This window comes from Solea senegalensis, linkage group LG11, assembly GCF_019176455.1.
Source record: "Solea senegalensis isolate Sse05_10M linkage group LG11, IFAPA_SoseM_1, whole genome shotgun sequence".
Lineage (NCBI taxonomy): Eukaryota > Metazoa > Chordata > Actinopteri > Pleuronectiformes > Soleidae > Solea > Solea senegalensis.
The window spans coordinates 21230470-21367504 of NC_058031.1; the positions used below are offsets into that span (position 1 = coordinate 21230470).

The 137035-nt window shown below is 40.2% G+C and overlaps 10 protein-coding genes and 1 long non-coding RNA gene across 14 annotated transcripts; 9 read left to right on the forward strand and 2 right to left on the reverse strand.

The window, feature by feature from the left end:
- Positions 1 to 1823: 1823 nt before the first annotated feature.
- Positions 1824 to 25422, forward strand: LOC122777712 (LHFPL tetraspan subfamily member 4 protein-like). Its single transcript, XM_044039125.1, has 4 exons — positions 1824 to 3347; positions 21218 to 21454; positions 23593 to 23609; positions 25094 to 25422. Exons 1-4 carry the CDS (start codon positions 2939 to 2941, stop codon positions 25145 to 25147), a joined length of 717 nt encoding a protein of 238 aa, XP_043895060.1. The 5' UTR covers positions 1824 to 2938; the 3' UTR covers positions 25148 to 25422.
- Positions 25423 to 36486: 11064 nt separating this feature from the next.
- On the forward strand, positions 36487 to 40403 carry LOC122776713 (troponin C, slow skeletal and cardiac muscles-like). The gene is made up of 6 exons (XM_044037378.1): positions 36487 to 36648; positions 37595 to 37625; positions 38587 to 38733; positions 38813 to 38927; positions 39261 to 39397; positions 40308 to 40403. The coding sequence occupies exons 1-6, from the start codon at positions 36625 to 36627 to the stop codon at positions 40337 to 40339; spliced, it is 486 nt and encodes a 161-aa protein (XP_043893313.1). The 5' UTR covers positions 36487 to 36624; the 3' UTR covers positions 40340 to 40403.
- Positions 40404 to 42042: 1639 nt separating this feature from the next.
- On the forward strand, positions 42043 to 52285 carry ccdc22 (coiled-coil domain containing 22). The gene is made up of 16 exons (XM_044038225.1): positions 42043 to 42450; positions 45044 to 45221; positions 45781 to 45913; positions 46421 to 46527; positions 47525 to 47609; positions 47906 to 48075; positions 48557 to 48772; positions 48864 to 49034; positions 49352 to 49471; positions 49570 to 49686; positions 49793 to 49894; positions 50076 to 50183; positions 50360 to 50455; positions 50806 to 50865; positions 50987 to 51061; positions 51499 to 52285. Exons 1-16 carry the CDS (start codon positions 42401 to 42403, stop codon positions 51610 to 51612), a joined length of 1902 nt encoding a protein of 633 aa, XP_043894160.1. The 5' UTR covers positions 42043 to 42400; the 3' UTR covers positions 51613 to 52285.
- Positions 52286 to 53065: 780 nt separating this feature from the next.
- Positions 53066 to 68049, reverse strand: LOC122777179 (sodium-coupled neutral amino acid transporter 3-like). The gene is made up of 16 exons (XM_044038226.1): positions 67798 to 68049; positions 62867 to 63003; positions 62677 to 62746; positions 61783 to 61898; positions 61178 to 61251; positions 60743 to 60835; positions 60538 to 60619; positions 60294 to 60376; positions 60138 to 60196; positions 59499 to 59615; positions 59013 to 59092; positions 57270 to 57370; positions 57049 to 57173; positions 55817 to 55961; positions 55486 to 55589; positions 53066 to 55402 (listed from the first exon to the last, which is right to left on the reverse strand). Exons 2-16 carry the CDS (start codon positions 62929 to 62931, stop codon positions 55298 to 55300), a joined length of 1419 nt encoding a protein of 472 aa, XP_043894161.1. The 5' UTR covers positions 62932 to 63003; positions 67798 to 68049; the 3' UTR covers positions 53066 to 55297.
- LOC122777180 lies at positions 54045 to 56047 on the forward strand. The gene is made up of 2 exons (XR_006361296.1): positions 54045 to 54409; positions 55232 to 56047. It is a non-coding gene; the product is annotated as an uncharacterized LOC122777180 (long non-coding RNA).
- A 3985-nt stretch (positions 68050 to 72034) lies between the features above and the next one.
- LOC122776601 (solute carrier family 2, facilitated glucose transporter member 1-like) lies at positions 72035 to 79665 on the forward strand. The gene is made up of 10 exons (XM_044037193.1): positions 72035 to 72224; positions 74152 to 74244; positions 74604 to 74764; positions 75490 to 75730; positions 76481 to 76643; positions 77148 to 77335; positions 77471 to 77575; positions 77665 to 77766; positions 77838 to 78041; positions 78262 to 79665. Exons 1-10 carry the CDS (start codon positions 72207 to 72209, stop codon positions 78463 to 78465), a joined length of 1479 nt encoding a protein of 492 aa, XP_043893128.1. The 5' UTR covers positions 72035 to 72206; the 3' UTR covers positions 78466 to 79665.
- Positions 79666 to 80675: 1010 nt separating this feature from the next.
- Positions 80676 to 88979, reverse strand: mthfr (methylenetetrahydrofolate reductase (NAD(P)H)). 2 transcript variants are annotated; one of them, XM_044038185.1, is made up of 12 exons: positions 88930 to 88979; positions 86325 to 86583; positions 85927 to 86165; positions 85641 to 85751; positions 85352 to 85545; positions 84909 to 85159; positions 84267 to 84401; positions 83999 to 84179; positions 83032 to 83214; positions 82608 to 82709; positions 82386 to 82505; positions 80676 to 81881 (listed from the first exon to the last, which is right to left on the reverse strand). In XM_044038185.1, exons 2-12 carry the CDS (start codon positions 86567 to 86569, stop codon positions 81669 to 81671), a joined length of 1974 nt encoding a protein of 657 aa, XP_043894120.1. In that variant the 5' UTR covers positions 86570 to 86583; positions 88930 to 88979; the 3' UTR covers positions 80676 to 81668. The 2 variants fall into 2 exon arrangements, with proteins under 2 accessions (XP_043894120.1, XP_043894119.1); XM_044038184.1 differs by lacking the exon at positions 88930 to 88979 and adding an exon at positions 87958 to 88093.
- clcn6 (chloride channel 6) lies at positions 88959 to 104303 on the forward strand. Of its 2 annotated transcripts, none has more exons than XM_044038182.1 (23): positions 88959 to 89038; positions 89635 to 89694; positions 89814 to 89879; positions 90105 to 90170; positions 90275 to 90341; positions 91968 to 92074; positions 92299 to 92425; positions 92626 to 92693; positions 92880 to 92938; positions 93015 to 93147; positions 93442 to 93555; positions 94812 to 94978; positions 95134 to 95245; positions 95380 to 95509; positions 96917 to 97070; positions 98073 to 98229; positions 98925 to 99031; positions 99251 to 99437; positions 100469 to 100629; positions 101315 to 101471; positions 102063 to 102170; positions 102323 to 102448; positions 102548 to 104303. In XM_044038182.1, the coding sequence occupies exons 1-23, from the start codon at positions 88964 to 88966 to the stop codon at positions 102626 to 102628; spliced, it is 2589 nt and encodes an 862-aa protein (XP_043894117.1). In that variant the 5' UTR covers positions 88959 to 88963; the 3' UTR covers positions 102629 to 104303. The 2 variants fall into 2 exon arrangements, with proteins under 2 accessions (XP_043894117.1, XP_043894118.1); XM_044038183.1 differs by having other exon boundaries at positions 95383 to 95509.
- A 10522-nt stretch (positions 104304 to 114825) lies between these two features.
- nppal (natriuretic peptide A-like) lies at positions 114826 to 116521 on the forward strand. Of its 2 annotated transcripts, none has more exons than XM_044038924.1 (3): positions 114826 to 115095; positions 115184 to 115511; positions 116256 to 116521. In XM_044038924.1, the coding sequence occupies exons 1-2, from the start codon at positions 115021 to 115023 to the stop codon at positions 115490 to 115492; spliced, it is 384 nt and encodes a 127-aa protein (XP_043894859.1). In that variant the 5' UTR covers positions 114826 to 115020; the 3' UTR covers positions 115493 to 115511; positions 116256 to 116521. The 2 variants fall into 2 exon arrangements, with proteins under 2 accessions (XP_043894859.1, XP_043894858.1); XM_044038923.1 differs by having other exon boundaries at positions 114827 to 115095; positions 115184 to 115494.
- A 6102-nt stretch (positions 116522 to 122623) lies between these two features.
- Positions 122624 to 123590, forward strand: nppb (natriuretic peptide B). Its single transcript, XM_044038992.1, has 3 exons — positions 122624 to 122848; positions 123018 to 123303; positions 123424 to 123590. The coding sequence occupies exons 1-3, from the start codon at positions 122738 to 122740 to the stop codon at positions 123432 to 123434; spliced, it is 408 nt and encodes a 135-aa protein (XP_043894927.1). The 5' UTR covers positions 122624 to 122737; the 3' UTR covers positions 123435 to 123590.
- A 2900-nt stretch (positions 123591 to 126490) lies between these two features.
- Positions 126491 to 128800, forward strand: nppa (natriuretic peptide A). The gene is made up of 3 exons (XM_044038936.1): positions 126491 to 126621; positions 127154 to 127469; positions 128612 to 128800. The coding sequence occupies exons 1-3, from the start codon at positions 126511 to 126513 to the stop codon at positions 128614 to 128616; spliced, it is 432 nt and encodes a 143-aa protein (XP_043894871.1). The 5' UTR covers positions 126491 to 126510; the 3' UTR covers positions 128617 to 128800.
- The last annotated feature ends 8235 nt before the right edge of the window (positions 128801 to 137035 follow it).

Below are 137035 nucleotides of genomic sequence, written 5' to 3' on the forward strand. Positions count from 1 at the left end.
ACTGAAAATGAAAGCTTTAGTAGTTTAAGAAACAAAAGCTCCCTAAAGAAAACACACCTCCTGAATAGGGAAGAGCGACAGGGTGTGAGTATATAGTGTGAGCAGTTATTTAATCCTCTGTCAACCTTTAGAGAACGTTCTCTAAAGATGGTTGTGACAAAGTAGCGTTAGGGGAACGTTCCGGGAACCAAATTTGTAATCAAAACTAACGTTACAGGAACTTTCCGTGGCAACTACAGGAGAACCTAGGGGGAAACCTTCAGGGAACGTTCCAGAACATTCTGGGAACCAACAATTGGTAGCTGGGCTACAGCATTGGAAGAACAGTAGCTAAAAGTGTATTTTGGACCAAAGACCTTCTTCTCAACTTTCAGTAGATCACTGGAGCAGAACAAGTCAGACTTCCAAATTTCCGCTTTAAGGTCATTAAAGACTTTATGTGAGGGATGGCCTTCAAGAAGCAGGATCTGTTTTTAGTTTGGTCCTCATTGTCCAGAATGAATTACGAATTAATTTTGAAAGGGATGCTCTCACAATTTCCATGGAAAAATGGTATTACTGCTGTTCTTCTGTCAGTGAGGGAAGGCTCCCCAGGTCTGATATAAATGATGCCTGCATGGATTTCAATCGGATACTGATTGATCGGCACACTGAGGCTGCAAGTGTATAGATCAGAGACTATGAATGGATTCTAGCTTTCAACAAATCCATCCGCCTCCCAAGGTTAGATCCCTTGAGGGTTCCTTCTAATGACCTTGGCAATTCCCAGATTTTCTCACAAGCACAAAGAGTTTCCACAGTGCTCGGCATCAGCATTGGCTCTCATGGTTCCCAGAAGATATTTTCCTGTACTGTGGTACTTTGAGGTTTTTTTTTTCTCACACATGTTTTATTTGAAATGGGTTCATGTTTTTCAAGTATGATTGTATGAGGTACTGATATTGTCAGCCGTTGAGAACCAGCCTGAGACATACCTACCCCAGCCTATCAGCTCCATGTGATTCTGTGTGTCTCAGTACTGCAGTGTTTGGGTGTCTTTGAGTGTCGTTATTGTGTGCGTTTAATTTCCCCACTCATTTTGAAATGGTCTTGTCTCAGTTGTTCGCTGTTTGTGGAGCTAGTGCCATGTTTTGTTTGACAGTACATTTGAGTAGAGTTCTGTTCAGTTGGCCTCTTTTATAAGGCCCACATTTGCAATTCTGTCATTGTTTTGGATATTTGGATAATAATTATTTGTATTTATCCTGTGCCCCTTTGCATTGATAGATACACACTGTGATATTGATACAATATCAGGCATAAAAAAGTGGTACGGAGCCATCTCTAGTTAAAGCTGCAGCGTTCAACTTTGGATTATTTTGTTATGTTATTATTACTCTGCCTCTGTTTGGTCTCTATGAGCAGAGACATTGTAACATTAGTTGTATGCTGTGTCCTTCATCTGAAATTTGTCAAGCAAAACTATCAGACCTGACTGAGGGAGCGTTCAGGAAGTTTTTGAAGGACCGGGTTTTTGAGCAGTACAATTCATATGTTGGCTACCTCCTGTCTTGACATAAAATTTATCATTTCGACAGACATATAGAGAGAAACACACAGAGTGAGTCATGTTGAGCTGGCTTAGTCAACATTGTGTGAACTCATTTGACAGTAGACATTAGTTTATGTGGACATACTTGGCCCTACAGCTTTAAGGTTGCAGTTTTTCTCATTTCCTTCAATCCCATTGTTGCATTTACTGAGGACTGCGTGTTTTTCTTCTCCATCCATCTCACATCCTCTCGCTCCTCCCCCGTTGTTTTTTTTCTGCTGGTGGGATTGGTTTGACAAGACCTTGTCATGGAAACGCTCATTGATAATTCACACGTGATGGAATTGCATGTATATGCTGCTCTAATTGGGGAATCAAGGTGAAGGAATGCAAACATCTCCTCTTCTGCTGCTGCTGCTGCTGCTGCGCCCGCGTATACGAGAGCGCGCTCCATCGCTGTGATCGGTAAAGCCCACAACATCAGCATCTTCCGTGGGGCGCGCAGGGAAGCTGGAGGAGGAGGACGGAGAGAGAGAGGGAGAGAGAGAGAAAGAGAGAGAGAGAGACTGGGTAAAGGCTACGAGAAGAACCGTGATGATAATGGAGTCGAGGCGGTGGAGGATGTCGGATTCACGAGAAAGGACTGTTGTAATCTGACGGAGGGCTTTGTCTTGAAACATTTTCTCGTTTTTTTCTTTTTTTTTTTTTAAGATTTCATTGTGTTTGTTTGTTATTTTGTGAGGGGGCTTTTCACGCTGCGTGGACACTGAGGGCGAGCAGAGAGGGAATAATAAGGGAGCTCCCCCTGCACGGATGCCTCGGAAGGTAGAAACGGGCTCCACCGCTGGCGCTACAGGCAACAAAAACGCAAAAACATCCCAGCTCTCGGGTGTTAAGAAAGGAAATCCCGAAGAGAAGCTGTGCACTGATGGATGAGGATGACAAACCGTCGACTGTGAAATAAAGAAAATACCATTTTTTGATGGATTCTTCTTTCGATTTTTTTAATCATTCATGGTGTAGCCCCGAGGAAACGAGCCTTGCAATGTTGAATCACTGGTCTTGGTAAATTATTCATCACTGGTGTAGGTAGACTATGATTTTGTATTGCTTCAATGTAGCATTCACCCCACTGTCATTCTTTTTTTTAAAAAAATAATGATTAATCCTTTTTTTTTTTAACCTATATATGGTTAAATATAGGCCTTTTATTAGCCTTTAATAAACAGCCAACGCAGATGAATATTGGCGCAGGAAGATAGAGAAGGATAAAAATACAAGATCTGATTGTGAGGTTTTTTAAATATTCACGTTTTTTTTTTCTTATAAAAGCCTTAAAAGAAAGAGGACCGGGCTGGGAATATAGAGGTATAAGGAAGAAAGAAGACTGGGGGAAAAGAATCAAACATGTTGCCTTCCCAAGAAGCCTCCAAGATCTACCATGACAATTATATGCGCAACTCCCGGGCCATCGGGGTGCTGTGGGCCATCTTCACCATCTGCTTCGCCATCGTCAACGTGGTGGTGTTCATCCAGCCCTACTGGATCGGCGACAGCGTCAACACGCCGCAGGCCGGCTACTTCGGCCTCTTCCACTACTGCGTGGGCACCGGGCCGTCGCCCAGCCGGGAGCTCAACTGCGTGGGCAGCTTCTCCGACTTCAGCTCCATCCCGTCCGGAGCCTTCAAGGCAGCCTCGGTGTTCGTGCTGCTGTCCATGGTGCTGATCCTCAGCTGCATCGCTTGCATGGCGCTCTTCTTCTTCTGCAACACCTCCACCGTTTACAAGACCTGCGCGTGGATGCAGCTGCTGTGTGGTGAGACACTTTTTTTTATTTATTTTTATTATATATTTTTCAGTCTCACAGATGGAACAAAACAAACAAACAAACAAACAAGGTAAAAACCCACCCTCAAATCACCTAACCACACAGGTACCATTTATATTTGGGTTTCATTTAACATTAAGGAAAACACTGCTTTTTGTTTATGGCTCACCCACTTTTAAAAACCTCCCTGGTATCAATTAAAGCATTTAATACCTGCTTCTAAACCAACACATGTTAAAAGTATGCATGTTATGTTGTTTAAATGCTTGAAAGGAGGAGGTGGTATGAAAGATCATTCTTGTTGATGTAAATATATTGAAATTCTATATGACAATCATGTGGCTGAGTGGAAGTCATGTTTGTGTGTTTGTGAGACCAATATGGTGTAGTAAAACGAGTGTACAGAAGCTGTGTCCGGTTACAGTTAATTAGGAGTGTTTTGCAGATCCTCTCCAGTCCTGCAGCAGCAGCAGCGGCAGCATCAGCAGCAGCAGTGAGACAGTAGGGACACATTTCAGCCATTATTCACGCAGCTGAGCTCTCACCATTTCTGTTCCAGCAGCGGGGATCGATGCTTTATGCTGATCACATGCAAATATCATTCATTCATTCGTCCGTCCATCTATCCATCCATCCACTCCAGTTTGTGATGATGCGGTGTGGTGAGATGATGATGATGGTGGTGGGATGATGATGATTCCAGGTCGATTGGATTAATGTTTTTCAGGAAGATGATGCTTTGTTCCCTGATCTTGAGACTAGATTACACAGCTCGCAGGAGTGTTTGGGGATAAATGGTGGCAGGACAAATAGACCCGTGCTATCTTCATGGGCAACTGAGTGGCCAAAACAAGGGGGGGAAGGAATAAGAGTGAATGGACACTGCCATCTGTGCATGCGCCGAAGACGTACACCTGGTGTATGAAGCTGGTGTAATATACACCTTGAGCACTTTGAAGTCACCGATTGTGATTGTGTAGAGACAGTTTGTGACCAGTTGCACCAGAATTGAATGTGTATACAAGTCAGGCTCCATTTAAACACTATAAAAAGAAGAAAAACAAACAAAAACAGCACATATTCACTTTTGTAAAGTCAGAATCAGACATTCCAGTTACCCGCCAGTCAGCCAGCTCTGGAAATATACTTAAACAGTATTTATGTTGTATTTTTATATTCTTTCAAAGTAAAGGCAGTGACACTCATCTCAACTATTTCATCGAGACAATTGTGTTGCATCAGGTTAGGCAAAGAAGGCAATTTGTCACGAGGGGCCCCTGAAATCAGCTGACTATGTTAGAACACAGCAACAACAGTTTTGTGTGAATTCCCCTGGGAGAGTTCAATAACTCTATAGTTGGAAACCCTAATGAGACCCACAACCTTGATTTTGTTCAACTCCTCCGGGTCTCTTTTACCGAGGCCCTCTTAAAACATCCCTGAATTTGGATAGAGCGCGCGCGGAGATTATGGATTTCAGTGTATTTCTTTCCACTGTCCACTTTCCACTGTGAGGAGAGAAAATGGCTCAAGCAATCATCAGTAATCATTAGCCTTTGGATGTCACAAGGCCAAGCGATGGAAAATGACCGCGTCAGCAAGATCTCACCTTTGTGTGTTTCTCAGATGCCGCAAGACATCAGGATCTCGCTCATATGCACATTTCTCGTGAGCCTCCTGTGTATATCCGACTCCTTTATAAGCTGATCAATGTGATAAATAGGCCAGGCAGAACAGCGTGGGAGTCAGTTTTCTGTACGGAAACAGTCAGCATACTGAATGAGAGGGAGGGAGGGAGAATGAAAGAGAGAGAGAGAGGAAGAGAGAGATCAGCACTTTTTTTCCCTTCTGTATTGTTCTTTTCCTCATCCTCATCTGCCCACTCTGTCCTCTGTTCTGCCGAGTGTGTTGAAAGTGTTGTGGTGCTCCACAATCAGCACAAATAATGCACAAACTCTCTTCCGAAATCTTCATGACTTAACAGGAATTGAACCTTTGTCTACAAACCATTAATCAAGTTAAACATTAGTTAAAAAGTCCCTTAACGCGCGACACAGCAATGTGAAACTTTTCAAAGTACAAGTCAAAGCGTTGCATTGTCAATATCGTTCACAAACTTCCTTTTCCTTTTATAAAAGACTTTCAAACTGCAAGATAAAGCGGTTATTTCCTTCTGTTTCCTTCCTCGCTCTGCTGTTCCTTAGTGAATTAGACCTGAAAGTAGCAAGTGAGACCTTTAACAGTAACGGACATTATAAATCAAGTGAGAAAGCTCATTTCCCAATAGACTTCCATTCAAATAGAGTTGTAGTGGAGTCGCCCCCTGGTGGTTCTGGTTCTGGCTCTGCTTCTGGAGTCTCAGAACCTTGGTGCTTTCCAAAAAAACAGTTTAAAAGGAACTCAATTTGGAGGACATTATTCTGCGTTACTCAGGCTGAAGTAAACAAAACACTGGCATTTTTTCTCCATACTTCCTCCACTTTCTTCTCGTCTTTACGGCCTAGAATATGATCATGACACGGTTTGCAAGGAAGAACAAACTATTTTTTGATTCCAGCTTATAACCAACTTTTCAGGTTCCAAATGAGTTAGGAACCACAACATTGTGGTGAATAAGTTGACACAAACTAAACCTCTGGCTAGTCCTATATGAAGCTCGACGTGGTGGATTTTCGCCATGCATCAAAGTTGGGGAACTCACACCAGGACTACATCTGTGTAGCAGGCAATATTGGGCGAAACACACAGTATGTAATTTCTGCAACTTCTTTTAATCAAAACAAGACCTATAGTTGATGATGTTGGGGATTATCTATTAGTGACATACATAAGTACATACAATAAATCCCTGGCTAACTTGTAGTAACACACATTTCCCTTCTCCTCTTGATGTTTTATAAGAGTTTGCCCCGGAAGTGATAGCAGACACGGGTAAAACAATCTTTCGCTTTGACTAGAAATACAGAATGTTTAATTATTGTGTGGTTATTTTAATGCAGATATGTTGCATAAAATGTAAGTGCCTTGCCTAGAAAATCATCGGCATGTAGAGTAGATGAACGAGAGATCAGACCCCCAACCTTCTGGATGTAAGACGACCAGCTCTGCCACTGAGCACAGCTGCCCAACCAGACAACCAGTCAAATAACATGTATGTAAACATTCCACTTTGTAAAGATCACAAACCACTGTGACCCAAATTCATGATATAAACAAGATCAAAATGTGTGCCTTATATAACATTCATGACTATTTCTACTGCAATTTCTATTGCACCTAATTTTATTTTAAACAGGTAACAGGCTGTACAGAGTACCCAAGTGCAGGCAGCGTCTCAGAGTGCAAAAAGGCAGGGTTTATTCGGCAGGATGGTCAAACAAAACAAATCAGGACACAGGCAGGCAGACAGGTCGCAGATCAAAAAGGCAGTCGGGAAAAACAGGCAGGCAGATAAAGCCAAAAAAAAGACACATGTAGTCAGGAATCAGGGCAGGGAGACAGATTAAGACACGGGAAGCAAGACACAGACTCGAGTGACAATCTGACACACAGGGAAGGGCAGGCTTAAGTAGGGAGGAAGCTGAGTGGAGAACAGAAATCAGGTGTGGCAGATCAGACGCAGGTGAACAGGATTGAGGCTGATAAGAATGAGGACAAAAATACACACAGGGATATTAAGGATGCAGCTTGCGTGATGAGAAATGTGGCATTGATCCACAAAAAAAAAATAAAAATCACTGAATGTAATGACTCTGTTGAATCATATCAAGTCCTTTCATACTGTAGCTCTCAATACCCACATATTCTATCCATCCATCACTGTCAGGCTGAAAAGGTTGAAGGTCACTCACACTGCATGACCTGTATCTGACAGAGATATATTCTAATCCACCGTTCATGTACAAATATACACAAGAAAACACAAGAATTAAAATATGCATGTTTAAAACTAACCTCATTCTAAATCTAAATATTCTAGTTCGATGCTTGCTGAGTATAGATTGTAACAACACCAACCTTTAATACAATTCCAACCAAACTGCTCACCAACTTTTTACAACCAGACTAAATAGTCACCTGTATGCCCTGTAATGTGCAGATGTCGGGGGCCTGTGAGGGATTTTACTGTCCCACCAGTGGATACATATGTGATGAAGATGAGTTATCTAATAGGCTTGGCAGCCAATCCTAATGGTGTTTGCCACCTTGGAGATGATGGTTTAATCATTCACCCTGCCCTGCTGGGTGTAGCAGCAGGTCTGCTGGCACAGGGACAGCGTCAAACAGCAAATACAGTAAGGCCCATTTGAACCGGTGGAGTCATAAGTTTTGGCCAAATGGGTCAATTAGGAAGCAGTTGGGTACCTGATCATGAAGGTCAAGTGGTGTGAGCAAAAGAGCGACAAAGGTCGAACGGAAATTTGCACAAATTTATGATTAATAATCCACATGTCAATTGGAACTAAGATGTCCACAGAGGATTTTCCAGACTTAGAGTGTGACTTTTCTCTGTCACAGGCTGAATATTCCTCTAAATATGGAGTCACAGCAAGAATCACATCAATAATCACTGCTACATATAGGCTTAGTAAACAGAGAGAGGGGGAAAGTGAACCCAGGCCAACAATGTGATGCAGAAGTCCTGGCACAGCCGAGTGGCACAGTGCGTTTTGGCATCAATACGCTGAAAATGGGCCAAATTTGGCCTCTTACTTAACTGCACTGAGCAAATGTGAATAAGGTTAATGCACTTGAATGGTACTATGAGGTGTCACTCATAACTAGGTCAATGCAGGCCAAAGTGTAGTAAAAAAAAAAATGGATGCAATCTTCCAGGTTCCTCCTGAAGCCAACCAGGGAATACGTTTATTTTCAACAGCCATTAGGGGGTAACTAAATGGACTTTATTTCAAACAAAATAGATGATAAAGTATGGCACATATGAGTGGAAACCAGTGACTGCTTGTGTTGTATGTATACAGGTGAGGCCTCTGAACATCAACATGGTGCAGGCAAAATTGTGGCAATTCAGAACGGGTTATATCACAACCAGTTGCCATTTTTACCTGGATGAAAGGCCCGGTATGTAACATTTATCAGGTTTATTGGCAAATTGAATGTACTAAAAGTTCAAGACGCACAAGCACAGGCACAGGCACTACAAAACAAGGCAACCAAGGCAGACGCATGACACATACAAATACAAAAACCATACATCACCATCCAAAGTCAACAGACGAACGTCAAAATATCACTCGTCTAACGGACTCATAACAGATGCAGGGGCTGCACAACAAAGCGATAAGATGACAGGGGAGGAAAACACAAGCCAAGAAACTGTCTCCAAGAAAAACTATACCACCGGCACAAATACCTCAAGTGTTCACGTGCATGCTGCACTGCTGTTTCAAACCCAGGGGGAATTGATTACAAAACCCTGCAGCACCAAAGCAGGGGCCTTTTCTTTTGAATGAGGATTATATCCTTTGGTTGTCCAGCTGTCATTGCATTTCAACACAGTAACTATGACAAAGCTCACTTCTAATTGGGTCAGTTTAATCAATTGGGTTGGAGGTCTTTTGTCATTTAGAACTTGTGAGAGGATGAATCTGAATCAGATAAGACTAGAATTGCACTCCGCCAAGTGCACACGCCTTCACTGTGACCCACAACTCAATGTAATGGGTTTTTAGTAATAAGCCGTCCAGGATCTCCATGAACAGACCTTGAACCAAGGTAAACGGTTTGCTATTGGTAGATTTCAAGGTGAATGGATAAATGAATTATTGAGGAAAGCAACAGAAATGAGGGTGAAAGTACGAACCAAATTTATCTCAAAATGCAGTCAGGCTGTCTGCTAATAGGTGACTCTCCTGCCGTCAAACCAGTGGGAAAGTGAAGACGAAGCAGCATTTTTCTCCACATGGACAAACAAGAGGGGAGGCTAGATTCCCCCTCTAAAGCACTGTGAAGGTCTGTGAAGAACTTTGCTGATTGCAACTTTACTTGGATTTTGATTAATTCCCTGGAAAGTGCTCTTGGGAAAATGTGGTGATTAAGTTCAAATTTTACGAGGGAAAAATTAGCTCAGGACACAAGGACATCTGAGGGAATTCTGTTCAGTTCAATTCAAAATAATGGATTTGTCCCCCAAGTGACAATTTGAGGCAACGGTCGGCAGAAGACTCAACCACAGACAAATCATTCTCGCTGCTTCTACCTGTCGGGGTCACCACAGCAGATCATCTGTCTCCGTCTTATTGTTTTCAGTGATCCACATATTTGATTTGGCAAAGGTTTAACACTAGGAGTCCACTGGACGTGGCTCCACTAGTGTCTGGGTTCCACAAACAAGACAGTAGAACTCGGACCACAATGGTGAGGGATTGTCCTTTTAATGGGAGCTGTCTGGTGGTTCAGTGTCTGTACAAGTCAAAGTCAACAACCCCCTGTTAACGGTTTAACACACGGGAAACCCCGTAGCTCTGGGAAACACATGTCCACTAGAAAACTTGTAAATAGTGCATTTACAAAGCAGCTGCTACATGTAATTGTTTGTTTCTATGTTTGCATTGTTGACAGAGTAAAATAGAAGCTTAACGCTGACCAATAAAGAGATATTTACCTCTCAGAAAGCAAAGCACAGACAGAGTTTGGTGCGGACATCTCTTAAAGTGACAGTACAAGTCGTAACACTACAGTTTTAACAGGCTGCACAACGCATCATAAAAATTTACGAAAACAAGGTTTCCCTTAATATATCAGGATTTGGTGAAGTTTCAAACATAAAATTAGAGTTTTGGAGTTAAAAACCAGACTTTACCACTCAAATTCAGTCATAGCCTGAGTTTGTATCTTCCAACGCAAATTTAGAGGTCAGTACCACTATCCAGCTTCCTCTTAGCTCAGTAGTCCACCAGCCATTTCATTTTGATGACTGCCTCTCTCCCTGCTTTCCTCCATCATCTCATACTTCCATCCCTCATTCACCCTGACCCTCTCTGTTGCAATATTAAACAGAACTAAGCAGGACACGGACGTGGTATGGAGGATGAGCCGTCCTGGGAGAAATGACCTGTCACTGACGGTTCAGACTTAATGTGAGAGCATGTGTGTGTGTGTGTGTGTGTGTGTGTGTGAGTGTCAGAGGGAAGTGGAAGTAAGTGTGTACGTTGGCGGAATAGAACAGTGAGTAGGAAGGAGATGTGATGCAGGAATCTCTGGAGCTTGTAAGCCTGTGAAGAGATATCAGGTAACACTGGCTTTCGTACACCAGCATTGCATTGATTAATCCTGCAATACTGCACATGTGCAAAGAAATTTACATGCTAATGTTGACTAGAAGGAATATTTCCACCAATTTAGCTTTGTATTACTAGAATAGGGGTAGTATTTTTGAAAAATGGTGCTTCCCAACCTCAGTTTCCCCTGAGTTGAGAAATATCTTAATTCTTTCCTTTGTTACGTGCCCACCAGTGACACTCCTGTTAGCATAACTGTTAGCAAAGATGGCTGACACTGTTTACATTCTGGGAATGAGGTCCCGTCCCCCTACAAGTGGGTCTAAAAAGTGAGGAATTAGCGTCGCCTCAGACCAAATGTCACTCTAATGTAAAAAGGCAAATACAATCTAATGCGGGAGGGAAACTCACACTAAATACATTAGGGTGGCACGGATAATCAGACACAGGTGAAACATATTAGGGCAGGGCAGATAATCAAAACGCAGGAAGTAAAACTTGACAAGGTACACTACAAAAAAAACCTACAAAATAAAACAGGAAGCGCAGAAGCACACAACAGAAACCCAGAAAGCAAATCAAAAAACCCAAGTTTAAAGAAATCTGAAGTAACAACAAAAAATCCATCCAACCAAAACAAATCTAGGTTTCATAACAACTACACTATAAGGCATCTACCAGGATTGGGTAAAAAGAATACAAATGAAACTTGTGCTTAGTTATATTAATCATTAAGACAACACATAATCAATTTTTAAAGCACATTTAAAAACAATATCGTTAACCAAAGTGCTGTACAATAAAAAAGCAAACGTTTAAAACATAAATAACAACAAAGGGTCCATGTATCATAAGATGCGATACATGCCGGTCCACCAAAAATGACATTTACATTCTATGTACATAAATCGTGCACAAAGGGAACAGTGAGCTCGGGTTTGCTTTTTAAATCTTGATCTGTGTCAGAACCTCTGATTCCTCTCTCTCAGATGCAGTCACAGACGGGCAGTGTTTTTCCCCTTACTGACCGTTTTTTTGCACTTTCATTGTCATAATGCAGTGTCGGGAGTTGGGAGAGGAGCAGCAGTGTGTGTCTTTGTGTTGGCGTGAGGGGGAGCGAGGGAGGGAGAGACATAATGAGAGTGAATGAGTGAAACACAGTGCGTGAATGTTTGTGTGCTGCATGCTGATGACGACGTGTGTCATCAGCACATCTGTTCACATGAACGAGTGAAATAGTGGCTAAATGTGCCACTGATGGTGTGAGAGCTGCATTATTAATGACAGTGTTTCCATTCTCTTTTTTCGCCGCACCACAGAAACTGTAAACATACTGTGTGTGTGCGTGTGAATGGTCTCATATTTCAAAGCAGTGCCAGCGTACGTAATGTATGTAGAGAGGTGCGCCCACGTGCATGTGTTTCCAGCAGGAGCAAAATACATGCTGCAGTGGTCGATTTACAAGTACAGAGGAAGAGAGAGGGTTTCCCTGGGGGATATCCCTGCCTCTCTCTCTCTCTGTTTCTTCCCCCTTTTCTCTCTCTGAGATTTCTCCCCGGCTTCCCCCAACCAAACGTACATGTTTTAATTATTAGGCACTTAATAAATAATTCCAATGTCACTGGGGTGTTTCTAAAAATACCCTGACAGCTAAATAATGGATTCCTTTGACCCTCCTCAACATTGTCACTCTGTGTGTGTGTGTGTATGAGAGAAGAGATACAAAAAAAAAAACCCTAAAGCGAGACAAATTCTCTAGTCTACATCATCCATGCCTCTCATTAATATGTATAATGATTTACATATACTGTATACCTCCATTTCTAAAGGATATACTCTTCATTCTCTCTCAGTGTGGGGCCATTTATTTCTTTGTTCACAGCATCTTTGACCATGTGTCCTTCGAATACTGTTTTTGTTTGTTTTTAAATTTTGCTTTGTTCTCTAAAGCCTTCAATGTGATTGTGTCTAATATAATACCCAAAAAAAAAAAAACAAAAAAAAACAAAACAAAAATCTACAGTGAATTGATTTCAGCCACATATTTATGAATAATTTACATCACAGTGAACACTTTTCACTGGAACATCCACATCCTGATGACAATCAGTATATGCTGTGGAAACTAGTGCTTAGTTTGCAACTTGAAAATAACTGAATACATTCAAGGACCTGCACATATTTTCAGGTAATATTAAAAAAAGAGACAGATCCTCTCAAAGAGCCAGTGTTTGTGGTTGTTTCTGAGCTATAGTTGAAAGATGGCAATGCAACATGGTCAACTCTGTCCAGAATCCAATGCTATGTGAGCACACTTAAAACATCATATGTACGGTCTCTCCCAATCAACACCTAAGCCTCAAAATGTCTGTCTGGACTTTTAGACTTATTTTAACCATAAAAGGACCAAAGAAATGTCCTGCGGGTAAGTAAGTGCGGGTAAAAAATAGAAACTACAGGCGTTTTTCCAACTCTCTCCTCTCTGATGAATAAAGACGCTGATCTGCTGGCTTCTTCTTCTATAAACAAGTAAAAAAAAAAGTCTAGAGTTGGACAATAATCCTAATATATTGTGTGTCAATACAGGCAGGAGTTGATGAGATTGCATCAGATCATCTATCAAGTACATGAACCTGTTTGTGGTTATCTGGTGGGCGGGGCTCAGGACAGAGATCCTCAATCCCAGATTATTAGTATTCACCCTGAAGATGAAGAGAGACTCAACTATTAACTCTATTATCTGTTTGAATAAAACAGAGATCCTAAAACTCCATATAGACCTATTATATACAGTACATACTTCCAGTATTTCACATTTTCCTCAGACAACCTGAAATGAGACTGTGCACAATGTTATTCGAAAGTGATTTAAAAAACAATGTTTGAAAACAAATGCCACCAAAGTGGAAACATTTAGTAACATGTCGTTCCAGCATCAGCGCCCGGTTCAGTGAGTTGCTCGTCCTCTAATTATGAATGAGATGGATTGCCAAAGGCGGAGCATGCACGGATCCTTCACTATATCACAAAACTGCTCCGTGAAGCTCAGTGAAAAACGATGCTTGGACTTGTGTGGTGGCACATTATGTGCCGGCCTCTGTGCACCTGCCAATCCTCTTTCCAGATTTAGGACTCGTGCCAGCAATTTCCCACTCATCCAGGGAAGGACACATGAGTGAGTGAGGAAGAGATAAATGAAGAGAAGAGAACAAGAAGTAATATTTGGCAAAGGTAGATACATGTATCATGTACCTTTTTTGGGCTTGGGCAAGTATAATGTTAATAATGCTTACATTAAATTACCTAAATATATGATTAATAAATGGTTTAAAACAAAGCCAAAAACTAAATACATGAATAAAGAAACAGAAAATGACATTAGATTCTCAGAATGAAAGAGGGAAGGGAGAGAGGGAAAGCTCAATGCCAAGTGGGCCAGTGACCTCCTGCAGAAGCAACATCATGTAAAGTGCCCCCTCAGCAATACACACACACAAACAGGTGTCCAATATCAGCGAGACGGCCGTCCATTAGATAGATGGAGGACAGCGGGCCGAAGCCTAGACACAGGAGCAAAGTGAAGGGTGGACCTCAGACAGCTTTATTACATTACATTACATTAAGAGGACGGTGGCTTCTTAATGCAGTCATGTTCACACATTTTCACTCTGATGCTCTGTGTTGTGAGGTCAACCTTGCCGCGGTAACCTCCAAATGAAGGTGAGGGCAGTGTCTGTCTGGGCAGGTGCCTGCTGAGTGGCTAGTGGGAACACAAAATGTGTATTTAAACTATAATTTCTGCAAAATGCAATGGATTGCCCTGAAGGTCACACACTGGACCAAAACAATGCCGTGATGTTGACACTACTTTTCTCTATTGTCAGCTATCACTCGTCCATGCTGGTATTAGCCACAGTATCTGCAGATGGTTCTCCACGCAGCAGCATGCGAATGTCTGTTGATCCAGAATGGAGGAGGTCGTTCAGGTCTCGGTGTTTCTCCAAAGCTGAGAATACGTGTTGCATTTATGCTTTTTCTCGTTTTTACACACAGTATGTACTTGTTAGAAAATACCGATCGCGGCGTGTACACTGTGATTAAGTATCTTAATCAAAAGCACATGACACAGTGTAAAGATGGTGTCACAATCTTCTAGAAGAACAGTGTGGAGCCTGGAGCTGTTCCCATCAAAAATACGTACACACACAGCTATATATAGCACACTGATGGTATTTTTGAAGCTCTTATATAATCAGTTTTGTTTTTTGTCTGGGATGAAAAAAAAAGGATCCATGTTGGCTTATACATAAAAAAAATGTTATGCAATAAGTCTATAAATATTGTGCGGATGCTATAAATAAATTGGTTCAGTAGTTGGATCAGAGGATGTGTCTTGGCAATGCATCTCCAAGTGTTTTCATTAGCCTGGAATGCTTTGATGTCTTGTTGCTAACGACCGACGGGCTGTGAATGCCATGATGAATAGAAATGACAGGAAGTGATGAGCTGCGATGAGGAAAAAATGACTAAATAGAGCGGAGCAGCAGTAGCCACCCTCGTACGACATACTCATTGTCACCTTCTCCTACTTGCTTCCCATCCTCCTTCTCTGCTCCAGCCCTCTGCTTGCTGCCTTTGAAGTTCCTTCTTTCCAAGACTGGAGTGCAGTGCCTTGAGACAGTGCAGCGCAGAAAAGGAAGAGGAAACCCCCAACAACTTCAAAGTGCTTTTCCTGGGTTGTAGGGAGGTGTGGTCTATTTTTAGTCTGCTGGTGAACACTTCAAGAGGAAGGGGAAGGGCAGATAGAGGAGAGCTCATGTCACATGGCCTCTGCTGTAGTATACATTTTTTTCCTCTTTAATATGCTTCAGTACCTTTATGGACTCCATGTGTTTGTAAATCTTTTTCTTTCATAATCCATGCTTCAACACACCTGATTCAAATAATCAGCTAATTAACAAGCTCTGCAAAAGCCTGGTAACGACCCATTTATTTGAATCAGGTGTGCTGGAGCAGGGAAACATCTAAAACATGCAGGGCAGGGGGTCCCAAGGACCAGCATTGAGAAATACCGGACATCCATCCATCCATTATGTACCACTTTATCCTCCATCAATCCCAGCTGATATAGGGCAAAAGGCGGGGTACACTGGACAGGTCCACCCAGTCCACATAGAGACAAACAACCGCTCACACACCACGGCCAGTGTAAGAGTGTCAAATTGACCTCTGCATGTTTATGGCAGACTGTCCTCCAATGAAACGTACATATAGGTCCATATGCAGGAATTACGACCTATGTTTACGTTTTCAAAACCAGTGCCTTTAGCGGTTGTATACATAACAGCAACCACTTTCGCCTTAGACGTGGTATCTAGTAGCTTCACTGATGTTGGCACCGGCAGTCGGCTCAATTGCGAGAGCACTACGCCGGAGCTCGGTCGACAATGCTATGATTCCTAACTATACCACCTTTTTAATATTTTTTTAATTTTTACTACCTAACCCTGTCTTTTTTGCCCTAACCCTACCCTCAGTAACATCTGTGCATATTTGAGTTGGAAAATACTAGTAAAAACATACCTTTACGTCGCATTCAGGGGTTTGAAAAAATACGACCCACAGTCACACAGTCACGACCTATATGTACGTTTTCAGGGGTTGAAAAAACAACCTTTATGTACGTTTCAGTTGGAGGACATGTGGGAGGAAACTGGGGAACCCGGAGAAATCCACAAACTCCACACAGAAAAGGCCCAGACGCGAACAAACTTCCTTCTTGGTGTGAGGTAACGGTGCTAATCACGTGTACCACTATGTGGCCTGTCCTCAACAGTTTAGCTTATTGATAATCAGTTCATTGGGATAGAGGGAGAAAAAGAAACCAGAGCAGTCATTATCTACCTCTTTATCCTCCACATGAGGCAGCTGACTTAGGGCGAAAGGTGCGGTAGAACACGGACTGGCCGCCAGTCCATCACAGGGGAAACCAGAACATATTTACATTTAATGGGCTTGTAAAAGTGCATAAAGGTGACTTTTAGCACTCAAAATAGTTATTAAACTCACAATTAAAAATATTATAGAGCATGGAAACTCAGCGCTAGCTAGCTATCTAGCTAGCAAGCTATCCAGCTAGCTAGCTAGTAGATAGACCTATAGATGCAACTTGCTTACTTTTCATAGTCGATAACTAATCGATTATCTGTTGCAACCTCAAAAAACTGACGTTACCGCTCATATACTGTACTCCTCATTCACTGCAAAGATGAATGACATGGTTCAAGTGTCTACACTTTCTTCCAGTGACTCTGCATCGCATTTTTCAAAAAGCCCACACTCAATAACTCTGGACAGGTTTCATGCCAGTTGGGGAAACATTCATCAAAAATCCATAAAACACGTTACATGACGCTCATTACTCAGTTAATGATTTTATCGCGTCGCTTCTATGTTAATATCTTGTATTAGGGTCATAAAAAAGCTAATAACGCGATGATTTCCCATGATGATTACCTCCATTGCTCCTTTATTCTCTCATTACTTACAGTATTATCGTCATTACATTCTTTCTCATTAGACTCTCTCATTACTACCTGCAATTATTTTGTCAGGCGAGCGGACACATTCTCAAACGGTGCACGTCTCAGCTTGAAACGCGACTCCGCGTATTTGCATGGTTTTTGGGGCTTTGGTGACTAATCTCATATCCGCCCTCATCTGCTGCCGTGAGTTTGCCGCCCACCATTTTCTCATGATGGATGGCTCGCAGATGAAACACGGGATCTTCAAAGGGAATCACTTATGTGACAAGGTTTAGTCATATGACTAATGGAGCGCACTGTAATACACTCAGATGCATCAGCTTCATACATTACAAATAAAACATTCCGTCACGTTTGCTGCACTCGGACTTGAAATCCATTCACGGTCCAAAGGTGAGCTTAAAGCCAACTGCCTGCTGATCAGAGATCTGCTTTGTAACGTCCTCTCATCTCTTCCGAGAAAAGTGTTCACTTATCTTTGATAGTTGTCTTTTTCACACACGTAAAAACATCACTGAAATCACAACACTTGTACAATATTTCCCCCCCCTTCCCCAAAAAAGGGAGATGATGCTTTACGAACTAATGAAATGATATTTTAAATGTTATGAGGGGGTGAACCAAGGAATAACCTATTACAATTTGAGCAGACTGAGCAGATTAATCGCCTGGATACAGGATTTAATTTCACTTCCTTTAACATTGGTGCTTTTTTTTTTTTGAAAATACTGGTGAATTTGTCAAAAAAAATACTGCATTATGAAACCAAATTAGGCATATTTATAGAATCTGATGTGGATCAGTCATCATTCACTTACTCCACTTGTATTCATCAGGAATAAAGATGTGTAAAGCAGAAGCAGTTGGTTAGAACTGTATAAGGGATAGTTCAGTGTGGTTGTATTGGGCACTGAAACACAGTCAGAGCCGAACGTCGCCAAACATGCTGCTGCTGCTGTTGGGAACCAGAATGAGACACAGACGCTCACTCTCACTGAAAACATGTATAACAATATAACACATTTGAACTTAATGATGAGGCAGCATTGGATCAATAACTCCTGTGTGCTGTGATGTAAAAATGTTGTTATTGCCTATGTACTTTCATGTGTTGGCAAACTAACTACTGTCAAGCAACATGGAAACACTGTGTGTCAAACTAACCTGAGCACGGGGAGACAGACACGTTACAGTGACAAATTGACTGAAACATGTTTTCCCTCGGGCCTTAGACTGCAGCTGCATGTGCTGCATGAGGACACTGACCTACAACCATCCATGTTTAACTTGACACAAGGATAATGAAGCAAATAATGCTTATTTCCACTCATTCTATCACCATGGCATCACCATTCTATCCCTGTCCCCATATTCCTGCAGCTGGACTTGTAGAACGAGTTACAGGTTAGAATCATCAGGGATAGAATCATTAGGGTTAGAATCATGAGGGATAGAATCATCAGGGATAGAATCATTAGGGTTAGAATCAATCATTTTATGGAACAACACCTGGAAACACACCCACTCAGAAGCTTGGAGGCAAGACGTGCATTTCTGATACAGATCTCCAAAAATCCTTTGCCATTTCAGCAGGACTTTAATCAATGCATCAGGTAATGAACTTTTTTTTTTTTCTTAATCTCTGGGCAGCATTTGTTGACTCCAGAGTGATGTATCTGCCAGTGCTGTGTCTAAACCCATTATTGGCCTGTGAGGCTTTCATGCTAACAAAGAGCCGCTGATCAGCAGAATTTACTGATACTATTATCCTCCGTGTAACCATTCACCCTCATTACACGCGGCAGCCACTGTGTCTGAATGCTGCTTTTAAAATATTCACATTTGCACACCAATTGAGTCCCAGACGCTGAGTCTTTCTGAATGCGCATCGCACTGGAGCGTAATAATCACCGACTTAGCCAAATCTATTTGACTTTTCATGTGTATCACGAGTGATGTTGCCTGTGGAAAAGACATGTCTGGTCTGGAATGGAGATCCAGTGTGATGCCTGCCATGTATGTTCCTCATCTCCCTGTGGAACCCCCCTGCTTCACTTACAGCCCCTCAGGCGCAGGCTGGCTGCTATTCAAACGGTGCTGGTGAGCTAAGAATAAGGCACAGTCAGCTCCCCGGTGATGCACCCTTTGATAAATAAGCAAAGGTATAAAGTATGTATTACCGCTTTTGTTAAAGTGCCACAATTACAATGTATGGATTTCACCACAGGGCTTTGCACTGTGTGTATGTTGAGTGTGCTCACGTGTTTTTCCGAGGTTAAATTCCTTCTCTCTCTCTCTTTCTCTCTTTCTTTCGTTTGTCTCGGGACGATGTATGAGTATGTGTGACTATTAAACCATCTGCGCCGCAGGTGCCTAAAATCAGCACTTTACAGCGAGACCACAATGAGCTCATCAGCGTTTCTCACAAAGTGGGGCTAAGTGAGAGTCTATGGAAACACGTTGTTTACTTAAATTTAAGTGTGAAGTGGGGACACTACACTGTACGAAGAAAGCAGAAACAGTGACTGATGTAAAAAGATTTTTTCTGTCCAGGTTTCGGTAACAGACATGTCTGTCTCCAAACACTTAAAGTACAATTGCAGAACTCCATCCATCCATTTTCTACCACTTTGTCCTCCACAGGAGGGTCGCGGGGGGTGCTGTGCCAATCTCAGCTGACATAGGGCGATAGGTGGGACAGTTTGCCAGTCCATCGCAGGGCCACATATAGAGACGGACAACCATTCACTCTCACTTACTCTCATTTACCTAATGCCCATATTGCTCAAACCCTGGTCTAGAGTGCTAACCACCAGCAGTACTACTTGTACTGTAATCTATGTTATAATTTCCCATGCTGTAGTCACAGCCAGTGAAGCTGTGCAGTGATTGTCGGTCACCGGTTTTGAGGTCACTATCGCATGTCATGTTAAGACACCAGCAAAAGACAAATTGAAATCTGAATTGAGCAGCCAGAGCTTTCAGACAGAGATGCATCTGTCTGTAGAACTTGAATCGCATTTGAAATTATAACTTTGGTCAGAACGGGGTTTAAGAAAATCTGATTTATTTTTCCTTTTTTTCTCCCTTTTTCCCGCAAACGTTCAAACAATCTGATTAAAATCTGGACAGGCGGATTGGATTTTCAGTCTCAACAAGAACAAAGAAAAGGTCTACCTGTTTTTAGGTTTTATCCTGACTTTATCTTTTTTTGTCAACCCAATAGCAACAACACGTCCTTCCCGCTTCTTTGCTCCTTGATTCCTCCTTCCTTGAGCCCTCGTTTATTTTGCTGTGCATGATCTAATGTGACAGGTGTATTTTAAGTGCTGTTGTGTGAACGCATGGACCGTTCGTTTGCATCTTTAAATCTATCTTTAAAGTTTATTTTGTGTTTCATCTGGAGCAGGGGAATGAGTGACACAAAGCAGGGGAGAAAGAGACAGGTTCCAGCAACTGTGTGACACTATTTTTAGAAGTGTGGTTCACATGAGGGCACGGACACTTAAGCATGAGAAAGGCATGTTTGTTGGGGCTGGGCAGGGAGCTGTGGATGTGTCTGGGAATGTTTTCTGTCAGCTGGACGAAGGATTTTTGACAGAAACACCAAATAATAATGCACTCTAAATTCAGTGAAAGTGGTGGTCAGCCATTTTGTTTGTTCAGATGCTTTGTGGGGGAGGTTGTCATCATGAGGTCTTGAGGCAATAGGACGGAAAACATAAATAATGATGCTTTGGGAAAGTAAAATGGGTCAGATTAGACCAAACACCGTGGAGAAGGGTTGTTCTCCTCCTGCTTTAGAACAGTGAGCATGGCACACATTTCACAGTGGGTTAAATTCCTGGGTTTCACTGTTATTTTCAAAGCCGATTCTACAAATGTACAAATCCAGTTGCCACCAATTGAATGACCTGTGAAGCAGACCAACGAAATTTCACTCATACAAGGATTCCCTGTGTAGTTTCTTTTGGTGCCATTGGAGGTCATGTGTTTGTTACGTGCAAGCTGAAACCCCAGTCCCACTTCTCACCTTAATCCTGCTCCTGCTCTCGTCTCCTTCCTCCTGCAGGAGTGTGCCTGGTGCTGGGTTGCATGATCTTCCCCGACGGGTGGGACGCCGAGGTGATCCGGGACATGTGCGGTGAGCAGACGGGGAAATACTCCCTGGGCGATTGCTCTGTACGCTGGGCCTACATGCTGGCCATCATGGGCATCCTGGATGCTCTCATCCTCTCCTTCCTGGCCTTCGTCCTGGGAAACAGGCAGACAGACTTCTATCTCGATGATCTGCAGACAGACAACAAAGGTAAGTCATGGGATAATTAAGCGCAGCAATTCAAAATCAATAATGGCTGAAATATTTTACACCAGCCACTAATTTTACCATGAGCTCTGATTTAATGCCAGCAGCAAATTGGCGCCCATGCAGACATAACTTTATAGAATAATGATGTTGGCAAGTGAAAGGCTGCATTGTTTTGGGAGCTGTTCTCGTCCTTTTCATTTTCCTTGATCAATTCTTTATAATGTGGCTCTGCTGGTTCCACTGCAGCGGAGGATGTGTATCAGTCAGTGAACTCAGTTACCTTTTGAATCATCTCCTGAGTCATTTACCTGTAGTTGCCGTAGTTCCTGTGGTTTCCATGGTCACACCGTGTGAGCCATGGCGGCACTCTGGTGTTCACAAAAGGCATGCCGCCTCCCTCCCTGCACTTCACCACTCCCTCAGCGAGCAACTTTGATACAGCCTCATGCTCACTGTTTGACAGACTCACTCTGCCTAGTTACCAGCAGACATTGTTTGGAATTGAATTACCATGAATGTTTTTTTCTTTGTGCGTATCTATTTTAAAACTGGGCACTGTCTCCCGTAATAAATGTGTAGCTGAGTTATAGTCAGCTGATTAAGTCCAGCTGTAACATTGAACTGTCGATCAGTCTTTACAGATTACCCTTAGATGCATAAGAGGGGTCAAAAATGGGTTGTTATTCCTCAAAATCTTTGAAATGTAATTTTTTTTTATATTTTCATATTCCAGTATTTCAGGTATTCCTCATAAAACATGTTTGTGTCATATTTTTATAAGACATTTCTTAAGTTTATTGCAAAAAAAACATTACATTGATTCTATTGGGGTCATTTTTGACCTCACTCATGGTAGAGTGTAGGTATTGGTAGGTCATGCATCCACGGGTTAATGGATATATTTAATATCAAATCAGTCCAATTAAATACATTCTATTGCAACCACAGAGATATTTTTTGATGGGCAAAAGTGAGGCGACGGCCACAGAACAACAATAGACTGCATATCAAAAGAAGATTGTCTTCTTAAATAGAAGGCAATGTCAATGTTGTGTATTATGCTGCCATTTGGAGGAAAATAGATGATAAATCCACCCCCCCCTGCGACTCTCATGTGGAGGATAAAGCGGTAGAAGACGGATGGCTGATCATAAACCATATTAGCTGGATTAGCGAGTCAGTCTTCCTCCAGCTCTTATTTTGTAGGTTTTCGCTGCCGAGGCCATTAACCCAAACGTGATTATCCCAGTTGAAAAATGACTGCGCTCCAACCTGACCTCAGTAACTCTAGCCAAAATGCTTCCAGCACTGTAATCAAGAGTGGGAGTGTCCTCCAGAGGGTTTCTGACAGTTTGCATGATGTTGCATCAGGACAGTTGAATTGCATTGTTTCAGCTGTGGTAAAAGAGACGAGGAGGAACGGGAGGCAGAAAATGGCCCAGAGTCGAAGACGCAATGTGAAACAGCGCGCACATAAGCATTACGTGCTTGATATGGCTGCATAGATACAGAAAGAAAACAGAGAAGAGAAGCAGAACACAACATAAGACATAGTAGACAGAGTAGGAGAGTGAGATGCAGACAGAAAAAGAGCAAGATCGAGTACAGGAGAGGAGGAGGAGGAGGCCAAGCGATAAAGACAGAATAGTGACATGAGATGTCTCAGTTCTCCGACAGTGACTCTCAGTGATGGTTTCCATGGTAACTGGAGATATTCCAGAGAGTGGGCGTGTCTCTCTGTTCTTATCTGATTAACCTCACAGACTGTCTCAGCGATTTTGCACGTTTACTGCGACTAATGCTTCATCAGCTGTGTAAAGTTTATTCCTTCTCCGCTCGCATTCATGTCGAGCACATAAATCAGCTGATGTGTGGATCAATGGCCAGAACACGGGTGAAAAGTAAGCTCTCTCTGTGGGGAAAGACCACATCAGTTTGGGCCTTATGAAGGGATTTTATCATTATCACTATTAAAATACAACATTTGGAGTTTTACCTGCAATGTCACTGCTTTAGAACATTTGTAATAACTCATATCCATAACTCAGGCATACACGTTGTGCACAGATATGCACTTTTTAAGGTCTTGGTTTTCACTTTGCATGTGCCAACACTTTTGTTCTTCTCTGTCCTTGCAGATTTCGCTGTGTCAAGGGTAAGTTGACTTTTTCTTTATGTGTTTATTAAATCTGAGAAATACACAACGCGCGTAGAAAACTTGTTGTTTTCCAGTCCTGGACCCATGCCCGGCTGTTGCCCCTCTGCAACACACCTGATTCAAATGAACGGGTCGTTATCTGGCGTCTGCAGAGAGCTCGATGACGAGCTGACCATTCAAATCAGGTGTGTTGGAGAAGGGCAACATCTCAGAGGACCAGGGTTGGGAAACACTGTATTAAGTGACTATCAAACACTGACACAGTATACACAAGTATAGTACTAAACTCCATTTTGCATTGTAAGCTGTAATTATTTTACGTTTCAAACTTTTTTTGAAACGCAAAAGTGTTTTAGCCCAAAACTGACACACATCTGTATTTAATATTTGTTCTCACTTAGTTTCAAACATAATTAATCCTTGCAAATGAGTTTTATTCAACACACAATGTTTTAGAACATACAATGTCGATCCTATGAAAGGTAGTGGATTCCAAATATCCAACCATATGTATTATTCTCTTAATACATGTGTAATTGCTCTTTTCTTTGATTTAATTATAGGATCTAAGTTTGTTTTGTAAGTGTTTCCCCAGATTTCGACAGTTTTTACTCAATAAATCCTTTGTTTCATAAAAATAACAATAGATTTGTATATATATATGTATATATATTTATTTATTTATTTATTAAATGTGGTAGTATGAGGTGTTGAAACATAGTCAACGATGACTTTGCTACATGGGTAAATGTGAACAGTGGAGTATGGAAGAATGAGCAGTTTACAGCTACAAAGTCAGCACCTACTCTGTGCCAGTACCTCACAAAAATACAAAAATATCTCATTAAATCTATTTTTTTAGTAAAGAAAACTATAATTTACATCAAGACATTCAGTCACCCACGGATAACGTGCACATATGTGCTTTCTCACCTCATAGTCGCTTGTAGCATTCAGTGTCCCTACGAGGCGAAAATGCTCCTGTTTTGTCTCCAGAAATCCTCACCACGTTTAGTAGATTGTGCAGCAAATCTACTAAACAAGAAAACGACAAAAGCACGAGCTGCAAAAATGTCTCGCGTATCGACGTATGGCCTCTTTTTCATGCTGGACATTTTGACCTTGCACGGGTCACAGCACAGCTGCGAATGATTGAACTAACGAGCCGGGACACAGGAAGTCAAAGACGGCCTTCTGGTTCCTGTCGCCATCTTGTCATGGTCCTAAATATTTAATCTGGATTTTTAGCGGGATGAATTTGATGTTTTTAATGAAACCTAACATTGACTGAAAGTAGTTGAGCAGCACTGTGATGTAGATAATAAATGTAATATTGAAAATGTCGCCCAGATTGCTGCAGTGCCACGTCCTGTTCAGTCAATGTCCCATGATGCAGTGCTCTATATCTATAGTATGTCTTCATCGTTATTCCTTTGAAAACATTTGTAAACTGTAAGAAACCTCTGTCTTGTTTTCTTCAGATTGAGGTCCGGGACAGAAGAGAGCCACGGTACGGAGTGCAGCGTCTTCACTGAGGGCAATGACGCAGCACTGGATGACAACTCTCCTCCTCTCTCATCCATCTATTTCTCTTCCTCTCCTCTCTCCAATGATCAGGATTACTATCACCCAATCTCAATGCAGACACCAAGTGTACAGGATTCTGTAAGATAACAAAAAAGAAAAAAATAACAGCAAAAACTAAACACACTGGGATAAACTATATTTTGAAGAGAGAAAAAAACATGATACAAGGCTGTACAGTGCATTTATCACTTTGACTTTCTCAATGAATACCTTTATGATGATGATGATGATGGAAAAAAACCCACACATGTAATGTATTTAAAGTCTTGACTTAAGATGAAGAACCATAATGTCCACGTATGATTTGACAATTATTTATTTAGAAATCGTGCTATTTAATGACTTTCGGTTGCCGTGTTTTTGTGCGCATTCGTCAGTGCTCTCTCGCAGCGAGTCCCTGATTTCCCGTTGATAAACGTTTTATAGTGGGACCTGTATGGCTCTTCATCTAAGGACTTTTCAAATATGAGGAACTTAAAGGAGCCTGCCCCCCGCCTCCCCATTGCAGCTTTACAGAACCTAACATCTCTGGGAGATTCTCTACTGTACATACTGAACCATGTAAATAACATTACTGCTGACGAAAACAGCTGACGACAAAACCTCATCTGACTCTAATGCATTCGAGTATAGTATTTCTACTCCCCTGTATCAGTGTTCCTTGTGCTGGGAGAGCATTGAAGTGTGTGTAAATCCATTGTGTCTATACAAGTCCTCACTACACCGATTTGGTGGGATTAGACAGATGGGAATAGATGAACGGATATCCTCGCTGGGTACCACCAATCCGAGTGATTGTGTTTTGTTTGAACACGATTATTTGACATAGACAAAAAAAAAAAAAAAGATTCTTTCTCTGCATCAGCATGGCCTCAAAACAAACCCTTAACTGCAGTGCCGTTAGACACCAGTAGAGATTTAATTGCTGAACTGAATCGCAGTTGTCCAAGAAAGACTACGAAGTCTGAGTTCTCTACTTTGTTATACCCTTTTTCCAGTGTGAAGTTTACTCCAGTTCCAGCATACAGTGATCAGTTTACGCTACAAAGTGTCATAGGACTGTGTGATTTGACCTTCTCTCAGAGGGACGCCCCAAGTGCTGCACTTAAGGTGATGTCACTAATATGCCTCTTTGCTGCTCGCAGTAGTCATAGGAATCATACAGGACATGGGAAAGAAGTTACGACAACAACAACAACAACAAAAACCACACCCCTGATAGTAAAACAGTCCTAAAATGTATTCATAAGGTCACAGTTCATCTTGTAGTGCGCCGGGTTCGAGGATAGATTTTCTAAGGATATTTTCAATGGAGAACTAAACGGGGAATTCAGTTCCACAACGTGTAAAAGTGGCCAGTCACTGTTACGCGCTATGAGTCCGTGGAATATACTGTGACGTGGTGTCCTGCGATTTAAGTCTTACGACCACATGAGAGAGATTTTTATTGCCTTCACGGGCAGATGCTGCAGAGGTCGAGGCCCCGCACGCGCCGCCCCCACATGAAAGCGGCACAATCCAAATACAGTGCAAGAACATTTGTGAAATGTGCTTTTTCTTTCCCGGTGAGGTTCGACATACATACATATATATACACCTATATATGTATGTTCAACAGCAGAAACTTTTTTTTGTATTATTTCAGGTAGTCTTGTATTTTATATAATACAATTAAACCCACTAAATGGACCCAAAACAAAGCCACTGTCGCTTTAGTGGAGCAGCTCCGTACTGAAATAAAAAAAAAAAGTGTAGTCAGTGATCCTGACAAGATAAGGCCAAGGCTGTATGACAGAACACTGACGGGAGAACTTAATACAGCAGGTGATGCTATACTGTCTCACAAGGATGTTGTCCTGGACATTAAGGAACCTGATGAGTAAACAAGAATTCAACTGTGCAACTCTGTAAAATTATTTGTGCAAGGACGTAACTAAATAACGTAACAACGTAACAAAATTCGAGATATACAGATTAACTAAATTGCACGTGGCAGCCAAGATTATTTTTGCCGCGCTTTTATGACGAAATGCTACCAAAGTTACCCAGATTACTGTTGCTCCGACAATAATTCTAGAATAATGTAGCACCTGTAGGTCAATTCCGATAGTGTCATTGGCTGTTAGGAAAACAAACATGACATAAGGTATCGCCGGCACGATTGCAACAATTGCTATCATTCAAACTAACAGAATAACCTTTCATTGCTAAAGGGTGTTTTGGACACAACACAGCATACAAGTGATTGGCCTTGACAAACCAAAAGAATTGCCCAAACCGTGTTTCCTCTTTTCAATCATATAGTATATACAGTACATATATATATAGATATATATATATATATCTATATATATATAGATATATATAGATATATAAAAGTGTTACCTGCAAAAGCATCTTTTGCTGGGGTTGATGATGCTGCCAGTGTGAGGCCAGTGACTCACCAACACACCCATTAGCACTGTAATAACTCTTGTAGCCGTATAACCGCTTGATACGTCTGCATCAATGACTGTGGCGTGCCGTTATATCTAGAGACATCGCTCTAGGTCTGATTCCAACATGTGACAAGTTGCACTCAGTCACAGCCTGATGACTTGCAACGGAGCCCCCCCCCCCCACCCCCCAAAGCACCAAACCTGAGCCGGGCCATTTTGCTGGGAACAGAATTAGCCGTGTAATAAAAACACACGGTTAATAGTTTGAACATGAGCAACTGACTCGATCACACTGTAAAAAGTACCGCGAGATTGCACTGAGCGTTCTGTGTTCTGTGACCGAGCTGCAGTTTATTTACCAGAAAAAACATCACGAGGAAACCACTAATTACACTGTATTATACGTTCAGTTGTAATCCATTTTACACAGTGCGGTAATTCATTGTTGAAAAGTCAAACCATAATAGCGAGAATAATAAAAGTATAATTTATGTAAGGAAAAAAAAGGCTAACAGATAGATTGTAAAAATACAAAAAATTAAAAAAGAATTCTGCCACATGAATGAGAAGGACACACTGGTTGGCTTTTCAGTGCATCCTTACATTATATACATACAGTACAATGAGCAGATAGCTAGATGTGCAGTGTGTTTCTTTTCTTTTTTACAACGGTAGCTAGCTAACTCTCAGGAAGCTGTGTACACACTAGTGTATTAAAGGCTCACTGAGGAAACAGTCGGCAAACACAACTCTCAAGATGTGGTCACGTTATTCCACAGCATGCCGTCTGCCGCAAAAGTTCGGGGTTTTGGGATAATAAAAGAAATAAATAAGCACTGCTGCTGCTGATTTTCCAAGCTGGGCCTTTAAGACAATATGAAACAGCCCTAATGCTGAATCTAATGATGCTGTCCATGCAAGCTCTGCACCGACCTTGGCCTACATTTATCAACCATGTTAGGGTAGGAACGCTGGGCCCCCCATTCAAGAAATGTTTATTTTACTTTAATCGTGAAGTATATTTTCAAACATTACGATAGGAACGAGTGAAACAGTATTTAAAAAACCTCATCCATCTGGTTTAGCGGGGTTTTTTTTGGGGGGAGATTTTCTTTTCTTTTTTTTCCCCATCTGAAGTTTGCAGAAAGGAGGTAGCCATGTCTCTCATATGGCATATATTGTGATCTCCCATAGTGTGCATCTCTTCTGTGGGGAAACATTCACAGGCCCATGCAGGACATACTGTATTTTACAAGAAACCTTGAAAAAGAAAAAATAGACAAGAAAAAAGAAAAAAACCTGACGGCTGAATGGTCACGTCAGGCTTCCAAGCATCATTTCCTGCGTGATCGTTGATCTGGTCTCCTCTCTGGGTAATCTGTTCCTGAGGACTTGATGGTGAACTGAATAATACCTTATACTTAACAAGGAACTGACAATACCTTAACCCTGATGAGCACATATTTGTACCACTCCAGGTGCCTCTAAGAACTCTTGATTTCATTCAGACGTGGTGCAGAACCAGCAAAACAAGTAGTGACACTGTAGTTTGTTTTTTTTCTACTGAAGACTACGAAACCCTGACCGAGCTCTGAAGACAGATGGACTTTACTGCAGATTTGAGGTCAATTCAGTTTCAACTCAAAACAACAGAAACTGAGGCGGGGAAAAAAACCCAACAACAATTAAGAACATTTATTTCCCGACTGCTGTTAAACTTGATTTGGAGGGAACCCTTTTTTTGATATCAAGAAACTGAAGCGAGAGCAATTGTGTTTGCTTTTGTTTGTTTGTTTTGTTTTGCGATCTTTGCGGATCTAAATCTGAATTCACCTCAGTCTTGAATCACAGAACCGTCGACAGATGTGAAAAAGATTTGAAAAAAAAAAAAAAAAAGATGATATAAGGACACAGTTGATGAGAGGTAACTTCTGCTCTTTATTGACTATGTAAATGTCATTGATATGTTAATGATTTCATCATAGTTTTTATCATGCAATATCATGTATAAAGACATAATGGTGGGGGAGGGACAGTGATGGGGCAAAGATGAATGAATATGTCCAGTGACTTATGTTATTATTATTATTATCATCATTATTATTATTATTATTATTATTATTATTATTATTATTAGAGTTGACTTTCTGTTAACTCCTGAAATGCAGTTGTCGCCAAAATCTGACTATCATGTGTTAACATAGAAAAAAATAAAGGAGAAATAATCAGTTATTTTGTTTTGTATAACAAAAGCAAAATAATTATATACTGATATTTGTCAAGTACTTCTGATGAGATCTTTGTTTTATGTGTTAACTGCAGACTCTTTGCTTTCTGTTATGGGTTACTTTCGATGTATTTTTGGTACGGCGTATGATGATTGTCGTTCTGTCACATCAGACTTAACATCTCCCATTCAAGTTGGACTCTCTGACGGGTGACTGCTTGTTAAAATCTCCCCCCCCCACACACACACACACACACCCCAAACAATGAATGGGTCTCTTTCTAAAGTTGCTTGATTGTGGACAAGTGGACAGAGTCGGAAAGAGGCTTGTTGCTTTTCATGGATTATGATGACATGCTGATTTTTGATTTGAGAATTACAATGTCTAGTTCATTCCTATTTGTGAATAGTATTCCATCTCACCATGACAATTTCTGTTATTGAAACACATTTTGAGAAGGTCGAATAAAGATATTTTACATTCAAAAATATTATTGCGACTGATTCAAATTCATTTGGAAAGTGTGTAGCTTGCGTCGCTGGAGGCTCAGTCTTGACGGCTTATTTGTGTAAATAGCAGCATCCTTTCCTGATGAAGCATTCAGGGAACTAACATTTCGTCCAGTCATTTTCAAGATTACTGAGACATGACTTGACTATTAATAAACATAATAAATGAAATACAAAGCAAAACAACAAATAAATACAGGTTCATGCCACATAAGTCTTCATAAACAGGTACAGATAGGTCTAGTCCATCCACAAGTATGCTTATGTAAGTGTATAGTTGCTTTGAAATATACAATCTGTAGTTTTTGTAGCTGTACTTTAGGCAAGGGCCTTGCTTTATAGAGACCGCCATCTTGCACCACCCATGTTTCTACAGCAGCCCAAAAAGAACAACCAGCCAGAGAGTGTGTTTTGAAGCAGGATCTTAGGTCCTATATCCATTGTTTCAACATCTTTGCAGGGTTCCCACACAAACCCCCAAACCCCCAAAACAACTCTAAATACTGTAGTACGTATGCCAGGCCTGTATGTGGCGATGTAGCGCTTCTACACCATAACTGGGAAAGAACTATGGACAAACCTTTTTTTTTTCTTTTAATAAAACTTTAATCAAAAGAGTATACATTACAATGTACACAATCACAGAGACAGAAAGAAACAAGCCAGATGGACAAAATGTTAACATGCAGCAAATAAACCAAACAATCTCCAAACACAAGAAGAGGAAAATGACGATGAAGATAGATGGATGGGAATTTCATCAACCGTCCACTTCCATGGACCTGATGTGGACAAATGCGTGGACGCCACGGCACATGCTCCGTGTGGCACAACACTTCGAGTCAAGTCTGTTTCACGCAGTTCAAAAGACACAAGGGAGAAGACAGTAACCACGGAAACGTCCATGAGGATATAGGTGGAAGTCCACTGTTACCCACACATGTACGTCTCAGTGTTCAGAGAGAAAAAAGTATGACCGCTCACTCATATGTCACTCATTCTTACACACTGGACCTTTAAAACAAGTTATGGTGGGCGGAAGTGTGTGTGTGTGGGGTTTCTACGGGTTTTCTGGTTTCCTCCCCCACTCCAAAAACATGTAGATTTGGGGATTAGGCAAATTGGATACTCTACATAACCCTGAGCATAGGTGTGAGTGTGAAATTGTCCAAGTTGTACCCTGCCTTCCACCCTGTGTCAGCTGGGATTGGCACCAGTGTCCCCCTCATGACCCTCATGTGAAGGATAAAGCAGTAGAAGATGGATGGTAGGCAGACACAATAAAATAATCATTCTACCAATTTTCAATAAATTGCATAATAATAATAATAGTCTCAAAACTATCTAAGAAAAAGCTAAAGAAAGAACCACAGGGCCACTGCACACAGATGCACACTAAGTGGGTGGCATAGCCTGAGACCTGGAATCCACAGCTTGTCACAGTAAGTACTTGTAATTAATCAGCGGGTACATCGTCTGTGTGGTCTGCTTTTACCTACTAGCACACTTTTCACCTGGCGCTGTGTTTCACTGGGCTCTGTGTGTTGTGTCCCTTTATGAATTAGGATGACACTGTAGTCAGCACCAGGCCGGCCCTTTCGACACAACTAAGTCTGTATGAGTTCTGAAAGCCTCCAGAGTCTCCCTGCTATTATTAGCTCCAGTGAGGCGGTTTTATTTTTGGTCGCGTTTGTCTGACGATCTGATTTTGGAACAGCATAACCCAGGAAGGCCAAGGAAGAAAATATGATATTTTAGTTGATCTTTAGTGATCCATATACTTTTATTTTAATTTCAAGGACTGTGATGTGTGCATTTCTGTAGTTTGGGATTGGAACTGACACACTAAAGCACACAAGTCACAGTTTCAACAAACAGGCAACAAACACCATGGCATAATATTACATGATTCTCTCTGTGGTACAAAAGAAGGAGATCAGAGGGACAGTTCAGGTTTGGCTGCACTGACACACACTCTGAGCTGTGTGCGCCCCCTAGTGGCCTCCTGTGGCTATGACCATAAGTAGCAGTGAAAACAATGAAAGGAGGTAATGAAGCAAAAGAAAAGGAATTGATCTGGAAAGAGAGGAGAGAATAAAACCTTGACGTCACCGACAGCTATGACTTTCTCAGTCTCAGGTGTGCGAGTAAATCTCGAGGAAACTCAACCCTTATGTTGTGGATGGGTATCAACACGTGTCCAGCGTGTGCGCACAGACCCAGCAGCCTCTGTGGTTAACTGGCAGATGGCATCACAGCATGAACACCTGCACTGCAAGGTTCTGCAACAGCTTCTTTCCTCAAGCTGTGAGAGTCCTAAATACCCTGACACCACCCAGTATCACACCGCCGTAATTAGAGGACACACACTTGACATCTAGCACTGGGCTGATGTGGCTGTACTTTACTGCTGTGGTTGCAATTATTGCACTATTCTTGTTACAGTGTGTTGACTTTTTTAGGTATATACAGTATATGTATATATATATACATATACTGTATATGTATATACAGTATATGTATACTGTGTATATATATATATACAGTATATATATATATACATATACTGTATATAGCCCTTTATGGAAGTAAATTAAGCTGCTTTACATAGTTTTTGCCATTCAACCTGTCACCCACACATCTATACAGCACATCTATCTGCACATATTTCATGTGTCTTGCCCAACGTTGACTAGCAGGGCCGGGAGTTGAACCCACAACCTTCAAGTCAAAAGACAAATCGCTCCACCACTGAAGAATCAATATGTTGAATTAGCATTTGCATGTTTATCTCCTCCTGTTTGCCATGGTAACTGTCCTAAATTCCAGAAATTTGATGAATTAAATAATAATAATAGTAATAAAGATATCCCCAGTATAGTTTCAACCTCTATTTTCTTTATGTGAATATAACTTTCCTTAACCCTTAGCGCTCACACAGATAGGTCATATCTCTTTACAAAATGTGTTGTTTTAAAATGTGTTGCTGAGTCAAAGTTAGGATTAATTCTATATGGCATTAAAAAAAAGAAAGAAAAAAAAGATGGGAGTAGTGACGTGCAGAATTCACAGAAATATACTGCTTTACTTCTATTTATGTTCATAAGAAAAATGCCAAGAGAACTTTGAACTGTGATGTATATCCAGAATTTATATATATATATATTTGAGTAAAGTGTTAAGTGGGCCTAACGTTGGTCATGTGCAGATGTGGTGCCAGTTTAGAGAGAGAGTTTAATTCAGATTTGACCCATGAGCTTGATCTACAGCTGCCGCACAATAGCAGGTGCCCTGAACGGTGAAGCCTCAGGACAAAGATTTATTACCACAGTCGCTGTTTCACCCTCCCCACTGGCAGAGGTCTCGTATTTCTATATTCAAGGACACTCGTTCAAAATAGCCGCATCTGTGTGTCTATTGTCATGTAAGTTTACTGATCCCGCTCCATACTGCAACCACAAAACTACCAAACTAACCACCAAAATATTCATTGTTATGAAAGAAAAAGGGGGGGGGGGCTGTAGTTCACTCTGACCAGAGTCTCTGCCCTTGAAATGCTTTGAAAATGTCAAGCTCATGTGTTTATTGGGAAATGGATACCAGTGACCTGACAAGTATTCTCTGTGCCATCCTGTTTGTTGGCATGTGACCCCGTGAGCTCTGTGCAGTCATGGGCTGATATTAGCTTCCTGCAGATGGTATTGGTTTTGTTGTGTATAATAATTGCATTATTGTAATGGTGAGGTACATTCATGATTGCATTGTTGACAGTTGTTTAGTTGAGGTCCAGATGTTGAAATTGACCGAGCAGATTATTGGAATTAGATCACTTTCCACGAAGCAAGCAACACTTTGTGAGACTAAAATGAACCACTAATTCAAAATGCACAAAGTGGAAATAAAATATTGATTTAATCATTTTAAAAAATATTGTATTTTATTTGTTTGAAAATACACTTTTTTTTGTTCTGTGATTTGTTTGTCATGTTTTTTTTTTTTTGTTTCTGACCATGGGCGGGTCTTAAGAAGCTGCCTTCTGATAGGCTACTGAGTTTCGGAGGCGCAAAGAGAGCGCGAACGGAAAAGAGTCGGAGCAAACAGGATAAAAACAAACAAATAAAATGCAATATTTTTTTAAATGATTAAATCAACATTTTATTTGCAATTCTGTGTTGTTTGTCAAAGTGTTAGATTCGTTGTTATCGTCTGTTATAAAATAGCAGCTTTGTCCCTATTCAGTCAGACAGTGCCACAGTGTTACAATGTGCATGACAAATGTTTGTCTTTTTGTGAGGAGCTCAACTTAAAAATGTCATTTCTATGACATGATTTGGAGATTGTTACGAACCCAGGTGTGAGATGGGTTGCAGGTGTGCATGTTTTGAGTGAATGACGTGTGTGTGAGTCCAGGTGGATGCTGGGAGCTGATTGGTCCTGCTCAGGAGGAACCAGCTCAAGAGGCCTGATCATCATCCCAGCTGCGGTGGACTTCCTTGAACCAGTCGTGTGTTGAACCACATTTTTGTGGTTGGTTTTAATAAACCTTTAAAACAGTTTGGTTTACTTGTTGCCGGTGGTTTCTTGGGAGTTGGGACGAGGGAGTCTCATTGGATGAAGATTTAGTCATCTTATTCTATGATTTACCCCTACCTATATAGTTACTGTGATATTGTTTGTCCCTCCAGTTTATAAACTTCTTGTGTTGTAAATATCGATGATACCCTCTTCAGAAAATGAATGATTCTAACAGTATCTGATATAACTCTTCAACAAATGTGTGTTAACGTATAAATGTATATATCCTTACCTTAATCATCTAGTTTAATTCCCATGCCCACTAGACAGGATGATCACCTCTAACTTCCTTTTTATAAAAGAAAAAAGGATAATACTCACTCAGATATCGTGTTGTACAGATATGTGATATATGATTCATTCAGTATTTACTTTTTTACTGAGTGATTTTCTCATATTGTGTTTTTACTAAGTTATTTTGTTATATTTTCCCCAAACTTGACCTCTATGACCTTCTGGGTTTTATGCTATTTGTGTGTGCAAAGAATCTAAACTAAGGTTGTGGCGCAAGGACGAAAATATTATATGGGTGCTTTCATGTGAATCTGAATATTGTGCAACAGACACAAGATGTGTTCGCTCTTAACACGTCTTTAAAGAACCTTTTTTGACCAATCACTGATTGCGTAACGTGGCCGCCACTAATGAGTGATCTCACTCGTTAACGAGGGGGGGAAAGAAGTTGTGTTGAGGAAATGTTGCACTCACAACGGGCAACTCCAGCTGTTCTAGTGGTGAGTTTATATTAAAGCCCACTTATCTGTAATCTTACTTAATATGCACCTTGGGGAAAAAGTTTCTCTACCGCTTTGAATGCGAGGATGTCCACAAATGAACAAGCGTCCTCTGTGGTTGAAAACACCATGGAGTGGGTGTGTGCACTGTGCAAATATGGAGCGTGGTGCAGTCAGCAGTGATTATTGTCACATTTGCACCAGGTGCTGCTGGGAAATGGCCCTTATTTGGCATTTCCACACCACTTAGGAGCTAGGAATGATTGTAAGTCTACGAACTCAGTCATGAGGGCATTTTTAGCTCCCACTTCAGGGGAAGGGGATTTTTTTTTTGAAGCTCATTTGGAACTGGGAGTGGAATAAGTATGCGCCGATTGGCTGATTATACGTAGCATCAGGGGAGGTTTCTGTAGTTCTGCTGTAGTGTTGCACAGATGTGTCGCACTGGTTGTGCGAGCAGAGAGGAGGTCTGACACGGTGGGTAGGTTCTGTCCAGTAGCTAGTTCCTTTAACCCGAGTTTCAATAACTGTTTGGTCCCAAAAAAGCCTTACGTGTCTGCACCGCGTACAATCAAAAAACCCTGAGCCACCACTTTAAAACCCACCTTCATTGACATTTACAGACCTCTCTGTGTAAGTCCTTATCACTATCATTAAAATCCAAATGAAGTCATGTCTAAGAAAAGCCTGAGCTGTCCACTATTGTTGGGAGGCTTCTGTTGTTAACCATTTATAGCTCGCTCTGTCTCTGTCTGTGTGTGTGTGTGTGTGTGTGTGTGTGTGTGTCTCTCTCTCCCTTTGGATGTTGCGGGATGAGTCAAGAGCTTTTTTAGTGCCACACTTGTCCAGCACCAGACTGAAGCAGTTATTGCCGCCTGTTTTTGTGTTGCATCTCTTTGCAGCAGTCCCTTCAGTCGGAGGACCAGCACTGACCAGCAGCCATGGATGATGTATATAAAGCAGCGGTGAGTACAGATTATGCCCAGGGTCGTGTTTCTCCGCGTCATCCGTGATATTTGTGTTTTAAAAAGCATGTATTATTTAATTTTTTTTCTTCTGTGTCAAACAAAAGACAAAAAAATACACAAACACACTTTTTATTATTACCTTTATAGAGCAGAGCTTTGAAGTATAGCGGCTTCTTTGTGAGGCTGAGTTGGCTGAGAATAACTCAACACTAATTTCTGCATTGATTACATACTTAATCTAGAATTAACAGTTAAGAAAAACAATTTAGAATGATAAGAAGTGACTAATTGTCACAGAATAACAGTTTTCACATTTAAATGCTTTAATTCTTGCCCTTGTACCTTTTGGTAAGGACACTTAGGTCATGTCCTTGGTTGTTATTGTTTTTGGACGGAGGCTGCATTTTATTTGCTTATATTTATATGTAAAGATGACAACGACAGTGTTACAGGGAGTTAAATGAAACTGTTAACTTTCCAGGGAAGGAACTAGTGTTGCTAAATCACAAGTTCCTTCCCTGGTTCTTCAGTCACATATGTGACTGATCACTGAAATTGAATAAATATTGTTGTTTTTTGGGGGATTTTTGGGGGAAAATGTGTATTTCTTTTAAAGATAAGAAGAATCTGTGTCTTTTCCTTCAACAGATACAATAGGTGTATCAGGCTGCGGCGGTGGTTAGGTCACATTTCTGTGCCTGACAATAGAACAAGCAACAGCTGGACACTTCAGGGTGGGAAGAGAAGTGACAGCTGCTGGCTATTAAAACAAATGGGCGACACCAGATACCCCCACCTGCTGCATTTAAGAGCAGTGCAGTTTTGCAGACCCGCCACAACAGTGGTGTGAGCAGCACAGCGCTCAGTTCTACTCCAAATGGAGTGAGCCGCAGTCAAAAGTCCTCCTGTGTGCAATGTTGATCCCGATTCTGTTTCGTTACAGGTGGAAAACTTGACAGAAGAACAGAAAAATGGTAAGGAAATTACAATTGGACAACACATAACATTAATTATTAAACATTAATGTCACTCTCTGAGGTTAAATGTCCAAAAAACGAAAGAACTAAACCTCCCACTCAACCTCACAAGCTATTATTACTGGCTCACTTGTTGAGACAGCGATATAAATACCTTTGAATAAATTTGAATTGTGATTTCATCACGACTGCAATCTGCAAAAAGGGGCCTGCAAATACTTTACTTTCTGTGTGTGGACGAGACAAGATGGCTTTATTTTATCTACTTATCTTTTACTGAGTCCATTTTAACGCTCTGTATCATCATCAATCGTCTGTGCAGCGTCATTAATTAAAGTAGCCAGCAAGATAATTGGCACAGCAGCTTTCTTTGGCATCTATTTGGGACTCTGAAAAATGTACTCTTCTCCCTTCTGGGTGGAGATCCAGGCACCCCAGGGTTAAAAGGTCCTTATAGTGCAATAAAGTCTCAACTTGAACAGTGACCCAAACCGATTTTATTCTTTTTATTCCTTTTATCCTTGCGGTTGTTACCGTTGTACAGTTCTAAGTGAAATATGAACCAAAATCCACGTCACAGTCACTTTATTTAATCATTCTGATGAGAACATTTCCACTGACGCACTGGATCTGTATATGCGTGACTTGACAAGGTTGGTTCTCAGATGATTTTGACACGTCTTATATTGCTTTTATTGTCCGATCCTCCTCTATTACTCTCTTATTCTTTTTAGGTTCCGTTGCAGCTTAAGCAGTCAGTCGTGTAGCAGCAATACTTTTCAGCCTCAAATGTAGCAGGAGCAGAAAACACGAGTTTACTCTGCTACTCTCACCTCGTGAGAAGCCACAACGCCTGTTGTTTAAAAGAGTGCAAGTTTGTAGCTACAGGGTGAATAAATAGACGAATTCTCTCCTTGTCATGGACTGTCTCGTAACAGACGTTGTTTTCTCCTTGCAGAGTTCAAGGCTGCATTTGACATCTTTATCCAGGATGCAGAGGACGGCTGCATCAGCACCAAAGAGTTGGGGAAGGTGATGAGGATGCTGGGGCAAAACCCAACCCCTGAAGAGTTGCAGGAGATGATTGACGAGGTGGATGAGGACGGTACGTCGTCAATCGCCATATGAATTACCATTTCTGTGACATTCAGTCGTCATAACTACGTCACTGTGCATTTTCACAGGCAGCGGCACGGTAGATTTTGACGAGTTCTTGGTCATGATGGTCCGCTGCATGAAGGAGGAGAGCAAAGGAAAATCAGAGGAGGAGTTGGCTGAACTTTTCCGGATGTTTGACAAGTAGGTTTTCAAAGGAATTATGGAATAAAACAATGCTGACCAGGAGAGAACTATAGAACGGTTTGATGCTGATATCACAACCTCGAGTATCTACCGGTCAGGCCAATACCATAATTGTACACCTTTTAAAGCTGTTCACAACACATTTGTCCTGATGCATCTACCACCTACATCCACTTTAAGCAATTATAAAGATGTAATTCTCCAACTGTGAATCAGATATTCTTCTCCCATAAAGAAGAAATAAGCAGGCCACAACATGACTGATGAGATTTTATATAATCTACACATACATATACAATTCCTCTTCTGATTCCTTTGTCTCACGTGAAGGAACGGAGACGGTTACATAGACCTCGAGGAACTGAAGAAAATGCTTGATTCCACCGGAGAAGCCATCACAGAAGATGACATTGAGGAGCTGATGAAGGACGGCGACAAAAACAATGACGGCAAAATCGATTACGATGGTATGTCAAGCCGCACATTGCGCCAAACACATCGTACCAAATACCAAATGTCTTAAAAACAACATTTTTATGTTATTTAAAGAAGACATTCACATCTTCATTATTTTTAGAGTTGATGTCAAAGAGAAAGTATTTTTATTTCTTAGTTCTAAATACACATGAATTTAGATGTGTTATTTTTCACTAAACCCTAACCAAACCTCTTGATTCTGACCAGCATGACAAAGTTGAGAGGGCAGACATGGACATGGGGACATGTCAAGCTTATAAGTTGCAGTTTATACACATGGTCAACTTCCTCTGCTGCCAACATAATCATAATCAAAAATACTTAATAAATCTGCGGCGGGAAGTCAGGTTTCGTCATAGCTACTGCAGCGAAGAACAGAAAGCGAACTGGGGTACAAAGAGAAGAATAAGAATCATATACAACATGAACTGTACAACTGTGTCACGATATGTTAAGCATTGAATTAATAGAAAATAAATACCTAATATACATAAGATACATAAAATAAGTGAGTAAAATTAGTGAATAAATATAGTTGAACTACTATATGAAATGTGCATATGAACAGTGTATACAGTGTAGGATATACTTTTACCAGCGTATTTAATGAGGTTGATGTGACGACAATAGCTAGAGGACTTTTAGCAAGACTCAATAGTGTTTAAGGTCAAATGCATCATGAGAACAGGTTTCATCTTGTACAATGAAATTATCTTACGAGTGAGTTCATTTAAAGGCCAAATCCAGCACGGATTCTGCCATTATTTTGTCATCTACACAGTATTTCAGTGAATTGAGTGAGTGGTCACTGATTCCCTCTTGTTTTCTCTGTTCTCTGTCTCTTCTCCTTTTATTGACTTCTTGGTACCTTGGTCTCTTTCTTTTTGTTCCCTCTGACAGAGTTTCTGGAGTTCATGAAAGGCGTTGAATAAAGGATTCACCTGGAGGATTTACACTGCGGCATCTCACCTCCAATCATCCGAGGCTATGCCTGAACACATACCTTTCACCAGCTTCAAATGACAGAAACTAACACCCTCATGACTGTGGAAAAAAAAGATATAAATGTACAAAAATATGAAGGCTATTTTCAATTAAAAGATATTCATTGTTTATTCATTGGCTTATGTGTTTCAATGTATAAATCCATAAAACTACATTTAAAAACGTATAGATGAATCCAGCGTAGAACAGTAGTTCATTTACTTCCTTTTTATGTATTTTCTGGATGATGTTATGTTCTGTAGTGGGGTCAGAACATGAAAATAGTTTTTTTATATATATAATAGGCCAAATAGAAACATAAAACTAAGAGTGGAACATTGCTATAGCTCCATATCACATTTCCAGTTTTCACAGTATTTATCACCTTTTGTATTAGCATGCCTGAGGGAAAGGGTCAGGAATTGTCAGCGAGCAAGGTCAGAAAGGTCAGAAAGGTCAAGGTCAAGGGAAGTGTATTTATACCTGAAGGTAGATTTGGTTTACAGTGAAGTGAGTTTGCTTCATCCACACACACATACAACACTTAGCACATATGATGATAAAGTGACAACAGTGCTTCATACTAAGAGTTGGGGTTGAGAAGAACAGTGAGAATAAAAAGGAATAATAAAGAGACAATAAAATGTAGGATAAAAACCATCAAAGCAAGATCAGAATATTTTAGATAGATACAGTAATTGCTGGGTTCTGGTAGTCACTCTGATGGCTGCAGGAACATGGCTATCCTTGTATCGCTTGGTTTACAAGTACATAACAGTGAAATTCAAATCAAATCCTGAGGTGAATATAGATCTGCTCTCTATTACCACACATGAACATATACAGTAGGAGATTCCCAAAAGGTAAGAAACCAATCAGCAGACGTACCACAGTACCACATATTCTCCAACTCTGGCAATGCTCTAGTTGGTTATTACTTTTATTATTATTATTATTATTATTACTATTTCCAGTGTAAAGACTGTCCTTTAGAGATATGACCTTCAAATAGTGGACTATGTCTTGCCCTGGATGTATCATATCCATCTATCTTGATTGATTTCATGCCTGAATAAATCCTGGAGTCAAATTAAATTTTCATTTGAAGATGTAAGCAATCACAGTTAGAGGCATGGGTTTTTGTGTGAGAATGAACCAGTACTCACCATTATGAAAATGTAGTCTACTGTATAAATCACAAGTTCATCAGGTCATGTTAGACTGAGTCTATCAACCTTCTGATGAACATTTTCCCGATACCCGTGTCAATTTGGACAAACCCATAACAGATGACACAGCTCTACCTTGTGGCCACAACCTCTCTAACACAATATCAGTGAACATTTGTTAGCTTTTCTCCCTAATTTACTTTATGATTTTTTTATTATTATTGAATGTCTCATTCCTTTATCTTACAACACTTATACACACTTTACTTTTACATTTATTTTTGTTTTATATTTTATGTAAAGTTGTACCTTCGTTCGCTGAACAGTATTTGTCTGTAAGTGTCATATTTTTTCGATATGATTTTAAAAACACCTATTTCCTGTCACGGGACTGTTTCTTATCGGGCATTATGGGAAATGTAGTTCATGAGAACTCAGCTGCCCTGTTGTTCGCCGCCACGGTAGAGGAGAGGAAACTCTACCTCCCAGAGACACTAGCCTTGAATTTCCTTATTTCTTAATTTCCACACTTTACAAGACGCACAAATGTCATTTTTTTTTACATTGGAGGCAGACAGCTGTGTTCTGGTGTCGCTTTACTGCAGCAAGACGCTTGAAACATCTTTTTGTGTAGCAAGACAAATATATAACGATTGATTTTTCTGGGATGTGAGGAATGGCAGCGTTGCTAACTAACTGGAAGCTAGTTTTCTGCCTTCATCCCTGTGAAACCCTCACTAAAGCTAACTGTTTTGTTCGTATCAAATCACACCGCTAGCATCAGATGTGCTGCTAAAATCGTGTCTTTTTTAGCTAGTTGTCATCGGAGAAACTTCAGCGATGGAGGAAGTTGACAGAATTTTGATTCACGCCCTCAACCAAATCGGCACGTAAGTATGGGCAGCTATTTGTGATCGATTAGTGTCAATTCTGCTGCACTGTGGTGGTAAACCAAACCTCAAGTTATTGCAATGTCAAGCTAGCTGACTTGTGCTAAGTCTGGTGATTAGTAACTTCCCCGTCTCAAACCATTCATGTGATGTTTATTAGCGTGGACTAAAGTCAGCTCATGATGGCATCAGGCGTGTGTGGATTGTTTGGCCAAGTTTGTCAGCTTGTACTGAATATAACCCTTATTCAAAACTGGCCACAGCCTCCTCAAGTCCCTGTTTTGTTACTAATTGAATATAACATGTGTAAGATTAAGGCTGATAGTTTGTATTCTGATATTTTCTTCTAGATACTGTTTGTGAAAGATATCTCAATACTAATAGAGCATATACAAACATAGTATTCTAATAATAACATAGTACACTCGTCAATATCACTTAACAATTATTATTATATAAAGCATTACATTATTGAATACATAAAATAAATACTGAACAGATATAGATAAACACTATAGCTGGTAAATAACAACAACAACAGCATGGTAGTAGTGATCAACTATGACTACTAATAATTAAATGGTAATTATGTCATCATATTAATGATAGTATAGTATAAAAGGTAGTCACTAAGGTCACAGCTCCCTATATTTCAGACCACTTTGGTGAGCAAAAGTATAGCAAATTTGGTGACTTCATAGCAGTCAAAAGTTCTTCACTCTGATTAAATCATCCTGGTAAGAAATGAAAAAGTAATTTGAGTATGACGTGCACATACTTCTCGAAGAGTACATGTATACACGTACACCATTTGGTAATGGATTGGAAGCAATTATAACAAATAAGTTTAGCTGAAGTCGATACAGCTCTGTTTTAACTTGAGCCAACATTTAATCTTCAAATTAAAATATCTTATACCTGAAATTGATTTGATATTATTTGGTAGTGAATTCCATAATTAACAGCCTCTTGCAAAAAAAGCAGGTCGTCGAAACAGAATGACAATGCAATATTTTAGTTTTCAGTCACGGTGCTCCTAGTTACTCCCTTAGTTATTCTGACAAGTCTTGTGTTGCAGTTAGTTTGGCCTTTGTAAACATAGCTAAAATGTGGTTGCATAAACTACCTTACAGAAAATGTACCGAACCTATGACCCATTGTCATGACCAGATGTGTTGCAATCTTCATTTGTGAAGCGTTATCACAGCCTCTTTCAGTTCTTGTTTGAACTGAAAATGAAACATTTTTATGTTCTATAAATGATTACGGTGCAAAAGGCTGGATTTTATGGTGTCAAATGATCCTAGAAAGAGAATGACACACTTGCACACTGCACAACTAGGTTCTGTTTACAGCCTTTGCAAAATCTGGAGGCTTTGACCAATCACAGGGTTAGGGCTCTCCTATTGGCTGCTCTGCATACAGGACCCTGCAGAGGAAGGTTTGCTACATCGACACTGGCAACAATTACCTACAGTTAGACTGAGTCAGACTGTAAATCCAGTCTGTAGCAGAGCCTTTCTAATTACCTGTAGGTTTCACTCAACAATAAACAGTTTTTTTTACTGATCCTGCCTACAGCAGCTTTAACAGCTCTGCAACAAGAAACACTTGTCAGGTACATGTTCCTGTATTTTTACTGGAAACATGGGTGGGTGTCAACAAAATATCCAATATTCTTTATGTTGTTTAACTGTCCAATCCAGCTCTATTTATATAGCGCTTTAGTTTTTAGTTTTAAGACAGGTTTTATAAACAGATAAATCGCTGTCCTGACATGAGGAGGTAGCTCCATAATTTGAGCGCTACTGCTGAGAAAGCTCGGTCACCCCCAGGTGTTCTTGTGTGTACAAGGATCGACTTATAGCTGCTGATTCTTTGACCCCAGCGACTTTGAGGGAACAAGGGTTGTAAAAGCTTGGCAATGTATGCAAATCCATTAAAAGATTTAAAAACAAATAATACAATCTTGAAATGGATCCTAAAACGTACATGGAGCCAGTGGGGGAAGACCAGGAAATGTTGTTTGATGTTGTCTCTAAACAACATATCCCCTGTCTATCTACTAGTTTGTGTGTTGGTATCTATCTAGAAGTTACAAGTAGAGCTGAAACAATTAATCGATTATTAATCGATTACAAAATTAATCGACAACTATTTTGATCATTGGTTTGAAGATTTTTTCATGATCAAAAAAAGATTTCTGATTGTTTAATCTTCTTAAATGTGAATATTTTCTTCATTGCTTTGCTCTGGATAACAAAGAAATCATTAAAAGTGAATCATTTTGGTTTGTGGACAAACGAAGACATTTGAGAACGTCATCATTTCCAAGTTTGATGAACACCGATCAACATTTTTTAAGTTTTTCTGATATTTTATGGACCAAAAGATTCATCGATTAATCGAGAAAATAATCGACAGATTAATCGATTATGAAAATAATCGTTAGTTGCAGCTCTAGTTACAAGAAATACCAGGAAATAAAATCTGAAATTTTGAGCTGTCTGCCTTATGTCAAACCCAGAATCCCACAGAGTACAACAAAAACAAATTGACTGCCAGTGCCTTATAATTTGATTTGTGCCCACAGGGAGGTGAGTGAGGAGATTGGCAGTGTCAGTCAGTTCAGCAGTGAGCTGATAGTGAAGGCCGTGGTCAGATGTGTCCAGGTGATCGATCCCGGCCTGGGCAGCGCACTGCCCAGCTCACTTCCTCCAGGCATGTCTGCTCGTTTCAGAGTGGGCATGAGTCTGGCACAAGCTTGTCAGGTAAGATGCCCCTAATTTTAAATGGTAAATGGGGGTTAGGGGACATGAGGGTTGAGGGATATGAGCTTAATATTATGTCACAATACTCCAGGGAAATTTACAATAATGATCTTCATGACAATAATGACATTATATGTGATTTGATCTTTTCCAGTGTGCTGATGACTTCATTGTGCATTGTTGATGAAGTATACTTTAGTGACACAGCATAAATTAACATCGTCTTATGAAATTCACCTCACATTTTTACTGCAAGTGTAAATAAATAGTGCTAATCCTAACAGACGTTCATTAAAACTGGAGACTCGGGGGCTTTGACTGTCTCCTGCATTTGCCCGTTTGAAGAAAACAAAACATTCATACACTTGTTAAAATATACTGTATTAAGAAATCTGTAACTCTTGGTTTACTCCATTGCTACATGCTATTACGTATATAATTACGACCTCTAATTAAATGAATAACCTTTTTTTTTTTATTATTTGCCATACTACAGAACACATAGTGGAACAGTCGGCGCTATTCACTCATCAATGTCATGTGTCATTTTGATTCCTAGGATATTGGGTATAAAGGAGAGATTGGCTACCAGACTTTTCTCTACAGTAACGAGCCAGAGATTCGCTCCCTGCTTATGTTCCTGGTGGAGAAGCTGCCCAGAGAGAGTGCTGAGACCTCAGACCAGCCAACAGGTACAGAGACCACCAGTCTATCATCCGCACAATTTCATGTTAATGGAACAAATAGAGATATTGATCCACATGTCCACATGATCCACATGTCCGCTATGATAAAATCACATCAAAATCAGAATCATTTTTAGACTTGTACAGAGGTAAGAGAGGCTCACTGGAAATCGAGTCTGGCTGTGGCAACTCCAGCCAATGACTTTAAATAGCATCGTCACCACCAGAGGGCAAACTTATATATGCAAAACAGATGCTGAATTTATGCCAGTCTCCCCTATTCATTACCGCTTCACTGTCAACTGGGGAGGGGGGGGACACTTAAATGTATTTGATCAATATTATTTAAAGGACTTTAGACTCTCAGCAGTAAGAAATGAGGACATTCCGTTATTCAGTGTCTAGTCCGGAAATGAGAAAATGGTGCGGCCCTCTGAGCATCTCATTTTTCGCATGGTGTTTTTTTTTTTTCTTATTTGATGAGTCATCCGAAGTTGTGCTGTCTTCCCGCAGGTAAATCTGTGGTCCTCCAGAGAGCCATCGCCGCTGCAATCAAAGCCCAGCTGTCCGTGCCCTGGCTGCCTGTAAACTGCAGACTGCCATTGCACACTGAAACACAGGTACACTTGTACAATGCACGACTATCCTTTGTGATGAACAGCAGGAATGTGAGAAAGGCAAGATCTTGTTGTGTTTTTAGCAAAGCATCTAATGGTGCTTTTCCATCACACAGTTCTGGCATGACTCGACTCTGCGCGCTTCGACTCTACCCGGTTTATTTTGCTTTTCCATTAGGGGATGGTACCTGGTCCTTTTTTTAGTACCTGCTCTGGCGAGGTTCCAAGCGAGCAGAGCCAAAACTAGAATGTGGCGTCGACAGACTGCCGGCCACTGATTGGTCAGAGAGTATCGTCACTGGAAGAGTCATTAGAGCGACATCCGACACAAGAATCAAGATCAGTCAAAAATTCTGAAAACGTAACAAGAGGTGCTGTCGCTAGTATTTAGCGACAGCACTGCTGAAAGCCAGTTATCGCTCAGGGACTCTGTCAGAGTCTGCGCTCTCTTCAGTACTCAACGACTGAACTCTTTTTAATTCACTGATTCTAATGATTCAGTACACTGAAGAGAACTGCTTTGCCTGCTTTGCTATGGACTCACTAGTGTGTGTGTTTGTGTGGAAATGTGCCATAAATACTTACAAGCAGAGCCCAAATGTTTGACAAGGTGGACAATTAAATCAGTCGAGAGACTAAAATTTAAGGCTAAACCATTTTTATATAAGTATCACATTTTTTAGAATAATCTAATTGGTTATTTTGATCAAAATTTGATTCACGATATGAGAGGGCATGGTCATTTGTACATTTTCAATTATCAGTTATTAATTATCAATTATTCTCATTTTAATTTTCTTTTAAAATGATTACTGTGTGCTATTTGTGCAGATCTGTGAGAAACAAAGATATATTCTTCAGTCTGTAGAAAATGATGTGTTTAAGTCAGGACAGTATTTAATCTAAAATGCTAATTTGACAACGCACATTTTGAAAATAGCAGTATATTGCAATTTTGAAAAGTTACTTATAAGTTGCATGTTCTTTTTTTCCTGTGCAGAGTGCAGGAGCATTATACAGCTTCCATGCTCTGCCCCTCAGTCTGTCACACTCTTCTAAAGGGCCAAATAAAAAGCATCTGAAAGGTAGGCCTCCTCCTATACTCACTGTTATCCCTGTTATTGCTTTTGTCATTGTTTTTACTTGTTACCTGTATTTTCTGAGTTGGAAGTCTGCTTTCTCTTTATGGATGCAGGTTATGTGTGAATACAGAGCTGAAACAATCATCCTGTTGTACAATTAAAATGAAGTATAAATGTAAGGGAGGTCCAGGAGTGTGTAAGTGTTTGGGAAATTGTGTAGGAAGAGACAAAAGCTTTTGCTAACAAGGTGACCGCATCATCAACTAAAACAAGAGGGCTGTGTTGTGTTGTGATTTCAGAGGTGAAGGATTACCAACGGGACTTTCTTCTTCCTGTGACCGCACAACTTTCCCATCATGCCTCTCTGGCGGCGTCTATACTGGAGCAGCACAGCACTGTACTGAGTGCTGCTCAGGAGTGGGACAGTGAGTGGAACAATCAGGGACTCCTGTCTCGCCTCACCCCGCAGGCAAGTCATCACACTTACTCAAACTGACTTTTCCCTTGTCCTCAGTGCTGTGGTTTGGTATTTGAATGGATAGTTTTGTCCCTCTGTTTAAAAAAAAGAACTTTCTTGTTTGACAAAATCCCAGTCCAGATGAAAACACAAAGACTACGAATGCTCAAAAAATGCCTGTCCAGTAGGTGGCGATAAAGTCTACATCAATGATCCTTCAGATCATTGTGTATGTGTTAAATACTCAGGATGACTAGTGTGACTAGTTAAAACGATGACACCTGTAATGTTAGTTGTCGATTGTCAAACTGGGTGAACAAGTAGCAGTTTCTCTGTCCACTCAGAATAAAAACAAAAAGCTTCCCTTCATGTTTGACATGAAACATTTAAATTCATTCATCTAAAACACTTTCAATACTGATACACCGCATACTAAGTGTAAATATGTACACCATGCATATATGGGATTTACATTAGTTTTTTATTTGAACAGGAGTATCGCTCCAGGAAACTGACCCGACTGCGGAAACGCATCAAGGAGCAGCTGCGTTCTACTGCGCTTCCGTCTCCTGAAAGTGCCTTCGGTAGTTGCCATTCAAGCACTGATCTGTGTGAGCTACTGCAGTCCTTCAGTAACTCTGCCCCCTCTGACCACATCCTGACCAAGGGCACCCACTTCACCCACACGCAGAAGTTCACATTCGAGCAGGTGAGAGCCCTCAGAGTGCTCAAACTACTGTCAGACGTCTCTGCTCTGCAGTGAACTGTCTCTAACTTGAGTCGGTCCGTGTGTCCTCCAGGAGTCGGCAACGGTAACCAGCTCCGTCCCCACTGGGCATCAGTCAGACGGTGACACCCAGCACCGCCAGCAGGAGGAGCTAGCGTCACTGCAGCAGCAGCTCCAGCAGCTGTGTGGTGATGTTGACCAGCTCACAGCAGACATGAAGCACATGAGTGTCACTAACACACAGGTAGAAAAACTGACACACACACACACACACACACACACACTTGGCTGAACCAAATGTTCTAATGACGTAACTTGTGGTTTACTAAGTGTCAACCAGTGGGAGGGCTGTTTTCTTAAAATAAAATACCGTGGAAGTGGAAACAAGTCAGGGGAGTACGGTGGCCTTTACAGACCAGAAAGGATGTCCTTTTTTCTTCTTCAAAATGCAAAATAATCTGTTCCGGTTGCAGATATAATATAAAATAGAAAAACATTTCAGCGCAGGATGGTACAAATATTTGCCTCCAAAACATGATGTTTTTTTTTTTTCCCATGTAGGTATTAAATGAGCTGAAGCAGAAAGAGCTAACGAACAATGAAGAGGAGGACAAGATTCAGATGAAGAAGAAAACACTTGACTGTTTGCCCGACACTGATAACAGCCTGGTGAAGCTTCAGGTAGGACTGAGTGAGATCAGTGATAATCACTGAGTCGACAAAATAAACATTGTAAACTTGCGTGTGTTTTTGTTTTTGTTTTTTTTGTTATCCTCCAGGCTTTAGTGGAAGCCAGTGCTAAGCGGTTGGTGAACCTGGCCTCTCAGTGGGAGAAACACCGCGCTCCTCTTATGGACGAACACAGGAGACTGAAAGAAATCTGCAGCAACCAGGATGTAAGTGTTCACCGCCTTTTACAGCAGCACCTTTTTCAGCGGACTTTGTTTTACGATAACGAAAACATTTAAATTCTGTCTGAACATGTCTCTCCATGTTTCTCAGCTGGAGTCGTCCAGAAAGCTGTCTGAGATCAAGTCGATGCATGAAAAAATCCGTGTCTCCACAGAGGAGGCCAGGAAAAAAGAAGACATGTACAAACAACTGGTAATTGACCACATTTACAAGTGTATTCAGGTTGAAAGTTACTGCATATCGGAGCGGGTTGTCACAACAGACTCGGAACATTTTCTGCACATTTAGTTGATAAATGAGTTGAATTTCAACACCGTGCTGAATCTTTTGAATGTGTGTCCAATTTGAACCGGCCTGTTTTCTTCTAATTTAGGTGACGGAATTAGAAAATCTTTCCCAGGATGTGTCTCGGTCTGCGTACACACAGAGGATTCTGGAGATTGTCAGCAACATCAAGAAACAGAAGGAGGAAATTACAAAGGTAATGAAGATTGTGTGCAAATGTAAAGAAAAGTACCCAAATCCACCAAATTTGACTAATGGCCTGCAATTTAAAAATGGCAACATTTTGAGGGGAAATTGTGTTAACGTCAGTATCATCACTGCTGCTAGTCTCAGCCGTGACATCGATAACTCTGCGTTGATTTTCTGTGGCAGATTTTGTCAGATACTAAGGATCTCCAGAAAGAAATCAACAGCCTGACGGGAAAACTGGACAGGACCTTTGCTGTGACTGACGAACTGGTCTTCAAGGTCTCAGAGTCTTGTATTACAATTATATAAGTGTAACGTGCTAAAGTCCCAAGACGCACATGGGCTTCTCGTGCTATTTTAAATGTTATTTTCATGGAATTATCCTGTGGAATCTTGTAAGTTTTGATTATAATATAAACAGTTAAGTTAACAAGTATTTGAACACAATTATCTTTATTTTGTTCAACTCCACTATGGATTTTAGTCAGGGACCACAGTATATGACTGTATGTATATGTATATATATATATATATATATATATATATATATATATATATATATATACATATTTATTTTTTTTATTTTTTTATTTTTTTTAATGTGTCTGTTTATGTAATGTCTTGTTTAGGATGCCAAAAAAGATGAAGCTGTCCGCAAAGCCTACAAGTACCTGGCTGCCCTACACGATGTACGTCATCATCTTTTTCTAAATTCCTTATACTCAATTGTACCTAGGTTTTTTTTATTATTATTATTATTATTGTTTTTGTTATCACATTATTGTCTTTCTGTGTTGTGCTTTACTATAGAACTGTAATCAGTTGATCCAAACCATCGAGGAGACGGGTACAATACTGAGAGAGATTCGAGATCTGGAGGAGCAGGTATGATCACGTCATACAATGTCATGGCATTTATGAAATGTTAATTGAAACAGAACGCTGGTTTTGATTATATTTGAGCAGATAAAATATTACTGCCCAGTGTCAGAAAGCTCAGCCGCAGTCGCAGTTTATAGGTCCTCCTCCAACAGGAGAATGACCTCAAATACACATTTAAAAGCAGCTAAGAAAGACTCCTAAAACACCAGACTGTTCTGTAATGATCCTGCACGAGTCCTGATTTTAATCCTATTCAACACCAATGAGAAGGTTTGAAAATATAGTGTGAAGAAGAAACAATTCAAACCTGAGACAGCTGGAGTAGTTTTGAGATACTTGTGGGTGCCAACAAATGTGTTCACGTCTATAGGTCCTTATCCCAAAATGTCCTAATATTAGTTTAAAAAAATCGCTGACATTTCATTTCAAATTGACCTCAGATTGAGACAGAAAATGGAAACAAAACCATAGCTAACCTGGAGAGGATACTGGAGGACTACAAGGCCATTCGACAGGAAAACGCTGCACTCGCTGCCAAAGTCAGAGAAGGCTGAAGGTTCGTCGCTCTGCTCCGCCCGCTTATGCCGAGGTTGTTGTGAAAAGCTGGAGCTGTAGATGCACCAGGAGGAGACTCGACCAGCGCTCCAGGTTTCACACTGAATCTGAACTTTGTTTGCATTTAAATGCACAGACTGTACGGACGGATGGAGAAGACACTTGGTTTATTTGATTTCAAACTGATTTCTGTGGCTGAGCATGCTCCAAGGATTCAGGCTCCGGTCTGGTTGTTTTGTGACCAAGATGAAACCTAACACTGGACAGCAGAGGGCGCTGTCGGACCTTTTCAGTGTGCAGTTCCTATTGCTGTATGCAATGTTTTCAAATCTTGATTAAAATGAGATCTTTAAATTGTAATTTTTAATACATTAATTATTCCAGCAGACGGACATTATTAGTTTATTTGTGTTACCATTATATTGATCTGAATATGTTAAGTGGTATTTGAATGTAGTTAATAATGTTGTCCAACCACAGGGGCAAAATATTGTCTTATACCTGGCACCAGCTTAATTAAAAATGCCTTACATACTTGAATGTTCATGATGAGTAGGCCTGTCATGTGGAATTTTAAAAATGGCAAACGTATTATTACCTATTTCTATATTTCCGTAGACAAGGTTAGCAAATTTGCCTCACGTCGAACAATAAAACATGATCATAGTGAAATATCTTCCATTTTCTATTACTGCAAAGTACATATTAACCTTATTTAGTTGTAGTAATCCTTTATTGATTGAGCTACCAGGGTGAGTGTTGGCAACAAAATGTGTTATTTAAACCAATTATTGTTCTGACATCCCAGAGATGTGTGTGTGTGTATATGTACATATCTATATCTATATCTATAGATATAGATATATATACATATACATATACATGTGTGTGTGTATAGATAGATATCAATATAAACTATTGATTCAGTCCCAAGAATAATGTCCTTATCAGAGCTGGACATCTGCACAACAATGTGCAATCTGAACCACAATATTTTCCTCATATAACATGAACATTTATACTAATTTGGATTTTACATGCGAGTCATTATTAATAAACATTAAAATCAGTTTAAACAACACTAATTCCTTTTTTATCTTCTATAATATATTTGACTGTGTTCACCACTGTATGATTTGCCAGTACAGCGAGTTTCAAGTTAAAAGAAGTTGATGAATGAATGAATGAATGAATGCTCGTGCAACAATATATTTTGATGGCATTTTATTTTCAACATTAATCTAGAATTGCAAAAAAAATGAATCATATCAGCATATGCTGCTCAATCCAAGTTCATTTGTCCAATTTTTCAAGTTTGAAATTTGAATATGAGTCCAGATTTTTTTTTTCCCCAATTTGCACTTATATAGCACACATCAATGTTTCCTCACATCATACTGGCTATCTAACAAGGGGTTTATTTTGTAAAGGGCATTTTCAATCCAGCACCACTAACAGCACCTAATATTTTATTGTTCATCAAACTTTGCTAACAATCAAATGCATGATTTCACAAGACATTTGCCCAAGTTGCTTATATAATTGAAGCTACAGCCATGATAAATAAAGCTTATATATTGTCAAGGGACAGCAATTCCATCTTTGTTTCTATAGTCATGGGTACGGGCACAGGTAAAAAAATGTTTTTAAAAAGAGCTGAATACACAGCAGGTAGCAGCAGTTGAAAAAAAATAAATGAGGGAAATTCTAATTGTGCAGTATTTTCATCATCTAAATGAGCCTGGTCAGTGACAAGGACTTGTTTAATTTTGAAAGTCTTTAACACACTCACTCACTCACTCACACTCATGTATGCTTCGCTTTAAACTGTGGCCGTGTCTGCTGACAATCACTACCTGTTCTGTACCGGAAGGCTACATTACCCCCACACACTACACACTTTCACAGTTGACTAAAAGACGTAGTTTTGCTGTTTTACAATAGTATAATATTGACATATTGAGTATAGTATATGAATTTAAAAATCGATATTATAATTTCATTATATTTCATTATATTTTTGTAATTATTATTACAAATATTTTTGTAATAGTAATTAATGACATCAGGAGGAATCTTCATAAGTGGACTTATCTGTAATTATGCACTTGTCTTGATTATTAAAAATAAGGAACAAAGTTATCTGTTCAATAGGGAACAAATCCTTATTTTACAGAAACCCAATTTGTAGTCCACGTGCTAAAGTGCGGCTACTTCCTGCTACAACTATTTGTGCTTGCCAACCTCCACACTGCAAAAACAGCAGCCCTAACTCTAACCCCTAAAGTGTATTTATTTATTTAATAATAAACTACTCCAACAAATGATGATATTATTTCATTTAAAAATCCCTAAAACTGTTGTAAATTCTTATGACAGGAGGTAGCCTGTTTCAACAGGAAGTGGCCTGTTTCAACAGGAAGTAGCCTGTTTCAACAGGAAGTAGCTGCACTTAGCACAAGTTAGAAGGGTAGAACGATTTAAGTTTTAGGTAGCCACAGCAGCTTTAAGAAACCAGCGAAACATGCTAATGGTGTGCACCGTTTTGAGGTCCAGTTTGTCGAACATAAACAAGTCTACTGCTGCTAGCACTTTACCAAAAAAATGACTTGTGTGGCTAACACTTATGCTAAAAATATTAGCATTACCTGATTTGATTCGACGGTGGTCGCACTGCCACTTGGAAAGTGGAACAATTCTCAATTTCTGCACACAGTACAAGAAAACGGAGGAACAAATCCCACAATGCAGTTCGGCAACATGAGACACTCAAAGTGATCGAGCAGATATACACACGTGAGTATTCTCTGTATAATCTACGCGGTTGAAAGTAAAGCTATTCAATGTGAATGACCAAGATGATCAAGATGGTGGTCATGTGACATTAGTTAATGGGTTCAAATTTAAAGCTGTATTCACATTCCATAACATTTAATGAGAACACACAATGCTGGGGAAGCATCAGCTCAACATGACTCTGTAATTATCAGTATAGCAGTGTTTTGTTGTTGTGTTGCTTGGCAACATTCTCATGCTCTACACAGGACATAATAGGTTTTATGTCAATTCCGACAATTCCGACGCAAAGAGGAAGCCCACACCGGCAACTTTGTGCTAGTTAAGCAAGATAAAAAAGCAGCAACAGTTTGAGTTTTGTAGCTGAAATCACCAAGAACACCCACAAAGTTTTAGAAGGTAATTCTACTATAAAAAAAAAATGGACGTTTAGCAGTTTGATGTGAAAAACGCTTTGTGCAATGGTAGCGGTGGGGTGGTGCTGGATCACTTACAACATGTAGAGGCACTGGCAGTGTTTCTATTTACTCAGAATTCCTCACGGGGGTGACAGAAATAGGTTTTACTTGGAGAAAGTAGTCAGTAATGTATTGGGTCCAGTACACAGCTTTGTGGCTGCAGGTTTGCATTTAAAAAAAAAATGGACCCGTGCAGGATTCTGCTTCTGATGACGCCTGGTGGTACAGTATGTATAATAACCTGTGACAGCACAAAACCTCCTCGTAACACCCTGGAAGAACCAACTGCTTGTATGAATAATGAAATGATCCCCAGAAAGTCACAAGCCTTCCTGCAGTAGATTGAATCTTGCTTTGTGTCCAGAATCCTGGAGGAGGAAGTGGAGTGCACCAGTGGCCGGCTTTTACTGAAGGGCTTCAGGATGCAACTCTAATGGCCACCAAGATTTCGACTCTCTCCACTCGTCCAGTCGATCACGATAAATGTCAGGCTCATGGTCATGAATATGAACCCCAGGGCTGTGAAACACGCCGCCTGAAACCCAAAGGTGTTATTGTACAACGATCACTACCACACTTCTACTTGTACTTCACATCCATTGCCTTTATTTTACCCACCTGAATCTTTGGTCTGGACTTCATGGGCTCCTGGTCAGTGGGGATGATGCGAATGTAAAACAGTCCAGGAAGGATGAATATCAAACTGGGAGCAGTGGTTGCTCCTGGAAACACAGAAGAAACACATTCTCATTGCATTGTAAAACCCAATTTTCAGTTTTAAAGGTCCAGTGTGCATGTGTGAAGGTGGGCTTCCCTTGGTGCCTGGGCCTGGTTGGCCTGCTCAGTAATCCGTGTCGCTAATTCTTACACACTGGACCTTGAAATAATCAAAAAACTCATCTACTAACAGGGTTTAATTGGAGCTTTGCTTCTAAGTCTATCGTCTCACCAATGATGCCAAAGATGTCACGAATGTTCGGAACAAAGATGACCAGCAGGTTGACAGCAAACAGCAGGACCACTGCTATGGCAATGTGACGGAGCCAGTGGAAGGGCTTCTCAGGAAACAGCAGCTGCAGGAGGGCACGGCGGATCTGACAGAGACACGGGCATAAACAAGGCTCCATAATAGTATTGACATAGTACAGGAATTATCAGCTCAATAAAACCTGGAACTTTCTGGATCTGTGTAATTCCTCCTTGCAACTGACCCTAAATTCATCCAGAATTGATTGGTTTATTTCATTTGTTGTAACTTAGTTTTATTTAAAGCAGAAATATAAAGCAATAGACAACGGATGGTTGTATATGCTGGTGCTTTAAAAAGCACCCAGACTAGCAAAGTTCCACTTTAAAATAAATTCAGCACGGACATGTAAATATACTATTGAATAGTTAGAAATCCATTGTATGTATAGTTCTAATCATTTCCTTCTTCTACTCTTTTATTATGCCTCTCTCTGTATGACTGGTCTAAATGTTACTACAATTCTGCTATTGCTAGCTTGCAAAAGCATTTCTCAATAATTATGTATTTCATTTTGTACAAAAACACTCAAACATTTCAGATGAATATATATATACATATACACACACACACATATGGGGGTACTGTTTGTAAAGCAGCACATGCTGAAAATAACTGTGCCTAAATGTTAACTGTTAAATCTAAATGTTAACTGTTAAATCTAAATGCTACATATAATTCTAAATGAAAATAGATATATTTTTAACATAACATTTAGGTGTAACATTTAATATTTAGATTTAACTATTGTATTCAATACATTTCTAAGTTAACAAATACTGTTGTAAATGTGCTAAAAAAATGACTTTCAAAAATTCACACTACTGTTTGAAGATAAATGTGATAAATGTGTGAACTGTTACAGTTATTTTCAGCATGTGCTGCTTTACAAACGGCACCCCATACACACACATATATATATATATATATATATATATATATATAATATATATGTATATATGGACATATATATGTATATATGTATATTTATATATAATATATGTGTATATATGGACATATATATATTTATATATAATATATATGTACATATATATACATATATATGCACACATATATACTGTATGTGTATATAGAGAGTGGAGAGGGAGAGTGTAGGTTAGATGGATAGATAGAGTGTGTAAAAATCTTCTCACAGGAAACAAGACCACAGGTACAGTCAGAGTGACGGCTACTAGAACAGCCAGCCGCACACACAGGATCAGTGTGTCCAGAAGGTCCACCTTACTGTAGGTATGGAGGAGCTCTGTTTCTGTGCCTTCTGCATACACACATACACATACAGAATCTGTGATTTCCTACCGTCATTAAAATGGGAAAACTATTTTTGCAACTGGCAGAAAGATATTGTCCTCACCGTAGAATGTGAGGTAACCAAAGGTGGCAGTGAAGAAGTACATGATGAACATCCCCAGGATGGAAACGTTGCCGATATTCTGCATTCTTCTTTTGGTTGGGCTTTAAAGACAAGATGGCAGTTGATTTACCAAAATAGTGCACAAGGTCAAAAAAAAGAAGTGCAGCTATTGCTCTAGTATAATTTCAGGGAAGGGTTATACTTATACTGTATTTAAAGAGGCAACAGACAAGAATAACCCTGGGGTTTATGTAGCAGTTGCAAGATGTTGAAAAGGACATAGGCACTTTTCCCCAGAGCTGGTTGGTGTGTCATAATATACGACCATGTGTGTGTAGATATCAGGTGATGGCTATTTGATGAGGCATGTGTGCCCCTCCAAAATAAAATGTTCACTCTGTGCCAGCAGTCTCTTAAAGGGTAACTAAATCCCCTCTTGTGAGGCCGACTCCACCCAAATGCCAAGAAGTGGGCTGAGAGCTTAATGAGGTAGAGGAGGGAGGGAGAGTGCTGAGAAGGGCAAGGGGTGTGGCCTGGTAGTGGAATCTGGCTTTGACTTGCAGCTGTGTGGAAAATCCCCACTGAAGAGCCCTGTGAGTGAACACTCTCAATCACTCACACCACGCTTCCAGCAGGGGGAGAGAAAACATAGTGACAGCTCCAGTGTTTTTTAAATGGGGGAGGAGACTGAGATAACGAGCTTCAAGTTTATTGGACAAGAAGGTGACAAATGCTTATACCTGTTGAGCATGACTGAACTAATGCTGTTCACAACGTGATTTGAGATCATTTCGTACATTTTTGGCGCGATAGATGCGATGGGAGCACTGGCCCCAAGTCGCCATATTTTAAACAGAAGTCACAGGCATTTCTTTTCACCATCAGCCAAACCATTGTTGCACTCTCTGTTGTGGAAATGTCTGCAGAGAAGAAACCATCATTTCGTGTGGTTTCACGACACCATACTGAGCCGGACTCACCTTTAACTTTGGGAGCTTGTCTCGCAAAAGTATCGCTGGAAGCGGCTCTCGTCCATACGGAGCTCCCAAATTGAACATGAAACTTGCCACATTGTGTCCGTATGGTTTTGTGAAACCACACAAGGCGACGGTTTCTTCTCTGCAGACGTTTCCACAACAGATAAAGTATCGTACAGCTCCTAGTGTCCACACATAAAGACAAATGTTCACCTGAGCGGAGTCTGGCCGCTGACACGTACGTGACGTCATTTCAGAATCTCAGCGTCGACTGGCCATCGCGTCAGCGCGATTTTGTCGCATCGCTGCACGCCCAATCACGTCTATGCATTGACCTTGTATGTAAAGTTGTCGTGATAAATTTGCATCGTGTCTGGTCATGTTAATGCATGTTATTGAAAATAAGGCACAGTAATATTGTGTACAATGTGGAGAAGATTTTGCGGGAATAAAACCCAACACACATGGGGAGAACATGCTAAGTGTTAGCTACCACAACACCAAGTGGCACAGTTATCAGCCCCCGTCATGCAATAATCGCAATCAAAACAACGCCACTTTGGCAGGAAGTTGCATCGTTCAGACCCTTTGTACTTTTACCGGCTGTATTCATAAACAGTTGAAAATGGTGGATAACCCCGTACTGTAAACAAAATGAGTCACGTGGCGTCTAGAGCTCTATATCTGCTGTAGCCGATGTAAAAGTCAAGAGTGTATTTTCAGTTTCACCAATGTGACAAACGTCAGAAACCAGCATATATCTTACTTGCTCAGTTCAGTGTAGATGGGAAGCACCTCAGGATGACACACAAAAGCAAAGGCCAGGATGGGGATGGTGTATGCTGTCTGCAAATTAAATGACATACGAACTTCACTCGCGTCATGATCTCTGGACCCTGATGCATTACCCTCACCCCCATATGACTCTTGACTTGCTGGTAGACAATCAAACAAGGGAGGAACTAAGACATTAAAGCAAAACAAGGCAGACAAAGACAAAAGTAACAACACAGCTGAAGCTGACACATGCTAATTAAACCTGAGACTCCAAAATCTGAGACTGAATATTAAACTTAAAAATAAAAACAACCAAATCAAGAGTCAATGGGATCCAGTGGTTATGACAATTACGCTGTTCACCATGAGTGAATGAACACAGTCAGTCATATTCCCTATGTCCTATGATGCATTCACTACAGTTGACATGCAATTTGTGCTTTTGTATGTTGAATTCAGGAAATTCATGTCTGACCTCTTGTTTGATGGTGAAGTATTTGGGAGTGCACGTGTCTTCTGGGACGATGGAAATCGCGGAGTGGTTACCAAACACTTCCAGAGGGCAAGCGATTTGGAATTTCTTGTAGATGACCTGATATGACACAGAGAATTTATTGAGAATTGTCATGTCAGCACACAGTCTGTAACTAGGTTTCATTGGGACTGTCAAAATTCTACAATTTGTTTCATAAGAAAACTTTAGGAATTTTACCCCCAGATTCCTCACAAAGGCTGTATCTTTTTATCCAAAATCGGTTGGAACTTTGCGGTGTACGGTTTCAAACTTTAAATCTGAGTTCAAAATATACAGCCTAGAAGCCCATCACAATGTCTGAGTTAATTTCCATCTGGACCATGGGAGGGCGCTGTGCGCTGTACAGCTCAGAAAACTAACACAACGATGTCATGTTGATCTCAGAGCCAGAGTTAACTTCTTAACCTAAAGTTTTGCTGTGAGGACACAGACAACCATTTTGGGTACGGAACAACTCTGCAGACTCACTTGTAAGCTTAGCCATCACAGACAGACAGGTACCACAATGAATGATCTACCATAATTGACTGAATAACATGTCATATTTGTTCAAACTTGATTTTTGACAGCCCTACTCACCACTATGAGAAAGAAAACCATGCAGGAAAGCGAGAATCCACTGGTGTAACCGAGATATCCTGCAGAATGCAAAAAAAATAAAACACACTTTAAACACATCTCATATGAGCTCTTCAACTTCGTTTGTTGAGTATGATTTCATATCAAGTGACTTACCCAGGTGTTTCATCAGGGCCAGCGGGAGGATGATGCAGGCAGAGACAATCATGATGAGGTAGTTTCCATTCATAAACCAGTTGCTGGGTTCACAATGAGACACACAAATAAAGATAAAGGTTAGGACTGTAGTGTAAAATAACACAGATTTGTACCTGTATCTGTATTGGACACACAAATGAAACTGATGTTCAGTTTCATACATTTAGTAAGTTGAGTTACAGAGTTTTTCAACAGTACTTACTCCAAGCTGGTCGTCTCGCCAAGAAAGGCTTGGATAACTAATGGTAATTCATATTTCACAATGAACAGGTAGCTGGACATGGCTGCAGGGAAAAGAAAACATAGACAGTCTGAAGATAACACAAACATGTTCCCATAAACAGAGAAGTCCGACACCTGCTCATAGGTCAATTTCATCTATCTCACCTACTAACTAAGCGTCTCACCTCCAATGTTGTGTAGTGTTATGATGACAGCTGCCATGATCTTCCCAGGATGACCGAACGCTCTGAGACCAAGCTGCTCGTAGGCACGAATACCTGATGAGACCATCAAAAAATAGTTTGAAACTTTGAAGGATTAATAAACTGCCTTTGCATACAAAAATAGCTTAAACATGCAGAGACACAAAAGTATTAATATTTGTTTATTAATATAATGAAGGGTCTTATCTAGGAGCTATTTATATGAACACTTTTTTTAAAAAAGCAACATTAAATGGTGAAGTTTCATGTTGCATTAATGTGTAAATATGAAAGGCCCATTCTGGGGCAAAAGGAAGTTAAGTGTACTGTATATAATTAATTCATATAATTAATCCAACGCTATGAGGAAAGAAAAAAATTGAGACCCAGTATTTTCTGAATATAACGCAGCCTTACCCACAACTCCAGCACTGCTTAGCAACAGATGGATGGAATAACAGGAAAGAAAAGCAATGCACATCAACAGGATCCTGCGAAATAAAAGAGATATATTAAGTACATGTCATAGCATTACTGGGGCACCTTACATGCAGATTTGTCCGGAAGTCGTCTAAAAACTATGATTTGGAGACTTGGAGATATGTGTTTTAATGAGCCAATAAAAAAGACATTTGATCATCGTTTAAAAGTTTGATTTGACTGAGAAGGTCATCAAGGGTGCACATGGTGCACTGCTGCTGTAGCTTTTGCAGCGAATCCCGCATGACCATGTTGGACTCATGCTTCCTGAAAGCATCTTAGAGCTCAGATAATCTCAGTTTATAGACTTAGTCAAAGAGGAAGTCAGTGTAGCCATGGAATGAGCCTATTACCATGACAACAAACAGTAAACATACAGGAGATTCCAGTTATGCCACTGGAAAGTAACACGTCACCATTTCCATCCAGAACAGTCGTGTCAAAAACACCTACAGTAGATGTCCAGGGGTGTTGTGCAATATTTGCTTTGTGTTTTTTTTTGTGTTTGTCTGTACGTCCGTGTGTACATCTGCAGTACTCACAGGAAAAGCACGATGCCAGTGTTGGACATGGCGTACGACAGACCCAGAATGCCACTGCCCATGATGGCGTTGCTTAGGTTGAACACAGACATTCCAAATGATGTTTTACCTTCAAACTGAAAAAGACAATTCGTCAAATTACCTTTGAAGAGTCTATCATGGAAACTGAATCAAACATGTTTTCTTCTACTTGTTACATATAAATGGTATAAATAACATAATATATCAGCGTATAAATAGCACAGGGGTGATAATTCCATATATTTCAAATAGGAATTCAAGAGTTACATGTGACATCATCCCCGAGTTCTGCACATTCCAGTTGAGAAGTGGGGGAAAAAACACAGACACAAACGTATCTCAGGCTAGCCATCGTTAGCTATTGTTAGCAACATGCCAGGCAGATACTTGGGTATAGTTAAGGGCCCTAATAAGCTTCTTTAAATGGGGCCCGCCATAGTCTAGGATAACCTAAAAACATAGTACTTGTACGACTGATTTACTGTGAAACAAATCTGTCAGAAATGCTATTAACGGTAAAAGTAGCAGTATTTGAACAGTGGAAGCCATCTTGGAATCCCATGTCGGGGTGCTGTGTTCCATTTGAGGTCGGAACTTGGAATTTCCGAGGTCATGGGCTTTCGAATGCCCCCCTGAACTCAGATTTCCAACTCAGAAACTCGTTAGCTCAGATTCTTGCCCCAAACTAGACATGTTGCTACGCTGTTGTGTGCCCAAAATACAATGTAATCGTCTGCTATCGCTAACAATGGCTAATAATGACATGCCAAAGATCCGTTTTCCCAGACTTCTCTGTTGAAAATGTTGAACATTTGGTGACCTCAGAAATTCCGAGTTCCAACTCCAATTGGAATGCACCGTGTGTATACTCACATCTGTGAACTGGGTTCTCTTTGGTGTAACAGTCATGTGCTGCAAGAGGGTTGCTTTCTCTGGTGGGAGTCTGCAAACACCGATTGCAAATAACAAATAAAACTCTTTTTCAGTTTTAGAGTCTGAGTATATTTCCTATAATTTGTCTATATGCTGAAACGGCACAGTGGGACATGCATACTGTACTTACCCTCCCTCCACAGATACGTCAGCGTCATGGTGGTTATTACCATTTGGCAGCTTCTGCATTTCCATTCTTGTGACAGGTTCTGGAGGCTGTTATATCTTCAAATAGATTCAACTTTGCCAGAGGAATAGAAAGGGAATCTGAGAAAAGAAGAAACACACACAGAAACATACAAATCAATAATAAAGATTTGTTTTTTAAATGCATCGTACGCAATATTTAATCCTTGCAGTCCGGCCCTCAGGATAGCACTGGTTCTTCCTACACTTATATTAACACTGTCTATTTAGATATGGCCACACAGTGATGCAATGGCTAGCAATGTTGCAGCAACGGTCACCCCTTCAAATCCTGGGTAGACCAACAAACTGAAATTAGATTGTTTATATATACATATCTATACACAAGCTATTTATATAGAGCTCATTGAGTTTGTTTCTGTACCATAACCTTGTTCCCCTTGTTCCCCTTTAGTAGGGTGGGAGATCATTTTCTGGGGCATTTTTTTTTACTGTATTACCTAAAATCCTCTTCACACTCCTATTGTAACCAATTAATTAATGCATTGTCACAAAAATGAAAAGTGTCAGTCACACGTGGAACAGACAGGCCTGTAAAAAAACGCCATTCAATCATATCGAGCGGCCCGAACAAATGAATTGGATCCGTGTTTGTCTTTGACATGTTTGGACATATGTACTAATGAATGTTGAATGGTTTCTTTGTGAGCTTTTCTTGATCTACAGACTCACCACAAATTAACCTTGAAAGACAGTGAATGTATGTACAGACACTGATGCTTTTGGACAATATACTGTTCTTTCTGTTTTGTTTAGCGTAGATTTGTTTTTGTCCTGTTTTATTTTGTACGTTTTTCTATATATGTGCCTTGTTCAGTTTTACTTCCTGTCCTGATTGTCTGCCCCGCCCTAATGTGATTCACCTGTGTTTGATTAGCCCTGCCTCTCTGTGCTCCGTTCTCCTCTCTGTGCCACATTTTGAAGCTCCTTATGCTGTGTTTTATTTTTTACTGTTTTAATTTGTGTGTTTAGTTTTTTTTTTTTCTTTTCATTCTCCTCCACTGTGTAAAACGTGACACTCTTGCAATCTTGTTATTGTGGATTCATTCAAGGGCATCACGTAAGAGAAGAAAAGGATGTTTTCACAATCACGTCGGTCATTATGTTTAACCCCAGGTCATCAGTATCAAAGTACAACTCTGAGCTTCATGTTTGGTTTGAATGTAGCAAAAAAAAAAAGCACTGCTGTATCAACCACACACACACACACACACACACTCTCCAGGTCACACTGACAACATCTGGTTTTAACTGATAATGTCTTGTAATAAGTGACAACATTTAATTAAAAATAAAAAATACATATTTTTAAAACTGCAATATGTAACTTTTGGCGATTAAAAAAAAAAAGGTATCGTTGTTGATGTTAATATTTGGAAGATTTGTGAAATCAATACTATGAGACCTGACTGAGGGAGCATTTGTATGTATACAGCAGTGGTGCAGAGGTTTTTTGAGCGGTAGAATTCACTTCTGAAGCTTTTTTGCGGGCACATTTTTGTGTTTTCAAACTCCAACCTGTTTGCGGCCGTCTCACTTTACTGGCACAATGTTGCTGTTCCATCCGTATTCACATAGAACCAATTCACTTCCTGTGTGCAGTGTAGAAAATGTCTCCAGGTGATAATACAGACCTGAACACTGCTTTAATGGTATACAGTTGTGTGCAGCGGATAGACATTTGTTTATATTAAAAAGTTACACACAAACATCTTTATTTGCAGGAGTGTTTTATTAAATCTAGCTCACCAGACTGCAAACTGTTTAGATATAGTGTGAATGTATATTTGTCATCAAATAAGTGAGTCCGAATAGATTGAAATTCTGCTTGGCAAGCAAAAACAAAAATTCCCCAAAGCCCATGACTGAAAAGCACCAGCATGGCTCTATTGATAAGATGAACGAGAAAAGCCTGTAAAGTTCCATTTGTGTATATCTTTGACCTGTGGGCCCCAGACATGACAGACAGTCTGATAACAGCTGAGAATGACCTCCCTCCTCAAACATGACTGAGTCCTGAAACATTGACATTTTGTACAGTAGTTGTAACCTGGAGTGGATTTGTAAATAGTGATGTTTCAGCCCTTTTTTTACATTAGGGGCCATTTTTTAACCAGGTAATTGCCCTATTATGAGCCTCTTATAACCCTTTATATCAACAGTTGGGTCAGCTCTAGGGGGACAGGCATTTTAGACCACCATGTTTTCACAATAGACCACAATGGACACACTAAAAATATCGTTTGAGTTTTGATGCTAACTGAAGGCTACACAGTTTCTCCAGAAGACTTTGAAGCGAAGGATGAGCTGAAGGATAATCAGCTGCAACATGCAACTCCACCAATAATTGTTGCTATATTTTACGCGCTGTTCCTTTAATTAATTTGGGTGTAACCGATATTAAATAAATATTTATAACTATTTGTCAATATTTTTATTTCAGTGCATATTTGATGCACATTTTAGTCAATAAATCATAAGAGAAATGCTGGAATAAATTCAGCAAATGTGTTGTGCCAAAAAAGATCCAATCTCTACACAGCACTGGTTTCTCAGAGATTAATTTGAACCCTTTGAATTACTGAGATATTGTTTTTCACGGCATAGTACTGGAAACGTTCAGTGTTTGCTAGACTTCATGCTGAAAACAAGTCAATTAATAACTGTAAATTGAAGATTGGGGGACTAGTAGTTGTGTTCCTTCACAGATAATCTTAATTCGTAATCTTTTGTCCTGTGTTTAAAATGTGTCAAAAATCGTATGTAGTCTGATGAAGGGTTTAAAGTTCCTGACTGTTATTCAGTTAAATTCACACAACTTAACTTGCCCTCGGGGAGCAATTAAATACACATAATATGGATCACAAAACAAGTCACTTATGTTCAAAACAAGTTAAAAATGAGAGTCACACAAACAAACAAAAAATAACACACAGTAGTCGCAGTATTTACATATGCTGCAAATGGTTTGTGGTGTAAGGTGCAGCGGCGTGGTCAGTGCAATCTTCCAGGAATAGAATAAAAAAAATAAACGTGCTGACAATATTTAGATGAGGTGCAAATTGAGGTCGATGTGGTTTGTCTGTGAGAAGACATGTCGCAGCGTGGTTAGTGCAAAGTCCATCAGCTCATTATCACTCACCATCGGAACTGGTTTTGGTTGAACTTGGATTTAATGACAAGGAGAAATTGTTTTCCCATTCAGGAACAAATTGATCCCTGTTTCTCAATTCAACAATGACGGGAGAGTAAACAAAATTCAAAGTCAAACTGTTTAACGTGGCCGTCTGCCCACCTGACGCTATCGGCTTTTGTGATGCAGGTTCACCCGCCCATCGTCTGCACCAATCACACTCAAGGCCACGCTTTTTACTCAAATACAGCAGCAAACAGAAAGTTGTATTAATGACACCCACTGTGCTGAATTTGCATTCTGGGGGGCAAAAAAAAGAATAATATGACACAAACCCAAGTAAAATTGTGCAAGAAAACAGGCCACATAGTGTGTGAAAAGTTACAGCAGTTAAATACCACTATGTGTCGACGCCATGGAAACAAGCTAATATTAAATATTCTGAGGACACTGAAAATGTTTCTTAGTAAGATAAAGTTAGATATCAATATAGATGAGTCAATATGAATATGTAATATAACTGTAATATATATATATATACATATATATATACCTCTGTTAAGGGTTCATAGTGCTTTTGGTGGTGTTACTTGTATTTACTTATGTATTTTTCAATAAGTAAATGTAGTACTTTTATTTCAAGTGCTATTTTTTTATTAGAAAAAGGATGGATTCTGTTGCTTTCTTTGGTCTCATGTATGTTGATGTGTTATGTTCTCTGTGATTGTTGTGCAAAGCACCTTGACTTTTTCCTCCGTTTGAAATGTGATATATATGAATAAAGCTGACTTGACCTTTCTCTCCAAATTTCAAACATGCATCTTCAATAAAAACAAACAAACAAAAAAAACAATGCCTATCAGAATCAGAATCAGAAATTACGTACTATACTAAGATATTAACTAAGGTAAAATACACTAAAAAAGAATAAAGATTACACGCAATAAAATATGTACCTCTGTGTCAAATATACACAAACTGCATAAAAAATTACCAATAAATTGTCTAGTATTAAGTGAACTGTGTGTAAAGTGTGGAAATGTGCAACTGCTGCACAATTACACACAAAAGCACATCTGTTATACCCTGTAAGGATATTGTTTTTTTTTTTATTTTTTGAGCTCACTTTAAAGGTACATAATTACACAGGTAATCCAAAAACAAACAAAGTCCAGCTTAAGAAAAGCTTTTTTCCTTCATTTTTCAGTGACACAGTCTTTCATCAGTGTTTGAACAGTGAGCTGCAGACGAGAAAGCTGCACCACCAAGTTCTTGGAGATCCTAGAGCAACTAGCGGAGCAGGAATCACAACAGTAAATGACCTGGGTAACAGTAAACAGTTGAATCTCTTTCTGCAAACGTCATTTAATCAGTGACAAATTCACTTTCTAAGATAACATTTCTGGAGAAGCTTCTTGGATTAAATGACATTTGAAGAACAATGACCTCAATGGATAAGAATCTACACAGACATGCATTTCTGTTTGTTTCCCCCGTGCTCCCCGAGTCAAAACAATACACATTTATGCACCAGAGTGACTTCACTGCCACACAAAAACTCTGAACACCTAACGCCCTTAACGTGTCTGCAGATTCTGCAAAGTTGGAGAATAGATTGAACAGAGTTCTGCTCTTGTTCCTGCTGTCTAAACTTTCTCCAGTGGTCAAACCACGTGGCAGCACCGTTATTCCAACTCAGCCAAAATAACAGAGTGACTTACCTCCAGACACAGGTCCAGGTGACTCTGATGCAGTGGAAGAACCTGCGTGGTGAAGTCCAGATTACAGGAGCTGATAGTTTGGGGCAGGGGAAGATAAAAAAAAAAAACCCACTGGCTCGGTTTTTTTGGAGGCCAGCAGAGAAGCACAGACTGTCCCGGGGAGAGGTGGGGAAGAGGAAACCAAATGTGGGAGCAGGCAGTGAAGAGGGAGGGCTGCTGAAACCCACAGTTTCAAGTTTCTTGTGATGTCACATGTGTTGGATTGCTGTGTGGGGAGTTCTCTGGGCTCCTGCTTACAGTACACACTGGGCCTGTTAAACTGTTTCAGCTCTGTTGCTCTTGTACACAGGAACCTGATATGATCAGCACACACGGTTACATAAGAGGCTGCAGCTGCTGGCGGGCAACTGTACATTAGATGCAAACAGGAAAAGGTCTTCTTCTACTTCTATTGGCTCACGGTCCACAGAATGGTGGATATAAAGCAGCTTTCCTCCATGTCCTCAGTGTCCAAGGCAGAATGGGTCTACATATAGTCCGGCAAAAACACATCAGCGTGGATATTTCGGGAGTTAAATGGAGCAGTTTCAGTTTATTCACCTTGCGTTCCACTGGTGTTGATGCTGCACTTCTGTTTGGATGTTTTACAAATTGACCTCAGCTGTGGGTCCCAGTGACAGTTTACACTTACACAAACTACTCACTCCACATCAGAGATTTGTCCACCCGTCTGTCTGTCTGTCTGTCTGTCACCGTGGGACAAAAAAAACCCAACCCTATGCTTCACGAAAAACAAGAAAAGGGAAACTTATTTTCTCAAAGCTCCTCCATCTTCACACCCCATCCCAAGCAAACAACCCAGACGTGTCAAACTCAGACGACCTGGAGGTCAACGAGTGTACAGTCTGGTCAAGAGGAGGAAAAACAAGTGTTCAGCAGTGGGTGGGCAATATGACTTTAGAATGACAGCACAATAATCCATCCTAATATCGCAATAAAGCTATGCATGATGATATTTCGCAGAATTTCCAAGTAAAAGTGCTTGTTCTGATATGGAACGGTGTATACTTCACAATAAAAGCATATTTATGACGCAAAATCAAATCAAAAACAGAGAAATAAAAAAATGTAGCTAACTAACATATTCACCAGTCTGACACCTCTGAAATATCCAGTTGCTTTTGAACGTGCCTAAATCCTAAAATCTGCCTCCACTAGCAAACATTAAATCACTTTTATAGACCTCTTCTCCCGGGCCTTCGCTTCAGCATGAGAATATTTTACCCAGACTTATGTAATTAGACTTTTAAGTCAGGGTTTCTCATACCCTGCACATTTTACACGATTCCCTGCTCCAACACGTCTGATTCAAAATGAGTCGGCTCTTCATCAAGCTCTTCAAAAGCCTGGTAACGTCTCATTCATGTAAATCAGGTGTAAAATATGCTGATTACCAAAATAGTCCCAGTCATGTTGCACCTGTGTGCACTGAAAGACGTGGACAGAGGGATAAACGACTTATAATGAAGACGTACTTCTACTGTTTTTGGTTCTAGAAACACCTCATCTCTCTATACCTCACCAAAACAAGAAAAGGACAAGAAACTTATTTCCACATGTATATGCATTTAAAAAAAAAAACTAACACGCATGAACACTTGATGGTCAAGTTTTGAATTTACTACATCAGTGTTTATTTGATGCTTAGTAAGACGAAGAGTCCCTCACACCTCTGAACACAAATTGCATGGTTTCGCTCACTTTGTTCACTCGCTTGAATTCAAAACACAACACAATGAGCACTAATTAGTCTCACACACGCTGCACCTGTGCAAACACTTCAATTAAAGTGGCGTGCAGTTGTGTAAATGATATTTGGGGACACAACGCAAACCTTACACTTATGTCCACATACTTGTTTGCATAAATTAATATATATATATACATATATATATGTATATATGTATACTTTTGGTTTAATACCACTATATTTTGTGTTATTGATGCTCTGTGAGACACACAATAGCGTGTGTTGGTGGAGAGAATCAGTTTTGTTGTTCATTTTGCATGTAGTTACATTAGTTTCACTCTTTTTATAGTGCGTGTTTAGAGGTTTTTGGTTTTTTTAAAAAATGTGTTAGAAAGTTTGGGAAAAACTGTATAAAAATTAAAAGCATCATTGATGTATAAAAGTACACAGTTTTGGTCACAGAGTGTGCTTTTGATGTGTGTGTGTCACATCAGTTGTTTTACTTTTATTTTGAAATACTCACCACTTTCTCTCCTTCACTTCCTGATGGTGGTCTCTTCCCGCCCCAGTGACTCTGATTACTTACACATGTTACTCATTCACTCACTCTTCACTAGTATTTAAGCTCACTTTAGATCCCAGTCCTGACCGCATTGTTCAGCGTTCCAACGCTTCATGTCTGTGTTCAGTCCGTATGTTTATTGTTTAAGTCAACTTTGTCTTTTGTTGTGTCCTGCGTTTGAGTCCAACTGCTTACAGGCGTTGTAATTATGTGTCGATGAGTTTACAACTATATATGTTGGCATTAAGAGAGTGAGGAAATGTTCTCTCCTTCTGAAACACACATTTGTGCACAGAGACTGCGCTCAGATGACTAGATGCGTTTAAAACTGCTATTCAGATCAAATTTGAGTATTTCGTATTCATGGAAACTCATGCTATCTCAAATACCTTTTTGCATTATCAAGAGCAACAGAAAAGTGGGCGATATGTCTGATAAAATGTACATCGTTCCCCTCCACTGTTTGATTTTGCCACACTGTTTGTGCAGGTTGAAGACATCAATTTGAAGGTATATTGAAGAACCACCAGGGGGCGACTCTGTGAGTCATTTTGAATGGAAGTCTACAGGAAATTTTAACCTGAGTTAGGCCTATAGGTGTAATCACTAGTTTTAGCAGTTCTTCAATGGAACATGATGTCAATTTTGTAAATGATGTTCCCATTTAGAGGAAAATAGGAGGTAAAATATGGCGCGCCATATGAGTGCTGTAGTGTGAACACAGATTTGAAAATCAGATTTACGTGTGGGGCCTGGTAACCTGAACACTGCAAGAGATTTGTCACTAAAAGAGCTGTGAATACAAGCAGGATGTTAAATATAAATGCTTCAAGTATTGCAATCTGTACCACAATCAATGTGGTACAGATTGCTCATTGAACTCCTCCATCAGATTTTCTATTTCAATTGTGTTTATTTCTAAGCACAGGTTTAAATAAACCCTTATGAATCACTGTAGCAATACAGAGGATCATCCCAGCAACAACACTTCAGTATTTGAGAAAGTAGCGCCCTCATGTGGAAGCTGGTGGTGAAGGTATCTACACTAAACACCTAGAAGTACATACAATCCAGTATGGCCTCAGCTGGTGATTTTTACTGACAACACAGTAAACATCATTTTAGAATGACAACAACTATCTTGAAAATGTTCCTGTCAGACTTAATTCAATTTTTAGTTTTAAAATGAAAACATAAGACAAGGTTCTGCCCGAAAAGTATCAATAGGATTTTTAAAATGTATTGTTGAGTGTAATAATGGGATCGAAAATTGACACCATCTGTGTTTGCTTTCCTGGGATGAAAAGTAGATTTGAATATGACACAAAAGAACTGCATTATTCTACATTTAAACAAATACAGTGAAGTACTGTGTTTAGTGTGTCTGTGTGTCTCTCTGTCTGTTTGTTTGTGTCTCCGCACTTGCACTTGCCATTCTGACCAACAGAGGCCGCCAGAGGTTTGATGCGTGAATGGGGTGAAGTCTGATTAACATGTTTTTAATTGTTAAACAAAATGGAGAAGCCGAGAAAAAGAAGAACAATATGTATTATTGTTAAGTTTATATTATGTTTCTGACCTCTGGCTACATTTATGTCCTGGGGGAGCAGTAAAATAACAGGATGACAAATAAAATAGGCTGTGAGCTGGAAGTGAATGAACAATGTGAAATATAAGTTGGATAAAATGTTGTGAACATTACTAAGATCTTAGGTTATTTGTTATTCACTGAAGATTATTATAATGGCACTTATTTCTTCCCACCTTTGGTGTTCAGGGTTCACTTCAGGCTTTAGAGAGCGTATAGGCCACATTTCTCCTCTCAGCCAATCTGGATTCCTACGTTGCTCTTCTCTGGAGACACGACAGCCCGTCAAGATCCACTTAGCACTGACGTCGCTAAGCTGCTTACTGCAGCAGGTGAATGGCGAGAGAGAGAAACCGAGAAAGAGTTGTTTCCAGTGAGGCTGGACTGGATGACCAACACCATGACAACACTGTGGTTTTGTAGAAAGTAGACATACTGACTTTATGCTTTACTAAAGATCTGGATTAATTTTTTTTCTATTATTTTGTAAGTGAGTCCGAGCAGCTGACATGGAGTGCAGTGACCAGGTAACAGCTGTCTGTTATCAGTAGATATGCGCGACGTCATCATATGTTGCCAAGGAATGACTTTACACTCACCGCTGCTGTCATGCCGCAGTGTTCACACTTGTAGTGATGACAGTAAACAAGTTATGTCTTTAACATGATGGGACAATAAGAGCTCATGAAAATGTGTTTCCAAAAGTGTGCAGTGGACATTTTAGGTACTGCATGTGGCCCTGCACGTGAGGTCATACAAATAACAAAGGAAAGGTTCATTTTCAGTTTTGGATGTTCAATTGAAAAATGTAACACCACTGCTTTGTTTTATAGCTTAGACAGAAGCGTGTGATTCAAAGTTGAACTTTAAGGTTCTGCCTGTTTATGAAGTTAATAACATGTATGGAAATACTTCATCCCATAGTGTGTTGAGTTGTGCTGTGATTGAAGGTCTTGGTGTTTGACGTTTGAAGTAGAATTAAATTAGTACACAACAAAAAAGGGTTCTTCCACATAAGGTGAACAAGGCGATATATATATAAATATACGCATATATACACGTATATATAACTGTATGTGGGGGGGCTTAACTGACGGTTTCTACAAAAATGACTCAATACAGAGTTGAATTACGTGATAGTAGACGTTCTTTTATGATCAAAACATAATCTTTCCTTTTAACTATAAAGCTGCCTTTAATGTCTTTTAACATCAACTCATTTACATATTCATTAACACAACCTACTCTACCTATGTGCTCATGATAAAGGGGTTGAACAGATCTTCTTAATATTGTCCCGTCTGATAACTCTTCTGGTGAACAGTTCCTCGCTCGGCCCTGCTTTTCATATCTGCCGTGGTGTCTTGACTTGATCTACAATGAGCCGCAGATCACCCATGAGTGAGGTCGGTTGTTTGTTTGTGTTCTTGTTCGAGTTCCAGCAAGTGTTCTCGTTTCTAGCATGTCCAAAGGTCATTGAGAAGGCACTGGCAATACTACCATCCTCCGGTCATCTCCTCTCAGCTGGAGCTCAATGTTTGTTTGTGGAAGCTTTAAATGGTTTAGGCCCTAAACCATTTAAAAGGAAGAAACTAGATACTGGACCCCGCACTGTCCAGCTGAATATAGTTTCTGATAGTCTTTCCACTCTGCCAGAAACCTTTTTCCAGTAATCGTAAGCACCTATGGTCTTACTAACCTCTTAGGTCTTTGTCACTGCCTTGTGAAACATCTGCTGATGTTGACCCCCTTACCTCTAGCTGTTGCTGGATTTGTGCTCCAGGAACCGATGGCAGAGCTGACTTGAGGCCCTTATTTGCCCCATGTCAGCTGGGATTGGCACCAGCGACCCTCATATGGGTCCTCATATTAGCATCATATACAATACAATACAACAAATTACATTGCATTAATTTATCCTGCCTTATATATTATCTTGTATGCATTTATTATTTCCTATTATCTCCATCTATTATTCTTCTGCTGCTGGAACACAAGTTATTTCCTCCTTGTGAAAAAAGGGATATTCTATGCTATGCTATGCTATGCTATAATAGCTAAGCTTGTGTTCACATCAAATTCTCTGGGATTGATTGTGTAAGGCATTAGGAGACAGACGTGAGATTTCTCTACAGTCATTGACCTGAAGCATTGCAGCAGACATGGAAGCCCATATGTGCTGCAGAACACTGAGCATTGTGTTGCTAACTATAGGTATTGCACTCGCTCATCTGCTTTTAACCTCTTGGCTCCAACACGCTCTCTCATTAACGTGGCTAATCCAATAAGCCTGTTTGTTACTGATGGTGTGCTGAGCAGTGAAGAGGAACGCACAGTCGCCACCTTGTGGCAGCGCGGTTCTTGTTTTGATGTCCAGATTGTGTGCATGCTGGATTGTTGTGTTGATGACACATGCTGACATTTGTCTGTGTGTCTCTGTTGCAATAACAACAGGTGACTCTTCGGCTGATGATGGCTGTAGGGACGGCTGTGATTGGCTCGCTCCAGTTCGGCTACAACACAGGTGTCATCAATGCTCCTCAGAGTGTGAGTATTTTGCTGCAAATAAACAAAAATCTATTGTTAAAGTTGCACTAAAAGTTTAATTTACCAAGTGTTTTTAAGTCCTATTGTGTTTAAATATTAATTAAATTGTTAAATTTAGCACTTGTGCAGAGTACAATTGATCTTTATGACATTAATTATAGACCCAATTATCACAATACCTGATCATTTATTTATTTATTTGCCTCCAGTGTTTTCCAGAAATATCTGGTTGTAACCTAAATAATATATGATCTTACATTAAAATTCACTTTTTCCAATCAGTACTCAGAAGTTACTGTGACACAGCGGAGATATTTGAGTCTACGTGACACAAACTGGTTTTCGTTCTGTGTTTTCAGACCATTGAGAGCTTCTACAACGAGACGTGGTTCAGCAGGTTTTCAGAGCACATCGATCAGGGCACTTTAACAGCTCTTTGGTCTCTCTCTGTGGCCATTTTCTCTGTGGGTGGAATGTTGGGCTCCTTCTCTGTCGGCCTCTTCGTTACCCGCCTTGGCAGGTATGACTCTTCCATTTGTCAATAAAGAACTATGCACAAAAGCTTGACTGCCAATCTCTGAACGCAATTCCACTCTGTCTCATTCTGAGTATCATTCTAAAGATGCATCATTAGCTCATTTTAATCACCTGCAAACGATGACCTCCAAAATGCTGGGTTTTTTTTATGTTCTGCTACATACAGAGTAAAATAGGCAACATTAGTGTTGCATATACATGTGTAGTACTGTATATGTTATTTCTTGACCAAATAAAATCCACACTTCCACTCACTTGAAACTGTTTTTCCTAGATTTTTCATTATGGCAATACAAATCTATTTAATGCGTTTAAATATGTAACATGACATCCTAAAGTCAAAATATACATGAACAAACTTTCTTGTGTTTGATGCTCTGTAAGCCTTACACACACGATAACTGAGTGAATTGTTTCAGTGGAGTCATTTTTGACAAAGTTGTTGGGTTGCTGGCTCGAATCCCCACGTTCATTGACACTCCAAATGGGGGCACACGTCCAATGTTCTAGTAGTCCCAAGTCTGGATAAATGGCAGTCATAAAAGTCATATTCAGCATAAAAAACTGTGCCAAATCAACAAATGACAGCAAATTGAAGCTGAAATCTAATACGATCGTTTTCATTTTGTGTTTGAAGTTGTAGAATTTGAGCCAAAGTTTCGAGAAACCTGTAAATGTGACGTGTGAACATACTCATTTTCTCTGAAGGAAGAACTCCATGTTTGTGGCCAACGTCCTCGCCTTCGCCGCTGCTGCGTGTATGGGATTCTCTAAGCTGGCTGAATCCTTCGAGATGCTCATCGCTGGCCGTTTCATCGTGGGTGTCTACTCTGGTCTTTCCACTGGCTTTGTGCCCATGTACGTGGAAGAGATCTCGCCCACCTCGCTCCGTGGAGCAATGGGCACGCTGCATCAGCTTGGTGTGGTGATTGGCATTCTCATGGCCCAGGTGAGAGCCTTTAGACTCGGACCCATAATTATCACGTTTGTGTTTAAGTTTTACAGCGTCTTTAAAGCCAAAACATCTCAAAAGTATAAACATACAAAGGTTCGTGCTTGGTATGTAAACCCATAATGTCAGATTTTCCAGCTGCTCCATGACTCAAATACTCAACTAAAAGATGATTGACAGCATTTATTCCATCAGAATACCAAAGTCATGTCTTTTCAAACATCTGTTTTCATTCAAAAGCTTAGGATTCTGGTCAGTTATGACGTTTTTTGCTTCTTCTGTAAATAAATGCCCCACAATTCAGGCTTATAGTGGTTGGCGTCTTTGGAAATTTTATATTATACTGACAAAAATGCGTAACAGTGTGATTATAAAATCAATATGAATAATGACCGAGCGGACTAATCTGCTTTTGGTCAAATGTAGCAACACGTACAGCAGACATGACATGTATTGTGTTGTGAAATGTGTCTTTTTATGAAAAATCAATACAAATAAATATATTCTTTAGCTTCACTCCATTGTTTCTATGGCCTACAAACAAATTCTAAAAGAAACCAAGGCACAAATCTTCTTAATTGGACTTAGGTCTTAGTCTGATTATTGGACCCAATTAGATTATTGTGTACGTGTGACCTGGTCAAACAAAGGGAATGTTTGGAATGACAGAACTGTCGTGACCTAAGGCCACAGTATCAATCGTGGCAAGAGTTAAATTGCGATTGCTGTGTTGTGTCCTTGACGTAGATCTTTGGAATGGAGTCTATCTTGGGGAACAGCACCCTGTGGCCCCTGCTCTTGGGTTTTACCCTGCTGCCAGCAGTGCTGCAGTGCGTCCTGCTGCCCTTCTGTCCTGAGAGCCCCCGATACCTGCTCATCGACTGCAACGAAGAGAGCCAAGCCCGCAGCAGTAAGACACGCGCACACATAGAAACATAGGGAGGGACTATTTGAGGGAGAGACAGTACATTTTTGTGTGTTTGTGTGTTTTAAATCTTTGTGTTTCTGGTCAGATTTGTCAAATTTGGCACTGCACACACAGTGTGCCCTCAGTAAGTCATCTGTCAAGCAGCCAGTTGGACAGTTATTCTTTATAGATAGATTTAGCAATCAAACCCATCATCACATTTAAATTGCAGCCATCAATCAATCAATCAATCAATCAATCATATACCATGTATACAAAGTCCCAAGTTTTTGAGAAAAAGAATGATCTTTATGATGATATTTCACATGATTTTGAAAATAAAAGTGTCTGTGTTGATATGGAACAATAAATAGTTCACAATATAAATGTATGTATGATGCCTCAATAATATGAACCATCCAGAAATATCATAAAGATATCATTATTAGAGTGGCGGACATCTATATAAATCCTGTTTAAAGCTGATTCAGACCTGTTTTTTCTCAGTCCTGGTTAAGCTGCGGGGCACCGACGACGTGAGTGACGACATGCAAGAGATGAGGGAGGAGTGCCAGCAGATGAAGAGGGAGAAGAAGGTGACCATCCTAGAGCTGTTCCGCTCCCCCACTTACCGCCAGCCCCTCTTTGTTGGCGTCATGCTGCAGCTCTCACAGCAGTTTTCTGGAATCAATGCTGTAAGTCAACAAATGTTATGTTTACAACCTAAATGTTGTGTCCTAAAAAGTCAGTATGAAAGAGCGGCCACTCAAAAACCCATGTAGCATGTACTGTGATACAAGTGGTCCCCCATGTTCCATCATCGTCTTTAGGTGTTCTACTACTCGACCGGGATCTTTGAGAAAGCAGGTGTGTCTCAGCCTGTCTATGCAACCATTGGTACAGGCGTGGTCAACACTGTCTTCACCGTTGTGTCAGTAAGTGTCCACCCAAAAAAAAAATTTGAAAAACAACAAAAAAAAGAAAATCTTGTACTAATTCACCACGTTTCTTTCTTTCTGTGCAGTTGTTTGTGGTGGAGCGAGTGGGCAGGAGACCACTTCACCTCATCGGTTTGATGGGGATGGCCATTTCAGCCGTGTGTCTGACGATCGCCATGGCGTTGTTGGTACGTTTGGAGACGTTTTCAACACCATTGAAATAAAGTCACTTATTCGCGACGTATTCGTTCATCCACAGGAGCAGCTCAGGTGGATGTCGTATGTCAGCATCGCAGCCATCTTCAGCTTCGTGGCTTTCTTTGAAATTGGACCCGGCCCCATTCCCTGGTTCATTATCGCCGAGCTCTTCAGTCAGGGTCCCCGGCCTGCTGCCATCGCGGTCGCCGGTTGCTCCAATTGGTCTGCCAACTTCTTAGTGGGGATGGGTTTCCAGTACGTTGAGGTAAGACAGATTTAATTAGACATCCTCAGTTACGTCAAATTACTCTCACCCACCAGTTTATTAGGTACACTTGTAAAGTGGCAGGAGTGGTTTGGTCTTCTGCTGCTGCTCCAAGGTTGTGCATGGGAATCTTGGTAGATGAGCGGGTGTACCTAATAAATTGGCAGGTGTGTTCACAAAATGCAGGAAAGCTTCCTAACTGCCGTCTGTTTCCCTGCAGCAACTCTTTGGCCCGTACGTCTTCATCATCTTCACTGTCATGTTGCTCGGCTTCTTCGTCTTCACCTACCTCAAGGTGCCAGAGACGAAGGGCCGCACCTTCGACGAGATTGCGGCAGGCTTCCGCCAGTCGGCGGGTCAGCTGGACAAGTACTCGGCCGCGGAAGAGTTCGACACCCTGAGGGGAGATGATCCTGACCTTTAAGAGAGCAGCTGTGTGCGCAAACTTACTGTGTCTCTGACACCTTGAGGCACAGTTTAACAACTCAATCGGTATCAAATATGCAATAAAATAAATTGTGTAAAATGTGAGTCTTCAAGACAGACTTTCATATAAGAGTGGACAGATCACTGGAAAACTGGAAAAACCAACCAGCCAAGAAGACAAAGCAATAAATAGTACCAGAGAGGTATCAGGTTGTCCGTCCAAGACACAAGAAGATCATTTATCAGTGGATCAAAATCCTGAAAACATGCTTTAATCTACCAAAATTTAGCAAAGGAAATTTCTAAAATCATGTCATGCAGGAAGGAAGTACTGAATGATGTTGGTGAACAAATCTTTTTAATGAACTGACTCTAATGATTCAGTACACTGGAAAAAGAACTGCTTTGCTGTATAATGGAAAATCGCCAATAGATACAGCTTTTATTTGCTATATTCTATGTTGGTTAATGCAAAAAACAAAACACTCACTCAGCTCAGGCTGGTTTGTCCACCCTTGTCCTAAGGCTAAGAATTATTATATACAAACATTCTGATGGGAAGTTAATTCAATTTATGCAATTAAACCTAAATAACACAAGTGATGTGTTAAATGTGCTTTTTTTAGGCTAAAAAAACAACAACCCAGTCACGTACACATGAGTGGCAGCCATCGTCACAATAAAATAGATCAGATCTTTATTGTCATCGTCAAAATAGAAATTGTGGAATTTCCAAACATCATTTGATCTCATTTTAATTTATTTCTCGTCCATCATTTATTCTCTTATCCGTAGCTAATGTCTGCTGTTATGCACTTTTGCTTCTTTTTTTTTATTTCCTGTTAAACAGATCAGATTAAACAGATTAGACGGAATATTCTAACTGATATTAACGCTCGGTGTTGCTTTTAATGTGACTTTGAAAAACAAGCGCGGCACGACTATGTGTAGTAGGTCTCTGTGAGAAGGTCGCTGTTATCTTCGCCTGTCTCACTGCATCCTCCTCAATCGTTTACCGTCGCGCGAAAAGCAAATCTCTTCTTCTGATACATTTATAATTCATTTACACATTACTGTATATCTGAGAAACACTTGAACGAAGTGCATGTGATGTACTGTGATTTGCATGTGTTGAAATGTGTGTGTGTCAAACAGTCTGTACTTTACTGTGTTTTAGTAAATAAAGTAAATAAAGTCATTTCTAGGTGGCATTCATGGACGGATGGATGGATGGACGGATGGATGGATGGATGGATGGATCCTTTACTCAAAATACAAATGCATGAGTGGCAGAAGTGTTATTTGAACTGTCTTGTCCAGGACTGCAATTAGGAAAATTGTATTTGGATAATTACACTGTAAAAGAAAATGTGAGCAATAAGTGTTCATTTCATTAATTTAAAAGTGAAATAATTAGTGATGAATTCCAACTTCTTTTCATGAGTTATCAGTATTTATCTGAACAAGAGCTTTCCAATTGAACTGAAGATTATAAATTAAGCCACCTTCGTTTTTTTTACAGTGCTCTGTCATTGCATCGTTGCAGAATGATCAGAAAAGAAATTTCCACATTCTATAACCAACACACACACACTGTATGTACATAGCCATTTTATCTTCAAAGGTCAGCAGGTCTGAAGTTTTTTACTGTGCAAATTTGCATTTTGCATCATACATATGTTTATATTGTGAAGTGCATATCAAAACAAACACTTTGTGAAATTATGTGAAATATAAATATTATTTTTTGTTGTCTTTCTAAAAATGTTGGGACTTTTTTTTTTTCCACTGACCAAACCGTTATAATCAACTCGAATACTGATGAATCCTTAATTCTTTGGCACCAGACCGACATAAAAGCTGCCAAACTTTTCCACTGCTGAGTAGATAATGTGATTGTGTGTCACTCACAACATTTTACCTGCAACGTGATGATTTAAACATTCGCCTTCGAGTCCCAGTCACTATTTATCACAGCAACAATACACATTCACTAAAAGATTAATGTGCTGTGTGTGCCTCTGCATGACAAATAAACTCACACTCACCAGGTTATTCACTGTAAAAAAAGCCTGGAAAAATATTTAATGAAAAGCAGAAACAAAACAAACAGTCAAATGTTTGGTAAGACACAACGAAAAACCGTGACCAGTGACTCCGTGTTTGACTCTTCTGGACTCAACACAAACTCATACACATACCCTCTTGGTTTGGACACGTATAGATATATTTATATTTAGTGGATTCTTGGGAGTGTAACATGTGAATGCCTTATATCCAAGGATCGTGTTCTCTGGAACAGTAAAACAAAAGTGGGTTTAACCTGCGTATCTGATTTACCTGAGTGTTGTTGACTCACGAGTCTTTATCACAGAAAACACAAACATAAAACAAATACTGTGTGAAAGGGCATCTACAAAGCAATATTTGAGCGTGGAGTCAAAGATGTGGGAGCTACGAGAGCAGAAAGTACAAACACACACACACAAGCTGACACATACACACACTTCGTCAGTAAACTTCAACAGTCCACAAAAATGCTGTTTCTGTAAAAACGTTAGCAGCCATGAAAATACAGTTCACCCAAAAAGTGTTTTGACCCGTGTCAACTTTTCACTACACTGTCTTTACGTAGCGTCTTCATATGTATATAAAAATCAGAGATACATATATGAAAATAGCATATTTACTGTGTTTTAGTGACATATCCACAGTCAAACACCTTCCAAGCACAATATGCAATTATGTGCACCTTTCGTTTAGACTAAAATCTGGTTCGTTATCTGGATCAGCACAAGATTTTGCCTATTTGATGATGTTGACACACACACACACACATTAAGATCTCTGCATTATTTCTCAAGAAACAATGAAAAAACACAAACACACGCTATAAAAAAAACCTCATTCAATCTCACAATATTAAAGAAAGCAGGGGAAAAAAAATCTCCCCCTAATTGAAGTTGCTCCAAAAGATTATTATTATTAATATAATTGAATTTATATTAATTTAACGGAAGTCATTTCATTTCTGGATAGTACTGCAAACTGAAGGACAACATAACATTTTTTAAAGGTAGTAAGTCTAAAAAACACTGCAAAGTACACATTTTAACTCTATATTGTAAACTGCAGCTTTCATAGATAATGCATAGTGTTACTTTTCCTAAAAAGCGGTTAAAAATGATTGTTTCTTTCTTTTTATTCTGACTGTTCTGTCGTCTCAGGAGGTGCGTCCAGCGCTTCGAACATATCGTCGATGACCTGCCACAGACAGCTGTCCAGAGGGAAATCATTGTCCACCAGATTGACCAAGAAGTAGTTGTCGTGAATGTACTTGATAATCATCCGTGACGGAGACTCGTCTTCGTAGAGTTTCGCCCACTGCTCGATCCACAAGGCGAAGGCTTCGTCCTGAGGGACACGGAAGCAGAGGTTTCGGTGAGAAAGAAACTCGTCACCATTCGCTCACTTAACCCAGTGAACTTCAAATAAATAATTTAAAATAAATAAAAACCACTGTTTTTGAATTTGCGATTCAATTTTAAATAAAAGCTTTTTTTTTTTCCTAGGTTCAAGCCCAGTTAAAGATTGACAAAAAAAAATAATGTGCACATGTGATGTCACTGTGACTGGGTTAGAGTGCCCCAGTCCTACAAACAATGCAACACATGGTGCATGCAATATCTAAAAGCTTGCAAGCTACCAAGTACCTCTAGACACAAGGAACTCTTAACCCATGTGAAGAACCTCAAATATGTTTGTGGAGCAGCTCATTAAAAAAAGTAAAGAGAAAAACTGTGTTTTTTAGGACTATGAACCAACACAACTCTATCAAACTTTCAAAATAAAACAATTCTCACATTATTCCTCCATCAGCACAAAAGCTAAACATGACATAGCAGTTTTTCCTTTTACCTTCCAATACATAAAGCTGACTGGATCCACTACAGTGGGTTGAACGATCTCTCTGCCAGGGAAGATCCCCCAAGTCACAGCGTTAGGTTGCATTTCGGGGGCATTGGTCAGGTTACGTCCCTGCAAACAGAAGTTTCATTATTAATTAATAATATCAATAATGTAAAACTATAAAAAACTGAAACACAAAATGACAGGTGCTTGTTTTTGTTCAAAACTTACATGCACATTAACAATGTGGTAGTTGACACGGGGCTCGTACTTCTTCAGTACTTTGATGAGAGCGGTGACGTTTTCACTGGAGGTGAAGAACTCCAGGTAAGACTGGGATTTATGCCACAAGGAAAAAGACAAATATCTCATCATTCAAACAAAGACAGAATATTATTTCATGATTTTACAGGATGACACAGATAATAACAATATTAAACCTAAGACCTTTACTGTCATGATCAGATTAGCTGGATATGTTGATGTCCACTAAATTATTTAAAAATAATCCCATACAAATTCAAACTGAAATTAATTCACCATAGTTCGTGAAGGTTTAACATGCCAAAATGAATAGTGCATCTCTGTAACCACAGCATGTCCTGCATTGAAACAAAAACATGTGTTGCTACACACACACCAACCATGCTCCTACCTTCTGGAACACGTAGCCTCCTGGAGGTCCCCAGCCGACTACAGGGTCTGTGGAGGATTTGCCGTTGATGTTGGGTTGGGAGTTGATCGTGAGGACTCCTCGTCTGTTGACCTTCACCAGCTGGTCCTGCAGCAGGTTGGTCTCTGGAGCCAGATGCTCATCGTTCCAGGGCAAACACATCACCTGTCCGGGATTAGTAGTAGAAACGTTATGGGTATTGTTAGGATTAGCTAAGATTACTCACTCTTGCATTAGTCTGGAATGTTAAGCCACATACATTTGGTTGTGGAGTCCAGAGGGCTAAACGTTTGAGCAGCTAGTCTTCTTAAGACACAACATTTCACCACAATTCAAAAAACCAAATGAGGTTCTGCCTCACTAGGACCAGATTTTATTCTACATAAGTACTACTAAGGTCCGTGTTCATCCTAGTAAACATCCTAAAGACAAATACAAGTACACACACACTGGCCAGCATTGTATTGTTCACCTGTCACTACAGGTTCACGCAGTATGACCCACACATATTTACATATGGCCATTACACCTAGCCTAGCGGTGAGCTTAGCTTAGACATAAAAGTCTGACAGCCACTGTTACACAATCACATAGATATTAGAGAGGGACGATGGAGGGAGTACAAAAAGGACTGAGGTGAATTTTCTCTCTAACAGTATGTGTTTACCTTTGTGCAGTCTAATCTGCTGATCTGTATCTGCTGTGTCTAGCAGCTCCCTTTAGTGGATAGTATAGCGCTGGCACCTCAGAGCAGGTCCATTAAAAATACACAGAAAACACCAGTGACGCACTTTCCGAACTCTTCATTGTAAAACAAAGACCCTGCTATATGTAGCTTGTACTGTTTTCAAGGTGTTTGAAGACCCAATAAGAGAGCAGTAGAGATGGCGGAAAAAGAATATCACACAAAAGAAAAACGTGTATATAGACTATGCACTGTTCCATCTACCTTATGTCCACTACTGTTTGGTTGTCCTGTGAGGTAGCGGGTGAAGACTTCAAAGACACTCTCTTCATTCATCAGCTCCTCACCCCACATCTGCAGCAGCGCATCTTTAGATGACTTGCTCTTCAGGTAGAAGAGGTAGTAGTCGTTTAACTCCCCAAAAGCTGGAGATGAGGAGTTTCCCCTGAAGATATCAACGCCACCATTTTAATTGACATTTCATCAACTATTTCGATAGTTCAACATTTAAGAAAGCTGAGGTTTTTCTTGCCATCTGCCGTTGGGGAACTCATCCCAGTCCTGAGTTCTGTAGATATAACTCTTGGGCCTTGAGGCCCAGAAAATGGGTCGAACATCTTCTACTCTCCGTTTGGGATTCGCACTCACAGCCCAAGGAAGAGGACGCCTGGCAGGAAAAAAAAAAGAAGACAAGTCTGACTCTGGGCTACTCTGAATCACACTCTGAAATACACAGAAAGAAGCGGGAAGGTGGAAGCACAACAGCTAATAAAGTAAGACTGCAGAACGGGTGGGCGTATGGACCTAGAGTCATACTTTGGCATGGCGTGAGCTTGCAATGCTACCTTTGTTGTGGCAAAAGAAATTACACATTGTAGCTTTAACAGAAACAGTTGAAAGATTAATTACAGCGCCACAAACTAGCACCGTGTGATGTTTTCGGGAACTTGCCATGCTTAATTTCCAGTTATTGTGTCAAATGTGGCGAGTCTAGCTTGTTTCAACTCATAACTTCAATTGTAGAAGCATGCACACACTGTATATAGGTCAACGTTCTGTCTGTCTCACCATAAGATGCCACTGCTTATTACATACTGGAACTTTAAAGCTGTATTTCTCCTCTAGACCTTTTGCTAAAAACACACGTTGTTAGCATGCAGATGGGTTTACTGACCTGGGGTCTTCTATCCACAAGCCCAGCTGTCGAAGGACCTCCATGGTGGCGACCTCTCGATTCAGTGTGTAGAAGTGGAGGCCTGGGACCTTGCCACTGTCCAGCAGCACACGGCACATCTCCACAGCCTGATGGACTCCGTAGTTACGGATAGCTGCATCGTTGTCTTTGATGGGCTCGATGACTTTAGTGATCTCCTCAGGCACCTCGAGTTTTGACAGCTTTACAAGCTGGCGGAGCGACTGGTAACCCTAGAGAAACAAAATAAACACAGGGTGAAGTTCAACCTTAAATGTTATACAAAAGGCAATGATCTCAAAGGTTCTTTAACTTATATGACTGGGGAAAGTAGCAATCTTCCCATAAGACAATGGTGTTTTTTCATCTTAGCATAATGATAATACTAAAGTATTTTGACTCCTGGAAGCAGCGGTTTGACTTACCTGAATGGGGAAGATTCCTGGTAGGATGGGACACGTGATTCCAATAGCTCTGCAGTCATCCAGAAACTTGAGAAATGTGTCTGGTCTGAAAAAGAGCTGGGTGATCACAAAGTCGGCTCCAGCATCCACCTTCTCCTTCAGGTGTTTGAGATCCTTCTCATAGCTCTCTGCCTCGGGATGACCTGTTGGGTAGCCTGGACAGTACATTTCAAAATCACTAGTTGACAACACCATCGAGTGTAGTGACCCCTTTAACCGTCAACTGTTGATCTTGAGGCTGAAAACATACCAGCAACACAAATGTCAAAGTAGTCGTCAAACTCTGACCGGATATGTTTAACAAGGTCGACAGCATAGTTGAAGCCTTCCTCCTCTTCCTCCCAGTCTGCTCCCATGGGGTCTGTGGAGAAATCACAATATCACACCAAGAATCAATCAAATTAAACTACTGGATCTCAGAGGGTTGCATTCAGCGAACCTCACCTAGTTGTATCCAGTAATGACAATTTACAAACCACACTGAACTCCACAAGACAGAACTTCACTAAGAGTGTAAACAATGTCAACTCTCCTACCTCCTCTAAGTGCCATAATGTTTTTGAGGCCCAAGTGCTTTGCTTTAGCCAGGTATCCAGTAATATTCTCTTTGCTCTGGTTGCAGCAGGTCAGGTGGAGGATGCTTTCTAGGCCACAGTAGTTGACTGCAGTGCTCGCAATCATCATGGAGGAGGTTTCCTTGTCCGAGCCTGGATCCCCCGCTGGGTGCCAGGTGACGTCGATGAACAGAGGACCACCGGCACCCATTCGGTCAAATCTGCAAAACAGTGACATAAAATAATTCAGCTGCCTGGAAACACCAGGATATTCTGAGGTGGCCATATTTCAGCCACTCCAGTAAGTCGTCACAAGCACAAATAATCCACATATTCAGTATCAAGGTGTCCTGGATACCTTGCTATTTGATTTCACTTGCCTTGAGATGAGGTTGACAGCTCCACTGGCCGTACGGGGAGGAAAGAACTCCAGCGAGAACCAGCGGTCTCCCGCCTCCATCCTCCTTCGCATCTTTTCCCGAAGCCTGTCTGAACGGTCTGCATCCAGCACAGGTGTGGAACAGCGGGAGCTGTCCTTTGAGCTCGCACCGCTGCTGCTGCTCCCGCTGGGGTCTGTCTTGCTTTGCTGCCAACTACCATCTCCCTGCTGAACCTGGTTGACCATGATGGCAATTTACACTGAAAAGAAAGACATTATTTTAGTAGTAGTACCTTGTGATTATTTTCTTGATTAATTAAGCAGCTTTTTTTTAAATAAATTGAAAAACTTTGATCAGTGTTTACCAAGCCTGGAAATGATGAGGATCTGAAATGTCTTGTTTTGTCCACAAACCAATTTTAATCTGATTTAATGATTTCTTCGTCATATGGAGCAAATAAACCAAAATATATTCACATTTAAGCTGAATAATCACAAAGCTTGATTTAAATATTACTATTTACTCAACACTCAATCTGACAGTTTCAGTTTCATACCATTTCTGTATGAATGACCAAAAATTGGAAAAAAGCTGATTGGTGTGATGAGTCTCAAAGTCTGTTGTGACACTCACATGGCAGGGTCAAAATTTGGCATAGATAACTGGAAGCATGGTTCATCCTGCATTGGATCAACAGTTTGGGGTGGTAGTGGCGCTCATGGTGTGGGGGATGTTTTTTTTAGCAGACTTTGGGGCCCTTAGTCCCAGTTGAGCATGGTTTATTGACATAGTCTACATGAGTATTTCTGCTGACTATGTCCATCAGATCACAGCCTTGTTTCCACTAAGCAGTACAGTGCAGTTCAGCTTGCCATGTTTAGAACACACTGATCTGACTTCAAAGTAGGGAGTGTAGGTCGGATACATCAGTATCAGACCGCTTCTGATACTATCCCATCGACTACTTATGACCACAGTGTACCCATCTCCTGACAGCTACTTCTAGCAGGATAATGCAGCCATGTTACAAAGGTCAAATCATCTCAAACTAGTTCATTAAACATAAACAACAATGACTTTACTGTATTCAAATGGCCTCCTAAGTCATCAAATAGCAATCCAATAGTCTCCATCAGTACCAGCCAAAACTCACTGGATGGAATATCAGAAAGAGAAAAAGTAAAATCCAAAACTATCCTTAAACCCTACATGTGAAATAAAAGCTTCACTGAGCACAACAAGTGATGTCCACCATCATATGGTGGCCAACATAGGTTCATTCGAATAATGACAACGGCGAGAAATAATCAGGTATGAATGTGCAACAGTCACATGTACAGCAACTCTATCTGATGAATGTTGAACATAAAATAGAGGCAGTGCTGAAGGCAAAATGGAGTCCAGCACAAGGTGTACCTAATAAGGTGGCAAGTGAGTGTATAAGGAAAGTGTGATGGCAAACCCCATTTAGCACTGACCGGCCGCTACATCACGTTGGCTGAGCATTGCTGCTAGCACGAGCGAGCACATGTTAAAGGCTTCATAAAAGGCTTCATCCTGCAACACCAACCTGGCGTTTAAGCTCAGTCGGGTTCAATATAAGGTAAAATAACACAAACAGTGATTCACTCACCTCCTTTGGTCGAGATTATACCCACACAGACCTCCATCCACTAATTTACTCAGCGTGGGAACAGGAGGCGTACACCGATGCGATGTAGTGAAATGATGTTGCGTTCATGATATGCAGGAAAATGTAATGCTTCCACCCCAAAATTGCAAAAACGGGCTAGTTCACTCTCCGGGTGCGTTTTCAAAGTAGCCTAAGTGTAAAATGGATGTCTCATTATCAAGCTAATCCTGGAATTCAAATCAAGCTTTTATACTGGATACTTGTTATAAACGGTGACATTTATATTAAAAAAAGTTATGCGAATGAACTGTCTGCATATGGGAATGTATGTTGGATTTTCCAACCCCAACGATCATTAAATATTAAATATTACTAGTAAATCAATATTAATGGGCTATAGTTGAGACTTAACGTTTCTTTAAAAAAAAAAAATAAATAAATAAATAAAAAATCAAAGTTTGCTAGTTTTCCCACGTCGACAAATGCAGCATGTACATTTACGGGGATTAAGAAATAGAAATAAAAATAAAAATAAAAAATCAGCTCCTTAAATCGTTCCGTGTTTTCTGTGCAACGGCCTTCAAGCTTTTTAAAAAAATATTTCAATCCATATTCTCTGTGACGTGTTAGAGTATTTAGGATACATTTCTCCAAGAATATTGTTGTATGCGTAAAAGATACGCAGCTTTGACAGTGTTGATTAATTATGCGTTTTTTGCATCACGTGGTGAGGTTAAGGTAGGCCGGGTCTAAGAAGTTACGTTTAAATGCAATGGGAAATATGATTGCATTAAAAACATAGCTTCAATGTTCTAAACATGTGTTTTAAAATACAAGTTTTTCTTGTAAACAAATGAAACTTAGAATGAGTCTAAAGTGTGTTTGATATTATATTAAAAACGAGGTGTCTGACCTACAAACACATTCATTTTATTTTAGGCAAGGACTATATTGAAGCAATTATATTTTTACCTGAGCATGAACGCAGCATGACACAACAACAAAGATGGCGTGCTGTGGGATGTGTGTGTGCTGCCACTGCTGCTGCAGAGATGGAGAAACACGAACACCAGAAGAGCTGGTAAGGAAAAATGCAATAACCCTACAAAGCAGAAGTTAATTTAAAAAATAAACCCCGTTTGTTTGTCCTCAGAAGCTCCGTTTAGTTCTCCTCAGTCAGTGCTTCAGTGTCCTACGCGCTCCACCCTCCTGCTCCCTACTGTATCTCGTTGTCTTGTAGCGGCATGCTAAAACGAGCAATGACCAAAAAGAACAACATAGATAGTAACAAAGTATAGGTAGAGAAACCAAGAAAAATATAGATATTTAGTCACTGAAAGTATTAGTAAAGCCAGTTTTAAAAATGTTGTCAGTGGAGTTGATTTTACAAAATTAATTGAGAAAATGTGAGAAAATAAATAAATGATTTATAAAATGTCTGCTTGTGAATCAAAAAAAGTATGCATATCTATAATAATGTTCATCAGATAATTTAGGTCCCATTTCTATGTATTATTAGAGTAACAATCAAGGAAATGTGTGAACAAGAATCTATTTGGGACTGAGAGTGCCGTAGTGTGAAGTAAATGAAACTGCAGTTATTGAATTGAAATATTTGAATAATAACACAAGATATATTAATATGTTTACTCAGTATTATGCTCTTTTTCCTCCCAGGCAATCCTTGGGGAAATCCATGATGAAGAAGATGAGATTCTTCCTCGTAAAGACTATGAGGTAAACAAGTCAAGCCAGTGTTATCAGTTTAATGCTGTCTCTGGTAAGGGTGTGATTCATGGAATCTTACCAAGGAAAGAATTGCAAGAATTGAGAATTGTGTGTTTTGGCTCTAACAGAGCTTGGATTATGACCGCTGCATTAATGAGCCCTATGTGGAGGTTCTGGAGGGGACGGACAATAAGGTAAGAGACGATTGACAGATATCTTGTTGAGTAATTGCTCAGCTGTAGATAGCATGTACAGATGTACTTTAATTTTAATTTGTGCCTTATCAACTTCACTTTGACGCCAGTAGACGGAATTTTCACAGTTGTCATTAACATGGTATAACTTAAATAAGGAATTTAAGTACATATGAAGTTTTGTATTGGTTTAATTCTCTGTTTATATTTTTCATCTACCGATAGAAAGCCAAAAAGTATGAAGCTGTACGGTGGATAATGGTGTTTGCTATTGGTGTCACCGTGGGTCTGGTAGGTATATCTGTAATATATGTATAATTATATAATACATATATGTAACTAGATGCCAACATGTTGCAAATAACCATACAGCATTACATTCATATCTCTTCCAGGTTGGCCTATTTGTGGATTTCTTTGTGCGCCTCTTCAGCAAAATCAAGTTTAGTGTGGTTGGTGATTGTATCCTTTAACAAGTCCAAGTAGTTTATGTTTTAAAAAGACATTAAAAACACAGAAGTACAATCATTTTATGAGGAGGAAATACTGTAACACCTCTTCCTAACACAGAGCCAGTGAGCAAACACTTGTAGAGTGTGATTTATTAGCCATATGTGGCAAGTGCTGTAATGCAGTGATAGGATGAATGTGTTTTGGCTCTTTCCCATTTTCCCAAATATAGTGTTTATTATGATATATTGTCTACCCAGAGGCTGTAAAAGGAGGGATATTGATTAACTGTCAGTTAGGCTACTTTCAGATTAATGTATTAGTATTTTTACACTGAGGCTACCATCAAGCTGCTTGTCAGGTTTAAATTCTCAGCTTTGCATTTAAATAAATGGAGCAAGTAAATGAAATGTTTTCAGGAAGAGAGCCAGACAACAGATCATAAAAAAAACAAAAAATCATTGTGAATTGTGGCCTGATCTATAAAAATGTTTAACAATTTGAAGAAGAACACACAAATTCAAAAAAGCAAACAAACATCACTTATCCCAAACCTGGTATTCAGGTGTTATAACAGCAAAGTATCAGGCAAACAATACTAAATATATTTATTTATTTAAGTAGTCCACTGTATTTTTCTGTACTTACTTCAGTCAAGATGTTTCACCTCTCATCCGAGCGACTTCTTCAGTTCTGACTAACTGGGGGAAAACTCCAGGTGTTTAGTTCAAGTTCAAGTTCAAAAATTTTATTGCCATGTCACACACGGTCATTAGGGTCGCCTGAGAGACACAGTCGGCTGTTAAGTGAGTGCAATGACTCTTTCACACCTTGACTGAACCTGAAACTGGGTCAACGGTGAATGACCTGTATTTTTCTAGATAACGACTCTCTAGACAGGTATCCAGCATGTGGAGGCTGAATGCCTGGATTTTTCCACCAATTAGTCAGCAGTCCATCTGCCTACAGCTGAGAACCTTCACAGATGCAACACTGTACAAATCTGTTATGCGCCCTAAAGCAGTGATTTCCCAAACTGGCATACATGCAGTCAGAGTTGGCCACTCACATTTCCAAAAAATGTACTGTAGTGGGTACATTGCTGGAGGTCAGTTGTCTGAAGAGATATAAAAGGGAAAAATATGTTTGGGAACTACTGCCCCAAAGCATGGCTAGTCTTTCTGGGGTCCACTTAAAAATACACGAATATCTAAACCACACAATAGAACGAAAAGTAGAAAAATAAACGTTATAAACATATAAAAAGAACATGCTCATATCCCTCTCCTGTTTTCAGTTACTTTCTTTCCAACTCACTGTTATACCTATAGACTGTCTCCCTCTGCTCTCTCTTCCTCTCTTGGACTTATGTTCAGTTTCCCGTCTCACCTCTTGTAGCAATAATGGTACGTGTAATAAATATAGTTTATGTAGCTAACATGGAGACTAGGCCTTATGATTTGGAATTGTGGAGTCTTGCTAGGGAAACCAAAAGTGTTAATGGATCAAACCGCTGTTGTTCCTTTAGCTCTCCTAGCAACCCCTGAGCCACAGGGGCTCAATAACTGTCCATCTGCAACGATAAATGTAGCTCGAAGCAAAAGGCACCAACCAAGACCCTTAACGGAATAACTCCAGCTGTAGAGGAGTGTGCTGAAAAAGGCTGTCTCCCTCTGTCTTTGTTGGAGCTCCTGGCATTCAACATGTTCTTTGTCTTCATTGCCAGTGTGCTTGTCCTCATTGAGGTAAGGCTGCTCAGATACAGGTGACTCATGTATTCCCAATGCAAACCATTTGATGTTCAACATGAACACAAAGTGGTTAAAGAAACTTAAAAGAAAACCTCTGAGAAGTTAAGTTTATTATTTACATGCATGTTAAAAGTCCAATTTTATCTATTGATACCTGCTATGAGTAGATAGTGATCTTTTTTTCCATTTTGATGCTAATGTTTTTATTTCTTATCCAGCCAGTCGCTGCCGGTTCAGGGATCCCGGAAATTAAAAGTTACTTGAATGGCGTGAAAATCCCAGGAATTGTCCGACTGCGAACTTTTCTATGCAAAGCTACTGGAGTTCTGTTCACTGTGGCTGGAGGTGAAGTAGAAAAGCATTCTGTTGTTGAGCAAAACGGTGATAAATAGCTGAATAAAATGCCTTTACTATATTGTCAAACTCAAACACATGACATCATGTAAGAGTACTGTGTGGATGATGGGTCACCTTTATTGAAAATAACAAGTCGATACAATGTACTTGGAGTGTTGGAGTCACTGAAAAGCAGTTTGTCTTTTCAGGTATGTTTGTGGGGAAAGAAGGTCCGATGATTCACAGTGGAGCCATTGTGGGAGCCGGCCTTCCTCAGGTATAAACTGCAAACACACTTCGGCATTCTTCTGACGTTACAGCCTTCTGAATATTCCACGCAAGAGGACCAATCATAGAACCCTTTTCTGGATAAAGTTTGATTTATCTGACCCGCTCTTAAACTAGTGACTTAATGACGTTTATTTTGGCCGATGTGTGATTTTATCTCTTTTTCTGGTATTAGTTTCAGAGCATCTCCTTCAAAAAGATCAAATTTGATTTTCCCCATTTCCGCAGTGACAGGTATGACAGTACACGCCTTGACTCTAGCATGCTAATATTGTCAGTCGTAGCTTATGGTTTTGTGCTTTTCCTTCAGGGACAAGCGGGACTTTGTGTCAGCGGGGGCTGCAGCTGGAGTTGCCGCTGCCTTTGGTGCCCCTATAGGTGGCACCCTGTTCAGTCTGGAGGAGGGCTCTTCTTTTTGGAACCAGGGACTCACTTGGAAAGTGGTAAGTTTACCCTTTTCACATAATGAAAAGAGTTAAAATGTTCAGTCCATATAACGGCATATAAATGGTTTACCGTTCATTTTTGTATATTTGCATTCATGTGCTGCAATATCTCATTAAGTGGAAGAAGATTCATGATCCATAGAACCCCTGCAGCTATGCGTTCAAGAATTTTTACTTGAGCCTGGAATTCAAAAGATTGAGGAGGAAAAAAAGAAACTGTTAATGACAATAGTGTACTTTGGAGATGAAGCACATATCATATGAGTATAATAAACTCCTATCTCTTCACAGCTCTTCTGCTCCATGTCCGCCACGTTCACCCTCAACTTCTTCCGTTCAGGGATCATGTTCAACATGTGGGGCTCCTTCCAGCAGCCTGGTCTGCTCAACTTTGGAGAGTTCAAGGTAAAGAACTCGTCTCACATTCCCCCTCTCTGCCTCCCCATTTCCTGTCTCTCTCTCCACTGTGCTATCGATTTGAGAGAAAAAAAAAAAAAAAGGCAATTAAAAGCCCAAAAATATACATATACATATATATATAAAAAAAAATTCTCTCACCCCTTTTGTACGAGTGGATTTGTATAATAACAGAACTGTCAAACAATGAAATTAAATGAACTAATTGTACAATTTTCAAATTAATTGCATCTCTTCACATGGGCAGGTGGGTGGCGATGGTGCCGACCAAACTACATCATCGCGTCGCACTCATATATTTAATTGTGGGCCATTATTAACGATAAGCTGTATAGAGTCACATTGTATTAAAACAAGCACCCTTCTGAGATATTATGAGAATCAATCTTCACTCTGAGAAGGAACTGAATTTTGCAAAGTTTGGTCCCGCACAAAAGTGCAACTAAACCCCCACTTTTGTCATATGACAATGATCCAGGTGCAAATGTTGCAGTGAATCTTTAGTGAAAAGTGATAAAACGTGACATATCTACTGCTTAGGCTGTGTTTCCGTCATGGTACGGTACGGTTCGGTACAGTAAAGCCTTGGGTCAGGCTTGCGTTTCGACTGAGAACAGTATGGGGTGTGGGCTGTGTGGGCTGTGGCTGACGGCCACGTAGCATGATGTCATCCTGCTGTGATGACAACCAATCACGACTTAACACAAACACACACAAACAAACAACAATGGAGGGACATGCAGCAGCTCTTTTTTTTCTTGGTTTGTGGCTGTTTGTCTCGACAAAATGTAAAGTTCTGTACGAGAATAGGCTGCGGGCTTTTGTCTCAACGTCCATTGGATAATTGGATAATTACACGATTCTTGTCTTGCGCCACACTGACCTACTCACTACTTATTTTGGTGCTTTTCATAATGGAAATGCAAATGAACGTGTACCGTCCTGTACCAAACCGAACCGCTTCACTTGGTGGAAACACAGCATTGGTCCATGCTTGCATCACTGGTACACTCTTTTGTCCAACCAGCGCAATGCTCGTTGTCCCAGACTCCTCCTTTTATACTATAAGCGTCAAAGCTGTTGCTACATCTAGGCTAGTCCAGCTGAGTACTTTGTGAGGCATCGAGAAGAGGGGGTTTCTTTCCCCTTTCACAGTTGATGTTCTGGTGAAACATAATTATTACTGTACGCCAATACTAACCTGACCTAAAATATCAGCGCTCTTAAAACACCTTGCTCGCCAGTGTCCAGATGGAGATAAGAAATGCCACCTGTGGACAGCTGTGGACCTGGCCTTCTTCGTCCTGATGGGGGTGGTGGGCGGTTTGCTGGGCGCGCTCTTCAACTGCCTGAACAAGTGTCTGGCGAAATATCGCATCAGACACATCCATCCCAAGGCCAAATTTATCAGGTGATCACTCACTAGTCCGTATATTTAAAGACAGTAACCTCCTCCTTTATCAACAGGTGTTCTTTGAAGATAAATATGTGAATCTATGACGCTGATTTCCTTTTCCAGAATTGAATTGAATTGAAGGAGTTGACTAATATCTGCCCCTTTTCCAGAGTTTTAGAGAGTTTGCTGGTTATCATGGTGACAACAGTGGTGATATTCGCAGCCTCCATGCTGCTGGGCGAATGTCGTGACCTGGCGTTCCCCACACCTCATAACACCACAGTAAGTATTTTTTGTGTCCCAATTCTTATAAACACTCTTCTTGATCAGCATTTAAATGTCAACATACTACACCGTTTTACATTCAAGTGCCATGCGTTTGTTATGTTCGTAAGTTGTGAAGCGTTTTCTTTCAGCAGTCCGGTGGTGAGGACATCAACTCGACCATCCGCCAGTTCTTCTGTAAAAACAACACCTATAATGACATGGCCACGCTGTTCTTCAACCCACAGGAGGTTGCCATCCGCCAGCTCCTCCACCAGGACGGTGAGACTAGTGCACACGCGCTAAACCTCATTCATCTTGACATTTCCATCCTTGAATATCCTGTCACAGGAAGATATCGCGTCTTTTTATTCAAGCCTGGACAGTTTTTCGTCTTTCTCTCTATGTAAAAAGTCCCCTCTCCTGGCCATTTGTGTTTGTTTTCATCGTGGAGCCATGTCCAACCCAGCCATCGAAAACCAGCTACAGACATTGTTCATAAAAATGATCGAGCAAAGGCATTTACAACAATAGCAAACATGGAGAAAGTGCAAATACACATTAATGCATAGAGAACAGAGCGTATGTGCCAAAGATACAGCAAAAATGCCAGGTCAGCATCCGTTTTGCATGCTTCTGTGTTTTACAGTTCTTGCTATTCAGAAAAAAAACAGTCCTCTTCCTTGCTTCCTCTGATAATGGTTTTTCTGCTTCTTTTTTGCCGGCTCTGCACAACGAATGTCTAAAATAACGCTATCGCTGCCTTGATCTTGTAGTAGTACCAGGTTGGTGTGTGGTACTGTTCAGAATTAGTTTTTCTCGCGAGACCCGAAACTTTGCGAGACTTCTGATTTTGGGTTGGCAGCTCTGATCTTGCAAGGCTGGTTTTCTGCTAAAAGACGGTAGGGGGAGTGGAGACATTTATCCATCACGGTGACTCCGAAGCTGTTAGTTCTGCTCGATTAAAGTTCGCTTAACACTTGCTGTTTGTGCCATCTCCTCTTTAAAGGGAATATCTGAAAAATGCAGGCAAACACTGCAAATGATATGGTGGAGAAAAGGGCAATTTAACAGAAATGTCTGAAGATTGTCTCTAGGCCTGGGCTTATCAGGATTTGTAGTTGTTTGTGAAAAAAAATGTTGTGATGTCTTTAACATCTTGGCAAGGACAGAAAAAGTACGCCTCTGCACAGAATCACAATCAACAGGCTCATGGCAAGATGTTTAAGAGTCGTTAAACAAGTTGGAACAGTCCACAGAGAACAACATAGAGGTGTTCTCTTGACTGCTCTTCATTCTTGCATGCCATGTTCTTTGGACTATGAATAATAAATGGAAAATGTTGCCCTCAATATGGACTTTGACATTGCTTTTCACTTACGAGGAACCACTGTCGTTCATAAGGAATAAACTAAATGCCCGTCCAATGCTTGATTTTGAAAAATGACAAGTGGACTGAGAGCTGAGTGAGGGAGCGTTAAATTTGAACTTGAGTTGAACTCACTATGTTTCTGCAAGATGCTTTGTTAATGTTTATACATTTATGTAGCGCGAGCCAAACAAATCAACTTAATAACTAAATCACTTCCAATAGTATTTCCATTCAGGTTCCCATTCTGTTGCTTTGTTATTTTTGGTATATATTGTATATTTCATTGACTCGTTTCCTCACTTTTTTGTGTTACTCAGGTACCTTCAGCCCTGCGACTCTATCCATATTTGTTCTGCTGTACTTCCTGTTGGCCTGTTGGACCTACGGTGCGTCTGTACCTAGTGGTCTCTTTGTCCCAGCATTGCTCTGTGGGGCAGCATTTGGACGCCTGGTCGCCAACCTCCTTAATGTGTAAGTTCTTAGCTCCTTAATGTTATTAATGACATGGATTCTAGAAATACACAACTTTTCCTGGCCTTTATCTCTCCTCTATCTTCTTTTTTTAATCCTCTCTTCTTTGAGTTGTCTTTTCTTACCAACCTCTCCTTCACTAACTCCCTTCCCTCCCACCTCCACTCTCTCCTCTCTCCTTCCCCAACTGGTTGAGGCAGAGTTCATTGTCAAAAGCAGCTATTGGAGTTCACACTGAAGTAGGCTTTGTACTGTAACATAAATGTACGAGTCAATAAATGCCAAAAGGTGTGTCGTGAAGTTTTCCCCTTGCTGCCAAATGAGGATGTGCTACTATTTATTTTGAATACATCTCCTGTGTTCCGTGACTTGCATGTGTAAAGCAGGCACATACACTGGGCTCACACCCCCTTCCCATCTTTCTGTGTCCCTCTCTTATCAACTCACACATTGGACATTAGGTTGACTTAAGTTAATTTCTTGTAGACTTACTCTAACCTTAACAATAACTACTATTACCCAGACTAACCCCAACCTCCTAATCTTTCTAACCATACAATGTCTTAACTTTAAAATACAATAATTAACATTATGGGGACTTGCTGTTTGTCCCCGTAAAGAAGGCAAGTCCCCAAAATGCGACTGTGTATACAGATGTAGGTCCCATTGCACACACACACAGAGCTTAAAAAGAAAACACCTGGCAAAATAAACTCACACGTCAACATACAAGGAAATTTGAATCAATGAACAATGGCAGACTTTATTCAAACTGGTCTGTTCACCTCCATGACCCAGGCTTACAGAGCATATGGTGGAATCTGCTGACTGGATGACTTTTTCCTTCTTTTTTTTCCCCCTGTCTCTTTCTTTCACTTCCTCTGCTGCCACAAGCTCATTTTCAGCTGACGGCAATCACTACTGTGGCGCACAACCCACTGACTCAAGTCCTCATGCACCTCACACACGTCCTTAGCTCACACCGTGTTTTTCCTCTCGTAGGAATCTAGGAATGGACATCTACTCGGGGACCTACGCTCTCATCGGCGCCGCTGCCTTTCTTGGAGGTGTGGTCAGAATGACCATCAGTCTCACTGTCATCCTCATTGAATCCACCAATGAAATCACATATGGACTACCCATCATGATCACTCTAATGGTACATGGTTAATCGCATGTATTTTAGCATTTTCTACTATGTGTTTAGACCATACAAAACATGGACCGGTAGCACATGATGCTAGTCTCAATTATGTTTATACACGATAAATTACAGGACATATGAGTGGACACCAGCGTAATTGAAAGCTGGTTCTGTCCAATAGGAGCCTGGTTACAAGTCCCTCTGAACTTCCTGTTGCAAATCATCAACATGGCTCTCATTTATCTCTTATTATCTGAAGTGCTTTTTATAAAATAGTATCATGCCTTGAGTAGAGTTGAAACGATTAATCGATTACTAAATTGATCAACAACTGTTTTGATAATCGGTGAATCACTTTGAAGCTTTTTTCATGATTGAAACAAGATTTCTGATTGTTTAAGCTTCTTAAATGTGAGTATTTTCTTAATTTCTTTGCTCTGGATAACAAAGAAATCATTAAAAGTGAATCAGTTTGGTTTGTGGACAAAACAAGACATTTGAGAACATCATCATTTCCAGGTTTGAAGAACACCATTCGACTTTTTTTAAGGTTTTCTGATATTTTTAAGGACCAAACGATTAATCGAGAAAATAATCAACAGATTAGTTGATTATGACAATAATGGCTAGTTGCAGCTCTAGTCTTGAGTGACATTTTGTTGTCCTGTTGGGTTCTTGTTCTCACAACAGTGTTGTGTTGATTCACACAGGTCGCCAAGTGGACAGGAGATTTCTTCAACAAGGGCATCTATGACATACACATTGAGCTCAGAGGAGTGCCGCTGCTGGAGTGGGAGACTGAGGTTGAGATGGACAAGTAAGATTCATTGGTTTTCATTCTGGCAGTTGTTATTTTACAATTCATTTCTGACCCCTGTCCAAGTTTGACACCTAGATGTTAGCTGTTACCTTCCCGTTCTGGTTGAATTCTAACATATACTGTTTGTGTGCTACTGATTCAGTGACTTTTTGAGAACGACGACCTGGGTGAAAGAGAATCTACCGACATTTGTATCATTTCCATTGTGTTTCCCAGGCTAACAGCTAGTGATATCATGGAGCCAAATTTGACCTACGTGTACCCCCATACCCGGGTCCAGTCCCTCGTCAGTATCCTGCGCACAACCGTCTACCACGCCTTTCCTGTGGTCACTGAAAACCGGCAGAATGAGCGAGACTTCATGAAGGGCAACATCCTGGTCAGCAACAACATCCGCTTCAAGGTATGTCCCGTACCATTTAACTATTTCATGTCTGCTAATTGTTACGCAGATCGCCAAGCTATGGGTCATGGACCCACTTTAGTAACCAAAGTATGGTTTTACTGCATGTAAAATTAAATATTTTTGTCTTCCATCATCATTAACATATACTAGGGATGTCACTTATTTGAAATTCAATATTATTTCGAACGTGGAGTGTAAATTTCACGTTTGAACTGCTATTATTTGCATGAGATGTAGGGCTGAACAATTAATCGAAATTTTATCAAAATCGCAATTACTTTAATTACTACAATTTTCAAACCGCAGGAGATGCAATATTTGTTCAAGCCAAAATGTGAGTCAAAATTTTAGGTGAATTATTTTTACACATCTTATTCTACAGACTGAAGAGAACATCTTTGTTTCTCACAGAGCTGCACAAATATCACACATTAATCCTTTTAATAGTTTTTTTTGACTGAAAATAAGATAAAAATTACCATTCCCTCCGCTATTGCGAATCATATCGCAATCAAAATAGTCGCAATAATCGCAATTAGATATTTATTCAAAATCTTTCAGCCCTAATGAGATGCATAAGGTTTCCTACCATATCATAATGTGTCAGCCGCAGCAGCGACAGCATCTTGGAGATGCACATGTACAGTACATGAGGGAGACTCGTCGCTATGCAAATAGCAAACAACCCCCTGCTTTGTTATATGCACTGAATACCTGCTAATAATCTCACCTAATACTCTCTGTAAGCTGGCTTATGAATATCTGTGTGTGCCAAGGACACGTGTGAGCTCTGCATTGTGTTCTTGTGGGCGGGTGATATTGTTAATTAAGAGAGCCACACTCCACTCTATCCCAATCACGCTGACATAAATGAAGTTGAGCTGTTTGTCAGTTCTATGTTTTAAAATAGAATCAATGTAAGATTACATTTTATGTTGCGTTCAGGGAGACTTCATACCATCCTACTCAACAATAAAGTGTCAGTTAGCTGAATCATCGTGGAACTGTAATATTTTTGTCGCACGCAGAAATCCAGTGTGATGTCTCGCGCGGGTGAGCAGCGGCGGCGCTGCCAGTCGATGAAGTCGTACCCGTCCAGCGAGCTGAGAAATGTCTGTGACGAACAGAACGCTGTGGTAGAGCCAGCAGAGGAGGGAGAGGATCTGCTGCAGCAAATGTTGGAGAGGAGGTAACACACACACACACACACACACTCACAGTATTCATCACTATTATACACATTGCACATTCAAGAAATTGAAATGTGCAAACTGACATGCAACAACAGCATAACAACTGTAACAATTGTTCTGTGATGTTAAAAATGCACAATAAAGACATATTCCACAACAAACAAAAGTGCAAATTACTATAAATACTACCTTTTTATGTGTATACTGCATTAAGTATATAATGATATTGTTAAAAAAAACATTTGTTCAATGGGTGAGTTTTATTTAGCTTTTGTCTTTAATAATCTTTAATAATCCATGTCTGTGCACAATACATCAGTCATTTCTGTATGAAATATGCCCTTATCTATTGTATGTTTAGTCATCCTTAAAATCTATATTTCTTATATTTCCTGGTGTTTATAACGCAAGCTTACTATGTATTACGTTTTACTTTATATGAAGTTTGCTGCTGTAACATTGCAACATTCCCTGTGGTGGAAAGAAGATAATTAGTTTTTCTTTTAGATGTATTTTTAATGCCTGTATGATATATAATAATGTATAACTCACTCACCACTTCATCCTCCACATGAGGGCCACATATAGAGACAAATAACCATCCACTCAGATTGCATGTTTTTGGACTATAATGTATAACAATGTATATACAAAATGTCCCCTTTTGTTGTCCATATGCAGACACGCTCCCTACCCCAACCTGTACCCAGATCAGTCTCCAAGTGAGGAGTGGACCATGGAGGAGCGTTTCAGGCCTCTCACCTTTCATGGCCTCATTCTGCGCTCCCAGCTGGTCAACCTGCTCATCAGCGGAGTCTGCTACGCTGAGAGTCAGTCAGTAAGTGACACACATGCACCCACCACCAGTCATCTGTAAACAGTCTTTCAAGGTTCTTAGTCGGTATGTTCCAAAGTCGTTAGATTTGGTACTGTGGTACTTTATGTTTGCACTGACTGAATTCAAGAGTTTAGAAGCCTTGTGGGTATGGATATCCAATTATTTATTTGTTTTAAAGTAATTCAGTGTATGCCTTCGATGAATGCCACCTTTTGATTTAATGTGTAAAGATACAAAACCAAAAATTTGTTTTCATCACTTACGGCATTGATTAAATCATTCTTTCTACTCCACTGATACCTAATTTGTGGCGCCCATATGACCACAAGGTGGCAGCAGCAGCCCGTTGGTGCACTGTATCTGTGTTTGCAACAGTGAAATATAAGAGATAGAGGTATCTTGAATGCATCTCGAAGCTGCTTCTCTAAGCTCAAAACGCCTTGGACCCCGCAGAAGTGATGCCATTTACGGCGGTCTTTGAATGCATCACATTAGCAGCTCAACACACTGTGGATACTGCATTGCTTTCACTAGCTCTCATTCACTATTGTTCGCTCCGTTGAATCACTCTCTTCAAATCGTCCATCACAGAGTGCCACTCAGCCCAGGTTGTCCTATGCTGAGATGACTGAAGATTACCCACGTTACCCCGACATCCACGATGTGGACCTCACTTTGCTCAACCCCCACATGATAGTGGTATTTATGAATTTATGTTTATTTAACATTCACTTTAACACATTCAGTGTTCTTTGGCAGATTCTCTGGAGGAAATAAGATTTGTCGATATTTCACAGTCGTTTCTCAGTTGATGAAAAGCTGGTGTAAAGTGATGTTCCTTGTGTTACCAGGATGTCACCCCCTATATGAACCCAAGTCCCTACATAGTGTCACCCAACACCCGCGTTTCCCAGGTGTTCAACTTGTTCAGGACCATGGGTCTGCGACACTTGCCGGTGGTCAATGCTGTTGGAGAAGTAAGTAGTGACTGATGCCTTGTCCACAAGTAGCTGTAACCATCAGACGCACATTGAAACTCTGTCTGACCGAACACTTTTATCCCTCATCTCTTTCAGATCGTTGGAATAATTACGAGACATAATTTAACCCACGAGTTCCTTGAGGCCAAACTGCGACAGCACAACATCACTTTTTGATCCGATTTTCCGGGCCCTGAGCTCTTGTCTCTCGCATTCCTATCTGCATGTAGACAATAGGGAACACAATTTTTCCACTCAGTGAAACCATTGTTTTCTACCAACAGACTCATATATTTACCAGGTTAGAGGAGTCGTTGGCCTTCGTCCAACCTACTTTCCGGTCTTCTGTTCTCAGTAATGGGAGTGGACACACAAACCAAGGGTCTATGGAACCATATTTGTTTATTTGTCTGAGAATTTTCCCAAAATGATTCAGATTTTATCCATATTTATTTACACCAGAGGACCTGAAAGCGTTATTTTCAAATATTGGAAATAGCTGCAGTTATTTTGTTGACTTAGTGTCATTATTTCATTAAAATTGAAATAAAAATGATTAGATTTTTTCCAATATGCACTACTTTAGTGGCACTAGTCGTTACACGTTTACTGTATCAGGCCAAAAGCTATCATGTCCAGCAGAAACACACTCTGGTTTGTGGATTATGTTTTTATTAATCTTTTTTTTGTTTTTTCTGACATTCACATCCTATCCATTAAACTGTCCTTCTTCTTTCCATAGGGACTTTACCCTAATTTGACAACCACTATAATAGATGGATAAAGCTATAAAGATACAAAGCAACTGTACCTCATGGGATGTTGGTTTCCAGGTGAAAATGAAGGCAATGGGACCCGTTTATTTCTTTAGATTTGTAGTGGTTTAAAACTACCAAAATGAGATTCCTAACTTTTTTTGTTGATATTCTATCATTGTTGTCACTGCTGCACTTTTTATTTTTGACTACCGTCTGTATGTTTTATTTTTCGTTGGAGTGTCTGGAATAATGTGCACTAAAAAAAGGGCCGACAATTACTCACGGCCTGCGACTAAACTACGCACACAGTTGCTTCTGGGACAGTTTAGGGTCTTGTTTTCAACAGTCTGTACGTACATTACAGTGGTGTTGCATTCATGGCACGCGGTAACATTTGCTCGGTCATTTCCTCGTCAGTTCAGTGTCGGAATATGCTAGGGCTAAAAGGTCTCATATTATCTATTTTTGTTACGTAATAGGTGATTTAAATGCTCAAACGATCCAGTTTAAATAACACTGTGTCATGTTAGTCTTCTGATATCTGTCTGGTTATTTGTTTTAATATATTATTTCATTGTCATTCCTAGGGAGTGTGGTTGTACTTTTATTCCACGGTATGACCATGACGGCACATAATATGTACATCAGACATCCCGATTTGTTCATTTTCTCTGCTTTATATTTTATTCCAGAGGTTATTTTTCTATGATTTTATTTGAATGATTTGCTGCCTGTGTTGTTTGATGATTCAGTTTTAATGCAGTTACATTTTTAATGGTGTGTAAGACTTCCTTGGACATTATCGCTTTGTGGTATAAGCATTACTTTACATTACACCTATATTTTAGAGACTTTATATCGTATGGAAGGTCATGCGCGGACTGAGATTAAGAGAAACGCTCGGTGTTTGCCAAATACCTTGAGTCACATGGTTTTTGTGGAGACGGAGACGTCGCTGCATTTGTAGTTTCTGCAAACGCAGCGTTCTGGCACATGAGGGAGAAAAACGTAAGCCGTGGAACAAACAAAAAAAGTGATCTCTGTCTTGTGCCTTTTTTATTGTTCAAATAAAGGTCCCTCTGCTTTGTCAGCAATACGAAGTGTGTGTCATGTTTGAAAATGCCACCAAATCACCTTCATTTTATCTTCTGTGCAGTAAAAAACAAGTCTGAATGTCCAAGCCAGGCATGGCAGACGATGAATGCGGGTTTCTAACACTAGGTGGCAGTATGAGCCTAATTCTCATCCATTCAATTTGACACTTGCATCTTTCCACCTTCTCTAACACTATGGAGTAATGTGGCAACTCATATCTCCTTCATAGATTAATATATATCACTCCTGAAAGTCCACTTTTACATGAAGACTTTCTTCTCTTCAGTCTCTTGTTTAGTGCGTTTTAACATTGTTTTACTGTTTCATTTTGATGTCATGTATTATTTTTGCATTTTGTTTTTTTATTATTTATTATTTTATTTTATTTTGTAAAGCACTTTGTAACTGTGTTTTGAAAAGTGCTATATAATTATAGATCTATATAATATATATCTAATAGATAGATAGATCTATGATACACTGCTGAGTTGAGCTTTAAGATGAACTGAGTAAGTCGGAGGACATCTTTTGTTTATATTCATACATCAAGACTATTATTAGCTCAGTGCAGTGAAATATCAGGATCAGAGATGGCTCTTGTTTCGCAGCCTGGGCTAATTGAATGTCACATTGTCATTTACCTCTGTTTCATTTATCCAGTGACAAAGCTTCACCTTTGACCTGCAGGCTAATTGAAGCACAACCTGCATAAGTACACGATGACTGAGTAGGTGTGTAAAGAGGTGGAAAGTGGATCTCTCATTATGAGTGGGGAACAAATACTTGTATACTGAATGGAAGGACAAATAACTCCGAGCAGCACGTACGTTTGGAATCTGGCCGGAGTCCTGCATCTTTAACACTTTTTGAATTTAAGGTGCAGGGGTCTGGCCTAAAGTCCATCATTATTTAAGGCTTATTCTTATTATAAAGTCCCACCTCTTTCACCATTTTATTATTATCTGTCTTAATTTTATCAGAATTTATGGTGTTGGCCCACATGGTTGTGTGGTGGTTAGCACTCTTGCCTTGGCAGCAAGGCCCGGGTTCGAGCCCCGGTCGCAACAAGGGTCTCTCTGCATGGAGTTTACATGTTCTCCCCGTGTGAGCGTGGGTTTTCTCTGCGTCCTCCAGCTTCCTCCTGCACTCCAAAAACATGCAATATGGCAATTAGGTCAATTGGATTTTGTGTCCTGGTGATGGACTGGTGAACTGTCCAGGGTGTGACCCCGACCCCCCCTTTGTGTTTTGTATCTTGTGCTATAGCAACAAAGTTAACTCAGCTATTTTAAAGTGAACATATGCTCATACAAACACACTATTGGGGAGAATATTCAATCTGCTGAATGTAATTAACAGAATGAATCTAAGTGTCTCCTGAATGTTACACACTGGACCTTTAAAACTTCATCAACCGTTTCACAAACCTTACCTGACTAAATGAATGAAACTAAAAGACCACGCCAAATAGCTGCATCACTGTGTACAAAAACTTTCAAGGTACTTTTTAAAAGCTACTCATCTGTGTATTTTGTTTGTCTTGGTCTTATTGTGTTCAATATTGTGTTCAGGCGTCGCTGCTGGCCTGTAAATGGGCTCTTACTTTTTTGGCAAAGGGGTTTCTCTGGTGATGACTCAGCTGCTGTTTCCCCATTCAATTTAAAATCCAATCTCAGGATCCCTACTTCCTTGTTGCTCTTCTCAGAAACACGACCTCACTGAAGATCTTCAACCACGTTAAAAAAGAAAAAGAAAAAAAGACTTACAAATGCCTGACATCCCAATCAAGGTTACTATAGTTAACACAAACTAACAAAATAATGGAAACTGACTGTTCAAATGAAAATTAGAGTTGAAAAAATGATTACTAACTGAAACTGAATTGTGTGTTTTTAAAAAACGAACTAAAATTGTAGTGAAAGTGTGCTTAGTTTTCGTCTTTGTAAATGTATTTCGTACATAATACTTCTGGGTTCATATAAAGATTAGTTATTTTTTTCTCTGATGCAAATTTAGATTTTTTTTTTGCATTGGTTCATCTAAGTGAATCAAACCTCTAGTCTTTAATTGGGTTTATTGTTTTTTTTTGTTTTGTTTTTTTTGTTTTTTTGTTATGTTTTTCCTCAGATTGAACTCCTGAAACTCCTGGCTCACAAACAATGTCATGTGCCTCATGAGGGTTATTTATTACTATCATCATTGTTATCATTATTATTATTATTATTATTATTATTATTATTATTATTATTATTATTATTATTATTCATGTTCATGTGTGTCTTTAGTCGGTTGTTTGTCCTAATATATTTTTAATATGGCATATGTTGCTGGGGTTTTATGACACACAATACTTATTATGACCTTTTTGAATCTCGCACCATATTACAAAAAGTAAAACTGGTGAAAAATCCCAAACTATTATAACCTTGATCCCAATCACAATAATGTAAAGCAGCATCCAAATAGCCATTGCAGGAAATCTGCTCATTCCATACTCTTTCTTGCTGTTATTTGAATTGCTATAACCGTATCATCGTGTTAGTATTCACAGAGGACGGTTTCAGTTCAGTCTGCCATACGATATAATAACTGCCCTCCACCACCACTCATGTCCTCCACACTCACTTCTCTGAGGTGTGGTAGGCGACTGAGCTCATTAGGGAAAATGACTCGTGTGTTGCTGCATACCAGCTCTGATAATCACACTGTCACAGAGGAGGGGGTTAGAGTGATGATTAGGTGGTACAGGCTTTTCTGTCTCTCACTTTCTTTATTTCCTCATTTATCGCATTGAAAATGAATCAGTATTATCCTGAAACAGACGTGTGTGTGTGTGTGTGTGTGTGTGACTTATGGAAAGATTCATTTCACCTTTAAAACAAGATATTTTCCAATAATAATTCAGACATTCATTCTTATATGAAGATATTGCATGGATGTAAACCTATAGTCATTCTGACTTCCAACCAATAACCTAAGGGAATACTGTATATTACAGTATGTGTACTCATTACCACGCTATTATTGTTATTGCCGAACCACTACCTGACATTATGATTATTTTACCTCTCAGTTATTTAAAGGAATATTTCACCGATTTTTTGATATCTCAATGTAGGATGTACTGTATGTGTGTGTGTGTGTGTGTGTGTGTGTGTGTGTGTGTAGGACATGACGTGATGCAGACACCATTAAAAGGCAGTTCTATCAATCATTTCATTTCCTCTGGGAGTATGTAGTGTTTGTGTAAGGTTTATCAATTAACCACAAATCTAAACTTAACTAAACACACTCTTATTCTTAGTCTCACCTTACGTGACAAATTTCTCAGTTGTTGTCTATCTATGAGGAGCTGCACTTAACTCCCTCTTTGTACAACGTAAACAACCATCATTTGCAGGCTGTCAAGGAAAATATCCTCAGATTTCGGAGAAGCCAGTATTTCAGTTTAACATGTTTCCTTAATCTATGGTGACGTATATCATATTATGACTATATTTCGTACAAAAGGCATCTTTAAACTCAGTATCAACTAAAGATGTAGATGTAGAGTCATTAGTTTAAATCATTAATTAGGAATAAGAAGCCAGGTGACATGGTTCCATGACTGTTGCCCTGGGAGGGAATGCTTTTTGTATCCATTCCCATTGGAGACAAAAACCAGATGTTGTGTTGAGTGTTGGTGTGTGTTTCTTTTTTATCCGGAGGAAAATGGGCTCTACGTAGAGTGCACGCAGGTAATACAAGAACCCATGTTTACAAAGATATTCAAAGCGCGACCAGCTTTCTGTGCGGCAAATTTAACATCATTACCAGGGACGCGCTGCCGTCAGATTAGTGTTTCACCTTTTTGAATAGAGGGTATTTGTGAGCGTGAACAGCTGTTGATGTAGACCGTTCTTTGTGCTGCTGCACTGTGTGAGTGAGTGAGTGAGTGTCAGGGTCCAGGAGGCCGGAGGTAATGCCATTGATATCTGTCAGGATGCAGCGGGAGACCAGCAGTGGGCAAAGAAAGGGTTGCTAAGGAGGTTTTAATGGCATCGTAATTGGTCTTTGCATCTGTGTGGGAAGTATATCTGGGAGGCATATGTGGAGTTACGCACTGGAACATATTTTCTGTCGTGTGTTCTTTGTTTCACAGAAACTGATGGTCTGAATTTAGTCTTTATTTTACAAATGTTGGAAATCATTCTGTAAATATTGCCCTTTCTACCCTTTACACCCACATTCATACATTTACTGTATATATTCAGCCGTTATGATCATACATTACACCCACACACGGCAAATGCTGCTGGCACAGCAATCAGAGACAATTCAGGGTTAATGAAACATCGGCCTGGAGGTCAAAGAAGCCGAGAATCCGACCCCCATCCTGACCAAGCCACAGCCATCATTTCATGTACGGTTCATTGTTCATTGCGTTCATTCCTATGATACTTAATAGAAACAGGTGGATGATTCCTGATTTGATTATTATTACACAGAAACTACCAGACCGTGTCATTGCAATGAAAATGAACCTTTAAAACCTTTTAAACGTGATATTTTCACGATAATAATTCAGAGACATTCTTATATGAAGGTATTGCATTAATGGTAGCCTATAGTAATTCTCACTACCAAGGATTAACCTATTGCAATACTGTATATTACAGTATATGTACTTATTACCACACTATTATTGTAATAGCCAAACCACTACCTGAGAAATACATTGCACTCTTGATTTATTCCCATTGAACAACAACATAACTTTTACTGGGACATGTTCAAAAGTACATGAGAAATGTATTATATTCAGCATGATTTGAATTACGCAGGATGCTCCGCTGAAAAGGACACAAGCTGACAGTTTCCAGTTGACCTTTACTGTATGTCACAGAAAAACAAACGAGCGAGCGGCGAAACAGTGAGATGGACGGTGCTGTGGTTCTGTGTGTTTCGGACCTGCTGTACATGTTAACCGTGATAGAAATTAGATGGAGCACGGCACTTGTGGTTGCTGTGTTGTCGAGAAGAAAGACGCTGTATGATTTTATATGTAATCTCCTTCTACTTCTGGGTCAAAGACTTTGCGCGCATGGAAGTCTGACTCCAGTCTGACTATGCAGTAATCGGACTATTACACATTATCCCGGTATGTTAGTCCGACTTAGACCAAATTACCGTCTTAGTCCGACTACAATCGGACTTGTTTCGGAAACATGACACATATATGTATATGTGTGTATATGTATATATATATATATGTATATAGATACTAGCTTTATTGATAACAATGGTGCGGCCAGTTTATTGACATTTTAAACTTTTAATCTATGGCCCATAAGCATTTTACCTCTCATCTAAGAGGGCACACGTCTAAAATTACTGAACTTAAAAAGCCACGCCGTGGGCCACAGTGAACACCAGATATATGTAAGTGTAGCCCCTTGTTTCTGTCATTTGGAAACTGCCTGATTAATGTCAAGGGCCGCAAGTCTGTGGAAAAGGGACCAAGCTGTCCAAAATGTTTAATTTTGATTGCAGTACCCATTTTGAACTCTGATGCTTCAGTTTTCCTTACAGTACATTCTATGCATAGCCCCTTTAAGGTCAGCTTGGTATAAACATTATGTTTTTATTTATTTCTTCAATGGAACTACTAAAAGTAGATCCATTCGTTTAGAGGTTATTGTAAAACCTTCATTAAAAAAATTGCTAGCCAGCACTTGTACTACCTTGGCTAAATGACTTTGTCTTTGTTTTTCTTTGATGATGGACAGTTTGGTGCCTCATGGTGTCACTTCAGTGTCACTCCAATCCACCTTGCTCATGGCAAAAGCAGTAAACCATTTTAACCTTCATGGTGTCCATCGGGCCCACAGTCTTTTCTTGTCCTAGTCTGCTCCCAGATTCCCACGCCATTACATCATGCCTTCCCCTTCCCGCAGGCTGTGGAAAGATTAGTGTACACATGTTGTAAATATGACCCCTCTAATGCCACCTTCACAGAGATAAGGCTATTTTCACACAAGAATGGTGTTGTATATATTTAGCCTTGCCAAAGGCTGCTATATTTAGGTCACTTATCTGATTTTCAGCCTTATCTCTATCAATCTGAATTAGGGGTGTAGTGTGAAATCGTTTCTTGTTTAATGCTCTACAAGTCTCCGAGTGTAACCAGTGACATCAGTGAACAATTACTTATAGATTTATAGATTTGTATAGATTATTTTCATAATCGATTAATCTGTCGATTATTTTCTCCATTAATTGGTTGGTCCATAAAATATCAGAAAACCTAAAAAAAAAATATTGATCGGTGTTGGAAATGATGATGTTCTCAAATATCTTGGTTTGTCCACAAAATGATTCACTTTCTTTGTTATCCAGAGCAAAGAAATTAAGAAAGTATTCACATTTAAGAAGCTTAAACTATCGGAAATCTTGTTTTAATCATGAAAAAAGCTTCAAACCGATTAATCGATTATCAAAATAGTTGTCGTAATAGCATGAATCACATAGATGAAGAAAATGGGGAATGGAAGAAGTATTCTTCACGGTATCTTGCTAACAATTAATGGTAAATGGCACTTTCCTAGTTACTACTGGACTAGAACGTCTACGTCGCCTCAGTGTCGCTCCAGTGCTTGGGCGAGCTTGATGCTTGGTGCTGCAGGTAGCTAAACAGATTTGTAGCAAGAGTTGCAAATGTTGCTAAAGTAAAAGGGAAGTAATGTTTGACCCAACGCATCATGCATGAGATTTGAGCGGCTAGAGCTCCTGTGTTTGGTTTAACAATTCTCAGCGTCTGACATGCACGTCACACGCAAGCAATTGACGCCGCTTCGTTCAACAGGAACAAGTACGTACATTACATGAGTGAATATGAGTCAGTTTAGAAGTCAACCACATCCGGCCTTTGCCTTACAGAGGCCACGTTTGACTGCTATTTTTTCCAAGGTTGTAAATGATTTCCAGTAAGTGCAGGTGAGTAAACTGTATATCCAATGAAGGTCAGAGGGAAACGCTGCGTGCGGCGATGTAGATATCGAGGAAGGCACGCTCTCTGAAATACCTCCGTCCGCCTTTCCTCAAATCCAAGAAGTCAACGGCTTACACTGTTCGGAGATAAAAGTTCAGCTCTTCTTTACATTGTTTCATTGAGTCATAGAATGCATTTGTGCTTGAGCATTGTGTTAAGGGCCGACAGCTCAGGATTCTTCCTGTAGTGTGTGTTGTTGATAAGCTTATCTGTCGAGGGCAGGAAGTGCTGGCGCAGTGTTGACAGGATGCTACTGGAGGAGCACCCATGACTGACTGACTGTCTCTCTGTCCCATCATTTATCAGGTGCGACATTCCTCGGTTACACCGCACAGCACTGGACATTGGGTTCAAATAGTGTCAAAAATGTGTCATAAGCACGAGTTATTACCATCCTTGGTCAGCAACAAGCCAGCAGTGCATCATAGCACGTCTATGTCCGGTTACACAGTTACTGGCTGAACATTATGTTGAGCCATGTCTTGTGCTTCATTCTCATACTAACTATTACAAATATATAACAAGGGCGATGGTGGCTCATGGTAGGGTGAGTCGTCGTTTAACTGAGAGGTTGTGGGTTCGATTACCAGCTCCGCTAGTCTACGTATGACACTTAACCCAACATTGCTCCTGATGGCTGTGCTGGCAGTGTGTGAGTGGAGTAACTTCGGGTGACTCACTCACTCACTCCCACTTCCAATGTCCAAGTTCTGATGTATAACGGAGGTTGAAAGATCAAGGAAACGCGAGGAAATCGTACTCTGTTGGTGCAAAGGAGAAATAGATTGAGTCGTTTTATGGGGGGAGTTCCTCCTGAAATTAAAAGCCACTGGAAACCACCGCTGTGTTGTCTGACATACAGTACTGACATCAATAAAGTACGCCTTTCATTTCACAGCTCTTTGTCTCAGTTCAGCAGGCTCTGTCATTTAGATGATGAGGCTCTTATGTTCTAATTAAGGCCTTTAATGGAGGGGAACCGGTGTGAGGGTGGACTGCACGTTCTTCATCACAGTGACAGTTAAGTGGTTTTATAAATGCCAGCATGCGGCACCGCTCAGTCCTTAAGCTGTAACCTACACTGCAATTTAGAACATCGTCAACTCATCATATACTGTCATATTATGTCTGGTATGAATCACAGACCTGGAAAATCACGCAACAATTAGTGTTTTCAAAGACACTTTTTAATCAAACAAAGTTGAAATGGAAGAAAAAGAACTGATCATTTATGTGACTGATCTTTCAAAAAAAAATATTGCAATTGGATTTAAATGATTTAAAATGCACAAAAACGGTAAATAGACAAAAAAAAAGCCTCAAGATTCACGATTTGGTGAGCACCATGGTGACATTTTGCAAATGGAAGTTCACAGATGGCTCCTATTGGACAATACTGTCAGTCACACTGGTGTTCACTCATATGTGTCATAATTATGGTCAATTTAGAGTCTCCAATTCACCTAATCCCCAATTTTGGCACGTTTCTGGACTGTGGGGGACACAGGGGAAACATGCACAACAAACATGCAACTTGTTCTTTCAGGATCCGAACCTTCTGGCTGCGAGGTAACAACGCTAGCCACTGTACCACAGAACACAGTTTACAAAATTTACATCATGTTCTATTGATGAAGAGGTGAAACTAGACTATTTTCCTCAGGAAAATGGTCACTGATCAATCAATCAACAGATAAATGAAGTGAGAAATGGGCTTAAGAAACGTCCCATAGACCTTCATTCACATGGGCTTCTATTTGCAACCAGGAGATTTGCCCCCTAGTGGCCATTCAGTATACTCTTACTTCCTAATTAACTTCATAGAGGAAACCAAAATACTTCTTCCATTTTTTTATATACAGTCTTTTTACAGTCACCTACATTTCAGAGAAAAGTGCCACAGTGGGTTAAAACACTAACATGTCATTTAGCACGTCAGTAAATAGCCACATCATTCGTGTGGTTTGCAGAAACATACAAGTAACATGTAACATGTGATGGACCATATCTGACCTCTGTAATGGATCTAAATACTTCCTCCAGCATTACTCGTCATCAGTGGCACATCTGTCTCTGTCTCACGTCTTCCCCTACACCAAACGCCGTCCGCCGTCGTCCTGACGCCTGAGTCCATTTCACACGATGGCCCTCCAGTTAAAGAGCTGGTGAAATGTCAATTAGCTGTCATCCACCTACACACAGTGCACTATGCTGCGCAGGGTCCAGGGCTAATCGCTCATCATTTGCTCTTGGTACTGTCAGTGGTGGCAGGGCAATTGAGCTGACACACACACACACACACACACATACATGTTCCACATTAGCCTTAATTTAAATACATGTCATCACCTGCACACACACCACTGTGGGTTTTCAGGTGTGCAGCCTCTTCACAGTGTTGGCTGTGAGACAAAGAAATATTACCAGGACTTTAAAGGGATACTACTTCTTTTTTTTTTATGAAGTATGGTACGACATATTGACACACTGTCAGGACACCACAAATTTGATCTCTTATTAAAAGGTGCATCCAGTACAATCTTTGTTTTTAATCTAATCTAATCTAATTTAATCACTTCACTGCACAAAATCACATTTGAACTAACTGATGGAGGCAACAGTGGATCAACACCTTGTGTGCCTTGCTGTAAAATTACTTTTTCAATGGACTTTGGTGCAGGGAGTGAGCAGTTTACAAAGCCATACAAACTCCAGTTTCCAGTTGACAAAGGCTGTCTGACAGTGAGAGAAAGTTACAGTGTGTATAATTTTGGTGTTTATTGGCAGATATTGAATATCTGAATGTTTGTATAAGTGTATAATTAATCATTAAAACTCATTAGAATGTAATTTGCGAAAGGGCTTTGCTCAGGACCTTTAAGCAGGCATAGATTTTATTCGGTCAACTTTTTGATAAGTGGCTAAAACCCATTTTTGTCTTACAGGCTGCTTATTGGCAAAATCAGTATCAGTAAAACCTAAACTATCCCTTTAAAACTAATTGTTCAACATTTCCATCATCAACACTCTCAGCTTGGTGCCGTTTAATTTAGAGCTACAACAAATGATAAATGAATTGATTATTTATAGATTACTATTTTGATAATGATTAATTGGTCTGAGTTAAAACAAGTTTTTAAATGTGTTCATTTAAATGTGATTTTGTTCTGGTTTATTTGGGATAAATTAAATGTAATACGATACAATTGAATCATTTTACTTTGTGGACATTTGAGAACATCGTTATTTCAAAGGTCTGGGGAAACACAAATCATCGTCTTACTTGATTAATCGAAATAATCTGCAGATCAACCCATTCTGAAAATAAGGGTTAGTTGCAGTCCTAGTTTCATTGATGACAGTGAAAGAAAAATGGCTGTAGGATAATAATTACGCAAAGCAAACTTACCAGTTTTTTTTTTTTTTTTTAAAGGAGTTTGAACTTGTACTTGCAGCAGCCAGGTTAGTGTGTGTACTCCCACTCCAGCATTAATCACGCCTCGTTAATTTTCTGTGATCCTGTGACGGAATCAGGTCGCGTATAAACGCACCTGGAGCTGGAGGAGCCAGAGGATCCAAGAGGAGCCAGAGGAGCAGGACGCACTGAGGCGCACGTCGGCTTTTTCATATATATTTATATATATAATAAAGAGGAACTTCACAGATTAATAACAAAAGAAGAGACAATGAATCCAGTTTGCTGTTTCTCTCTGTTTCTACTGCTTCATCTCACAGGAGCCAAATCTGTCCCCGATCTACAGGTGAGTCTCATGAAGATGATGATGATGATGATGATGAGAAGATATTACAACTGTGTGTTTTAATATTCATTTTTAAACTGTTTCAAAGAGTTTGAAGCAGATCCTGGAGGATTTCAACACCGCGCCGTATTATTCCTCAGAGGAGATGGAGAGGGAGGCGAGAGATGGACGCAACAAGTCGGAGTTTGGAGCTCCGGAGAAACACTCCTGGGACTGGGAGTCCTCGGACCCGAGCAACTCTGCTCTGCCTGCAGAAGAAAACGTCCTGATGCGGCTGTTTAAAGACCTGATGAGAACCTCCAAGCGCGCGTCGAGCCGGTACAAGAAGGGCGGACTGAGGAGCTGCTTCGGTGTCCGGCTGGAGAGGATCGGCTCCTTCAGCGGGCTGGGATGCTGAAAGTAAGGAGCGTAGAGAGGTACATACAATGTCAATGTCATGTTATAATAACAGCGGATACAAAGCTATATTCAAGTAGAAAACGTATCAATGATGTTTTAGGGCTGCAAAATGATTCTCAAAATATTGACCAAGTGCAATTATTTAGCGTTATAAGTTAAATGTGTGACAACACATCATTTAAATAGATTAGGATTTCATGTATCAGCTATGTCTGATTCCTTAGCCATTGTGCACATTGTCTCACATTTAAAAAAGCAGGAAAAAGGAAATAATCTCTGGAAATTCTGGAATAAGAATCACTTACAGTTGAAATCAGAATTTGTTTTATAGCCAAGTGGAAGGAAGTAGTGACATAGAAGAGGAAAACTAAACACAGTAAAAATTAAACTCAGGAGGACCTTACAGATTACAGCAGATTATAGTAAGAAAAGTAATCTGCACAATTTTCTGCCATGAGTTTAAAACTGACACAGTATACAACATAATATTAAAATTGAAATCTGTAAAAATTAAGAGTCGGAATTAACATCTGATGGCAGGTGTGTCATGGTTACATTCGGTAGTAAATGAACAGTCTATAACGCATGTGTTTACACAGAGATAATATACTTTTATTGTAGCTGCGCCACATTCCTGGTGTTAATGAGCTTCGTCTGCTCTGAGCAGGTGGAGATTCACTGGCTCATTTCTCACAAACACAAACAAACAAACAAACAAAGTGCTTTTGTAACTGTGCTAATGATGTGTTTTTGCTCCACAGGCGTCCACAGGAGTCGAGAGCTCTCGGTCCCAGCGTCTTCATCAAGTCATCGTCGTCTCCAACACTGGAGCTCTTCTCACGGTCGACCATCTGCGACTCACTCACAACTGTCATGTCTTTTACTTGTTGAATATATACTGTATATATATACACATACATATGTATACAATAAATTATTGTAAATGTATTTATTTATTTTATTATTTTATTGTTAGATACAATACATTTGCCTTGTAATATTCTAGTAAAAGGATTATTTTGCATAATCACAGTGTGGTTGGATTATTTGTGGGTGGGAGCACATACTACATTTCCGTTTTTCAGCGAGAACGTTAAAGTAAATCAATTATAGTATATTTCTCTTATTATTTATTCTAATAGCTGCTTAGTTTAACTTTGGGGAACAGTTTCACTTGTGTATCAATGGACTATGCTTTTGTTACATTGGGTAAACAAACAACAAACAGAGTAAACAGAAAATAACTGTATTGCAGCTGCAGCAGCTCCACACACACACACATACACAGAGTTGCAACTGAAGTTTGTAAACCACTCGTTCTCCTGCACCAAAGTCCATAAAGAAAATCAACATTTTAAGCTCGTGTGGGACACAGGAGCTGCTGCTCCACTGCTGCATTTTTCGCTAAATTAATAGAACTTAAGTGAATTCAGATAAAGCTTGTAAATCACTAATTTAAAAAAAGAACACATTTGTTGTAAAAATTGTTTCTTTTTTCTGTTCGGAGAGGATGTCCAATGGCGAGCACAAGTGATGAACATAATAATATAGACTTAAGTAGGTGTAGATTTCATGAGGCAAGGTGGCTATAATCTGTTTGTTCTTGTGTCCCCGTCCACATGGGCATATTTTCAGGAAGAGTAAGTGTCTCAGACTGGTTCTCTGTGTTGGCTGTGTGTTGGTGGTGCACACGTCTGATCCCTTTTACCTGGATCACAATAATGCATTGGGTTCAGCAGCCTGAACATACTTTTCTAGTGATTGTTTCCCCACAGTATAAGAAGTAAAATGAAATAAGAATCAAAACAAAGTGCACATTTGTGATGGGTGAGGGAGCCAGATGTGAGAGGGATGGTGTCACTGTCAGTGGCATTGTCGTGCCTTAAACCACAGATTTTTCTTTTCTTTCTTTTTATTTAAATGGAGGTCTTCTCCTCTTCACAGTCCCCCGAAGTGAACATTAGGGTGATGGAGGAGTGCGGTGGTTCCACTCTGTTGTCACCAGCTGCAGTGATGCCTCAAGCCGGAGCTGTTAGTGCTGAGGCAACATGAGTGCAAGCGGCGCTGAGGACCGTGTCGTCATGGTAGAACCCCCCCCCCTCACCACCACCACCAACACCACCTTCAATTACATTCCTTTGTTTTTTAATATGTCAAAGGAGATTCCAAAAAACTGTTGACTCTGAGTCAGGATAGTCCAAGATGGATTAAAAGTAGCTTTCAAACTAAATGAATGTGATGTAAATGTGATATTAAAGCACATTAAATAACACCACAGCACAGTCTGTATCTCGTTAAGCAAGGACAAAGTCTACTTTATATTTTTTTACTGTGACATTTTGTTTTTCTGAAGCAGAATCTCCTGAAGCACCACACACACACATAAAGAGCAAAAATAAGGGGAATGACCCAATTTTTGCTCCTAAACCAAAGTGTTTTGAATATATATATGTAACATGCTGAAGAAAAGGTTACACATGCATAAATCAACACAACGGGAAACCTATGTATCCTGTTGTAAAATAAATCTTTTAAAATTTGAACATAAAAAGAACAAAAGCAAAAGATAATTTCATTTTACATTAAACTATACGGGGTGAGATTTACAAGCCTTAACTGCATGAAATAGACTTTTAAACCTTGGGCTTTTGTCTTGTTGTTTATCAAGTGTGTTGACTTTTACGTTACAGGAGGTGAAAGTTATGTTTATGCATTTGTTTTGTTAAATATATGTTGTATTTTAAATTCTGCTTTGCAGTTAGATTTGTGGATTATGTTTTTATTGTTGATCAGCATTAGTTTGATCGACTCTGAGTTTGTTCACTGAGTTAAGATTGTTCGTTGGGAATAAAAAAGTCGTCATCAATGGAGCTCTGATACTACGATTCACCATGGCAACGGGTAAACAAAGAGCACAGCCTCCATTTGAGCAGAAATATTAACGCATGACATTTATGTGAAAAGAGGAGTTAATACATGAACACTATTTTATACAGTGTAATCCACTCATTCATCATTCAATTTAACCTTTTTAAATATATAAAGTCCAACTTAAGTGTCGATGTTCAAACTGACTCCCTTGTTTTCACTCTCTTTTACATTAAAACATCTTGCGTAACGCTATTTCGACATGTAAATATAAACACAGTCACTGAAATGCTGTCAAACATTAAGATTTCGTCTGCAGCTGGATTCAAAAAGTCACTTCTAAACTACACTGAAGTTAAAGTGTTTCCAGCTGCATCAGAAACATTCACATCAGCTATAATCTCCATCATGATGTGATCTATGATAGGAACATTTCACAACCTGACACATGATGTCCACAGTACCACAGAGTGTCTACAGTGATTATGAGCCATACAGTAACACACTGTAAAACAATCTGACAGTGCACAGGATCACAGTGTTGGTGCGAACTATGAGGGAGCCAGTCCTCTCACCCCCCCTTAATGAGACATGAGATCCCCTGGAAACATGATTTGTCAGATTAGGTCTGTAAAATATTGTTTTTTGATTGATGTGATTCAGATGCGATGTGTGTGTGGAGGTTGGATATGTGCTGACTTAAAGAGGCCATAGCCCGGAAATGCCAATTAACGCTGGTGTATTTGATGCAAATATCCCTGCTACATTTCCCAAATACCTCCATGTATGCGGCAACCACTTCATGGAGGATTGTTACACAAACTGCAGGCAATATAAAGCAGGACACAGCACCACAGTCGGCTTTGCATGTATGGGTGTTTATCATCTCGCAGTGCGTCGTCCTTCCTCTGAAAACAGTCTCTGTTATATTATGATCATGTGTATTTTGGGGTGTGTTTATGTAGTTACTCCTCCCTGCCAGAGGGAGGTGCTGCTCCTGTTGTGTTGTGTCTCCCCTTGATGTTTGCAGGTGGTGAGTGGAGATGCTGATTGGCCAGGAGCTGATCAGGCCAGCTTTAAAAAGAGGCCTGCTGGAGACGTTTGCCTTTTTGCCTTTGTCCTGACCTCCAGCCAGACCATGCTGACCTGCATCATGACGTGTAGCTTTGAATGGTGTCAAGTGTGAATTTCTGTTAAAACATTGAACAAAGAAACCATATTGTTTAGTGGGTAGGGGTGAGTAGCTATTTTGTTTTTTTTTGTTTTTCTCCTGTTTTATGTTAGGGAGGCAGGTAAGAATCCTCTATTTTAGTGATGGTGAGATGAAGCCTCAAGAGGCATCGAACCACTTGAGCCAATTGGTTCGAGAAAGGGTTCATTTCTCGAAGCTTCATGTGCACACGAAACCATCTACTGGCCAAGTGTATAATCACAGGCAGCTGTATCTGAACCACATAATGTGTGATGCTTTGAATTTTTGTGTTACAAAAAATGTATGACCAAATAATTTCTGTACATATGTGTTTAATACATTTTTTGAATGTATTCTGTGTGTGGATAAATCTTCCCAAAATGGTAATATCATAATATGGCAGGTTGTGCAATGTTTTTGTGAAAATGGCATGGGCGTAATCAGGCAGAGGACAGTGAAAGTGCTTGTGGAACTAGGAAAAGGGCACAGATTATGCTTGTGTAACTTGGACAATGATGAGCCTCGCTGGCTCCATCCTATATCACCTATCCTACTCTCCTCACTCTCCTAAATCTTTCTCTCTCTCCCTAAACTCTCCAAACTATATAAACGCTATCCAAACTCTTGTATCCAAACTCTCCAAACTCTCAACTGACCGCAACTCTCCTTCAAAAACCCACATTTTGAATGGAGCCTGAGGGGTCTATATAGCTGTAAAACCTTGTGGCAAAATTGGGGAGGAAGTGGGAGCACTTTTGTATTACACTCAGGTCACCCCGAGGCCAGGGGGGGAACATAAATTGGGAGCTTGTCTGGGATATTAGTCGCTCTGGTTTTTGTATAGCTGTTTGTTTGATTCTGCATGGTTCTGGTTGGTAGTCATCTTAAAGGAGCGCAATGGATTTTAATTTGGACACTTTTTCAAAAAAAAAACCACATTGCAGCAGCTAAAGACATGTAGGAACCTCTTAACTGTGAAACTTGGGGAAACGAGGTTAACAGAAAACGCTGTGAAAGCTGATGTGGCGCTCACAGAGATGTACCACTGGCAACACTCGTTCCCCCTGATCCTCCCATTTTGCAGGGGATGTTGTCAGAGGAACTGACCCCACGCATTAAGGAAGTGGAGGTGAGGAATCGGGAGTTAGAGGTGCAAGCAATGCACCAGAGGGTGAGAGCAATGAGGGTGCAAGTTGGGTAAAGCGCAGGAGGTTTGTGCTTGCCTCACAGTTGAACAGCGCTTGAATTCTGATGTTAAAACTACTGTGCTCAGTGCATATGAGCTCGTGCCTGAGGCTTACAGACAAGTGTCAACCAGATTTATGTGGAGTTTGTGCGTGATAAAGGGATCCTTTTTGACAAACGGTGTGAGTCCAACAAAGTTAGCGAATTTGCTAAGCTGCGTGAGCTTATCCTGCTTGAGGATTTTAAAGTGTCTGCCAGAGCGCATGGTCACTTACTTACTTACTTGTGCTTCGTGTCTGGCCCGGTGCGGGTAGGTGTGCGCGATCAGCTGTCTGTTGCAGGGATCAAACTCATCCTCGGGAATGACTTGGCGGGAGGTAAAGTGTTCCCTAGTGTTCCTGAGTGGACAATCCCACTGCTGATGTGTGTTGTCCCTGCGATACCTGTTTTTCCTGTGCACAAGCGTGTAAGTGGACAGATCTGTCTGACTCGTTTTTGAACACTTCTGATTACTCGGTCTACTTTTGAAAATGACAGTATTCCTGTGTCTGTCGTGCTGCTCAATGAGACGACTTTATGTTTATGTGTGAATAAAGAGGAATTCATTAAAGCTCAACAAGCTGATAGTACATTAGTTGCTTGTCTCTCTGCTGCACAGAATCAACGTGTTTGAAGATGGCGTGTTGATGAGAAAATGTTCCCCGTCAGTTGATTATTGAGTGTGATGTGGTTACGCAGGTGTTGAGTTTGGTCATTTAGGGGTTAAAAAGACAAACCATCACGTCAAATATTTTTTTCTGGCCGGGGTTAAAGTCTGACATCTCCAAATCCTGCCAATGTCATATCTGCCAAATGACAGGAAAACCATCCCAGGTTATTCCTCCGGCCCCTTTACACCCAATCCCAGTAACTGGTGAGCCATTCGAACATGTGATAACGGACTGTGTAGGACCCTTGCCAAAAAACAAGTCCGGTTTCCAGTACCTGCTCACCATAATGTGTGCGGCCACTCGTTTTCCAGAGGACGTCCCAAGCTGTGGTTAAAGCCCATAAGTTCTTGGGTTACCTAAACGCATCCAAACTGATCACGGCTCCAACTTTGTCCAAGATGTTTGCTCAGGTCATGTCCGAGTTGTCCGTTAAGTACCACGTCTCCAGTGCGTATCATCCACAGTCAGGGCACACTGGAGCGCTTTCTATTATGCTCAGGTTACCCCATGGCACCGGGCGTAACACTGTCAAGCAATACTATCAGACCTGACTGAGGGAGCGTTTGTGCGTATACAGCAGCACAAAAAATCCCAGCAGTGCAGGAATTTTAATAGGAGACATGAGATCTAAACACGGCTATACTGAGTCATGTGGAGCTGATAAACAGCAGTGTTTGAACTCATGTGACAGACGTTTGTTTATTTTAAGAAGTCACCCTCATTTAAGTCTGAATATAATAACAATAACTGATGTTTCATTGTGTTTTCTCTAGTTTATAGGTCACTGATCAGACAGTTGGACAATCTTTGAGCGGCCTGAATCAGGTTCCTCGCGCTGACGTCTACCCTGCCACAATCACGTAGGCCACTCAATTTAGTAACACCGTCTACTGTCTGTCCATTTACTATTTCCCGTAGCTCGGTGACAACAGAGTCTCATGAGCGGGCAGGGGGGCTGCTGGGGGTGGGGGTTGGGGCTACGTTTCAGAGACAAAGCAGCAAAAGGAAGCAGATATGTCATAGGAATGCCCTATATCTAAGAGACAACACTTTAAAAGGAGCAGTTTCCAACAGCTCCTGTCATCAGAATCAGGTGTCAGGAATGCCAGTACAATTCCTGACATTCCTATATGTGTCAGGCTTAAGTATAAAAGCCTGCTCCTGTGAGCTTCAGCATCCAAACAGCTACCAGAAGAGGGAGAAAAAAAACCATCCACTCATCATCCACTACTCCTCTCATCCATTCATCCTTCCATTGATCTGACCAGCAGCAAGAACTCAGAGAAACATGCATCTGTCTTTCGTCCCCCTCTGTGGTCTCCTCATCTTGAACCTGCATCTGTCCTGCGCGCTTCCCATCAGCAGTGGCTTGACTGACACTGACATGGACATCTTAAAGGTGAGTCTCCTGATGACTAATTCTGAAACTTAGGTCATAAACTGTCAAATTAGTTTTATTTCTGTCCTCCCAGAAAGAGGAAACAGACGGTGCTGAATAACGGTAGCTCCTAAACTTCGTTTGTGGCCTCCACTAAAACTAAAGTGCACGTCTTGTGTCCGTGTGGCAGGTGTTGCTTCACAGATTACAAGAGTCTGTCGCCGCGCAGACTGAAGTGGAGCAGAGAGTCCCTGCAGAGCGGGAGGAACTGGACAGACTGAGCGTAGAGGAGGCAGCGGATGCACAGCAGCCCCAAATTGGACTGGACGAAGCCGCCATCAGGGAATTTTTCTCCGCCAAGAACCTGAAGAATGTCCGCAACGACTCCTCCAAGAGATCCTCTGGCTGCTTCGGTCGGCGGATGGACAGAATAGGCTCCATGAGTTCTCTGGGCTGCAACACTGTTGGCAGATTCAGTAAGTCAGATTAATATCGTTGTTATGAAGGCTAAAGAGTTAAATCTAGTATAAACACATTATGAACGAGAATAGTTTTAAAGGAGTTTCTTTTCTTTCTTTTATCTCGTTTTCTTGCAGATTCAAAGTAAAGATGAAGTCTTACATCTACATTCTGGAACGGCGACACTTCTACAAATGATGTTTTTATCTGAATGCTATTTATTTATCAATATTTATTGAATATTATTTGTGGCTTTTAAATGTATGTACTATTATGAATGTTTTAATAAAGGTTTACATCAGTTCATGAGGTGATGCTTGAAACTTTCTTAACATAGACACACGGTTGCATGCACATGTATTATATAATGTTTATGTTTGATACAGCCTTTACTCTCTCACTACTTTGGTCCAGGTCTGGATAATGTCCATCTGCAGAGATCTGATCACAGATGGACAACCCGAATTCTATCGCTTCTCACTCGGCCTCACGTGTCTCCACTAATCTCACTTCTCTGCTCGATAAACAAATAAACATGTAACGGTTAAAGTGTTTTTTTAGTCAGTCACAGAAGGGCCTGTTGTCCCCTGTAACAAGACCATGTTGGACTATAGGTGTTTGTCATCCTGGTTTCTGTGATCCTGGTCCATATTTACCTTATTTAGTAAATCACAATCCCTGTTCATGCTGAGAATACAGCAACAATACAATAAAATTGAATTTCTACCAAAGAAAAGACTCACACCTCAAATACCCATCATGTCTGCACTACACATTCACGCAACAAGGAGCTTCTCTATCCCTAAATCTCAAAACAAGGCCTTTAGCTTCATAAATGACTGAAGCTTATCATGTCCTGTAATGTTCTGCCTTGTTGAGGTGGTTTAGGAACCAATTCATTTTGGTCCTTCCTATCCCAACTTCGACAAGTTTAAGATTTGCCAATCTAAACCCACAAGTGATACAAATTAGAGTGCAGCTCAGGCTGCATTTTTCTGTCCAAACCTGAAACACTTTTGACCAAACCAAACCCAACCCTACTTTTTGTCGGCTTGTAAAGCTACACTGACTATCGCACGATGGGAAAGTAGCAAGAGAGGGGGAAAAGAAATGTTTGGTATGTCTGTGTGTGTCAATGACTTATCAGTTTCTACTTATTACCATCAATGATGGATTACTGAACAGGTCTATTGGGCCCAGGCCCAAGGGCTCAGTAAGCCCTGAATCTAAATATCTTTGTTACTATGTTATTTATCCTGATATTTTTATGGGGCCCTGAAGCCGCATAACGGTTGAGGATTTTTCAGAGGGCAGTGGTCCCGGAAGTGACGTACTGAGGGCCGGCTGCCAATGAAAAGCCGGCGCCGGGAAGAAGTCTCAGAAAAGTCCCGAAGTCTCAGAAAAGTGGAAGAAGCTACGGCTTCTAAGTATATTACGTACAAGAAACAACTTAATTTTGGGGAAAAGTGCACCCCGGGGTTTAGGGTAAGGAATGGAGAAGGAGTGAGGTTAGGGCTAAGATGAAGTAAAAAAAATGGCACGGCCCCCAGCCCTCCGAAAAATCCTCAACCCCACATAACACTTGTTATCAATCATGTACCACGAGTTATGTTATTCAACCCTTACATGTATATCTAAAAGGGGCCCCTCGGCTAAGGCCCCTTAGGATGTTATACACCACTGATGTCTTTTTTGCGCAACCACTGTCAATTTGTGTGTACTGGGATGCTTTGTGAGTGGGGGTGTGCACAGGGGCCAACTGACTCATGTTACTATTTTACCATTTATCTATTAATGAAATGTTTACACTGTACTTTCAGTGACGCAAATTAAAGTCTGCCATTTGGATTCAGCCATGTTATCATGAGACAGGTGTGCATGTCAAGTTACACCCTCACATGAGACAAATTAATATATTTTGTTGTTTATTGTAGTTAAAAAATGAGCATCTCTCCATGTTAAAGACATTTAGAACACTTGAGTAAAGAGGGAGGGACATTATTTCCCATATTATTATTTTAATTTGAGGGACCACTCATCCATGAGCCATAGGGAGATTTCTGACAGAAAGTGCATAAAAAAAAACAACCTGTGGAGCCTCTAAACAAATAAAATGATAAAAAACAAGTTTACATACGACAGGAAAACATAATGAAATATGTAAATAAGGAAGCTACAGCACAAAACAACCCTGGCATATCACCACACAAAGAGAAGCGTTGTAAAAAAATCTATACTTACGATGTAGAAAAAATCAGTTTAGATTATTTGAGCCATAATTCTCACATGGAGATGCAGGGATTGGTGGTGGTGGTGAGTAGTGATGTAATTGAATAATCAACCGAGCAGCAGACCACAGTTTGTGTGTTACCGTGGATTTTTATGGATTTAATTTAGTTAATAAACCATCCTGGTGTGTTTTAAATCTGTGACACATTTTTGAAGGAGGAAAACTGCAGATACCTGTGACTCCTGGGCTGCAGGATCCAGATCTATTGGTGAGCTTATTAGTAGTAGTAATAGTAGTATTGTTATCATCATTTAGAACTATCCCAACTGAATTTAGCATAACCTAACCTAACCACATTCATAATCTGTAAATGTTATCATCAACATCCCTTAGTTTGTCATTTCAGAGAATCCCTGGCTACTGAGCTGAGTGGCTCCAGGAGATTCCAGGAACAGGATCTCTCTCCAGAAGAGCACAGAGAACACTTAGACCTTTAGGCCTGAGCTTGAAGGAGAAAACATTACCCTAGACCAATTTTCCTACCCCTGATCTGAACTATAATTCTTAAAACCCAGCAGTTTTTAAACAACTATGTCATTTCTCGGGCTCTGGAGTGTAGACAGTGTCAAGTATTTGGATGGTGAACGTGGCATTCCTCCCGTGTCTGAGCTCAGAGCGCCAACATGGCTTCTGAGGTCATGCCACTGTTAGCTGGTCATCGTGACCACACACATACACACACACACGCACACTTATACACACAAATCACTTCCCACCAAGCACCACTTTACGGGACATCTGACCGGCTGTCTTATCATACAAAGGTGTCAGAATGCTCTTGAGGTGGTCAAAAAAAATGATGCTCCTGACACTGATTGTCTGTTGCATATGTGTGTGTGTGTGTGTGTATGTGTGTGTGTGTGCGTGTCGTATATATGGTTATAAAATCTGAGAGTGCAGTCTGTAGTATCGGTAGAAGCAACAGAAGGATAACATGAGGAGTGCAGTCCTGTGGGGTCTGCTGGCCGCGCTGTGTCACTGCACGCTGGTAAGCAGCCACGTCCTGGGAAGGGCCTCTTCCACCAGTGACCTTGCTCAGCTCAAGGTAAGAAACCACCTAAACACACTGGTTTGTTTGCAAAATGCACTTTGAAATCAGGAAAAATGATTGTATTCCAACAATTTAAAAATGTTTTACTGTAGCGGCTGTAGTTTGTCCATTAGAGCACTAATAATACAAATGATTTTGATGGATTTTTAAATATATAAGATATGTCAGATCTAATAATATAACAGAATCTAATCTATAACAGCGTCTCCTCAATGGCTTTTTTTTTTCATTAAAGAGACTCCAAAACGTTCCTTCACAATATCTCTAACTGTAAAACAAAAAAGTAAAAAGTTTGCCTGTTAAACAACGTTTATTATTCCAGTTGCAAACAATTGAATTGGCTTAACAGTCAAGTTTCAGTGATGTAAATTAAAGTCTATTATGTGAAAAACAAGCTGGACATGTGTTATTTCCTTTTGTGTCACATATTGCTACAGGGATACAGTCACTTTATTGCTCCTAACTGTGTTAATTGTAGTCACAGAGAATCAGTGAATAAACTCGTCTCCGTTTCTCATCACGTCAGTCGTTATTGGAGCGCTTCGAGGAGACTCTGGCTGACGCCGTCCAGCAGGAGGATTCCGAGGCCGATTATGAAGGGACAAACCAAGAGTCTGAGCGCGCTCAGGCAAACCAAGGATGGGGACTGGACCAAGAGGGGGACCAGGATCCTCTGAAATCAGATAGAATCCCACCAGCAGCAGAAGGTCGCAGCAGGCCCTTGAGTCAGAGAAACCGTCTGCAAGACCTGCTGTTGACCAGGAGACGGGCCTCCAGCTGCTTTGGAGCCAGAATGGATCGAATAGGGAACGCCAGTGGCCTGGGATGCAACAGTGGAAGAGGTAAGACTCAAATTCAGCATTTAAATAAAGGGTACTAGTTTTGATTTAATATCTGTCCATCAACTAACTAAGCCGAATCCCTATGTGACGACACACTAGAGTATGTTTTGAGCATGTTTTTGAGCCTCAGCCCTCCCTTACCCAAGCATGTCAGAAAACTACGGTGGCCTTCACATACCAAAAGGATTTTTTAAGGCAACAAACACCACAGATTACACACTACTTAGGTGTAGTAGATGACATTTCTGCAAATGAACTTGCCTAAATGCTACACACTGGACCTTTAAGGATAGAGCAGACTTCCGCATGAAAGTGGGTGTGTCTTTACATGCAACAGGTGAGAAGTGGAAAGTGTAGCGGAAAATCACCATGAACAGGTAAATTACCTCTACCACGGTGGGTGTACCATGCCAACACCTTTAAACACAATAATGATCTACAGGAGTAATATTTATGTGCTGAAAAATAGCAAAGAGCTTGATCTAGAGGTGATTCGCTGTGGATTTACCTGAGCAGTAATTCAACTGAAATGTAAAAACTATTGAACACATTTACATAAATTTAGTCTATTGGCAGAATTTGAATTTACTAGTCTGTTTTTGTAGCCTTAGAATAAGACTTTTATGTGCACTTTAGGTAAGGGACTTGCTTGTACAGCCATGTTTGTGAATAGCCAGAGCATGTATTACATGTTTTTACGGACTTATGCACTTAAAGAAGAATGACATTCTTCCATAGATGCAGTGAGCCTTTAACAAAAACAACATTGAAATCAACACACTGGTTAATAATTCCACATTTTTCAGAAATTGCCATTAGCATGCAATGCAATAGCTGTTTCTTCCGCCTCCAGTCGTTGTGCATTAGTTGGACTAAACATGCCCTGACTGAGATTTAACACCTCATTCTCAGGAAGCAAAAAACAAGTTTGTCCCAAAGCTGTTGATCCATTTCTTGATTAACCTCACTATTAAATAACAATTAAGGAATATTTTTGTTTGTACTATTTGTAATGTAGTGATGTACCCAACACTGTTGCCTCTGGAGATTATACTGACAAAAAAGGAAACCCTTGAGTGTTGATGGCTGGTTATTTTTAATAACACTGCTCCTCTTTTTGTCCTTGTGTCTTCTCTCTTCAGGGTAGACTTGGCTTTTACTTGGGACACATGTGGGATTATATTTTTACTTCAACCGAAGACACAGCCAAAGCAGTGGGATCTGTATGATTTGACATTAGTGACAGTGCAAGTGTGTATGATTTGAGCATTGTTGCAAAGCTGCATGTAGGTTTCTATTGCAAACATAAATAAACTCTTCTTTCATATAAATGTGAGTGGGTCTTTTGGTAGACAGGGGACATTAGGTTCAGTCTTTCCTGTCTTCAACTGTCCAGCGTTTGTGCGTCTGTGTCCACTGCAGCCTCTGAAATTGTTTGTTTCTGCTGTTATAGTCCAAGCACCTGTGCAATTGCTTTTTATTTCCTCCCACTGTTGTTGTGTAAAGAACGGTTCATTCATTTCATTTAAATATCTTTATTTTTCCACCAAAAGCTTAATTTGTGCGTACAGAATCAGTGCACGTCATACACGCTACATATCATCACGCTTCACACTGATATGTGACACACAAAACACCATTTTCAGTGGGTTTACACAGAACATCATTATAATCTGACCCATTTTGTCCACTAAGTGTTTCATGTAATAAAATTTAATTAAAAAAAAGCCACAAATCTGGATTGTTTTTTGATTTTTACACATGCAAGAACGCCACAGACCCCATTAAATCTGCTCTGCTCAGGAGACTGTAACGATATTTGACCTGACATTCCAGGCCGGGTAAGCCTTCCGGTTAAAGGTCAGGGAAGACCTGAGTCTTACGCTCTCGATAGTAAGCGGGTCATCTTTTAACAGAAAGGTCAGCATTTTGATCCAGTCTGCGGTTTATCTAGTCTGCGAGACAAAGTGTCAAGACACTGAACCCTCAATTGCAGAGCTGCTCAAGACTCAAGTTATGCGTGTGTGTGATGGGACGAGCAGATACTGTACTGTACGAGTTTGAGAGGTCATTAAAGGTCCAGCGTGTAAGATTTAGCAAAATGATTTCCATTTGGCAGGAATGGAAGAATATAAACCAATACATGTTGCTAAATTCTACACTCTGTACCTTTAAGGCAAAATAAAGACCACATACTTAATCATAATGTCAATTTAAACTGGTTCATCTATTATTTTATCTATTATCCTCAGAACTCCCATCAAATCTGGATCAAGAGTTCAGTCGTCGATCTCCAGTCTCCCTTTGACCTGTGTAGCACATGATGATGACGATGGAGACCGTAAATTGCCGTCAAGTAAAAATAGATGGTTGAGAGAGCGGGTGAGTCATGCAGGAAGTATGACTGATTCCCCCATTAACTGCTGTTGTCTAAATGCATTTGACAGGCAGCAGGAGGGAGACGTCACTGCGGGTTTACACCGTCACACTGTCCTGTCCTGCTGGCAGCGGTCAGCCTGGGATAAAGCAACCCAAATGGACCTGAGTCGGGTTTTTCACACCGCATTATAATGTCTGTATTTGGAAAGTGGCAGAACAGCGCAGGAAGCTGTAGCCAGTGTTAACGGTCTGATCGTGGTGATAAGGACAGGTGTTGTTTCCATTGTGGACCAGACTGACCTGCTTGCTGTTCCCTCAAATGTGGGAAAGTCAGAGCTGGTTTTTGAGATCCAGCAGAGTAGATAAAACGCGTCTGCTCCTTCTCTGATGTGGCGTCCAGCGTTGTAATTCTCAAGACCAGACCGAGACCACATTGAATGACTTATTGATAGGTTTATTTAAGTGTCCAGTCCACACAGGACTACAAGACACAAACACCAACATCATCCAAAGATGACCACATAGCATATTACAATATACACATCCACAATTCCACACGACGCATTGGATACAATGTTCTCTTTATGTCACTCACTGTCTACCACTTTGTCCTCCACAACCAACAACCATTCACAGCTACAGTCAAATTTAGAGTGGCCAATTAACCTGCATTCTTCAGGGATTTGACCCGGTGACCTTCATGCTATGAGGCAACAATGTTAACCACTGTGTACACCCATCAGATCACCAATATAAATCGTGGTTCTACACCCAGACTTTTTTCAAACAAAAGTCTTTGCTCTACACAGGGCAGTGGAGCAGGAAATGAACTTCATCTTCAACAACACTTAGATTCACATAAAACTCGTTAATACCAGACGTTATTTTCAACTTCTACCTTCAAATGCAACCGATAACACAAGGAGTTACAATGTGTTGTTCTTTTTGCAGCAAGAAGACCCGGGTTCGAGACCCGGGTCAGGACAAGGGTCTTTCTGCATGTGGGTTTTGCATGTTCTCACCATGTGTGCGTGGATTTCTCCGGGTTCTCCAGTTTCCTCCCACAGTCCAAAAACATGCAATATGGGTATTAGGTAGACTGGACACTCTAAATTAAGGTGTGAGAGTGAATGGTTGTTTGTCTCTTTATGTCAGCTGAGATTGGCACCAGCGGCCACCGTGACTTTCTCTGTGTGGCTCAGCATAGCACTGTTTTAGTTTTTGTGTGTGTGTGATAATTAATGGTATCACTGTAAGCATAATCCCAGAGCTGCTATCACACAAATCAAGCATGCAATTGCACATATGAATGTTTTAGTCCGGTTTAGCAGTGTTGAGAGCAACAACAGCTTTGGGATTTGTTTGTTTTGGCTCTGATGGTCGTATAGCGCCTCCCTCAGGGTGACAGTTCAAACGGAAGGTGATCAGGGTCAGCAGAGTCTCTGAGGATGCTCTGGACTCAACCAGTTTACTCACAATCCTCACAGACCTGACTCTGTGTGTGTGTGTGTGTGTGTGGGTCAGAAAACTGCAGCAGGAGAAGACATGTCTACCTCACAGCAGTGTTTATGTCACTAAGCTCATGTCAGGTCTGTTTCTACATCCAGCAGCTTCTTTTTGACATTTAGATAGTAAAGGGCTGAAAAACTTTGTCCTGACATGGTCTTAGTCTTGGTCTTTGTCAGTGTTGAAATGCAATCTGTCTGGACTAAGGCTGAACCTGATAAAAACAAACAAGTGTCATATACAAATTCTGCATTTTATCTGCAGAACTACTCCCTGAAAATGAATCAATCACACAATAAACTACCACTATAAGCATGTGTAAAGTCTTGTAACAAAAACACACAGAGAAGAGTTTTTCCTGGTCAATGAGCGCCCTCTTATGGAGCAAATCTTTCATGGAGTCTTTCTGGACTCAATGTCATTTGACAAGAGTTGAGGATTTTGTGTTTAAATGTTTATTGCATCTTTATTTCATGTGGCCCTAGTACTCTTATGAGGTGCTGCTCATTCTGACCTAACCTCTGGATGTCAGTAACATGGTCCTGGTTCCAGTTCCCTTTGAGAACTCTTTAAAGATCCATGATGGAGTAGCAGAGTGTGGGGGAAAAAGCACGTCTGGATTTGCTGTCAAGGAATGTTCCACATTCTCATGTCACCTCTGGCAAAACACAGAACATGCGTATGAAGAAACACTGGTTACACAAACACATGCTCTTTATTACCACAAAACTCCATCAAAGAGTTTCAATATTTCACACAAACTCCTTCTTTTTCACCATCCCCACTGTCCACAGTCAGGATCTGCAAATATGTTTATCTGCAAATGAGTGTGCTTTATGTTTTAAAATACACCTGATTTATGCAGAGAATGTTGGAACAAAACTAACATCTGATTCGCAATAATTAATCTACCAGTTATTTTTTCTTGATTAATCAGTTGTAAAATATCAGAAAATGTTGATCAGTTCCCAAATGTCTTGTTTTGTGCACAAATGGAAATGATTCAATTTTAATGATTTATTTGTTACATGGGGCAAAGAAACCAGAAAATAGTTTGTGGTTCATTTAGTTTTGCAGCCCCGTCAGTCAAATATTAATATGTTTAGTCCCACGTAACATTTTTTCCAAACTACTTTTCATAGCCAAAGGCCACAGAAGGTGCTTGACATTATAAGTGTGTGAATCCTGACTAATCCCGTGTCGTTCTCAGGACTTCACTAACCTAGTTCCCTGCAGACATGTGCATCTGCACACCATCTGTGACTCAAATCCTGTTACGGCAGTAGCCAGGACTGTTGTTGGCACAGTGAACTGGAGATGCCTCTCAGTTTAGCAAAGCATCTCACCTGCACTTCTGGAAAAATACAGAGAGCTCAACATTAATATCCTCAACAAGGTGAAGACTTTATATTGTATTATACTGTGTTGTATGGTATAGTATTATACTGTGTTGTTAACTTTCAGCAGTTTTGTTGCTGTCACTGATCAGCGTATGTTTTGATGTTGAAGTTAGTGGCTAATAACAAGATTCATTTTAATATATTGTTTCAGTTGGTCCTTCATTTTACGACCGTTGTGGCAAAAATTGCCGTAAGAATTAAAGTTGAATGAAAGTTGCTTGATGAAGCTCGGTTTAGTCTTTGCAAAGGGAGAGTCAAGATGGACAACTGACCTCGGCAGGTCCCGTGAATCAGTGTTGTGTGGATGTAACTGTTTAGACGAAGGGTGTAAATGTGCAAGGGTGAGAAGAGCATTTAGGTCAAAGGTGAATGTCCGGTACGGAGCTACAGGAATGTGTGACCATTGTGGCTACATCTGCATCTACATCTCCTTATCGGTGTCATTTTTATACATAAAAAAACGTAATTGTGCTTAAAGGATGCAAAACAAACAACTCCATTTCTTACTTCATATATATATGATTGTGATAAAATAGAATGAAATAAGTAGTCGTGATGTGCAGTAGACATGCTTTGTCATCAGAGCATCATTTCTTTGATTTGACACCTGTAAGTGTGTGTGTGTGTGTGTGTGTGTGTGTTATGTCACTTCCTCTCTTATTTCTGCAGTGTCATGATATTGTAGATGACATTTTTACTATTTTTTCTCTCTCTGAAGAGCTTCATCAATCAGATTTCAGTCTGCTGTGTTTAACTTTCCAAATGACTGATTTCTCTTGGAGTTGTGGAGCTCGGAGACGAGATGTTAGTGGTGCAGCGAGGAGTGACAGGTGGAGGTTAGGGTGATTAAAAAGCCATATGTTTAGACGTTAATCTCTTCTAACCAGCAGCCGTGACTGTACTGTACTGCTGTTCATTTCATTGTTGGACTTCTTATCTTAGGTCTGCAACTACGGATAATAAAATTGTCGTTTCAGATTTTAGTAACTTGTTGAGTGGTTTTCTTGTAATTATGTAATCCTTTAATGAAAATCAAAGAGAGAGTAAAATGAAGTTCTTTCATTTTCATGTTTAATTATATTTACTAGTTGGTTTTCGGCTGTTTTTTACAGATATGGAAGTTAGGGAGCCACCAGAGGGGTAAGTTATGATGTAAACTATTACATAATAACATATAAATTAGCATCTTTGACTCCATCTGTGATTGCAGAGGTCAACTTTACCGTTATTTCATTAATTGTGTTCTACATTTATTCCCCACCACATTGATAATATAAATTGTTTTAGAAAAAAGATAAATAACTGTGGATTGTTTTAAAGGCGTAGGAGGGCCACTTTCATTAAAATGTCAAACATTACGTCATCACATCACTAGCATGTTCTTCAACACTACACAGTCAAATGAGTTCACTCGTCTTCCAAATTCCTTATTTTGTGAGTGAATTTCATCTGTAATTTGTACATCCTGAATTGTGTTTGTGCATTTGATTAATCTGTCAGATTGGGATTTCTGTCAATGCTGTAGGATTTGAGAAGAAGTTTTTGTGTCGACCTCCTCAACACAAGGAGGTTTTTAATGACCTCCTCGAGATATTTATTAATCTCTGATACAAAACGTATGTAGATTATTTGCATGCATTTTCTATGATACAACAGTGGGAGCTTTTAGCTGAGTCAGGAAATATCTCAGATTCTCTCTAAAATAAGGAATTGTGTATTTTCAGCTCACATCTGCTCTTCATTATAGTTTTTTTTTTCCTTTCCCCCTCCTTTTCCCAGTATATTTTTGTTATTTTCATTATAGTCCTTCACATAATTTTTCAGTACAGGCTGTGTGTGTGTGTGTATACAATACAGCATTCTTTAAATGTCCTTTTTTTATTATTATTATTATTATTCAATTCTAGATGTTCTCTCTCGTCTGATGTGGGAGAGACCGGAGAGTCGGAGAGTTTCTGGAGAGCCAGCGGTTTATATGAAGGTAGGACACAGACATCGCAAACAGCAGTTTCTGACAGTTCGTGTTCAGCTCCGGCGACGAGCTGATGACGTTTGTCCTCACATCAAAGACGAGACGTGTCCCTGTGTTTCTCCTGGACAGGCCGCACATCACATCGAGCCAAAGAGTGGTTCAGTGTGGTTTCAGAGCTCACACTGCGATTACATGAAGGTACACATGTCTGTAGCTTTGGTAGAGCAAAGTGAAATCACTGTCGAGTTGGAATAGAGTTGCAGTTTTATGTGCTTTGTTTACAGTGAAATGCAGTGAAAGCTGCAGTAGGGATCGTGGTGTCGTTTACACGTTTTTTAGTTCTTTACAGTACAATCTCTCTCTCTCTCTCTATCTGCCTCTGAACTCTCCTGTGATTGGTCAAAGTCTTCAGTCACAATGCGGCCCGCCTCTTAAACTGAAAATGTGTGAGAGAGGAAATGAAAAGGTAGAGAGTTCACCAAGTTGTCTGCAAAAGAGTCCAACCTGAAAGCAGGATGTTCCAAGTTCTTATTGTTGAGTATAACCTGCACAGGAAAGACACTTACGTTTCTTTGATTAGCTATAGGTGCGAGAGCAACAAGCAGAGGTCATTTGGGTTTCCTAGAATAAGTGCATATGTACAAATTCTAAATGTTGTAGTTGTCAGTGTTAACTTTACGGCCTAACATAGAATAGAATAGAATAGGATAGAATATACTTTATTAATCCCTTGCGGGAAATTATTTCGTCACAGCGCTCCAGTGTACAAAGGTAACAAATGTTATAGCAGCAGTTTTTTACAAAGTTAAAAACTATAAAAATAAGTACGAATAGACCTAAGAATAAAATTACACAGTTAAAGAATACAAATAAAATAAGAATAAATTTACAAGTTAAGAATTTCAAGAATATACCTCAAAACTTGCACCTCCCCCTCCCCCCCATATTAACAATATGAGCAGAGGAAATATAAGCCTATTTATCATAACCTCTACAGACCAAATTTCAGAATTGCTAACAGCAAATTACTACCACATTCTCTCACAAAAGAAACTTTGCCATGAAATTACTGACATTATTACGTACATTATTCAAAGTTCGTGTTAAAAACAAAATACAACAACAAAACCAAGCTTAAAAAAGAGAAAGTGCATCAATCTATTTTCATGAGTGAAATCAACACAGATAGTCTAAACACACTCTAATAATAATAAAAATAAATAAATAACTGGTCAGGCTCAGGCAGACAGTCATTTATCCTTGAAAACATCATCATTTACTATCATTGACAGAACAAATATAATTTTATTTTGACAGAATAATTTAAAGTACACTGTTTGTGATTTTTGAGAAACCCCATGGTGATAACACCAGTGTTTTCCTTCGTTTTAGGGAAACCTCGGATGCCAGACTGTGACCTGGAGTCCAGCAGTGCACTCAACATGGAACATGCTGAGGATAGAGCGCCCTCTTCAGTCAGGCCACAGACTGACATTCAGAGAACAGTGACCTGCTGCTCCGATAATGCACGCACGGACCCAGAGGTCATCTACGATGATGTTCCTGCTGAAAACCTACAGCATTCTGTAAAGTGTAAGGCCGACATTGAACAGCTGAACCCTAAATGTTATGTTTTTATATCTGTCTGCACGTCTGAATGTGACATCTCAAGAACGTCTTGAGAAATGATTTGCAGCAGATACATGCGCCTTCATCGCCCTCCGAGTGACAGCATGTAAAAGTTTGTTGTTGTGTCAGGGCTGGAGGATGCTGCTGTTAACTCCTGGAAGGTTGTGAGCGTGACTATATTCCACATGCCAGTGTGTCCTTAATTGGGAAAGTCACTTAACCTCACTTTGCTTCTGACAGCTGTGGCGGCAGTGTATGAATGAGTATGAAAGATGTGTGATAGAAAAAGGGGCTGCACAGGCCTCACTGCCGCAGGTGCTCGAGCTTCTCAGGGTTGACAGACTCCTGTTACTGTGACAGTCTGCTTCCATCTCGCCAGCTGAGCTGCAGCACAGACGCAGGGATTCAACAGCAGCACGTGGACAGCTGTATTTTCTTTTCAAAAAACTACAATAATTAGATGAGATAATTGGAAAAAAATGATAAAAGTATCAGATTACATTGAAATAGCAACATATGACTTTTTTGTGACATTTTGGACAACATACTAAACTAAGACATTTTGGTGCGATTTTGGACGACATACTATACTATGACTTTTTTGACTGATTTTGGACGACATACAATACTATGACCTTTTTTGTCACATAATGGACGACATACTATACATAATTATACAA

Bases quoted from the DNA above. Each gene is read 5' to 3' on its own strand.
- LOC122777712 (XM_044039125.1), top strand. From the start codon at position 2,939: ATGTTGCCTTCCCAAGAAGCCTCCAAGATCTACCATGACAATTATATG. The intron at 3,348-21,217 runs GTGAGACACTTT...TTCCTCCTGCAG, and splicing joins GTGGATGCAGCTGCTGTGTG to GAGTGTGCCTGGTGCTGGGT.
- LOC122776713 (XM_044037378.1), top strand. From the start codon at position 36,625: ATGGATGATGTATATAAAGCAGCG. The intron at 36,649-37,594 runs GTGAGTACAGAT...GTTTCGTTACAG, and splicing joins ATGATGTATATAAAGCAGCG to GTGGAAAACTTGACAGAAGA. The intron at 38,734-38,812 runs GTACGTCGTCAA...GCATTTTCACAG, and splicing joins TGACGAGGTGGATGAGGACG to GCAGCGGCACGGTAGATTTT.
- ccdc22 (XM_044038225.1), top strand. From the start codon at position 42,401: ATGGAGGAAGTTGACAGAATTTTGATTCACGCCCTCAACCAAATCGGC. The intron at 49,035-49,351 runs GTAGAAAAACTG...TTTCCCATGTAG, and splicing joins TGAGTGTCACTAACACACAG to GTATTAAATGAGCTGAAGCA. The intron at 49,472-49,569 runs GTAGGACTGAGT...GTTATCCTCCAG, and splicing joins ACAGCCTGGTGAAGCTTCAG to GCTTTAGTGGAAGCCAGTGC.
- LOC122777179 (XM_044038226.1), bottom strand. From the start codon at position 62,931: ATGGAAATGCAGAAGCTGCCAAATGGTAATAACCACCATGACGCTGAC. The intron at 62,747-62,866 runs GTAAGTACAGTA...CGGTGTTTGCAG, and splicing joins GACGTATCTGTGGAGGGAGG to ACTCCCACCAGAGAAAGCAA. The intron at 61,899-62,676 runs GTGAGTATACAC...TGTCTTTTTCAG, and splicing joins AGAGAACCCAGTTCACAGAT to TTTGAAGGTAAAACATCATT.
- LOC122776601 (XM_044037193.1), top strand. The intron at 74,765-75,489 runs GTATGACTCTTC...TTTTCTCTGAAG, and splicing joins TTCGTTACCCGCCTTGGCAG to GAAGAACTCCATGTTTGTGG. The intron at 77,767-77,837 runs GTACGTTTGGAG...GTTCATCCACAG, and splicing joins CGATCGCCATGGCGTTGTTG to GAGCAGCTCAGGTGGATGTC.
- mthfr (XM_044038185.1), bottom strand. From the start codon at position 86,569: ATGGTCAACCAGGTTCAGCAGGGAGATGGTAGTTGGCAGCAAAGCAAG. The intron at 84,402-84,908 runs GTCAGTAAACCC...TTTTCCTGCCAG, and splicing joins TTGTGGATAGAAGACCCCAG to GCGTCCTCTTCCTTGGGCTG. The intron at 84,180-84,266 runs GCAAGAAAAACC...TGATATCTTCAG, and splicing joins GAGTTCCCCAACGGCAGATG to GGGAAACTCCTCATCTCCAG.
- clcn6 (XM_044038182.1), top strand. From the start codon at position 88,964: ATGGCGTGCTGTGGGATGTGTGTGTGCTGCCACTGCTGCTGCAGAGAT. The intron at 89,695-89,813 runs GTAAACAAGTCA...TGGCTCTAACAG, and splicing joins TTCCTCGTAAAGACTATGAG to AGCTTGGATTATGACCGCTG. The intron at 93,148-93,441 runs GTAAGTTTACCC...ATCTCTTCACAG, and splicing joins AGGGACTCACTTGGAAAGTG to CTCTTCTGCTCCATGTCCGC.
- nppal (XM_044038924.1), top strand. From the start codon at position 115,021: ATGAATCCAGTTTGCTGTTTCTCTCTGTTTCTACTGCTTCATCTCACA. The intron at 115,096-115,183 runs GTGAGTCTCATG...ACTGTTTCAAAG, and splicing joins AATCTGTCCCCGATCTACAG to AGTTTGAAGCAGATCCTGGA.
- nppb (XM_044038992.1), top strand. From the start codon at position 122,738: ATGCATCTGTCTTTCGTCCCCCTCTGTGGTCTCCTCATCTTGAACCTG. The intron at 122,849-123,017 runs GTGAGTCTCCTG...TCCGTGTGGCAG, and splicing joins CTGACATGGACATCTTAAAG to GTGTTGCTTCACAGATTACA.
- nppa (XM_044038936.1), top strand. From the start codon at position 126,511: ATGAGGAGTGCAGTCCTGTGGGGTCTGCTGGCCGCGCTGTGTCACTGC. The intron at 126,622-127,153 runs GTAAGAAACCAC...TCATCACGTCAG, and splicing joins GTGACCTTGCTCAGCTCAAG to TCGTTATTGGAGCGCTTCGA.